The sequence below is a fragment of the Ceratotherium simum genome, chromosome 6 (assembly GCF_057802395.1).
Source record: "Ceratotherium simum simum isolate JZ-2026a chromosome 6, ASM5780239v1, whole genome shotgun sequence".
NCBI lineage: Eukaryota > Metazoa > Chordata > Mammalia > Perissodactyla > Rhinocerotidae > Ceratotherium > Ceratotherium simum.
In genome coordinates, this window is record NC_141905.1 from 87,558,160 (window position 1) to 87,702,338 (window position 144,179).

Below are 144,179 nucleotides of genomic sequence, written 5' to 3' on the forward strand. Positions count from 1 at the left end.
ATTTTTAATTTTTATTTTTCATTGTGGTAAAATGCACACAACATAAAATTTACCATCTTGGGTGTACCATTACCATCTTAAGTGTAATTTACCATTTTTAAGTGTACAGTTCAGTAGCGCTAAGTATATTCACATGGTTGTGCAACCAACCTTCAGAACTTTTTTGTCTTGCAAAACTGAAACTCTATACCCATTACACAACAACTCCCATTTCTCCCTCCCCCTCTAGCCCCCTAAAACCACCATTCTAATTTTGTCTCTATGAATTTCATCTTATCTTTAGGTACCTCATATAATTGAAGTCATCTAGTATTTGCTTTTTGTGACTAGCTTATTTCACTTAGCATGATGTCTTCAAGGTTCATCCGTGTTGTAGCCTGTGTCAGAATTTCCTTCCTTTTTAAGGCTGAATAATATCCCATTGTATGTATTTACCACATTTTGTTTATCCATTCCTCCATCAATGGACCCTTGGGTTGCTTCCACCTCTTAGCTATTGTGAATGGTACTGCTATGAACATGGACGTACAAATATCTGTTCACATCCTTGCTTTCCATTCTTTTGGGTATATATCCAGAAGTGGAATTGCTGGATCATACGGTAATTCTATCTCTAATTTTTGAAGAATTGCCATGCTGTTTTACATGGCAGTGCACTATTTTACATTGCCAACAGTACACAAGTGTTCCAATTTCTCCACATCCTTGCCAACACCTGTTATTTCCTGGTTTTTTGAATATACCATCCTAATGAGTATGAAGTGGGAGTTTTGCTTTTTAAAATACATTCTGACAATCTCTGCCTTTTAGTTGGGGTGCGTGCTCACTTTTCACTAACATTGAATGTAAGTTTTGATATGGTTGGATTTAGGTATGCTAACTTGTTTTCTGTTTGTTTGCTCTGTTTTGTATTCCTCTTTTCCTCATTTTCTGCCTTCTTCTGAAATATTTGAATATTTTTCAAAATTCCATTTTAATTAATCTATTGTGTGTTAGCTATTCCTCTTTACATTACACTATTAGTGTTTGCTTAGGGATTAAAATATACATAATATATATATCCTTAATTTTTCAGTCTAGTTAGCATTAATATTGTCCCATCATATGTAAAATGTAGAAACTTTATAACTGTGTAGGTCCATATGCCCCCTAGTCCTTTATGCTGTAGTTGTCATGGGTATCATATCCACAATATTTAATAAACTTCAGAAGACAATGTTGTAATTTTTTTGCTTTAAAAGTCTTATGGATTTTAAAGTAATTAAGATTTGAAAATTCTTTTATCTTTACCCACATATTTCCCAGTTTTGACACTCTTCATTACTTCCCTAAAATCTGAATTTCCAACTGGTATCATTTCCCTTCAAAGAACTTATTTTAGTATTTCTCATAAATAGCAACAAATTATCTAAGTGTTCTTTAATCTGAAAACATTTTCATTTTTGAAGCATAATGTCCCTGACTATAGAATCCTGGGTTGACAGGTTCTTCCACACTTCAAAGACATTGTTCCACCACCTTCTGGCCTCCATAGTTTCTGATGAGAAGTCTGCAGTCGTTCAAATCATAGTATTTCATGTACAATGTTTATATAGTTTTTCTCTGGCTGCTTTAAAGATTTCCTCTTTCTTTTGAATTTCAGCAGCTTGATTATTATGCTTAGAGTGGTTTTATTTATATTTATCCTGTCTGGGGTTCACTGAGCTTTCTGAAACTCAAATTTATGTGTTTCACCAAATTTAGGAAATTTCTTGGCCATTATCTTTGAATACTTTTTCTGCTATATACTCTGTTTCTTCTCTTAGGACTCAAATTGCATATATCTTAGACCTTTTGATATTATCCCAGAGGTTCCTGAGGCTCTGTTCATTATTTTCAATCTGTTTTCTTTCTCTCCTTCAGATTGGATCATTGATATTCAGCTGTACTCAAGTTCACTGACCCTTTTGTCTGTTATCTCCATTCTAGTAATAAGCCAATCCACTGAATTTTTAATTTCAGATATTGTACTTTTTCAGATCTAAAATTTCCATTTGGTTCTTATTTTTATAATTTCCATTTCTTAGCTGAGATTTCTTAGCTCTTCTTTGACTGCCAGCATATTTTCCTTTACTTCACTGAGTATAGTTATAATATCTTCTTTAAAATCATTGTCTTCTAGTTCCAACATCTTGGGGTCTTCTCAGGATTGTTCTCAGTTGATTGACCTTTCTCTTGAGACAGAGTCACACTTTCCTGTTTCTTCCTATGTCAAGCAATTTTACATTGTACCTTGGAATGTCATGTTTTGGGGATGTTATATTTTGGAGATTCTGGATTCTGTTCTAATCCTCTAGAGAATGTTGACTTTTTTGATTTAGTAGGCAATTAGCATGGTTAGACTTAAACTGCAAACTCTGTCTCTTTAGTATCACCTGAAATAACAGTTCAGATCTTTTATTTAGCTAAACTGCTTTGAGTCTGCCTGAAAGCACTTGTGGTTCAGGGACCAGCCAGAGACTTGGGTAGAGTTTTTTTTTTTTCTTGCTTTCTTTTTGTCCAGAGTTTGTAGTTTTTATTCTTAAGAGGGTTAGGTCCAGTAGAAGTTTACTTGGTTTATGCTTGTTTCTAACACATAGGTGTTTTGTTCACCTGTCACAAAGCTGGGAGGCCTCTGAGCAGGTGACTTAGTGACAGACAGAAACACCTTCAGAAGAGATTGAGGAATAAAGGGCCAACTCTCTCCAGGCTGGGGGCAGAGGCAGCTGTGGACAAACCTGTCTATGTTAGTCTTCTCAGGCTGCCATAACAAACTCTGTGGTTTAAACAACTGAAATTTATTTTCTCACAGTTCTGGAGGCTAGAAGTCTGAGATCAGGGTGTCAGCAGGTTTGGTTTCTACTGAGGTATCTCTTCTTGGCTTGTAGATGACCGTCTTCTTCTCACTGTGTCCTCATATGGTCTTCCCTGTGTGTGTGTCTGTGTCCTAATCTCCTCTTCTTATAAGGACAACAGTAATATTGGATTAGGGCCCACCCCAATGACCTCATTTAACCTTAATTACTTTTAAAGATTCTATCTCCAAATACAGTCACAATCTCAGGTACTGGAGGTTAGGACTTCAACATACGAATTTGTGGGTGGGGGTGGGGGGAATGATTCACCCCATAACACTGCTCTTCAAAGGCTTAGACCCTCTCTTAAAAGTCTGTGATTAATTCAGTTGATCTGCCCAATGGCACCTAGGTTGTCCCCATATTCCGATAAGAGGCAGTCATGGAGCTAGTGGGTGGCACATCTGTTGCACACTCCCTATGCCAGGCCTGTCTGACCAGGAACCCATGTTGGGTCTTGGGTTCTGGTCTTCCGAGCCCAATAGGTTATGAGCACCACCCCCAGACTCAGGACCTCCCGTCATAGGATCCTAAGCATCAGTTGGGGCAGCTCCCGTGTTGGCCAGAGGGGTCCAGGTGGTTCTGTGGCTCAGCATCAGCTCCTGGGAGCCCCAGTAGCCTGACTCAGAGGCAGGCAGCTCCCTCTCCAGGTGCCCCAACACCAGCTCCTGGACATTTCTAAAACCTTGCCTTATGCCTCCGCCCAAAAAGAGCGGCCCACTTCTTTTTGTCAGCAGACTCATGACTGTGTGCTTCCTGTGAGCACCCCATGTTTCAACGGTCTGTATTTGACAACCAAAGGGAGAAGCCCACGTGGCTCCTTGAGTGTTGTGAATCACTGGAGAAAGTGCTCTGAGTCCCCAAACTATGAAATGCCTGTAAGACAGGCATGCAGCCCACCTAAGTGTCCGCTGCCCCATGTTGCTCCCTCTCCAAGTGGATTGCGGTGTGGGTTCCCAGAGAACAGTGGTGTCTAGCAGAGTTTACAGGGAGGGCCTGTCCTGGAGCATCCAGCACCCTATATTCTTCTCTCCCCACTACGTACCACCCTAGAAATGAAAACCTCTACAGGGATGTGTCCTGTATAGAACGGGGCTGGCTCTTCCGAGGTGCAGCTAGATGGACGAAGCAACACCTGGAATGAGCAGAATTGGAATGTTTGGGAAAACTTCGCTTCCTTGTCATTTTAAAGTGCAGATTATATTGAAGAGTGTGGCATAGGACAATTGAGGCGTGGACCAGCCCTGGAGCCACCAGAAAGTCTGGGTGGAGACAGTGTGTGGTGGGACAGGGCAATGCCCTCTGCACCATGGGAGGGGATGGACAGGTGGAAAGGCTGCTTGGCGTTACAATTCTCCACAGCTGTGTTCTGCTTCAGTGGCGTTTTACACGTCACAGAACATTTCTAAGCAAGCACTGCTAGTCTGCCCTAGCTTCGTTCCTGCAATCATGTTCATGCAGTCTATGCACACAATTTGCCTCAATTACACTGTCGGAGGATCCCTGGTAAAGAAACCCCCAGGCAAAGTATTTGATAAGCAAACAAATTCAGAGAGGGATTGCTCACCATCCTGAATTTCACCAGCCTCCCCTGTTGTGAGCGAAGTTGGGGTGCCTGCCCCCCAGGAGGGGCAGCTGGCTCTGTCCTACGTCCTAAGAGCCTGTCCGCCTGCCACCAATTCATTCCCTCACTGCAGAAGATGCCAATGCACGGTGGGCCTGCCCCCAGAAGAAAAGAGCGATGCGTCTGCGTCCTGCCATCAGGTAACTGTAGCCCGCATGTCGCCCAGTGTAGGGTCACAACGGGGAGATACGCAATTACAGGGACAAAAATACCCCAAGGAAATCAACACGGGACTTATTAATATCAGACCCATAGGTGACAACTGTCAGACAATCGGTCAACAAGGGGCCTCGTGTCTGCATGATCCCAGCTAACCCATTACGATCTTTATGAAGTGTCCTTCCGGGGGGTCTGGATCTTCGGATATGAGGGGAAGCCCCTTCTCTTTTATTAGCAGCTAAGCTCTTTATACTTCGACCATATTGCAGCAGGTTAGAAGTCTAAGCTTTATTGTCTTAGGTTATTGAAAATCCAGATTCCGGCAGGCTTCTCCCTCAGGTCACGCTTTGTCTGCGAATACATTCTCATTTTCCCATGTACAGAGCCCGTCTGGAGAGAGGCAGAAAAAGATTATGACTGTAATATACTTAAATCCAATTTATTTGCCTGGCCAGAAACTTCCACCCTTCACAATTGCTTCCTACCCAAGATGTTGTCTTTAATTCTTCCATGACAGGGAGAAATGCGTGGCGGCAGCTTCCAGCAGGTACAGGCGCAGAGAGAGCATGTGGGTCCCAAGGCATCCAGGCCAGTGGGCGACAGGAGGGCCCCAAAGCAGGGTCTAGCCACTGAAGTTTCCAGTTCAGAACTTCTCACTTGTTTGCGAGGAATAAGTCTTCAGTCACATGTCGTTCACTGGAAGAGAAATCTGTTCATTAGAGAACCACAGGTCTGGGAAAGACCCTGCCTACCCCCGGGGTTCTTGCCGCAGCCCCTCACCTCTGTTTTAGGTCTTCCAGGAGCATCTGTGTCCTGGCTGCTGGCTCGTGCCCAGGTGTCGCCCTGATCAGTGCGGTCCCCACAGCCACACATTAAGGTCTTTATTAGCCCGTGTTAACAGTCCCTCCAGACTTTGCCTCTGGACGCAGGCTTGCAGCCTGGGAGGGAAACGATTTGGGAGGATTATTTTCTTAATTAGTGTTTGCTCAATTTAAATGATGGGATGCAGAGGCCCGCCAGAACAGACGGGGAGGTATGGGCAGGGTCCGGCTGCCTGAAGGGTGTCTAATCACTGCCCAGGCCCCTCCCGGCAGAGCAACGCCCAGTGCCTGCCTTGGCCTTAGACTGGGCTGCCCTCCTGATTATTATCTGCAGGCCCTGTCTACAGCTAGTTCAGTGCAACTCAGAGCACAACTATTGAGCACCAGCCGTGTACACTCCTTCATTCTAGGCCTGAAATCCAGGCCATCACCCAGAAAGAAGTGATGAAGTGGAGGGCTCTGAGCTCACGGCAGGGGAGTGGGGCAGTGGGACATGGTCCCAGCTGGCAGAGAGGACCCAGGAAGAGCTTGGAAGATGCTGCGCAGAGTGACCACCTCGTCCTGGTTTGCCTGGAATGTTCCAGTGTTAGCACTGAAAGTCACATGTCCCAGGAAACCCTCAGGTGCAGACAAACCGGGATAGTTGGTCACCCTAGCAGCCAGGAATGGAGCTGCGAGCCCAGTCCAGTGCTGCTCTGTCCCATCTGGCTGACCCCGCAAGTCAGCTTACAGCCTGGGCCTATTTCCTCATCGTAAACTGTGGACTACAGGATGCCTTTTGCCTCTAGGAAACCGCATGGCTTCTCATACACTCTTTTGTTTGGGTCCATGGCCTTCCCCAAGGCACTTTGGATGCCTTTAAGGAACGGTGGGTTCACCAATCTGCTGTCCCCAGAGAGCCAATGGGCATGACCCTTTTAGGGATGTGGCAAATTACACAGCATCGATGGCGCAGGTTTGGTATAAGAAACTAGCTTGTCTGGGGAAGCTGGCTCCAAAGTCAGCAGTAGGAGGCCTGAAATCTCCCATCTCTTGGCATCTTAGACTGTGAGGGTGCTCCAAGAAGGGATCCCTGTCCCCAGCCTCTCTCTGTTTTCATGGGGTGAGTATGAGAGGATGTATCAGTGGGTTCACGGGTGGCTGGTGTTGGAGCTGCCTGAGCCCAGGTGCCACCTCTGTGAGGGAATGCTGGGATACTCAGCTGCCAGCAGCACCAGCAGCCCAGGTCCACGGGCCCCAGGCCCCAGGCCCTACTGAGCTAAAGGTGCCCCTGTGCCAGCCAGCCTGTTGCCAAGCAGTCCACAGAGCTCCCGTGACCGTGTCATAACATCTGTTTGTCCCTGCTGTGCAAGGCATGTGTGAGCATTTGGGTCTCTCCAAGGTGAACGCCATGTCAAGGCTCCTTTTGCGAAACAGCTCAGGAAGTGGGTCATTTGGTTCATGGACACCAAGTACTGGCATCAAAGTCTTCCTCTTTATTGGAAATAGACCAGCAGTAACAGTCTTCGGTGATTCTCCCCTGTCCCACCCCACACTGCAGGCCTGCGATGGGACAGCGCCTTATTCAAGAGAACAGAATGAAGAGATCATGGTGGTGGAGCCGAAGGCCCAGCAAGAGGGGCACCAAGGGCCGCGGGGGTTCTGGGAAACTGTGCGACCTCCTGATGAGGGGACCATTCCTGGGCATGAACAACCTGCAAAGGGATGCTTGGGGCTTCGTGAGGACCCCACCACCACCCCAACCTCCAAGAGGCCTCCCCAGGTGGGTGGGAGGTGCTGCATCATCCTAAATGGTATCACCTCCTCCCCGCCACCGAAGGGCAGAGTCTGTGAAATTTGTTTTACTTTGAGGGAACTAAGTCTCCTGAATTGACGTCCTGCCAAGGAGATGCTGTGTTTGAGACAGAATGCAAAGCGGCCTCGATGCCGACGCTCTGGTTCCTGACGACAGATGCTGCCACACACGTGCGTCTTTCAGGGTGCTGACAGGTATCGCCAGTCTCCAGGTATGACATTTGATTCAGAAGGGGAAGAAGACAGCGGTCCCTTCAGGAGGTCTGGGGAACAAGCCTCAGAAGGCCTCTTTGGGCAGAGATCTACGCACAGAATCCGTTCTTAGGAGGGCAACGAATGGACCAAAGAGCAGGGCATTTTACATAGTAATAGATTTTGCCAAATTATCTTCCAAATTGACTGTAACACTTTTCACTGCTACCAACAGTGACTGAGTGCCTATTTTCCAACATCTTCATCAGCCCTAAATATTATAATTTTAAAAAATTCTTGCCAACTTGATAGTAAAATGATATCTAACAGATCTGATTTGCACTTTTTAACTTATGAGTTTTAGCATCTGTTGCCGTAGCAAAAATTCAGGAGCAACCCAAGTGTCTATTAATAGGACGCCGGCTATGTGAATTACTGTGCATCTAGTCCACATAATAACGCATGGTTCACTAAATGAGGAGCCAGATCTGTGCTGATGAATTGTATTCACAGCAAAGACCTCCAGGACATGTTACTAAGTGAAAATGAAAGTTGCAGGACTTTTGTGTATAATTTTATGTAGGTCCTGCACACATACACTCACACGCACACTCATACACACTGACACATACACACCCACAGGCAGAGCATTGTGGGCATCAAGTGGGAAGACATGACACAGAGCCCACCCAGTGTGGGTGGCTGTCACTTCTTGGATTTCAGGACTGGACTAGTGTTTGGGCTAAATTAGATAGCGTGCACAGAGTCACCAGGTAGAGGGAAAGTCATTCTGCAAATGTTAACCACTTAGGACAGTTTGGACGGAGCTAAGTCAACTGACCAAGGAAACATATTAGAAAATGAAAAATCTGCTAAGTGGATTGAATTTACGTTCTTAGAAGAGTCTGTATATGGGTAAGTATAAGTGCGTTTCTTTAGCTCATTTTTTCAGAAGCAACATTGTGATAGATTTTGCTCTCCATTTTTTAGCATAGTCTTTGCCCTGTATGTTACAGGGCCAGTGAGTTTCGGGCTGAAGACTTGGACCTTCTCCTTGGAGCTGCCTGAGCGACCAGGACAAGCCCCTCGGCATAGAAACCTCCTTCAGCTCCGGCCCCTCTGCTCCCTTCCCTCAGGCCATCCTGCCACCTCACCTTGAATGTTTGAAATTCATTCTTTGCCGTTTGTTTTGTATCTACCCCTCTGTTCTTAGATCCATAACTGCTCAAAGCCACAAGCTGTCTTCATCATTCCAACCTACCTTTAGAAAGCCTACGTATAGCCAAGGTGAGAAGGCAGCAAATTGGAAATAAAAGAAGGGAAAGAAGCTCTGGGAAGGAAGGTGAGCAGACCTCACCACTTGGAGGAAAACTGAACTTGAACTGGGTATCAGAGTATATTAGGGGATCACTGTTTATTTTGTTAGATGTAATAACATATAAGTGAGGTCAAGATATCCTTCTCTGTTAAAGATACATACTGGAGTATTTCAGGATGATATAAAATGATGCCTTGGATTTGCTTAATACACTCCAGGAAAAAAACCCTAGGAGAGAGAGGGGAAAGGAGACTGGCGAAGAGTGAATACCTGAGGAGGCTAGGACGTGTCTGAGGAAGCCCGTTCTCCTAGTCTCTCTGCTTCTGAGTAGGTCTGAATTTTCCACAACAATTAAGTTTTTTAAAGCACTTACCAATAGTAAAAAATAAACTAAAAAATAAGGAAGTCTAAAGGGCCAATATCCTTAAAACAAAACAAAATAGATCATCATTATCTATAGAGATGTTGGTATCCTTAGAAAATCCAAGAGAATTAATTTGTTAAAATATTCAAACTAATTGGAGGGTTTATCAGCTGGTCAGATACAAAACCCATCTATAAAAATCTAAAACTCCTCCCAAATACCAGCCACTGGAAAACAGATTTTTTAAAAGATGCCATTTACAAGGTGCTCATTACTAAGATGGTGCTGGGTCTCGGAAGGGGGCAGGTGGGAGGAAGCCCTGCCCCCACCTGTCACTCTTTGTTCTCTGGGGCCGTAAGCAGCAGGGATATTCTCCCCACAGCGGCTTGATCTTCCTGAAGCCACCACGTCTCCACGCCTCTGTTCTAGGAGATGCTTGTGCCCTACCTTTGCATAACCAGGACGTCCATCCACCCAGCGGTTAAACCAAAGTGAAAGAACAGACGCCCCAGAGTGCAGAGCTTGGCCTCCTGCAGGTGGGACTGCCTGCAGCTCTTAGATGATGGCGATGTTTTAGTTCTGCACACGACTGATTTGAAACTCTGAGGGCTGGTGTTCAGCCTGGGCACCTAGACTGTGGGCTTGCAAACCCTCACAGTCTGTGGCACCCAGTGATGCATCAGCCATGTGGGGACAGAGCTCCTGGGGCCGCTGTGACTGGCACCTCTCAGCCTGCAGACACCAGAGTGGCGCCTGCTGTGGGGCCAGGCCCCCAACTTTTACCTGAGACTCTGTCCTCAGGAGCTCAAGCTTAGCGGGAGATGGCCACACCTGCTGTGTTGGGGACTTCCCCTGAGCCACGACCGAGGGGCTGTGGGCTCTGAGAGAGGAGCGCCCAACTCTCTTGAGCACTGGGGACAGCTGGCACCAAGGGGTGTGCTAGGCTGAGCCACCAGTGTGTGCTGAAGCACAGAAGCAGAAACTGGCTGGTTCTGGAACACCCAGGATGGTAAGGATGCTTTTCTGGCAAGTGACAGACACCCAACTCAAAAAGCAATGTGTGAGACCACTTAATTTCTCAACTCACAGGAAGGCCAGAGGCATTGCTGGCTGTAGGACTGGCTCATTCTATGGTTCCAAACGTCACCAAAGGCATTGTTTCTCTGCTCTGTGGTTCTCAGTGTCAGGACCATCCCCAAATGAGTTCCCCTTGTGATTTCAAGATGGCGACTGGTGGCAATGGGGACAACACACTTCCTCGTTCACACAGAAACAGAGAGAGACACAGAGTGCTAGAGAAATAGAGACAGAGAGGAAGAGAAGAAAGAGGTGGTGAGGGAAGGTGGGGCGAGGACAAGAGAGAAAGGGAGCGAGAGAACTTGAGCACAGGTCAGATGCTTCTCTCCAGGCTGACTCACTAGCCACACCTGGGCAGAGATGTAGGACGCTGTCTGAGGACCGGATGCTGAGGACCCACCCAGTGGCTGCTGCGGCAGGAGGGGCTTCGTGGAAAAGAGGCCAAGAGGAACCCAGTGGACAGGCTGGGTCTGGGTGGGGTGGTGGAGCTGAGACTTGGGCTCAGACAGGGTCACCCCTTCGGGTGGACAGTGAGGCTCCTATGATGTGAAAAGCCAGGTGGGGGCTGCGGCTGGAGGAGGAGAGTGGCGAGGTCTCATCTGGAGCTGGAAAGAAGGTTACAGCCCATGACAAAGATGCCCCTCCCTCCCAGCTTGAGCTGTGCACTCTCTCTCTGCCTGTTTTCCCTTCATCTCCTCCCCTCCTTCCACCTCCACCTGCCAGGTAGACCCCTGGCCAACCAGGGCTGGGCCTCCGAGGAAAGGGGCCTTCCTTGCTGTCAGGTGCTCGGCTCCTGCCAAGGACGTGGAAGGGCCTCCTCAGGACTCCACACTGTGCCCAGCACAGAGGAGCACCTTCAGGGGAACTGCCTCTTTGGATCTTAGAACTCAGTCTGGCTTCTGAACGAAGAGGGTGTGCGAGGTGCCAGCCTGATCCAGAGGGGAAGTTGTGAACCTGACACGCGGGTGGGTCCAGCTCTAACGCTGACTGGCTGTTGGCCTCAGGAAGTCACAAACTCCCTCTGGGCATGTGCCCTCGGCCACCTCAAAGGGTCTCTGTCCCCAGGAAGGGCCTCCTGTGGCGTGTGGGACAAGAGGTGGAACGAGAGAGGCATTACTACCAACACAAACATCCAGCCGCGCCCACAGGTGGGGCCCAGCTCGGGTCTGCCCCCAGCCCCTGACATTGGCCCGTGGCTTGGTTGGACATGCTGAGTCCCCAGTGCCTGCCCCACAGAGGGCTGGCTGGGCCTGCTGTCCCCCTGCCACCTTTGTCCCTCCTGTCTCTCTGCTCACTGCGCTCCAGGGGTCACTAGGCCCTGTGGGGTCACCAAGAGTCACAGCACTGCCCGTCGAGGTGAACAAAACCCACCCCTGAAGAAAGTTTTGGACTCCAACCAGGCGGTTTGGTTTTCCTGGAGGGCAGGGATCAGCTTCGTCCTCAGTCCAGGCCTGGCCGCTGGGGGGCTCTGACTGCGTTGCCCTGCAGGGCAGGTTTTCGGGGGTGGGGGCGGGGAGCATCTTGCCATAAACTACACTCAGCTTCCCCTGCTCCTCAGATGACGTCCTTCCCAGACAGCGACTGGCTTCCAAGGAGCCAGGCCCCCTGCCAGAACCTTTGAGAACAGAAAGGGAACTCTACACTGTCAAATGCTGTAGGGCTGACACTAGTAGGTAATTAAAATGGCACGAGCCCCACCTGTGTGCACTGGACGACAGGGACGGCAACAGCCCCGTGCCCTCTGACACCAAACTCAGCACTTCTGCAGCCACCTTTGGGCCCCACACCCTCACTCACCCTCGCTCGCTTAGAAACCATGGCATAGCATTGCTGGTAGCTGTGTTAAGACCTTTATTCCAGAAACGTTCTTACTCTGCGGCATTTTCATTTGAAGCAGAGGTTTCAAAAAATGAATGCAGACGAGAAAGTGTCATTAGGCAGCCATGGCATGTCCAGTCACAGCCTACACTCATGGAGATGAAGTCACGACTCAGAAAGTGACACCCCATCACACCGGCCTGACACGTGTCCGTCGGCAGCGGGGACTGTGGATGCAAAGGCTGGCGTCTCGTTTGCAAGGCGGCCGCCCTCTACTCCTATCAAATGCGCTTTCCCATCTTCCGAGGCGCTGATAAAGTACTTCAATACAAATAAGTTGTAGATTACATCCTGGAAAGCGCATTTTCCTAGGAAATCCAGTTGCACCTGCTCTGGTTTCTGGGGTGCATCCGTCATTTGGTGATAGTACGTGAAATGTGCTCAGGCTGTTTGAGCAGGAGAGGGGCGAGGCCCGTCATCTGAGGGCGTGGGACAAGGCTGCACGGGGGCACTGGGCAGGGGAGGGGCCAGAGCGGGCACCTTGGGTTCCCTGCTGGCTGGGCAGCCCCACCTGTCCCCTCTGCTGGCTCCTCCCCACCCCCCGGACCTGCTCCAGAAGCACCCGCCCCCAGTGCACACATCGGAAGGCAGGCATGTGGTGGTTCTCCCCGCAATCCGTTTTAATTACATGTGCCATAAAGAGACCACCTACGGATGAGACAATGCTGCCGTAAGAGTCTCAAGGTTACTGCAGGGAATACTTCATAACCCAAGTGTGTTTTCCCCAAGGAGTTACACTACCATTTGATTTAATTTTTAATTTTTACATTTTAATCAAAAATAGACCAAATGGTGGTGGTCTCTCCGGGGAAACGTACTTCAGATAGGAAGCCGGCCATGCTCCTTTTAAATATGTAAAGCTGCCATCTCCGTATAAGTCACGGATGGCGCCCGCTGCCAGCCGCCCCTGCGCTGGGCTGGGCGTGTTTCCGGAGGAGCAAGGCCACTGGCAGCTACACCTGCTCCAACCGTCAGGAGCGTTAACTAGGGACGAGAGGTTCACTTAATTAATGTACCTCCGCACGCATGGGCCTCAGGTCTCCCTGGGAGGGGCCCCTTATGTTTCCCCAGGGGAGTTCCCCTACCTTTCCGGGTTGGGGCGGTAGACAGTGTGAATCACCTCTCAGGGGTGTGTGTACACCTGTGCACACCTGTTTTATAATGCTCTGCGTTCAAAACAACAGTAATACAACTTTTCGATTGCAAGGAAATGCATGGACATTCTTATCCAGGTGCTTGCATGCAAGAGGTGCATCTTCTGTCCACGATGGTCACCTAGCTTGTCACATCACGGCTCTGAGGTTGGCCTAGACTCCTGCTGATATCAGGTGGGCTCTGAGAGCAGCCACGCAACCCACTGTGTGACTTCAGATGACACACTGTGTGTCCTATAGCTTCTCTGGACTTGGTGTGCTCATCTGTAAAGTGGGGACAAGGCTGGGATGTGCCTATGGCATCCCTAGGGATCAAGAGTCCATCAGGAAATGTGCTGGAAAAGTACAGGCCGCACATCAGAAGTGCTCACTAACGCTATCTTGTTGACGTCATCGCTGTGGCATGGGTAACAAAGGCAGTCTGCTCTCATCCTGAGAGTCGACTCAGGACGCCTGAGGGTCCATTCAAGGCATGAAGGGACGGGTGCTTGGTGGGGAAACAGCCGGACAATGGGGGACCTCCAGAAGCCCCGCCCATCCCAGAAGCTGCCTTAACACCCCGACAGTGCCCACAGCTCTGCCACCTGCAGCACCTTTCTCAGGTACCTGGATCTCCCTTCCAGGAGCAACCCAAGACACCCGCACTCCAGGCTTCCAGGCCCCCCAGTACAAAGCCAGCAGGTCCACACAAAGCTGGGGGAGGGGCAGGGAGAGGGGAGAGCACCATCCGCCTTCTCTAACGCCTGTCCCTGCGTCAGCTGAGACCTGCGACACCCTGGCCGCATCAGCCTGGCTCCTGGAGACTTGCTTTCACATGTTTACATTTTAGTGCAGTGGCCTTGGCCTCCGGTGCCCCAAGTCAGGGATGTTCCCCTCCTCCCATCAAAGTCACTTACATAAAGATCCACTGGAAGTATTTTTTCTGATTTAGCTCCAGAGAAATAACATGTTTCTCCTAAAGAACAGGTGTGCTTCCTTTTGTGGGCCATGGGGCATATCTCAGCCCATCTCTGTTTGTAACTTAGAAGCACAGAGAAAGAGTCTGTGCTCATGTCCAGTGGCCAGGTTTTTGGTCCAGTTGCCCTCAGCTTCGGTACAACATAACTTGTTTCCTGCCTCCACCTCTGCGGTTCATCACTGACATGCTTTGCAGTGGGCTGTCCAGCTCCCTCTCGAAGCTGTAGGACAGTGGGGCTAGGCAAAGGCTGGTCTGGCTGTGTCCCCTCCCTGGCCTCACCCGCCAAGGCCGAGGATGGAGCCTGAGTCTGTGGGTGTCCCATCCACTGGCAAGGTGGGGCAGGCTGATTGGAAGCAGACACCCCCATTCCCCGGGACCAGCACCCCCCACACCCCTCACCGTCCACCCCTGTCACTACCTTGACCTGTGGCTTGGCTGAACAGGCTAAGTCCCCAGTGCCCGCTGCTGGGGCCACCAGGGCCCCTTCCATTTGTGTGAGCCCCCAACTCAGGACACTGGGTGAGTGGATTTGGTTGCTGTTCCAGACCTGGGGGGGCCCAGGGGAGGTGAGGCCTGCAGGGGCCTCAGTCTGTTTCAGGCTCAAGGGCCATCCACTAGCCCCACAGTTACACGAGTCCCAGAAGTTCACCGAATTTCTCACAGACTGTGCATTGCAGAGAAAGCCCATGAGTGCAAGAGAGAGCTTGGGAGACCTTTTCTTAATGGACTTTATTCCGAAGGCAGAGGGCCTGGAATGTGCAGGAAGGCCACAGCTGGCCCCTGGAACTCCTGGGCTCCAATCCTCAGCACTGTCCCAGGTGTGTCCTTGAGGGTGGGGCCAGGGGTGGGTACAAGGCTCCGGCCTGCGTTCAGGCAGAGGCACCGCCTGGGCTCCACGTTGATATGTCCGATGCAGCGTGCCCGGCTCACCTGCGTATCACATGTCTGATTCCAGCCCACGGGAAAACCACGCAGCACAGGGGATGAGGGGAGAGCAGGCACCCTGGAGTGAGGCAGGGCCTGGAGGGAGTTCCTGCCTCCCAGACTGGAGAGGTCAGCGCTGCCCACCTTGCAGTGGGGTGGGAGGGGCAGTAACGAGGCCCAGCACACGGGAGCTCCTCTCCACCCTTTGTGTTCTGTCTTCACTGCTCGTTTCTTCCTTTAGAATCAGAGCTCCAAACGACCCTTCCCAGGTGCAGAGCGTGCCGTCCCGAGCAGGACAGCGACTCTCCGAGCTTGGTATGCGACACACGGGGCAGGTCCAGATCTCCCACAAGGGGGCTGGGGACCTGCCCTGGGGTCTGAGGAGACCCTTGCTGAAACCCAGCTCCTGGAAGACGCTCGGGCCCCCTTCAGTCCTGGGCGGGCGCTCGGGCCTGGGGCCCCACCTCAGGCAGGTCGGGGCAGGGAACCCGTGGAGGCATCTGGGCTCCCGCTGCGGCCACTGAGGTGGTTTCTTTGCAGTCATTTTGTTTGTTTGTTTGTTTTGCTGCCAACGTGACAATTCTTTCTCTGGCAACATGGAAAAGGTGCCCCTTCCAATCCTGGGAGGGAGAGCGTTCAGCTGGCAGGGCCGAGTCCGGGTTTTTACGTTTTGAGGACTTTTTCTAATTTAGAGAGCTTGCAAGTCATAGGAAATATTTAAAATGTTAAATGAAAAACTCAAGATAATCAATTGTGTATTGCTCAGGAATGGAAGCAGAGAAAGAGCGGAATACAGCAACACTCAGAAAGTGACCAACCCTGGATGAAAAACGAAGGGTGGCTGTAGGTCTCCAGGCAGAGGGCTGTGCGGACAGGCCTCCCGACGGGTGCACGCAGGCTCCCATAAACGGGAGGGATCACCAACAACACAGGGGACGCCGGAGGCTGAGGGCAGGGCTGCAAACAGAAAGCAGGCGGTGGACTCCGCCCAGGGTGGGACAAACCAGGAAGCTAGGGCCTTCCCTAGGAGCACAGGACCTAGGAGGTGGCAGGGGCCAGTGAGGTCCGACCCCTCCCACCCCCTCAGGACTCAGCCCTCTCAGTGCCCAGCTGGCTGCGCCCACTGCGGGCCTGATGGTGGCTGGGTTCCTCAAGTTCAGAGCTCATTAAAAATCGGTTCAAATCTTCTCTGCGGCTATACGCTGAAGCCGCCGGAGTGCCAGGGCACTCGGCACAGCTCTGGGGCACCGCTGAGGGAAGCGCCATCCTCCCCTCCCACTCAAGCCCCGTGCAAACCTGGCTCAGAGACACCACTCAGTGTCACAGTCCCAACTTTCTCATCGCCAAAATGATGACAGCGCCTGCCTCGGGCGGGGGCCCGGGGGTTAACCAAAAGCTACTAGCTCACAAAAGGAAGCCTCTGCCTCCAAGGCCGGCCTCCCCAGGGCGTCTGCAAGGGGTCCTGGGTAGACGGGGTGTGGGCAGGGGTCCCGGGCTGACCGGCTGACAGCAGAGCCAGTGTGACCGCATGGGCGCAACAGCATAGTGACCTTGTCATCATCACTGAAATATAAAAATCACTTCAGCCACAAATAAAGGCAAACGGAAAAGAAAATAAAGTGTAATCATAGTAAGGCTTTAAAACATAACGTTTAAAAGACACTTGAAAATCTACACATGACATTGCAAATAAGATAGGGGACATGTGAATTAATGTCACATCAGCAATCAAAGAAACATGAGTTAGCGCTCGGATTCCATTTAAAAATTATTCTGAGACTTTTAAATCTAGAGAACAGGTGGCAACGAAAACAGCATTTAATCACGGGCGTGAGCTCTGGAGCCCCTCGGGCTGGAGTTGAGCCCTGCTCCAGCCTTGACCAGCCGTGTGGCCTCAGCCACCCCGACCTCCTGGACCTCCTGGTCTCTGAAGCAGATGACGTACCTGCCTCAGGGACTCTGGGGTTCTCCCCGAGCTGCTTAAGCCGCAAAGCGCCAAGGACGTGCATGCACAGAGCCAGGGTCAGCTGTGACTACAGACTTAGGTGGACTGCGAAGCCGATTTGCTCCTTATTCAAAGTTAATTTTCAAAAGAACATTTTAAATACAAAAAAAGAAAAATACAATATGTAACAAACATCCATGTTCTCACCAGAATTAACCAGTAACACTTGGTCATATTCGCCTTCGCTTTTCTAATTAGTAAATCATGACAGTTGCAGCTGAAGTTCCTTTCATTACCAGAGCCTCGTCCCCTCTCCCCACCCCTCCTCGCCTGGCCACAGCATCCTTCCTGACCCTACAGAATGCACTCTGTCCTGCATCAGGTCTGTGGCAAGGGAGCCCGAGGCGGGGGCTCCTGTGCCAGTGAGAGTGAACGATACCCTCGGGAGAAACCTGGGGGTGTGGGGACAGGATAAGAAGACGCTGGCCCAAGGGGGCTGCAGGAGACATCTGGGCCTGATCGCATGGGGAGCTTGGGGCACGCAAGGGATGGGGGTCTGTGGACCCCACACCAGTCAGTCGTCAGCCCTGGGCCGTCGGGTCCTGGAGTGATTCACCACAGGTGATGCTCTGCAGAAGGTCGCAGGTGGGTGGCAGAAGCACCAGCCACACAGTCCCCCTGACATTCAGGGGCTCCCTGGGATAGTTAGCGGAGGGAGACAACCAGCCCAGAGGGAGTGACCAGCAGAGGCCAGATGGAGCCCAAGCCTCCGGCCTCGAGGAGGCCGCTCAGGCAGGTGCCAGCCCCACAGTGACCGGCCTCACATTTACAGGAAGAACCTTCGGAGCCCTGACCTGCTATCACAGTTTCACTACGTCCATCTAATCTCAGGCCCCACTGCCTACGCCAATATCAGGAGTGTTCTGATAGGAATACAGGATAAAAGTAAGACCTCAGACAGGGATGCCTGTGGATCAGACCAGTGGCCACCTCATCTTCATTGCTCTTTTGTGATCCCCAACAGCCTCATGGATAAAATATTAGGAGAGCATTTGAAAATTCTTGCAATAACTTTGAGGAGAAAAATACCTGTTCTAAGAGTGTTTTCCAAACCTGTCTGCCTATGCCAGTCGAATATTGGTGGGGATCATTTGTATAGTAAACATTTGCCGCCAAATCTGAATACCACATCTGGGGGCAAATTGTATGATCTTACACACTTACACGAATTGTGTCAATATGGGTTTTTTTGGTTATGTTAACACCCAAACTTTCTAAGAGTGATGCAGAGCATGACAGAATGTAAATAATGCTCAGCTGCTGTGGGACCTTCGGAATCTGTTGAGACCGTAACTGTTGTTCATGAGGTTTTTGGGGACACTGAGTCAGATCTTCCAGTTCTGGCCTCTACATCCATGGTGGTGTTTTCCAGAATAAGGTCCAGAACCTGACAGGGCCTCACAGGAGTACTTCCACTTGTGTCAGGATTTTGCTGTTGAATGCAAGAATCGAGGGACAAATGGCTAGCAGTGGGCAGCTCTGCAGTCTAGAGGGGGACAGCAGCCAACGCGGGCTTCTCCAGAGCCTGAACTCTCGGACCACGGGTCTTGAGCACATCTATCAATTACCCCGGATGCCAGCGAAACCACAGCCAAAGTGGAACCATCTGGAGGGACAAAGGGTCTTTGTGAAAAGTCTCCTCCTGCTCTGTTGTCAGGAAGCTGCCCCAGCCCTGAGTCCAAGGAGAAACTGCTGGCCGCAGGGAGAGGGAGAAAATGTCCTTCAGCGGTGACATGGAAAGGAGGATTCTCCCAGGGGAAAGGCAGTATCTGAACCAAATGGAAGGACCAAGAGCGAGTGTGACCCTCCCTCCCAAATGCCACTGCCGGTGACGGGCCTTTTTTTTTTTATTATTGTAGTAAAAACACTTAACATGAGCTCTAGCCTCCCAGATTTTTAAGTGTACAATGCAGTACTGTTAACTGTAGGTGCTAGATTGTACAGCAGAGCTCTCGAGCTTATTCATCTTGCACAACTGAAACTATGCCCACTGAGCAACACCTCCCCATGGCCCCTCCCCCAGCCCCTGGTAACCACCATTCTGTTCTTTGCTTCTATGAGTTTGACTATTTTAGAGACCTCTTATAAGTGCAATCATGCAGTATTTGTTCTTCTGTGACTGGTTTATTTCACATGGCATAATGTCCTCCAGGTTCATCCATCTTGTCGCATAAGGCAGGATTTCCTTCTTTTTATAAGGCTGAATAATATTCCATTGTGTGTATATATCACATTTTCTTTATCCATTTATCAGTTGATGGACATTTAGATTATTTCCATATTTTGGCTATTGTGAACAGTGCTGCAATGAACATGGGAGTGCTAATACCCTGATTTTTTGGTAATAGCCATCATAACAAGTATGAGGTGATATCTCACTGTGGTTTTGATTTGCATTTCCCTCATGATTAGTGATGTTGAGCATCTTTTCATATACCTGTTGAAAGCATACTTCCTGATTTCAAAATATATTACAAAGCTACAGTAATCAAAAAAGTACGTACTGGTATGAAGACAGACATATAGACAAATGGAACAGAATAGAGAGCCCAGAAATAAATCCATGCATATACAGTCAAGAGATCTTCGACAAGGATGCCGAGAATACATAATGTGGAAAGGACAGTCTCTTCAAATGGTGCTAAGAAAACTGGATATTCACACACAAAAGAATGAAATTGGACCCATATCTTAGACCACACACAAAAATCAACTCAAAATGGATTAAAGATTTAAATGTAAGACCTAAAACTCTAAAACTCCTGGAAGAAACCATAGGAGAAAACCTTTATGACACTGGTCTTGGCAGGGATATGACAACAAAAGCACAGGCAACAAAAGCACAAACAGGTGGGATCACATCAAACTGCAAAGCTTCTGCACAGCAAAGGAAACCATCAACAGAGTGAAAAGTCAACCGACGGAATGGGAGAAAATATTTGCAAACCATGTAACTGATAAGAGATCAATTTCCAAAATATATAAGGAACTCCTATAACTCAACAGCAAAAAAACTAATAACTTGTTTTAAAAAATGGGCTAAGGACTTGAATAGACACTTCTCCAGAGGCACACACATGGCCACAGGTCATTTTTGATGATGAACAACTTTTAGGGATTGGAAAAGGCATTTATGACCCCTCAGATTAAATTACTTCTGCTAACTCAAATTAATTATTAAGAGGCTCATCAAGAATGTTTGAAAAAATTAAGTGATTTAGATCATTGAACTGGCTTTCCTGAAACATGAATAAGTGAGCCTTACCAGCAAAGTGGCAAAAATGATCACTTTAATCAAGACACACATTTGTGGCTGATGGTTACCTCTTTTCTTGTAATTTTATTCTCTTTAATAAAGGTCATAACTAAGTAAGAGTTGTTTGTTTTGTGTAATTATCTTCACATAAGTAAATTTAGATGTCAGTAAAGAAACCTGTCTGTCCTGAATTTGGGCTAAAAGTCAGTGTGTATTTAGTAAAAGTGCAATTAGCCCTGACTGAACTGAGCAGGAAATCTGAGGGCTGGGGCTCCTGTTCCAGAAGGAAGAGCTGCTCCCCAGACCTCCAAAGCTTCGGGGCTCTCATCTCTACATGAGATAAGAAGTGGGAGCACTGTCTCGAGCAGGACGAGACCACCTTGAGAAGCACGCACAGGCCCGGAAGCGGCAGTCACCCCATGAGGAGCATTGACTACGGGCACACCAGGCATGTCACCTAAGGTGGCTAGTAATCGTCACAATGATTCTACAAGGAGATGTTAGCCCCAAAATACAGCAAAGGAAACTGACGGTCAGACAGAAACCCCAGCTGAGTCTGGGAGAGCCGGGAAACACAAACCCACACTCTGCATTCTGTCCCATCAGTCACTGTGGAACCCACTTACCTGTCACCTGGCTATGGGATGTGCCTGGCCTCTTTTTACCCAACTAACCCAGCATTCCAATGGCTTGGAGCCAGCAGAGGAGATCACACCTACTTGCCATCCTGGACCCGCACCACGCTGTTTGTCCACAGAGGAACTGGACACAAAGGAACCTGATTTTTGACTGATGCTGACCAGCCCCCTTCCCGATGGTCAGCTGGAGGGCATTACTGCTGAGTTCTTGAGACAGAGGGTTATTTATATTAGATATAAGCTGCAGCAGGATCCAGGGGGGTCTAAGATGAAAGGACACCAGGTGGCTGAGGAAGACTCTCGGCAGAAGTTTACAGTAGAGCTCAGAGCTTCAGAGTAGTTTTCTTTCTTTTCATCTTCTGTTATTTTCTTGATCAGCTTTGCCAACCCCGCATGTGATGGAGGGAAAGGCTGATAAAACCTACGCAGGCTGCTGCTGCTGAGACCCTCCCCTGCAACGCCGACTAATTAAATTGACTGAACAGTCGTCACCCTGTCGCTGTCCACTGCCTCTGCCCTCCAGTAATTACAGCAGGAGGCCCGGGAGCGCCGCCAACCCCCAGGAGCTCTCAGCAGGCCAGGAGCAACAGAGCCCATCCAGATGCTTGTCAGCATGTGTTCCCCAAACATGGGGGTCGAAGGGTCATCCCCAGCTCTCTGTGACCATTTGCCCATAGAACCCAGGGCGGGGGGGGCGGCTCGTCTGTGTCCCCAAATTATCCCACAGTCTCCGGTGGCTGGAGGAAGAGGAAGAGGAGGAACACGAGCGACTAGCATGGGGACCGTCCACAGTTGGTGAGTTATGGGGAACGAGAACAAGAAATATCACTGTTTCCCACAGAGAAAGGGAAGGACTGAGTCGTAAGTCTTGATTTGCTTTGATTTTCTTATTGTGGTAAATACACGTGACATAATATCTACCATTTTAACCATTTTTAAGTGTACCTTTCACTGGCATTCAGCACGCTCACAGTGTTGTACCACCATCGCCACCATCCATCTCCAGAACTTCTCCATCCTCCCCGACTGAAATCCTATCCCCAATAAACAATGTCCCCCACTTCTTTTTTTGAGGCCTTCTAAGTTTGCAGGAGACAGCCCCGCCTTCCCACCAGGTTGCAGGAGACTAACAGGGACCGTGTGAGACGACAGCCAGAAATCCTCATCACATATGTGTACATGTCTGTAAGTAACTGATGGCCAGCAGTTTCTAATGGTGCTCTAAAATATGCATAAAAACCAAGAATACTAGTCATGAGCTGAGGGGCAGCAAGCTACGGGACGAGGTCTGGGATGGTGCTCTCCATGCAGCCTGTGATTGTGGGGACAGGCCTTCAGGACAGGGTCAGAGTCAGTGTCAGAGAGCCCGGCATTAACCTCCCCTGTCACTGACACCCTGTGACCTGGGCATTGGGCTGCATGGGCTCTAAGGCCTTGTGCACATATGTGCAATAATAATGACCGTCACTATCGTCAGGCTCCATTCTCAGCACCCTAAATACATCGTTCCATCATTCCGCTCACAGCAAGTCACGAGGTGGGCACTGTTGTTATCCTCATTTTACAGACGGGGAAATCGAGACACAGGTCAGAGTGAGTAAGTGGCAGAGGAGTCCCAGGCAGGCGCCAACCCCAGGCCCTTCGATCCACCAGGCGTCACTACTTCAGTGGGTGGACGCCAAGTTTAGGGGCTTCCTAGACTGGCAAAGCAGACTGTTCACATTATTCTAGAAAACCGGAAATGCTCTCTACACTAGAACCCAGGAATTGCCTGCGCCTCTGCAAAGGTCCCGTTTTATAGAACCCTAAATGACTCCAGCACACCCCAATTCTCAGTGTGTGGTTAGCGGCATCTTATTCAAAGTGCAGAATCCCGGGCCCTTCCCCAGACCTAGCGAGTCTGCATTTTAGCAAGACCCTCTGCCCGTGACCCAGGTGCGGTTTGAGGAGTGCGGGTCTGGAGGTGCAGATGCCAGGGTTTAAGAGGCCTAGTTTGGCCCTGTGGTCTGGCTGTGGACAAGGGACCTTGCTGAGCCTCCATCCTTATTAGTACAGTGAGGATAATTCTTCTCTCAAAGGGCTTCTGAGGGTTTAATGTGATAATTCAGTACAGTGTCTGACATAGAGAGTTGCTCAGTAAAGAGCAGCTTCCTTCCCTTTGCATTTTGGGAAAAAATTCACAATTGCGTTTTAAACAGCAAATTTTCAGGAAATGATCTGGTATAACAGTTTTAATCACAAATGTAATGGAAAAAAGATTACCTATGATTGAGCTTTAAGTGCAAGATCTATACTAACAAAACAAAGACCAAAGAAGAAAAGAAAAGGAAACCCTCAGATACACACATAAAGTATTTGTCATAGTAAAATGGACCGTGTCTCTCAGTGACAAGTCTCAATATTGTAAAACTACTGCTTATCCTGCAATTAATCAGTAAATTCAGCACAAATCCAATCCATATTTTATGTGGTTTTTACTTTTGAAATTTGACAAAATGATCTTAAAGTTGGTCTGGAAGAACGCGTGTGAGAAGAGCCAGGAACATTCTGATACACAGGGGGAGATGGAGAAGTAGCCCCTCCACGCAAGCACGTGCACTGGGCCTGGACACTTATTTCTTCACAGTTCCGCACGTTCTATTTTAATAAAAAAGCCACACACAGACACCAAATACACACAGCGTTACAGCCACCAGCTGAGAAAGACAGATCAACGAACAGGAGAGAAAGTCAGAAGCACTCCCATACACGGTGGAAGTGGAGTTTACAATCAGCACAGAAAGATGTGGTTAGAATCACCGGTTAATGTTTGGGGAAAAAATTAAGTTAGATAAATGGCCTTTTATGCCTCAAAAATTTGTAGCTAGAGCAAAGTTTTAAATGTTAAAAATGAAATCAGAATCATGCAAAAATGTAGATGTATAATTTACACATCAATTCATATAATGTACATAATCTTGGGAAAGGAAGGCCTTTTTTGAATGATTCTAAGACTAGAAACCAGCAAAAATGAGGCCAACAGATATGACAGATAAAAATTTCTGCATAGTGAAGGCTACCATAAACATCATTGAAAAGAAAGCGAAAAATCATAAACTGGAAAAATATTTACAACATATGAGAGAAAAACAAACTTAATAGCCTTAATATACAAAGAAATCTTAAAAATAAATAATGATGAGACATATGTCCCAAGAGAAAAGGGGGTAAAGATGGGAAGTTCACGAAAGATGGGCATACAGCCAATAAATGTATCAGAAATGCGATGCAGGACACACAAATCAAAACAACCAAGTCAGCAGCAAAGATCTGACTGGCAGGGATCAAAACAGAACTTGTGCCGAAAAGTCAAAATCGAAGCTGATCAAGCCTCTGGGTCAACTACCAACTTACAGGAAGTGCAGAGGGGAGGGGGTAGGTAACACACCAGAGAGACAATTAGCAAAATCGCAACACAAACTCGACGGACAAACCAGCTTCTTGAAAATCCACTGCAAGGGGGAAAAGACAAGGAAGGGAAACCCTGGATCAAAAGAGAGGCAGGAGCATCAACCAGGCAGGTCTGTGGACCTTATCTGGTCCCAACTCAAACAAGTGGTAAAAAACAAAATGACATAAACACAATCATTTATGAAATTGAAGTTTGATCAAAGCCCAGAGATTTTATAAGGAATTATTGTAAATCGTGCTTGAGGAGCAACAACCGTGATGCGATTGTGCTTTCTGAATGTCTCTTTGAGAGGGACACACTGAAGTAATTACAGATGAACTAGTGTTACATCTGAGATCTGCTGCCAGTGCACAGGGAGGGGGAGGGTGTGCAGGAACAGCCACAGGCTGACTGTTGCTGGAGCTGGAATTAGGATTAACGGGTTCCTTGTACTGTTTGTTCTGCTGCCTATTTTGCGTGTGTTCAAAACGCTCCAAGTTAAAAATTAAAAAAAGAATTGGCTCTATCCACTGTTGGTAAAATGGAAGGGACACGGGCTCTTTCTAGAGGGTAGAAAATTCTGACCAAGCAATACAACTTCTAAGATGTTTTCTTACGAATGTAATTGGAAAACTTTTATAAAAATGTGTAAGAATGTTCATCCAGCAATTTTTGTAACAGAAAGTAGACGAATGAATGAATAAAAATAACGTAAATGCACATTATGAAGAGATTCGACAAACACACTATAGTGTTTCCATTCAATGGAATACTGTGCAGCCATTTAAAATGACAATCTAACACACATTTACTGACACGAAAAGATGTACATAATGTTAACATTAAAAGTATATGTTTATGGGTTCATAGAGAAAAAGTTTTATAAGGATACACATCAAAATGTTAACATTAGTTACCTTCGAATAATGTGATCATGGATGACTTTTATATTTACATTTCATTTTTACTTATCTACAATTTAAAATTTTTTCTTTAATAATATAGATTTGAAGTATACCATAAATTTTAAAAAATAACTTTGAAATAAACCATATTTTAAAAGCAGGCAAAACATTTCAAATGATGTTAATATCTCTTCGTTAACCATTTACCATGCCCTTGGATTTTCTGAGTTTCATAATTTGTTGGTTTAGAAACCACTATAAACTTATTTTGTGAAATGATAAAAGGTATGTGTTGATATTTTTGTCCCTACTCAAAAACCACAACAGATCATGATGAAAGAATCAATTGAAAATTTATCTAATGGAAATACACATACATAAATGCCTAATCTGTTTCCTCGGGGTGTAAGAAAATGTCTTTTTCCTCCTCTTTTGACGAGAAAACAAAGATAAAGCCCTTTAAAGGGATAATCTCATTTCATGGGTGTGAAAACCCAGTCCGCTGGAATCTGCACGGGTTTTGCCTGTTGGCTCATCTGTTTGGGGACTGCGGTGCTGACAGATTAATCTGGCCAGGAGAGACGGTCTCCGCGTAGGGAGAGCGAACCCGGGCCGCTGCGGGCGTTCCTCCCTGCGAGCCCGGCAGGACCCGTGGCCGTACCTCCCGCCGGTCACACCCCACCTGGCCTTTACTGCGCAGATGAAGAGGCTCCCCACACTTACTACAGGCTCTAAAAACAGCCTTTTCCAACACGATGGGCATACCTAGTGTCACAGCTGTCACAGCGATGGCCTGTTCCAAAGTGGAATCTCCTGCCACCTTTAAAATGCAGTTTTCCTACAATGACTTGGGAGAATGTTCACTATATAACATTCAGTTAAAAGTAAAAAGGAAGTCCACCTCTGGATGGCAGTACGCCAGCAGGTCAATGGTGCCAATCTGGGGTGAGTGGTTTTTGTTTTCCTTTCTCTGTTTTCCACATTCTTCTTCAATGAACAAGTATTATTTTTATAATCATAAAAAGCCCAATTAAACCAAAAATGTTTTACCAAAACGTTCATTTCCCTCATATGTTTCAGGCCACCAGGCCCAAAAGGAGGTGGGTTGGGCAGGGGAGTAGAGGCCATCCTTGCGGCTAGAGAGAATTCTGGAGCCAGAGGTGCAGCCAAAAGCCAGGGTCGGGGGCGGGCTGTGACTGCCGGCCAGTGGGCCGGAGGATGCGCTGCCCAGCCGTGCCGTGCTCAAGGATCTCTGCTGGGGAAGCAGGTGGGCTAGAATGGGCTCCGCAGTGTGCACCAAGATGGTTCTGGAAGCATAGAATCTCAGAGCGTTCTACTTTATGACCTGTACTGACTGAAAACGTTGAGGACACGCTGAGGCCACACCTCCCAGGTGCCCTGTGACAAGCCTGTCCACGTTGAGTACTCTGTTCACGGATCTCAGACTTGCAGGAATTCATGATAAAACTGCTGGTTCCCCAAAGTCTGGCCGGCTTCGCTTCCCCTTTTGTCATCTTCACGCTGCTATAAACTTACACGTCCTTTTGCTGTTCCAGAAAAGAATGCCTGCTTTGGTTTTAAGGGGCTGTGGAATGAGGGCAAGGGAAGGGACACTGCGTAGTCACCAAGGCCCTCTGTGTCTGCTCCTGTATGTCACGCCAACAAGCCCTGTGGTCATCACCCCATCTCACAGATGGGGAGAGTGAGGCTCAAAGATGCTAACAACGATTCATCAAGGCCGCACAGCTAGACGCTGTGGGGGAGGAGACCTGAACCCAAGTCTGTCCGACTCTGAAGTAGGGGCGTTTTCCATAAGGCAGGATGACACATGGGGGCCCATTCTCTACAAAAAAGCTTTCAACTCATGTAAACAGCCATGGTGATTTGTGTGCTGCTTCAATTACCAAAACACCTAGCTGTAAGTATGTGGACATCTCCTCTCCCCAAGAATCTCAGGGAAAAGGAACAACTTACACACAAAAAGAAAATGTTGTCCATCTAAGAATTTTCATTTTTTCCATAAAAATTCAGATGTGTATTTCATTTTGAAAAGAGAAAAGCAAACTAAAGCTCTTTAAAAACATATATTTTAAGGCCGCAAATCTCAATCCTCTCTCTCTCACCCGTGGTTGTTTCGGCAGGACTGAGGCTTCCTCATCAAGCCCCAGCTCTGTGATCTTACTCGGGGTTAAATGTCTCGTGACCTCCAAAGATGCTGGGGTAGGAGAGTCTGCTTTCTTTCCTGCCACGAGGCAGTGTGTCCTGAGATTCTGGATAATCCGTATCACTAATGGTACTGTACCAGTTTCCTTTCCACACCTGTCTTCTTCTGTCCCGTCTTTCCTACATGCAAGTCCCTCCATGACTACATACCATTGATTGTTTATGGACTGGGCTCTTCAGAACGTCAATGCTGAGGGACGCTCGCCGGCACAGAACAAGGCCATGTGGATAACACAGTGCGAGCACAGAGCACAGGGACATTGTCCTGCCTCTGGTTTTGGAAGGGTGAAGAGCCTGAGAGCAAACCCAGTGGTTCTGTTGGGACCTTGTCTATTATGTGAACAGGACATCTCAGGAAGCCTTTAGACTGGGGAAAAGGATGCCAGTCTCCAGTCAGACGATACATTGAAAACCCAAGAGAAAATGAGAAATTTCCATTTTAATATAAAAAAGGTCCCATACCCGATAACTTCAGTTGGAGAATTACACAGAACAGATTGGATACGAACATTCAGTAAAATTCAGTTTAAGATTATAGAACATTTTTAAATATAAAAATAAGTCTTTTAATTAAAAAGCGTACAGAAGCAGCCCTGGATACTCCACATAACAGTAGAGAAATACAAAAGCGGGGCTATGCCTGGACATGGTTCCGGAGGCCACAGGGCTCTCAACCTCACAGGAAGCTCGATACTGAGTCTTTTATAACTTCTAAATAACGCAGTTGATCTCCATCTCAGCGGGATTCATCTGAAAGGAGGCTGTAGCGAGTGCTAGCAATCTGCAGGCTCCTGTGAAGTGACGGGGATCCTGGGGCTCTGGTGCGGAGGACGGTGGGATAACCTGACTGAGGGAACAGCGGGCTGCTGTCTGAACAGGTGGACACCCACAGCCATCCATGAGAGACGGGCGTTCGCTGTCACAGGGAGGGTTTGAAACCAAAACTGGTATCTTCCTTTTCCAACTTGCATCTTCTAATGATTCTCAGTATGGTTAAAATGTCCCTAAAATGACAAAGAAGCACATTGTGGGAATTAACTGACCTTGGCTAAATTCATAAACCTCGGCTGTATATTCACCAACACAAAGCACTGCATTTAAAATGACTGGGCTAACACTTGTAAATAATGTATTATTTCTGAGGTAAGTATGTATTCACAGAATATACATATCTGTACAACATTAAAAGTGCGATATTTAAAGCACTTCCTACAGTGCCTGGTACATAGAATGCTCCCAATAAACGTTATTTCTCTTGTCACCTATGAGGGAAAAAAAGAGAATGAACATATCATTTATATATTCATGAAACAGAATTTTTTTAAACAATGTTGTCTAAATACTGAATCAGGATTCACACAAAAGCAAGGGAGTGGGCTCCTCCCAAGGGGGCTGGGGTCTGGAGGTAACCCAGTTCATACAACTCCACCAGGGCCTCTCCTCTTCCCGTCTCCTAGAACAGGCCTTGTGTCTCCTCACTTCACCTGCAGAAATAACTCAGAGAGCCAGATGGCTGGGGGCGGACAGGTGGCCAGACACTCTGCCACCGTGAAATGCGAGGTCTCGTCTAGCATCTAGAAACCTTTGTCACACTTGGCCACTACACCAGTGAAAGGCAGCGTGGCTCCGTGGCCCACTAGCAGAGGCCAGCAGGACAGCCCTGCTCTCCAAGACTGCACCGTGAAGGCAGTGGGCTCCCTGGGCGGGCTGAGGCTGGGAAGGGTGGGGTGGGCCAAGTGGTGGGGGGAACAAAGCAGACCGGTCCATGATGGCGTCCCTGTTTCCTGGAAGGCAGGTGCTGCCTTGAGCCACAGGGGCCAACAGGAGAGACTGAGGCCTTGCAGACAGCAGGGGAAGTGGCACCCAAGCTCATGAGCATCTGTTTCACACGGATGGCTCATTCGGGTAACTGGAAGGAGACGCTACGACGGCCACTGATTCTATCTCACGAGGGTCGAGGAAAGCGTCACACAAGGAGAGGTATCTTGAGTGGACCGTGAGGAGGAGCAGAGTCTTACAAGGTGGGAGAGGGCATCCCAGACCGTGAGAGCAGGAGGAGGTCAGAACGTTCCAGGACAAGAGAAGCTGTCTGTCATGATGTTGCACGTGGGCAGGGATGGGAGATCTGTCTGAAAGGTCTGGCTGCACCCAGGCTGTGAAGGGCCCCGAGTGCCATGAACATAGGTGCTTAGTTTATTCAACGGGCCTGTTATTTGTTTCCCAAAACAGTCTTGGAAGTACATGCGTAAGAGGCATTCCTTTCTGGAAGGACGTTTTGGAAACACTAGACTAAGCAAAATTAAACAAGTTTCTTTATTGTGAGTCTCAGGGTCTTTAATAGTGTAATCTCCAAAGAGTGAGGAAAGGATACAGCATTTCCCAAACTTCCTTGGCCAGGAAACTCTTGTCATGAGACCCTCAGCAGCAGGACGCCAGGTGCGGAAGTGCTGCTCTGGGCGCAGGGAGTTGTAGAGACGAGGTCAGATGCACTCAGGTGCTGCTGGGGAGGGAGCGGAGTGGACAGGGTCAGGAGGCAAGACCCCAGAGAAGACGGGGCCTCTCTCAGGAGAGACGGTGGGGCTGGAGTGGGGAGTACGGGCAATGCTTTTTAACTAACTTCATCATCTTCTTCTTTATCATCATCGTTGTCAACACCACCACCACCACACAACTCAAAAAACAAAGTGACTTTTTTAAGAAGGTCTTCACAGAGATGTCTCACTCCTGCCCCCATCCCCACCTCCCTGGTGCACAGGATACACCTGAAGACATGTTGGAGGTAGAATGAATAAGACTTGGGGACAATTACATAGACAGCCACGTCAACATGAGGACTGAGATCTAGAATCTTAAACACAAAAGAACTTGTAGAAATTGCTCATTTAAACCTTTCAACTTATTCACTCTTCTCGACACATTCCAGTTTGTTAGTGTCCCTCTCAAAGCACAGAGCCACAGTGACACGCAAAGAGGAGCCTGTCCTACCCCTGATCTAGACAAGGGGTGGCACAGGGAGGTCACAAGTCCTTGGACTCTGAGATGCCCAATGGCACGGACCAGCCATCAGAGGCACATCTGACGGTGATGTCCAGGCAGTGAGTCTCTGATTTGATTTGATGACGTCAGGAAGGAGGAGAACGTTGGTTATGCCTTGACTGTAAGTTTTATTGCTGACAACTGAAATGCCTTGCTGGCTGTCTAATTAAGCTTGAAAAGTGATCTGATAAGCAATCGTGGGAAATAATACACTACTTTTGAGAAAACACAATTCCAATATTTGTCCACCAAGCGAGAAAGACTTTTTTTTTCGGTGAGGAAGATTGTCCCTGAGCTAACATCTGTGCCAATCTCCCTCTACTTTTTGTATGTGGGATGCCACCACAGCATGGCTTGATGAGCAGTGCGTAGGTCTGTGCCCAGGATGCGAACCTGCGAACCTGGGCTGCCAAAGTGGAGCACGTGAACTTAACCACTACACCACTGGGCCGGCCCCAGAAAGATGCTTTTTGAAGAGAGTTTTAATTTGTTTCTAATATTGGGATCAAAAGGGACTCAGGTCTCACCGCTTCCAGCTGCTTCCACTGCTGGGCATCTTCTTTCACCGTTCCCTCATGGGCCACCTCTGTATGCACAGCCTTCCGTTTCTTTCATCTCTCTCACTGTGATGATTCCCTCATGGAGTGCTTGCCACAATTCACGAACCCTTTCGAAACTTCCCATTTTACTAAAAACTTCCTGCCTGGGATCTCCTCACCTGCCTGGGGGCTGGCAGGTACAGCAAGGCCAACAGGTACACATCTCACTCTATGAGCGTGTGACGTCACTCCATCTGGGGAGCACATTAACACCCAGACCGGTACCTCTGTCTATAGTAAACCTAGTGACAATTCAACCCATGCACACCGGGTGAAGAGAGAATGTTGCCACCTTTCATTTCCCTTTTGCTAAAACCACTTTTCATTGACATGCAGAGCCTTAGCTTTGTGGCCAGCTCTCTCTCTCTGAGCAACTGTGTGACTTGTGACAGCAGCCCTCTGTGATTCAGTGATTTCTACTATTCCTACCACCACCACTTGCCTGAGGAGTCATTTTTCTTCTTTCCTTAATGGCATATTCATCTTTATGGCCACAAAGCAGTAACCTTTCTCAAGAGAATTCTTCAAAGGCCTACAGTAAAAGCTCAGACTGCTACATCAGTCATCCTTATTTAGCTGGCATGAGTCTTTGTGTAATGAAATATCTTTATAACAAACACCTATGTACACCCCATGCAGATTTCACAAAATTGCATACTTAATTCATCTTCCTCCCCTCCTCCTTGGAGGTGACCAGTATTCTATGGCAGGTGTGCATTCTTCTGTATCAGTCAGAGTCCCAACACAAAACAGATGGTATGAGCAAACAGGAAAATTCATGAAGAGTAATTTATGAAAGGACAAGTCACAAAGCTTTAGAGGGGAGCTGCAAGGGACAGTACAGGGGCTAGACAAAGGGACAGGGGAGGAAGCAGTTACCAGAACCTAGAAGGAGAGTGTGTTATGTATTGCTGGCTTCTTGAGAGGAACAGCAAGGTTTACCAAGGGACATAGCCAAGTCTCCTGCCCTCCTTCTCCAGTCTCCTGCTGTTTCCCCCAAACCCCCCTGGTATCCAAACCCAAAGGGAAGCTGGAAGGCACAGACGCAATCATACTGGTTGACCTCTTGGGCAGAATGCAGAGAAGAATGGGAAGTAGATCTGCAGGGGCAAAGAGATGAGGATACCCAGACTTCTTCATCTGTTTGCGATCCAAAGAACTCAAGAAAACCACAATTAAGAACTAAAGGAAGGTATTCCCACCAAACAGAAAATATCAATAAAGAGATAAAACTTATAACAAAGACCTATAGAGAGATTTTAAAGTTGAGAAATACAATGAACGAAATGAAAAATTCACTCTAAAGGTTAAACAGCAGGTTTAAGCAGGCAAAAGAATTGAACTTGAAGTCAATAGAGATTATTCAGTTTGAAGAACAGAAAGAAAAAAAATTGAAGAAAAATGAACAGAGCCTCAGAGACCTGCAGAACACCACTAAGTGTACCAACATACACTTAACAGGAGTCTCAGAGGGAGAGGGGAGAAAGGGGCAGAAAGAATATATGAAGAAACAATGGCCAAAAACATCTCAAATTTGATGAAAAACATAAATTTACACATCCTAGAAGCTCAATGAACTACAACTAGGATAAACCCAAAGAGATCCACACCTAGACACATCATAACAAAAATATCGAAAACCAAAGAATCTTGAAAGCACAAAGAGAAAAGTGACATATCATGTACAAGGGATCCTCAATAAGGTTAACAGCTGATTTCTCATCAAAAATATGGAAGTCCGAAGGCAGTGAGATGACACATTCAAAGCGCTGAAAGACTGTCAGTCAAGAATTCTATATCCAACAAAACTATCCTTCAAAAATGGAGGAGAGTTTAAGACATCCCCAGACAAACAAAAAGAGAAAATTTGTCACTAGTAGACCTACCCTACAAGAAATACCACAGGGAGCCTTTCAGGTTGAAACTAAAGGACATTAGATAAGTAACTCAAGCCACATGAAGAAATAATGTCACTGATTTTTTTTTCTAGTTATTACCAATGAATAAGAGTCTGTTTTTAGATGTTCATCTTATATTCAGCAATCTTGATAAATAGTAGTTCTACTAGTTTATCTGCACATTTCTTGGATTTTCTACGTAGATAATTACATCATCTGGAAATAATTTGGTTTTTTTCTTTCCAGTACTTACACCTATTGTTTCTTTTTTACTTGTTTCATTGTGTTAGCTAGGAATCATAGTACACTAAGCAGAAGTGGTGACAGCAAGCAAGTTTGCCTTTTTTCCTTCATCAATGGAAATGTTTCCACTAAGTATGATGCTCCTTAACCCTTATCAGGATAAACCTTTCTTTTTTGGTTTGCTGAGTTCTCATCATGAATGGGATGTGGAGCTAACCAAACACTGTTTCTGCATCTATTAAGAGTATCCTTTGTTTTTTCTCTTTTGATCAGACAATATAGTAGTTTTTCTTTTTCTTTTTTTTTTTGTGAGGAAGATCAGCCCTGAGCTAACATCCAATGCCAATCCTCCTCTTTTTCCCAAGGAAGATTGGCCCTGGGCTAACATCCATGCCCATCTTCCTCTACTTCATATGGGACACCGCCACAGCATGGCTTGACAAGCGGTGCATCAGTGAGTGCCCAGGATCTGAACCTGCGAACCCTCGGGCCGCCGAAGCGGAGCATGCGCACTTAACTGCTACGCCACCGGGCCGGCTCCTATAGTAGTTTTTCTAATGTTAAGTTATCCATGTGTTCCTTCATGTAGGATTTTTTTTTAACCTGTAAAACCACCTGAGATGGTAGCTTTTTGATAACTTTCCCCTTGTTATTTCTTCCATTGTTACTGGTTTATGTTCTCTCTTCTGAAGTCAAATTTGGTAACTGAATTTCCTGTGGAGGGAGGTGGAAGAAATCCCCATCGCAATGGCCATCCCAGCTCTGTGCCTAGTATAGCTAGCCCACATGTCCACACAGGCACAGTCTCCTTAGTATTTCAAAGATGTTATACCAAGGTCTTCTAGTGTCTATTCTCACTAATAAGAGGTCTGTTGTCAGTCAAATTATCGTTCCTTCATGGATAATCTCTCTCTCTAGCAACTCTACAGATTTTTCTCTGTCTGTAATGTTTTTCAGCTTCACCACAATGGATACGTGCATACATCATGCCCAAGACTCACCATTATTCTTCAGGCACACAAAAAAAGTACAGACAACATTATAACAAACACTCATGAACCATCACATAGCTTAAGAGACAAAACATTACAGATATAACTGAAATGCCCTCTGTATCTGGAGCCCTCATTCCCTCAGTAGAAATAATCTCATTATCCTGAACTTGACGTTTATCATCCTCAGGAATCTTATCATTCTTCTAGTTAATACGTACCAATGTTTCACATGTTTAAAATTGTTTCTAAATAGTATTCTTCTATACATATCCTTCCGTAATTTCCTTTTTTTAGTTCATCCATTTTCACTGCTGTGTATGATATCTCATATTCCTTCCTTCTGGATTTCCTACTGGACCTCCCATTCTTTCCTCTATGACTCTGAATCACACTTTTACACTTTCTATCTCTTTATCTCTATTGCTGTGTTTTAGATGATTTCCCCAGATCTATCTTCTAACTCACTAATTCTGTCCGTAACTGTGTCTAACTTGATGATTTTTTTTTGGTGAGGAAGATTGTCCCTGAGCTAACATCTGTGCCAATCTTTCTCTATTTTGTATGTGGGATGCCACCACAGCATGGCTTGATGAGGGATGCGTAGGTCCATGCCTGGGATCCAAACCCACGAACTCCGTGCCACTGAAGCAGAGCGCGTGAACTTAACCACTACACAACCCAGCCAGCCTGATGATCTTTTGTCTTTAACTTCAATGACCATATCATTCACTTTTACAAGTTTGGTTTTCTTTTACCTTCCAGTACTTTTTTCATTCTGTCGTCTTCTTTCATTATGGCTCTATTTCTTCTTTAATCATTTAAAAAATTTTACAATACTTATATTTCTAGTGAACTTCAGTTTTCTTTTATTATTTCAGATTCTTGGAGGTCTGCATTCTGTTTGTTATAGTTCCTGACTCCTCCACCCTCCATCACAGTAGATTTGTTTATGTAGTTTATACTGTTCTACTGTGATCTCATCCTCTGTGCGGGCTGTTTCATTTCTGAATCCTGTGCGCTCTGGATGGTAGAACGACGCCTATAGGATGATTCTGCATTCGTCATTACCCAAGACCTAAGGACTTCAATAGTCTGCACCTATTTTTATGTTAATGCTTTGGCTTTTGCTTCTTGTACCACTGAGATGGAATAAACTTAAGAGCCCACACCCATGCATGGCCTGGTATTTTAATTTCTAATCCTCTTTTAAGGTATAGGCAGATCTTCAAGGCTCAGAACTTTACACAATGGTCCAAATTCTAGCTCCCACACCTCCACTGGCCAGAGTCACACATATCTCTGGACATTGGAATTCTAGCCCCCAGCCCCCGGGCTCAACCCAGGACCAAACCCAACAAAGGCCAAGAACAGCCACAAGAGACGTGTTTACATCTGCTGCTCTGCTTTTGTCTCCTTCTCTTATCATATGATTAACTATGTATTTAAAGCTTTTATCTATAGCAGGAGGGGATACACTTGCATTAGCTTAGTCCAATATGCTTATAGGAAGTCTAAATTGCATTTTTCTTAAAGTGCTAACTTTTCTTTTAATCCATTTCACCATCTCCTCATAGTTTAACATATTTCATTCCTAGAGAAAGAAGTTTTTGTTTTGTTCTTCTAGTCATCTGAACTCTCTCTGTCCCTTCAGAGCCTGGAAATGATCTAAACAACACAGTTAAAGTTTTTAAATGAAACTATTTGTCTGGTATCCATATTCCAGAGAAAACGTTTACTGTCAGAAGCTAAATCTGAAGATTTTGTCAGTGAGTCTATTCAAACTCATCTATTTTTGGATTCGCATTTGGCTACACCAACACAGCCCAACTCTTCTCTTGGCCAGCTGCTTACTCCACAGTTTGAATAATTCAGCCCTGTGTCTTAGCCAAGAAACTCTCATTGTGTCTGGGAACGCCGTCCACAAAGACCCACAAGGTCACTGCCACGCTTCTCAGAGGGTGTTAGAGTGAGCGTGAGGATGCTGGCACACGGGCTGCGAACACACAGACCAGCCAAGAAGAGCAGAAAGAGGAGAGGGTGTCGTGCGAGCTGGGGCCCAGCCTGCCTATCACCACGGGGCATGGCAGGCCCACCACTTAACCCCTGTGGACCTCACTTCTTCATCTGTAAACGGATGGGGTTAGACCGATGAACTCTAGGACCCTCTCCAAACTGAGGGGAAAAACGCATGCAGCACAATTTGATTCTTACAGAATGATCAATGAAACTCCCGTTGACCCCTCCATGGTTTGTGTTTTCCTCTCTCAGGACACAAGAATAAAGGACTGACAAGAACTAGCTGTTGCTGAAACAGGATGCAAAGAGCGAACCTCTGCACATCGGTCTTTCTTCATCTACGTCAGAACGTCGCATTTTCATCCGTGGCCTCTGTCCCCGGCTCGACGCCTGGGCCTGCAGCATCAAGCATAGGTGGCACTGCTGCTGTCGCCACAGGCGCGGGAGAAGGCAGAAATCTTGTTTACACCAGGTTCCGGGTCCCTTCCTGCTTCAGTGCAGTATTTATAGGTGCTACAGACATGGGAAGCAACTACCAATAACACAGATAGGGAAATAAAATAAATATTTTAAAGGTCACCATATGAAGATAAAAGAAGTACCAAGAAAAAAGTGTATCTATTTAGAATCAGAATAATAATCATACTTGGGCTCCTCCTGCTGTCCCTATAGGAGAAAACTAAGCCCACACAACAGCCTTGGACCCAACACCCCCTCGCTCGCCCTCTATCTACTCCTGCACTGCCAGCCTCTCTGCCCTGCCACATACACCCCCTGTTGTCAGGCAATGGATTTCAATGTCAAAAAGTGAATAACACAGAGCCTCACTAAGCTTACCCCCTTAGTATTTGCCCTCAACACTAATGAACAGGCTGGTATCCAAAATCAGTGCTGCGGAGCCGGGGGACTAGTCCACAACACCAAACGGTCATGTCTGCATGTTGGCTTTTAGGTAGGAACTCACTACTAGTTTGGGTAATACAACCCAATAACCCCAGATAAAAGAAACCAAAGGAACACCAGTGATGGGCAACATTCAATCCCACCTGTGATCTGCAATTTAACCGCAGGCTCTCCACACCACCCGTGGGACTCACAGTGGGGACTGGCTCCACAAGCACTCCAAAGCTGAGGCTGCTGGACTAAGAGCCCGAGCCCTGAGCCCTGAGCGCGGGTCAAGACCCAGGGCCCCGAGGCCTATGTTTACAACAGCAACCTTTTTTCTTTTTTCTTTCAGGAGAATCTGTCCACTCATCAGCTGATGAGCCCAGGTAGGGTCCTGTCAGAAAACAGAAACCAATCTAGGTATTTCAAACAGAGGGAATTTAACGTGGGATTTGACTACACAAATGATGGAAGAGAAGAGAAGCCACACAAGGGCAGGCGAGACACAGTGGGAAGCCTCACCTTCAGGCTGAGAGGACAGGGAGGAGGACGGTGACCACAGAGCCCAGGCACCACCCAAGAGCTGGGACCATGGGGGGACATCTCTGCAGGAGCTGGGACCCTGAGAGGCTGCCCTGGGGAAGGGATGGAGAAATGCCCTGGCTTCCTCCCCACCCTCCTACCATGCTCCAGTGGCTAGAAATGCAGTTCCCACAACAGGGAGCAGGGGAGATGAAGGTGGGGACACAGCTGAGAGAAAGGCAACTGACTGTCACACTGACTCAATAAAACCTGAGGGTGGCCCCTTCCCTGATGGACTCCAGCGCTGAGGAGCTACAGAGTGTCAGAGACCAGATGCCCCTCGGAAAACACGAGGCGAGGAAACAGCACCTTCCACCTCAATGAACATCCTAAATCTGTCCTTCCTATAGTTTTCTGTCTTATATATTACAATGGCCCCGCTTTTCATGTATCTTCTTTTGATTATTTTAGAGAACTTTGGCAGTCTTGTTAGGTTTCATTTAATGGATTTGAATTTGCAAAGAATACTGTGATTTCCACGTTACACTTGGCTACCACGGACCCCTGTGCCAAGCAAGCTGAGCTGACCCGAGAAAGGAAGCCTGCTCTGAGCTCACAGTCCAGCTTTGCAACCATTTGTGGAGGAAAGGAAGTCTGCCAGTTACAGTGACCATTGGCACTGCCTCCAGACTTGCACACTGGACGGCACACAGCAGAGAGGGCAGCCTGACCCTGGGAGATGGGGGGACACCCTGCATGACATAACACCAAGACCCACCACAAGAATAGAGAGGATGGTTTCATTCCAGTTGTCAGTAACATGAGCAAGGTGACTCAGGGCAAAGAGGAGATGTTCCTAAATAGTAACCAGTACCAGGAGCTGATCCTTAATAGTGATCACTGTAAGAAACTATGTCAGCAACTACTGAAACTGTAATCACTGTAACTTGAAAAATGAATTTGAGAAGGTCTACAGAAAAAGTCCTTGCGTATGTGAGAAGTCAAGTCCTTGCATACGTGAGAAATGACTCATGGTAAAAATAAGGAAGAGCTCAGGAACAGAAGGACAACAGGAACTCAGGTGCCGAGGCAGCCACGCTGAGAATTCAGAGCAGAACTGAGGGGACCAGCTGATAGCCTACTGTGACAGGTCAGAATACACCAGAGAACTAGGATACGAAGCTTATTGGGGAAAAGCACCATATAAGCTGAGAATCATATGCAAGTTTCCTGTTAGGAATCCCACACAAACTACTCCGACATAACCTTTGCTTCTCTTTGACCCCAGGTTGCCACCCTGGGTCAGCTACGGGAACTGTGGGCCAGGACAGGGGGTGCGCTCGTGTGTAAATGGGTACGCATTTGTGAATGGAGCTGTATTTAATAAAGTCTTCTGAAATTTGGAATTGCTGCCCATCGGTGAATTACTGTGAAGCACTTCTCCCTGGGATCATGCATTCCTAAAAATACTATTTGCTTTTTATTTAACACTGAACCTTTTGACGTTCTAGAATACAAAAATAGTGTCTTATTATTTTAAAAGCTTAGGAGGGAAACTAGCCATATTATTAGAAAAAGAAGATATATGCAGCTATAGTCTGTTCAAATATCAAGAGGTGTGACTTTTCAAATTCACATTTCAATCTTTATTTACATAAGACTTTTAGAAATAGTGGGTGTAAATATTAAATCACCCAAGCCTGGGTGAAATTTTATTGAGAATAACTACAAATAAAGGGAAACTGATTTTTTTAAAAGTTGGTTTCTGAAATTTAGATGAAAAGAATATCAAGCATTAACAAAAAAATGATATATTTACATATCAACATAGGTTTTCTGCTCATAGATTCATTTCCAGAGGCAAGCTTGGGGAATTACAAAGGAAGGAAAAACCCTAATCAAACAGGTACTGTTGTTCAAACAGAATATTAGCCAAAATGATCCAATCAGTTGCTTGAGCCAAATTTTTTTCCTTTAAGCCATTCATGCCAGAACACAACCTCTCAGAGAATTAAGAATCCATATTACATTCCAAGTGTTTGCCCAACAGATAGGGGGATTTGAAAGATACATTCCATGGAAAGAGGAAGAGAATAAGGATGGTTACTAGTCACCAGCATTAAAGCAATTTACCCATAATGGGGTCAGATTTCTCAAGGTAAATATCATTTATTTGCATTCTGGGGAATGTCTGGCAATTGTATGAATCAACCTAAATATAGTAAGTTCAAATTGCTGAATTTTTTATTTCACCATTGTTCAGAATTACCCCATGGAATGCAACACAAACTGTGGAAATTTTCCTGAAAAGAGAGCACAAAAAGCACACCTTCACGGCACGAGTTTGACAGTAAGCTTTGTTTTCATATTTATCCAATGACTTTAGATAATCAGAGGTTCACGTGGGTGACAGCTGACACGGTTTTAGATCTTGGTTTAAAACAAAAATCATTGCCTTTCACTGTAAAACACAGTAGCCTGCAGTGTGTCAACTGAAGATCTCTATACTTTATTGACTCAATCTTTCACTTATCAAAAACAGAGCAATATGTTTCTCTAAAAATCTTTAGGGGGCAATCGCAGAAATACACAGACACACACACAGACACAGACACACACACACACACACTCCTGGTTTCTGTGTAGAAATTAAACACAATTCTATTTTATTGCAATATTAAGATTCCAAATTTAAAATTAAAAAAAAACCCCAGGAATTACAGAGGTTATCAAAGACATATTAACTTGTTCTTAGAATAAGCTCAAAATTAATAACAGAGGTATTATTATGCTAATGTATCCTTTATGATATTCCACCCCATCGGAAAGATTGAGCATCCACTCAGGCAGTGTTAGACCTCCCTTTACTTTGAATTAATGGTGTGAATACTGTGTTTCTCCTTCTGAAATCTGCAGTTTATGTGAAGTTTATGGAAACATGAAAGAAAAGCTTAAACAGGGAAAAGAAAAAACAACACTGATTCCCATTTGGATAATTATATGAGGGTAGATCTTTTCTCCAAGATGTTTTTAAATGATCTCTATTTCAGTGATATCCAGCCGCCTGTTCCCTTCCCTGAACACTGCTTTTAGAAAGAATTTTAAATGTATTTTCAATTTCTATTTCTAATTTGAAGCTGGATATAAATTAGTTTGCACCTCAGTAGAATGCTAAGAAAAGCTTAAATCAATCTGCACCTTTTTATTTACATCCCTCATTCCTTAGAAACATAATTGCCATTTTTATTAACTTTGTTTTATGGATCTAATATTTAAAAACAAGTCTATCTTTTATGTCACAGCAAGAAGGTTAATGCACTTACAGATTCTCCCGCAATACATCTCAGGCAAGGCTGTGCCGAGCTCCTTCCACCATTCTGAGCAATCTATTTAACAAATCACAGCCACAGATGTTATCAGAACAATGATTATTTACACTTTTTATGAAAATATTTAAATGGGTTCACAGCTGGTTTGGTGGGAACAGGAACCTACCCCCGTACTTGGTCGCCCCTGGCCGCTCTCTAGCCGTGGTGCAGGGGGCGGGCCTCTGGGCTGTGACTCCAGCTTCTCAATGCTCCAGAATGCCAGGGGGCCCGCCTCCACCTGGGGGCAGCGCCACTCCTGTGCAGCTGCTTCTAATCTCCTGCACACCCGTTTCTGCAACAAACAAAATTTCACTTGAGAGGCCTCATAAAGCACACAACACTCTAATTGAATTTGCTTTCTGAAAACTTCAGCTGCAAATATAGACCCCTGTGGAGCTGGGAAAGTTTATAGGACGTTTGAGGAGACAACTTTAAACTTTATCTTTCAGGAGTAACCACCATCAATTACATTTAACCTCATTATTTCTAGCATTGTCTGATATTTACTTAGCTTTATAGATTTAAAATAGTCATTTTAACAATTTTGGCCAAAACTCCTATAATGAACTATTGTGACTGGTTTACTGATATTGAAAATGTACAAAAACCTATAAATTCTGTTCAAGAAACTAGTTATATGCTTCAACACATTTTGCCTAGTATTAAGTTACAAACTTTCTTAATACAATATGAATAATTCACATGTGAATAATTCTTTCTCTTACTGACACTGAAGAACAAATTAATGTTATTTATTTCAAAAGTTGCACACACAGTCCATAACAGATAACCTCCGGGAAAGTTAGCATTTAGTTTTTGCTTCCCCGTGAACTAAAGAAGATAAATTACCAAAGCAATCTTCTAATGCTAAAGGCAAAATTATTCACTCTCAAAGTCCCAAGACTTTGTGTATTTTGCGGGGTAACAATATTTTCACTGCCACAGAGGTGCAGAGGTGGGGGGACCTTGGCAAATGGCCATGGAGTCGCCCTTCGCCAGATGCCAGTGCTTGTCTCGGGGTTACGGGGCCAGACAGCAGGCCCGGACGCTGGACAGCTCCTGTCCGAAGCAGAAGACACTTCCTGTTAAACCAGCAGTTCCTCAACTTCCTCAGTCACTTGCAAACCATCATCATTATCTGTGTCAAATTTGTTTATTATCTGTACTAGTATTTGCTTAGTATTTTCCAAACTGACTTTTTAAAATTTAATGGATTTATTCAATAGAGAAACCTTATATCAAGGGTTTAGACTGCTAATTTTACTGTTCTCTAACACGTCTTAAAAGAGATACTTAAAGATTAAAATGAAAAATGTTGAACTCTGGCCCCTTAAACCAGGCAGAATAATCTTTTGGGGTAAGTGCTTGACCTCCAGGTGGCTGAAGACAAGGGAGACCATGTAGCTCACCTACTTCCCTACAGTTCTTCCCAAACAAAATGAAACTACAGAAAGGGCAAAAGTAAATTCTACATCAAACTATATCCCTGGCATAACTTAAAGAGAGAGAGTGCCGAAATTTGAAAATAATGCTAGTAAAAAGAGAAAAGCCACCAAACCCCAGTGTGGGGTCCCCTCGTGCTGCCAGCCCATACCCACAAGGTGGGCTCTGTGGGGAGCAAGGCAGAAGGAAAAACCACGAACAACAGCAGAGGGGCACCAGCATGGGGTGAGCGTGATCTGCATCCCTGGGAAGCCCACTACAAACACGGAAGAGCTCAGCAAGTCCCTGAGCAGACCAGAGCATGGACTCAGGGAAGGGATTCCACAGTCCACACAGTTTAAATGGACAGACACCATCTGAAGAGGGATCCTTCAACTCATAGTTTCTGGGGAAGAAAAAATGCAAAAGAGGAAGGGAGAAGTGCCCTTTGGCAACTGGGTAGTGAAGATAAAAAGAACCAGGGAAAGTTTAGGGTCCTGCAAAGAAGGAGGACCATAATATCAGGAGACTCACACTCTCCCCATCAGTCACCAAAACAACAAGTGTGCAGCACCTGGACTTGGTCAAACCAACACAAGAGGCGCCACTGGACTAGCAATCTTGTAAAAACACCGCAATACCATAAAAATGTCCTCCTGAAAAACAACCATGAAGCAAAAGAAAACTGTAATCCAACACCCTAGAAACATAATAAACAAATTCAAACAAACATCTGAGGATACAAAAAACCACCTTGAATTAGAAATGTAAAATTAAAGACAGAAAGGGACAAAACAGGGAGAAAGGAAGAGAGTTGAATGAGCTCAGGAAAGTGACGGAAGGGAAAGACAAAGTCATCGCAGAAACGAGGCATACATCACAAAGCACCCAAAGAGAATAGATTCAAATGAAGATTAATAAACGGTACCGAGGAAAGACAGGAGCACGACCAAGAGGAGGAAAATGACATAAAGACAGTAAAAAGGGCAAGGTGAAAGCAGCAGGCATGGGAGACAAAGAAGGAATAACGCCCATAAATCAGAGCTCCCGGAAGAGGAAAACAAAACAATAGAGCAAAGCTGATACTTAGAACTATCATTTAAGAAAACTTCCAGAAACAGAAAAAGAACAGGATCTGAAAATGTGAGGGCTCACAGGGTGCCTGGGAAAATTAACGCAGAATGATCAACTCTGAGACACATCCTAATGAAACTATCAGATTTCAAAGATAAAATCCTCAAAGCCCCTGGGAGAAAACATCAATGAACTTGCAAAAAACTGGACCAGCAATCAGGCTTTTCAAAACCAACACATAAGTAAGACGACAACGGAGCGACATTTTTTAGAAACTCAATGAAAGAAAGTATGAACCAAGAATTTTAAATCCACAAGCTGTCCTTTAAATATCAAGACTACAGAAAACAGTTCTCAACATACATGAATTTAGAGAATACCTCACCCATCAGCCCTTCTGGAGGATTCTACGTGAGGGTATGTTTTATCTAACCGAGTGATGGCTGGGAAAATTCCAGCAAAAGGATTCATGGTAAGCATTTAAAAGTATTTAGATGTACCTCTAGGACTAAAATAAAAGTGGGGTTAGGCTGAAAGACTAATACGCAAATACTGTACACTGTGACAAAGCAGAAATGGGAGATGAAGGAAGAAGAGGAAAAATTCTGATTATGTATATGCCAATATTGTATAAGCAATAGGTGCATGTTAAACAGTACCAGAAAAAACTGATAAATCAGACAGTAAAGACTTAAATAACAGATTACTAAGGATATTAAAATAGGTTTAAATACAAAAGTAATCACTAGAAAATACACATCCTCCGAAATCCAAAATTAAAAATCCCAATAAAAGATCAAAGAATACAGATCTCATGGAGAAAGAAACAATATAACAAAATATACATAATTATAAAATATTATGATAGAGTGGCAAGCAAACAAATCAGTCATATGAATAAATATTAATGGACTTAATTCACCTATTAAAAGAAAAAGGTTTCTAATTTGACTCACAGAACAAGACCCAACTATATGCTGTATATAAGAGGCACATCTAAGAAAAAGTGATTCTGAAAGGCTAAAAATTAAAAGGTGGACAAAGTTATACCTGACAAATGAAAACAAAAAGAGAGCAGGAGTAGACCAAATAGAATTCAAGCCCCAAAGTGTTAAACACAACAGAGGACATACTTAATGCTAAAAGCCAGTTTACAGTGAAGACACAATGTTTGTGAACATCTATGCACCAAATAATACAACCACCACCTCCTTTATGAAGTAAACACTACAGGAGATGAAAGAGATAGTTAGAAACATACCAATCCTAGGAGATTTAATACATCATTCTCAGTACAAGGCAGAGCAAGTGTGCAAAAAATAAGTAAGGAGATAGAAGATCTAAACAACGTTATCAATCAAGGTAGATCTTATGAATATGCACTGAACTCCACACCTGATAATAGAGAATATGCATTCTTCTCAAGAACCTAAGGCACATTCACAACAACTGATCATATATTAGGTCACAAAGAAAACATGAACAACTTCCATAAGGTAGAAATACTGAAAACAACACTTGCTGATCATAATGCAATAAAACTATACCTTATTAACAAAAACAAAAAAACAGAAAGGCATTTCCACCCGGATATTTAAAAATTCTATTATTGACTCTTAGGTGAAAGAGGAAATACAATCTGAGAGTACAGAATTTTAAAAAAATAATTATCAGAACACTACATATCAGAATCTATGGAATGCATTTAAAGCAGTAATCAGAGAAGAATTCATTATACTAACACTTTTATAAATAACAGTGAAAGAATAAAATTAACTAATAAACATTAGCTCACAAAAATTAGGAAAAGAACAACACAGTAACCCAAAAGAAAACATGAGGAAGGAAACAGGGAGGGAAAAGCAAATTCATGAGGGAGAGGTTTTCCTACTGAAAAACAGTAGATCTACCTAATAAATCTAAATCCTGTTTTTTGGGGGGGTGGGTGGTGCTGGTGGTGAATTAACCAAATAGACGAACCACTAACTAACCTGATCAAGAGAAAAGGCGAGAAAGCACAAATATAGACAGTAAGAAATGACACGGGGGAAATTATCAACGAAACAGAAGAAATTTTAAAAATTGTTGAGAGACTACTTTGCAGATCTCTATGCAAATAAATTAGAAAATGTAGATGAAATGGACAACTACCTAAGGAAATTCAGATGACCAAAACTGACCCCATTAGAGTTGGAAATCTTAGGCAGATGATTCCCAAAGAAGAAACAGAGAGGGTTATTAAGCAAGTACCCCACAAGAAGCACCAGGACCAGACGGCTTCACTGGTGAATTCTACCGAACCTTCAGAGACCAGATAGTCCCAACACTCTACATAAGTTATTCCAGAGCACTGAGAACAAAGGAAAACATCCCAACTCCTTTTATGGAGCAAATATAACACTGATAAACCAGATAAAGAGAACAAAGAAAGAAAACTACAGACCAGCATCACTCATGAATATCAATGCAAAAATATTAAATTAAATACTAAACAGAATCCAACAACACACTAAGAAAACTACATACCGTGACCAAGGAGGACTTTTTCCAGAAGTGAAAGATGTATTCAATATTAGGATATCTACCAGTATCACTCACCATATTAATAAACCTAAGGAAAAAATAATAGGATCTCCACAGAAACTGAAAAAGACTTTGATAAAATTTAAAACCCATTTATAAAAATTAAAGAAAATAGGAATTGAGGGTTATACTCTTAACATGACAAAATATACACACTTTAATCCTAAAGCCAGTGACTTGTATTCAAGGGGAAAGACTAGCAGCATTTCTACTAAGATCAGCAACAAGGCAAGGATGCCCACTCTCCATTTCTGTTCACCATTGTCTTGGAGGTTTTATGTGACCCCGTATCACTACAAAAGAGAAAGCAATCAGAGGCATAAGAATGGGTAAAGAAGTCAAACTATCCATTTGCACATGATATTATAATGTATATCTGGAGACCCCCAGAGAATCAATGATAAAACTAACTCAAACAATAAAAGAACCCATTGAATAGCAGATACAAAATTAACATAAAAAATCAACAGCCTTCAAATATAAAACAATAAGAAAACTCCATTTAAAATGATGGCAACAAAGATTAAATGTTTTAGAATAAATTTATTAAGAATTGCACAAAACCTATACAAGGAGAATTTAAAACATTCTTGAAAGACACAAAAGTAGATATGAACAAATGAAAAGGTATCCCCTATTCTTGCACAGGATAACTCTACATTGTAAGCTGACAGTTCTCCCTAATTTATAAACTCAACGTAAAAATACCAATAAACTATTGCATAGACTTACACCAGTTGAATCTAAAGGTCACATGGAAAAACAAACATGCAAGAACAGCCAGGAAATCCCTGAAAACACCCACAACTACTGGACATTAAAACATACCATAAAGACTATAATTAAACATAGTGGTCCTGGTGATAAGCAGACAAGTAGGCTAGTGGGATAGAATAAAAAGTCCAGAAATAAATCAGAATGCATATGGAAATGCAGCAGCGCCAGTCACTAGGATAAAGATGGGCTCTTTAACATATGGTGGTAGGACAAGTGGGCAGCCATTTGGAAAAAGGTAAAATTAGATCTGTATCTCACACCATATACAAAAATAAACCTCAAGTGGATTAGGGATCTAAATGTAAAACACTGAAACTATGTCATTCCTAGAAGAACAGGTGGGTGAAGAATCGAAACTTGGTGTAGGGAAAGACCCCTTAACTATGACTCAAATCCAGAAGCAATAAAACAAAAATTGAGAAATTTAACTACACAGAAATAAAAAAATATCTGCAGGGCAAAACAAAACACACCCCACACAAAGTCAAAAGATAACTGACAAATTGGAGGAAAATATTTACAACGTATACCATGGAAAAAGTGCTAATAACCCTAATATATGAAACTCTCACAAAAACCAAGGGAAAAAGAACCAAAAACCCAAAAGAAAAATTGGAAAAAAGACATGAACAGACAATTGAGGAAAAAAGTTATAAAAACGGTCCCCAAACAGAGGAAAAAATGTTCAAACCCACTCATATTTAAAGAAGTGCAAATTAAGACAGTAACAAGACACCATTTGTCACCTATCAGACTGGCAAAAATTTTAAAGTGTGATGCAGACTCTGCTGGTGAGGCCGTGGGAAACAGACATTTCCCACACTGCTGGTGGAATGCAAATTCTGCAGGGAAATTTGGCGATAGCTAACAAAGCTACATACACACTTTTTAACCCAGAACTGATAGCTCCAGGAATCCACCCTACAGGTATACCTACAACAATGTGAAAAAAAATGCACAAGGTTATTCACTGCAGCGTTGGTTAAATTGCAAAACACTGGAAACAACCCAAATGCCCATCTGCAGGAGAGTGACTGCAAGAATATCTATAATATGCTATCCTTATTCTGTCAACTGCTGCAGTAATCATATTAACCATCTTCATGACTTTTGTAAATAACCCTCTGTCTTCACTTAAGTCAGATGAAAGTATTGAAGGAGATAAGACAAGGACCTAGATCTCTGGTTACTCAGGATCTGCTCAATCTCTGTACTGTAAAACGAGGCATGGTGCGTTAAAATCGGTCTACTGACAACTTTCAATATCTGGGCTAAAGGCAAAAAGTGGAAATATTAAATATGCCCCGTGTCATTTTATACATATGTTTCAACTCCCCCCCCAGTAACATCATAGTCGGTGAATAGCAATATTATTATTTCCCTTGCTCTCTCTGAATAACATCAGACCTGCCAAAAAGGAAAGCAAAGGGACACGGATGGATGACGATGAACTGGAACCCATACTTTCTGGGTGAAATCTAAAACATTCTGGAACTACATTCTAAACCATCTCTGTGTGGGGCCAAATGACACTTGGCGCATTAAGGTCAACAGACTGTGATCCATGCTAACGAGCTGACATTCTTCGAGTGGCTCAGGTGGTTGGGGGATGGGGTCCCTACACCCTGAGGCGAAAGGGGGAGCCATGCTGGCACCTAGGTGGTCAGTGAGGGCTGGGCACCTCGAGGGAATGTGGGGATTACCTGCTTGGTGGCCCTCAGCCAGCTGAGTGGATTAAATTACTCATATTTTCTGTTATTTACTGTGGATTATTGAGATAATAATTGCAATTGAGATAACTGCATGTGATATTGACCTGCAAACCTACTTGGTAAATAGTCCAGTTATCATGGATTGGCCTGGACCAAAGGAGAATGAGGGCTGCAGAGGCCTTTAACTCCGGGATGCATGTGTGCTTACATGATTCGCTCTCTTTTACTCCCTTCTAGAGAGGATCTGTCAGCCTTCACAAAGGCAGATGAAGATTTGCTGCCCAACTAAGAAGACACTTGCACTATATAAACAAAATTAAAATCCTGAGTATAGACAAAGATCCCATTACTTAACAATAATTGAAGATCAATTGAACAGCAACCTCACCAAAGAACAGCTGAAACAGGAACATGCTTGGACAAGAGAAGACACTTGAGAAGATGCATGAACTAAAATATAAAATATGGATCGTGGTGCCTCAATGATGGAGCAAGGCTGGCGCAGGTCTTGGAAGCATGAGCTGTCCTCCACTGACGAGGCGTAACCATGCCCTTGTTGCCATGGACTTGTTCCTTTACTGGAAGAGATGGGGCCCAGTGGGCGTCACGGGTGAGGTGCAGGAGAGGGAGGGGTGTTAAGGGCTTCACAGTTGGGCAGAAAGGAAACTCAGAGCCTCAGCTTCCGTGCGATGCGAGCGAGCCCTCTAGTTTCAGGACGCCCCTGGGAACACAGTGGCGAGCCAGTGCACGGTGGGGGCGAGCAGAGAGAGCACAGGCTGGGCCGGCCCGGCTGTCGGCTGAACTCGGGCACGCGGCCACCTCTGGAAACCCATTTCCCCACTTTCTGTGCTTGAGAGGAATGTGGAGGACAAAGAAAAAAGATGCCAGCTTCTTGGAACTCTTCTACAGAAAAGCACGTATAAGAAAATGGTGCATTCTTAAAAATTAAACACCTTGAATCCAGCATATATATGTTAATATATGAGTTAAGCATATATAATCCAAATTAGAATACCAATGTAAATCATTAGAACTCAGTAATGCAATTAATGGTACGTCTTCTTCCTGTCTCCACACACACACACACACAGCCCCTAATCTTTCATTTTGAAGGTATTTTGAGAATTTTTATTGACAATGGCCTTTACTCTATTTTTGCTTTTTTTTTTTTTTTTTTTGTGAGGAGATCAGCCCTGTGCTAACATCTGCCAATCCTCCTCTTTTTTTTTTTTGCTGAGGAAGACTGGCCCTGGGCTAACATCCGTGCCCATCTTCCTCCACTTTATATGGGACGCCACCACAGCATGGCTTGCCAAGCAGTGCGTCAGTGCGCACCCAGGATCCAAACCAGCGAACCGCGGGCCGCTGCAGCGGAGCGCGCGCACTTAACCGCTTGCGCCAACTGGCCGGCCCCGGGCCTTTATTCTAAAGATTATTTGTATTATAAATGTGTAATGCTGGCTAACTGAGTCCTAGTTATCAGAAACAGTTTGCTGAGTGAGGTTTTTTACTTTAGTTTAGTTTTAATTCTACCACAGATGAGAAAGTTTACTTTTGCTGGAGTAACTGAAACGGACGTCCACCAGCCCTGAACACAGAAGCGTTAAGCTGGATGGAGGGAGATTAATAAGACCCTAAAGAAGCTGTGGTATATATACACAATGGAATACTACTCAGCCATAAGAAACGATGAAATCCAGCCATTTGTGACAACATGGATGGACACTGAGGGTATAATGCAAAGTGAAATAAGTCAGAGGGAGAAGGTCAAATACCGTATGATTTCCTTCCTTAAGCAGTAGATAATAACAACAATAAACAAACACATAGGGACAGAGATTGGATTGGTGGTTACCAGAGGGGAAGGGGGGAGGGAGGAGGGTGAAAGGGATAATTCGGTACATGTGTGTGGTGATGGGCTGTAATCAGTATTTTGGTGGTGAACATGATGTAATCTTTGCAGAAATAGAAGTATAATGATGTACACCTGAAATTTTTACGATGTTATAAACCAATGTTACTGCAATAAACAAAAAATTAAAAAAAAAAAAAAAAGAACATGTACACAGATTTACATATCCCACCCAGGTCTCTCTTATGCTTTCCCTGACAAGGTGGGATCTCACTATTACAAATATATGTTATCTCCTCTTTGTAGCAACTGCCACAATAGCAGTTTTACGTTTGCTCCTGTTGATTGTTGATTGTCTCTATAAACTGTAAGCTCTGTATGGCTCAGAGTTTGTATCCTAATACCTAGCATAGCAGATGCTCAATAAATATCTTTGAATAAATGTTAAATGCAAAAAAAAAAAAAAAAGACCCTACAGACCTCCGTTGAGAAAGAAAGTATGGTTTCCATCAAGCAAAGATTTCTCCTCGATGACACTTTCATTTGGAAAGCGAGCTTGCACTCTTCGAGGTTTGCTTTCCACAGCACAATGAAATCTGGCCCCGTGTCAACTACAGAGCAGACCACGAGTCACGATGCCTGCCCTCCAGCCCCGTGCTACCAGGGTACATGAGGACTTGAACCCAATGGATCATGACATCTCAGTGCTGCACCTTATTCAGCACTGGCCATGTTTTAGAAGACTCCTCGACTCACTGTGCACGGGCTTTCAGTCCACTCGTGACCACGTCTAGTTTGGCAAAGAGAAGGCCATTTATGAGGGATGAGCAAGGTAAGGCAGCGGTCAGAAGAAAGGGTGCCAACCTACTTCTATGAGAGCTAGTTATCTCAAGGAAGACATCAGAGAAGAGCCAAGAAAACCACTCTTACTTCTAACTAAAATAAAAAGACATAAACACACATACTAGACTTAGTGAGGATTAATATTAGGCTTCAAGATTTACCAAGTGCACTATAAACCTAAATTATACTCCCTATGAAAATTAGGGATCTTATTTACTTATGACAGGTGAAACATAACAAATGTCCCTTGCAATTATAAAAACGACAGTTTAGTGTTTCCACATTTATTTCATTTGATCCTCACAGTAATCCTGTGACATAGGAAGGGCAGGGAATTAATTTCTATTTGTAGATGAGGAAAGTGAAGTCCAAAACCCTAACTAACTTGCCTGAAGTCTGGTGATGTGAAACGACAGAGCTGGGTCTTCATGCACTTTCAGTCTAAGTGGGGAGATGAGACTGAAAAATACAACTAAAGAAGTACCAAAAACTAAACAATGTACAAAAAAGTTTTCAAAATATAATGTAATATAAACTTAATATTAAATCTACAGTAATCAAGATAGTGTGGTACTGTCATAAGGATAAACATACAGATCAATGAACAGAACTGAGAATCCAGAAATAAACCCTTACATTTATGGTCAATTGACTTTTGACAAGGGTGCCAAGACTATTCAATGGAGAAAGAACAGCCTTTACAAGAACTGGTGCTGGCATGATTCAATAGCCACGTGCAAAGAAGGAACTTAGGGCCCTACCACACACCATACACAAAAATTAACTCAAAATGGATCAGAGACCTAAATGTAAGGGCTAAAAGTATAACATTTTTAGAGGAAAACATGGAGAAAATTTCTGTGATATTGGGTTACGCAAAGATTTCTTAGATATGACACCGGAAGCATGATCCATAAAAGAAACAAATTGATAAATTGGACTTCATCAATATTCAAAACTTTTGGGCTTCAAAAGACACCATTAAGAAAGTGAAAAGACAAGCCACATTTTTGGAGAAAATGTTTACACATCATCTATATGATAAAGGACTGGTATCTAGAATACATAAAGAAGTCTTTCAACTCAACAAGAAAACAACATAATTTTTTAAATGGGTAAAGGATTTGAATAGTAATTTCTCCAACAAAGAGATACAAAAGGCCAATAAGTACACGAAAAGATGTTCAATATCATTAGTCATTAGAAAAACGCAAATCAAAACCACAATGGGATACCACTTCCCACCCACTAGAACGGCTATAGTCAAAAAGACAGAAATAACAAGCATTGGCAAGAATGTGGAGAAATTGGAACCCTTATTCATTGCTAGTAGGAATTTAAATGGTGCAGTTGCTTTGCAAAACAGCTTGGTGATTCCTCAAACTGTTAAGCCTGGAGTTACCATATGACCCAGCAATTTCACAACTAGGTATCTACCCAAGAGAAATGAAAACAAATGTCTATGCAAAAACTTGTACATGAATGTTCACAGCAGCACTACTTATAAAATTCCAAAAGTGCAAACAACTCAAATGTCCATCAACTGATATGTGGATAAACAAGATGTGGTATATCCATAAAATTTAACATTATGTAGCAACAAAAAGGAATAAGATACTGATATATATGCTTCAACATGGATGAATCTCAAAAACATTATTATGCTAGGTGAAAGAAGCCAGTCACAAAAGACTACATATTGTATGATTCCATTTATATGAATTGTCCAGAATGGGCAAATCGATAGAGACAGAAAGTAGATTGGTGGTTGCTTAGGGCTGGAGGAGGAGGATAGGGAGTAACTGCTAATGGGTACCAGGTATTTTCTGGGGTGATGAAAATGTTTCGGGATTAGATTATGGTGATGTTCACACAACTCTGTATATATACTAAAAACCATTGTTCTGCACACTTTAAAAGAGTGAACTTTATGGTATGTAAATTATACATAAATAAAGCTGTTTTTAAAAATGGGCAAGATTTGAATAGACAGTGCACACAAAAAAGATATGAAAGAAAAATAAGCACATGAAAAGACATCCAACACCATTAATTAGGAAAAAATGCAAATTAAAATTGCTGTGAGATAACTAACTTCATATCTACTAGAAAGACTATAATCAAAGAGACAGACAATACGAGGATGTAGACAAACTGGAACCCTTACAGGTTGCTGGTGGGGACGCAAAATGGTGCTGCCATTTTGGAAAATAGTTTTGCAGTTTCTTAGAAAGTTAAACATAAACTTACCATAGGAACCAGGAATTTCAGTCCTAGATGTCTATCTAAGGGAAATTACAACATATTTCCACACAATGATCTGTATATGAATTTTCCGAATTTTCAGCACTATTCATAATAGCAAAAGAAACACACCCAGACATAATGACTATCAACTGATGAACGGATAAACAAATTGTGGTATATTCCTAAGATGGAATATTATTTAGCAATATAAAAGAACAAGCTACTGATACATGCTTCATCATGGATGGGCCTCAAAAACATTATGCTAAGTGCAAGAGGCCAGCAGCAAAAGCACACATTGCATGATTCCGTCAGAAGAAATGTCCAGAAAAGGCAAATCGAGAGAGAGAGAAATTACATTAGCGATTGCCTGGAGCTAGGGGTGGGAATGGGAGTGACTATAGATGGACACAAGAGATCTTTATGAGGTGATGGAAATGTTCTAAAACTGGGTGGTGATGGTTGCACAACCATAAATTTACGAAAAATCACTTCATTGTACACTTTTACAAAAAGCACAAACAATGTGGTCTTGATGATAGTACAAGAAAGAAAGCTAAGAAGACGTGAGCCACAGTCATGGTCATGAAGGGCAATGATGAGGCACACTGCTGGGGATTTACCAGTTGAATTATAATTTTCTCTAAATAAATGATACTTTGAAAATACCAACAATTTTATGCATTAGTATAATCCTCCCTTCATTGCTTTTCAGTTAAACCACAGGCACACACGTGTTAGTCAACCAAAAAGTATTTGCTGCACATCTATTCTGTGCCTCCTTCGCTCTGGGCACCTCGTAATTAAAGAAGCAGACGCCAAGTCATGGTCCTTCCAGTGTCTCTGCTGGAGCACAACAGACAGAGCACAACAGACACCTGAAAGAGCCCCTCGACCATGGAAAACTACCTCCTAACTTACCCTAACCTCATTTTGACTTTTCTGGGTCATATACAAAGAAATCTGACAAAAACTAGAAATGATCGATGCTATGTGTACCTGGCAGAGTGAACACCTGTATTAGAGTTATAACCAAAGATGAATTATTATTGATAAATTTCCTTTATCTAGATGGGAGGACAGCTGAATACAATTAAACTTAGTAAAAAAGACAATAAGAGCAGCTCAACAGATTATTTCTAAAATAAAAAATAGGTGAAAGAATTAAATCACTTGTTTCTTGAGGAGTGGGTTACAATTATTTAGAATGACAAGAGTGACCACAGAAGGCAAAATAAAAGGGTTTTGTCAGGGGTCTGCACCATCAGCTAGTATTCATTAGGTTCTCACAGTGGGGATCTCACAATAGCCGTAAAATTGTAAAATCTACATCCTACAGGGTGAAACAAGCAAATTTAACTCTGAATTTTCTCACTTTATAAGGTAGACCCCGTGGGGTTAATTGAATGCAGTTAAAGTCATCAATATGTTTAAGTGGTTTTGCTGACAAGGACTACTAGCTTTACTGGATAATTTTCAAATGTTAGCAAAGGTAGGTCTAAAAGTTATCCACAGAGCAGAGTGGATCTAAAACATCCTCAGCTCTTTAATTTGGGGGCAGCTATGCATAATACCAAGAATTGGTGAAAAGGGCAGATTGGAACTTTACAATTTACTCACATCTAAGTTTCCACAGTTGCATAAAAATCATTCCAGATTGCAACTCACAATTACCTGCCTTTTTGAAAAGCTCAAGCTTGTTCTTCTCTTGACTGAAGGCATGACCTGTGTGTGGGTGTAAAGGAAAGGAAAAACATGTCTGCTACTAGAATGTGCGCCAGACTGCTGTCCAACCAGCAGAAGAACCCACACAGCACAGCTAAAACAAGTCACACTAATGGCTGACAAACTAAACTCTGCACAGAAAAAATTCACATTGTTAGTGGTTTTTGTTAGCGGTGATGCTGCTGCTGCAGTGCACAAGTTACACGAACTTAAAAATACTCTAAACCAAAACAGGATAGAAAACAATTACAATGAACATTCTTGAACTTCTTAAAGAGTTCTTCAAACTTAACTTTATTGAGTATATATGCATGTGTGTGTGTTTCAACTTCTGTTTAAACTTTGAATCAATAATCCAACCAACTTGTTGGGCCAAGATGGAGGAACAGGGAATGGGTTCACCTTCCTGCATGAAAAAAACAAAAATGGACAAAATAAATGAAACAATGGATTTCAAGACACTGACCAACAAGTAACAAAGAACAGTGACCTCTGAGATACGGCACAAAGAAGGTGAGCCTTACATCTGCCCTACCTCACTGTCTTGAGAGTTTCCAGGCTGCAGCACAGGGAAGAGAAACCAAGGCAGAGCCTGGTGGACTCCTTGAGTTGAGAATACGATGCTGAGAGTGTGGGGAGGCTCACAGGACAGAGCGCTGGAGAGAAGACAGCAGCACAGAGAGAGAAATACAAAGTTCTGCACGTATTCAGCTGTGCTGATCAGCATACATATGTGAGGAAATTACCCAAGGCAGGGAAGGAAACACCTGAAAGAATTACAAATAGCAGTGCCTGGCGTTCACACATGGCTGGGAATCCTGCCTGACCCTACCAGCTAAACTGGAAACTTCATGAAGCCAACAAAGGAAATAACATGAAATCATAAAAAAAGATCCCACTTAGCCAAAAAACAGATAAAGCAGAAAAAGTAAATAAAGAATAGATAGGACAAATAGAAAACAAATAGCAAGATGACAGATTTTAATCTAACTTTATCAATAGTCACATTAAATGTAAATAGACTAAGTATTCCAGTGAAAAGGCAGAGATTGTCAGATTGAAAAAAAAAAAGAAAAACCCAAGACTCAATTATAGGCTGCCTATAAGAAACTCACTTTAAGTATAACGATATAAATAGATTAAAAGTAAAAGGATGCAAAAAGATATACAATGCTAACATTAATCAAAAGAAAGCTGTATTTGCTCTATTAAATATCAGACAAAATAAATTATACGAGGGATATAAAAGGTGATTTAATAATGATAGAGGAGTCAATTTATCAAAAGGAGAAACAATTCAGAAACACATTTGCACCTAATAAAAGAGCTTCAAAATACATGAAGCAACAACTAATAGAACTGCAAGGAGAAAAGACAAATCTACAATTATATTCAGAGGTTTCAATACCTTCTCACAAAAATTGATAGAACATGAAGAAAACTGCTAAGGATACAGAAGATTTAAACCAAACTATCAATTGACTTGACTGAATTGAAATTTATAGAACACTTCACAACAACAGCAGAATACACATTTCCCAAGACTGACCATATTTTGGGTCATAAAAGAAGTCTCATATGTAAAATAGTACAAAGGCTCCTCAAAAAATTAAAAATAGGACTACCACATGATCCAGCAATCCTACTTCTGGGTATTTAACCAAAAAAATTAAAATCGGGATCTCAAAGAAATATAAACACTCCCACGTTCAGAGCAGCACTATTCACATTAGCTAGGATGTCGAAACAACCTACATGTCCAACGACAGATTAACGGATAAAGAAAATGTGGTGTATATACACAATGGAATACCATTCAGCCTTAAAAAAAAGAAGGAAATTTTGCAATACGTGACAACATGGATAGACACTGAAGACATTAGGCTAAGTGAAATACGCCAAACACAAAAGACAAGTACTGCATGATTCCACTCACATGAAGTATCTCAAATAGTCAAATTCATAAAATCAAAGACTGGAATGCTAGTTACCAGGGGCTGTAGGGAGGGGAAAATGCAGAGTTATGAATCAACAAGCATAAAATTTCAATTAAGTAAGATAAATAAGCTCTAGAGATCTGCTGTACAACACTGTATCTATAGTCAACATTAAGGTATTATTGTACACTTAAAATTTGTTAACAGGATAGATATATTAAGTGTTCTTACCATAATAAAATAAAAATATTAAATTTTAGAAAAAGAAAAAAGAAGTCTAAGTAAATGTAAAAGGATTCAAGTTATACAAAGTATGTTCTCTGACCACAGTGGGACTAAATTAGAAAGCAATAACAGAAAGATCTCTAGAAAATCCCCAATTGTTTGGAAACTAATTAACATATTTCTAAATAACAAAGTCATCAAAGAAAAAGTCAAATGGAAAATTATAAAGCATTTTGAAATTTAAAAAATGAAAACAAAACATAATCAAAATTTGCACTAAAGAAGAACTTAGGGGGAATGTATAGCACTAAATGCCTACATCAGAAATGAAAGGTATCCACCCAATGACTTCAGCTTCCATCTCAAGTAACTAGAAACAAAAGAACAGATGAACTTAACGTAAGTAGAAGAAAGAAAATAACAAAGATCAGAGTGAAAACTGATGACATAGCAAACAGAAAAGCAACAGAGAAAAACCAGTGAAACTTAGAAAGATATCCCATGTTCATTGACCAGAGGCTTAATTTTAAGATAGCAGTATTCCTCAAATGAATCTACAGACTCAACCCAATCCTTATCAATCCTTATCAAAATTCCAGTGATCTCCTTGCAGAAACTGACAAGCTGATTCTAAAATTCATATGGAAATTCAAGGGACCTAGAATAGCCAAACCAAGGTTGAAAAAAGAACAAAGTTGGGGGGACTGGCCCAGTGGTCTAGTGGGTAAGTTCAGCGTGCTCCGCTTTGGTGGCCCAGGTTCAGTTCCCGGGAGCAGACCTACACTACCATCAGCGGCCATGCTGTGGTGGCGACCCACATACAAAACAGAGAAAGACTGGCACAGATGTTAGCTCAGGGCGAATCTTCCTCAAACAAAAAGAGGAAGATTGGCAAAAAATGTTAACTCACGGACAATCTTTCTCAGCAAATAATAAAAAACAACAAAGTTGGAGGACTCACAATTCCAGGTTCCAAAACTTACTACAAAGCTACAGTAATCAAGACAGTGTGGTACTAATGACAAACATATAGATCAATGGAATAGAACTGAGAATCCAGAAAAAATCCTCACATTTACAGTGGATTGATTTTCAACAAAGGTGCCAAGGCAATTAAACCGGGACAAAGAATAGTCTTTTCAACAAATGGTGTTTGGACAACTTAATATTTACACCCAAAAGAATGAAGTTGGAACCTTATCCAACACCATATACAAAAATTAACTCAAAATAGAACAAAGATCTAAATGTAAGGGCTATGAAAGGCCAACAGGTACATGAAAAGATGCTCCAAGTCCCTAATCATCAGGGAAATGCAAATTAAAACCACAATGACCTTCTTAACCTCACAGCTATTAAGAATGGCCATCATCAAAAAGACAAGAAATAAGTGTTGGTGAGGATGTGGAGAAAAGGGAATCCTTGTTCACTGTTGGTAGGTTTGTAAATTGGTACAGTCACTATGAAAAACAGTATGAAGGATCCTCAAAAACTTAAAAATAGAACTACCATGTGATCTAGCAATTCCACTTCTGGGAATATATCCAAATGAAACAAAACACAAACTGGAAAAGATATCTGCACCCCTACGTTCACAGCAGCATTATTTATGATAGCCAAGACATGGAAACAACCTAGGTGTCCATCAATGAATGAATGGATAAAGAAGTTGTGGCAGGAGAGTGACATTAGCAACACGGCAGAGTGAGCTGTTCCCTTTCTCTCTCCTCCTTCGAACTACAACTAGATGGACATTCACTGATCAACGGATGATACCCACACAGCACAACAGGATGCCTGAGAGATCCACACAGCTACCCATCTGAAGGTGGATGGACTACCCTCAGGAAGGTGGTGGAGACAGGTGAGCACTCTCCAGCCCCCCAGCAGCCCTGTGCATGCATGCAACTGCTCCCCCAGCTGGAGTACCCATAGTACAGCTGCTGCCCTGAGGGTAGGAGCATGCCTCAGCACGGCTGCGGGAACAGGTGACAGCAGCCCTGAGCCCCTGCATGATTGCTTTTCTGTCCGATGGGAGAGCCCACAGCGCCGCCACAGTCCCAGCAAGTGATCCAGGCACAGACCCAGTGGGGAGGCCCTGCCCACCAAGCACAACGGCCAGTGCGACTTAGGAAGAGGTGGCGGCAGAACTGCGCACCTGGTCAAATGAGTTCCCAGCTGCCGCGAATGCCCATAGTACTGCTGCGGCCCCGAAGGTGGGAGCACACCTCGGTAGGAGTACAGGAGCAGGCGGCAGCAGCCCTGATCCCCCACAGGGTCACTTCCCCATTCGCTGGTAGAGCCCACAGGGCAGCTATGGTCCCAAGGAGTGGCCCAGGCTCAGACAAGCATGGCTGCCAGGGATCGTGGTGGGCTCAGAATACACAGCTCCTGCCCACCCCAGTGGTGGCAGGTGGAATCTGCAACCAGATACTATCACTATGCGAAGGCACAAATCCACCCCATCAAATAGTATGAAAAGATATATTAATACTCCAGATCAGAAGGAAAAAGACAAACACCCAGAAATCAATCCTGAAGACACAGAAATTTACAATCTAAATGACAGAGAATTCAAAATAGCTATCGTAAAAAAACTCAATGAGTTACAAGACAACTCAGAAAGACAGTTCAATGAAATCAGGAATAAAATTAATGAACAGAGGAAAGTCTTCACAAAAGAGATTGAAACTATAAAGAAAAACCAGTCAGAAATGTTGGAGATGAAAAACACAATGAATGAGATAAAGAAAAATCTGAAGTCCTTAAATAACAGAGCTGATATTATGGAGGACAGAACTGGCAATTTAGAGGACAGAAATAAAGAAATGCTTCAGATGGAGGAGGAGAGAGAACTAAGACTAAAAAGACATGAAGAAATTATCCGAGAAATATATGACTCAATTAGGAAATGCAACATAAGGATTATAGGTATTCCAGAGGGAGAAGAAAGGGAAAAAGGAGCAGAGAGCTTGTTCAAATAAATAATAGCTGAGAAATTCTCAAACCTGGGGAAGGAGCTAGAATTACAAGTGAAAGAAGCTAATAGAATTCCCAATTACATCAATGTAAAAAGACTTCTCCAGGGCATCTATTAGTAAAACTGGCAAAAGTCAATGACAAAGAAAAATATTAAGGGCAGCAAGGCAGCAGAAAATAACCTACAAAGGAACCCCTATCAGGCTTTCACTGGATTTCTCAGCAGAAACCCTACAGGCTAAGTGAAAGTGGAATGACATATTCAAAATTCTGAAAGACAAAAACCTTCAGCCAAGAATACTCTATCCAGCGAAAATATCCTTCAGCTATGATGGAGAAATAAAAACTTTCACAGATAAACAAAAGCTGAGGGAGTTCATTGCCACAAGACATCCCCTACAAGAAATGATCAAGAAAGCCCTCATACCTGAAAAAAAAAGAAAGGGTTTACAAAGCCTTGAGCAAGGAGATAAACAGGCAGACAAAATCATAAAATTGCAGCTCTCTATCAGAACAGGTTAGCAAACACTTAATTACAACATTAAAGAAAAGGGAAGGAAAACATCAAGAATAACTACAATTAATTCATTTTAACCACAAACTCACCACACAAAATGGAATAAGTTGTGACAACAATAACTTAGAGGAGGAAGAGGAAAGGGATGGAACCTGCTTAGACTAAGGAAATAAGAGGTTATCAGAAAATGGACTATCTCATCTATGAGATCTTTTATACAAACCTCACAGTAACCACTAAACAAAAAATCAGAAACACAAATGATAAATAAAGAGAAAACTATCACAGAGAACCAGCAAACTGAATTGGCGGTCCAAAATACACAGGACGAGAAACAAAGAAAATACAGAACAACTGTAAAACAAGTGATAAAATGGCAGCATTAACCCTTCATATATCAATAATCACTCTGAATGTAAATGGATTGAATTTACTAATCAAAAGACAGAGTGGCAGGATGGATTAAAAAACAAGATCCAACAATATGTTGCCTCCAGGAAACACATTTCAGCTTTAAAGACAAACAAAGGCTCAGAGTGAAGGGACGGAAAACAACACTTCAAGCTAATGGCAAACAAAAGAAAGCATATGTTGCCATACTTCTATCAGACAAAGTAGACTTCAAGATAAAACAGGCAATGAGAGACAAAGAGGAGCACTATATAATGACAAAAGGGACACTCCACCAAGAAGACATAACACGTATAAATATATATGCACTCAACACAGGAGCACCAAAGTACATAAAGCAACTATTAACAAACCTAAAAGGAGATATTAACAACAACACAATAATAGTAGGGGACCTTAACACCCCACTTACATCAATGCATAGATCATCCAGACAGAAAGTCAACAAGGAAATAGTGGATTTAAATGAAAAACTAGACTAGATGGACTTAATAGATATATATAGAACACTCCATCCCAAAACAGCAGAATACACATTCTTCTCAAGTGCACATGGAAAATTCTCAAGGATAGACCACATGTTGAGAAACAAGGCAAGCCTCAATAAATTTAAGATTGAAATTATATCAAGCATCTTTTCCAACCATAATACTATGAAACTAGAAATCAACTGCAAGAAAAAAGCTGGGAAAGTGACAAATACGTGGAAACTAAACCACATGCTACTGAACAACCAATGGATCACTGAAGACATTAAAGAAGAAATCAAAAAATATCTAGAGACAAATGAGAATTTAAATAAACCATACCAACTCATACGGGAGGCAGCAAAAGCAGTCCTAAGAGGGAAATGCATAGCAATATAGGCCCACCTTAACAAACAAGAAAAATCTCAAATAAGCAATCTTAAACTATACCTAACAGAACTAGAAAAAGAAGAAACAAAGCCCAAAGTCAGCAGAAGGAGAGGATAATAAAAATCAGAGCTGAAATAAATGAAATTGAAACCAAAAAAACACTAGAAAGGATCACTGAAACAAAGAGCTGGTTCCTTGAGAGGATAAACAAAATTGACAAACCCTTAGCCAGACTTACTAAGAAAAAAAGAGAGAAGGCTCAAATAAATAAAATTAGAAATGAAGAGGAGAAATTACAACGGATACTACAGAAATACAAAGGATTATAAGAGGATACTATGAAAAACTATATGCCAACAAATTGAACAATCTAGAAGAAATGGATAAATTCTTAGACTCATACAACTTCCCAAAACTGAATCAAGAAGAAACAGAGAATCGGAATAGATCAATCACAAGAGATTGAAACAGTAATCAAACACCTCCCAAAAAATAAAAGTCCAGGACAAGATGGCTTCTGTGGAGAATTCTGCCAAACATTCAAAGAAGATTTAATATCTATCCTTCTCAAACTATTCCAAAAAGTTCAAGAAGATGGAACACTTCCTAACACATTTTATGAGGCCAACATCACCCTGATCCCAAAGCCAGACAAGGACAACACAAAGAAGGAAAATTACAGACCAATATCCCTGATGAATATAGATGCAAAAATCCTCAACAAAATATTGGCAAACTGAATACAGCAATACATTAAAAAGATCATACACCATGATCAAGTGGGATTTATACCAGGGACACAGGGATGGTTCAACATCCACAAATCAATCAATGCGATACACCACATTAACAAAATGAGTAATAAAAACCACATGATCATCTCAATAGATGCAGAGAAAGCATTTGACAAGATCCAACATCCATTCACGATAAAAACTCTCAATAAAATGGGAATAGAAGGAAAGTACCTCAACATAATAAAGACCATATATGCCAAACCCACAGCCAACATCATACTCAATGGGGAAAAACTGAAAGCCATCCCTCTGAGAACAGGAACAAGACAAGGGTGCCCACTCTCACCACTCTTATTCAACATAGTACTGGCGGTTTTGGCCAGAGCAATTAGGCAAGAAAAAGAAATAAAAGGAATCCAAATTGGCAAGAGAAGTGCAACTCTCACTGTTTGCAGATGACATGAATTTATACATAGAAATCCCTAAAGAATCCATCGGAAAACTATTAGAAATAATAAAAAACTACAGCAAAGTTGCAGGGTACAAAATCAACTTACAAAAATCAGTGCAATTTCTATACTCTAACAACAAACTAACAGAAAAAGAACTCAAGAATACAATCCGATTTACAATTGCAACAAAAAGAATAAAATATCTAGGAATAAATTTAACTAAGAAGGTGAAAGATCTATATAATGAAAACTACAAGACATTATTGAAAGAAATCAATGATGACATAAAGAAATGGAAAGATATTCCATGCACATGGATTGGAAGAATAAATATAATTAAAATGTCCAGACTACCTAAAGCAATCTACAGATTCAGTGCAATCCCAATTAGAATCCCAATGACATTCCTCATGGAAATAAAACAAAGAATCCTAAAATTCATATGGAGCAACAAAAGACCCCGAATAGCTAAAGCAATCCTGAGAAAAAAGAACAAAGCTGGATGCATCACAATCCCTGACTTCAAAATATACTACAAAGCAATAGTAATCAAAACAGCAGGGTACTGGTACAAAAACAGACACACAGATCAATGGAACAGAACTGAACGCCCAGAAATAAAACCATACATCTATGGACAGATAATCTTTGACAAAGAAGCTAAGAACATACAATGGAGAAAGGAAAGTCTCTTCAATAAATGGTGTTGGAAAAACTGGACAGCCACATGCAAAAGAATGAAAGTAGACCATTATATTTCACCATACAAGAAAATTAACTCAAAATGGATCAAAGACAAAGGTAAGACCTGAAACCATAAAACTCCTAGAAGAAAATATAGGAAGTACACTCTTTGATATCGGTCTTAGAAGGATCTTTTCGAATACCATGTCTACTCGGGCAAGAGAAAAAAAAGAAAGAAGAAACGAATGGGACTTCATCGACTAAAGAGCTTCTACAAGGCAAAGGAAACTAGGAACAAAATGGAAAGACAACCCACCAACTGGGAGAAAATTATTTGCAAATCATATATCCGACAAGGGGTTAATCTCCAAAATATATAAAGACTCACACAACTCAAGAAAAAAAAACAAATCTATACGAGAAGATAAATGTTAGCTGCACCTACTGTGGTAATCATTTGACAATATATGTAAATCAAACCATCATGCTGTATGCCTTAAACTCATACAGTGATGGATGTCAACTATTTTTTAATAAACTGGAAAAAAATAAACGTCAGACCTAAAACTATGACTTTTAGAAGAAAACGAGGGTACTGAATGGGAGAAAAAATTTGCAAATCAAATATCTGATAAGAGACTTGTATTTAGAATATACAAAGAATTATTACAACTCAACAAAAGAAAGAAAAATAACCCAATTAAAAAATGGGCAAAGGATCCAATAGACATTTCTTCAAAGATATACAAATGACCACAAAGCACATGAAAAGATGCTCAACATCATTAGTTATCAGAAAAACGCAAATCAAAACCACAAAGAGAGAACACTTCACAGCCACTTAGGATGGCTGTAATTAAAATACACGTAACAAGTGCTGGTGAGGAATGGAGAAACTGGAATCCTCATACATGTGGTGGGAGTGTACATAGTGCAGCCACTTTGAAAATAATCTAGCAGTTCCTCAAATGGTTAAAAATAGTTACCATATCCCCCAGAAATTCCACAACTAGGTATACACCCAAGAGAAATGAAAACATATGTCCATACAAAACCTGTACATCAATGTTCATAAAAGCATTATTTATAATAGCCAAAAAGCCAAACTATACATTTTATATATGTGCAGTTTGTTATACCCCAATAACGGCATAAAAAATAAAAAGAAACAAAAATGATAAGCAAAAAAGCCTGCACAGGCAATGAATTAAGGCATCCTTATTATTTTATTTCTCAAGGACAGTGACAAAGAATGGAAAGAAATTACAACGGAAGAAATGGCTGCTTATCCCTAGGAATCAAAAGCTGAGAAAAGGGATCTGGCATCAACTCAGATGAAACTAGAAAAGACATCAACTCGGTGTTGAGCCAGGTGTCCCAGGTGTTGCTGCACCCAGAGAATGGGCCTTCACGGAGCTCTTCTGGAAGGAGAGTTTTCCCAGAGATGAAAGGCTGAGTGGACATGAACCTTCAGGGTTCTGGGCAGACACTTTGATTCTGAAACACGTGGTGTGGTGAGTGTGTGGTGGGCAGGGGGACTGAAAAGAGCCGGGCACTGGATGCCTCCGAGTCATAGAGTCAACCCAACAAAGGACTTCACTTCACTTTTATTATTCCAGAGCCTAGAACTGTGCTTGGTGTACAAAAGGCGCTCAAAAAAATGTCTGCCCAATGCAAATGAGAAACACGACTGATACTTCACTGCTACACGTTACCATGTTAGCTTACCCTACAGCGATCAGACACACACAGGATTACACGGGAGGCGCCTGACTCGGCCTCTGCATGAGAATCACTTTCAAAGCTCTTACTGAGGTGGGTCCTGGCGGCTGCTGTTTCTAAAATTCCACTGGTGGTTATAATGCACACGGCATAGAGCCACTAGGCCATCAACAGAGGTAAGAAACAAGTTGCACTTTCCAAGTAACCAAATTCTGGCAGGTGTGCATGCATGAGAAAGACCAGAAAACGTGGGACAAGAACTTGGATACTTGATTGAACTTCATCTGGACTATTAGATCAAAGACTAGGACACAATACAACATAAAGAAGAACTTTATCAAATTAGGAGGCCGTACACACCATGGCAATAAGACACCCAACTCACCCTTCTTTGCTAACAGGAAGTGTTGCAACCTCACGCTGGGCACTTATTTTCAGCCATTCCAATCTGAAAGAACATTCAAGGTTTCTTTCATGAAGCCTCTCCTGTTCTCCCTGATCAATGATGACCTCTGGCTCCACATCCCTGACAGCCATGGCATCTCACTTTTCATCATTTTATGGCCAGTTTAGGACTTTGTTGCAAAGTCTCGTGTTTTAGTTCCACAAGCCCCACATGGGAAGCTGTGCAGCCCAGTGGTTAAGAGGGCAGGCTCTGGAGGCAGAGCGTGGGGCTTAAGGCCTAGTTCCAACACTTACTAGCTGTGTATCCTTAGTCCAGTTGATTAACCTCTCTGTACCTCAGTTTCCTCATGGGTATTATAACAGGTTGTTATGAAATCCAGATAATCCACACGGTAACCACTCACCGACTAGCAGTATCTGCCACACCTCCGCGAAATGCCTCAAAGACATAAAACTCAGTATGGCCTAAATGGAACTCTTCGTTTTTCTCCCGCAGTTGCACACCAATTTTCTCGTCTCAAGAACGGCACCACTACCCACCCAGGTGCTTGTCACAACCCTGGGAGTCATCCTGGACCCCTGCCCTGACATTACCTTCCACATCCACTGCACCAAGACCTGTCAGTTCTTCTTGCAAAATATATAGCCAGGTCTGTCTACTTTCACCATCTCACCAGCCTCTCTGTCACCTCTCATGATCTACATACTCCTTGCCTCCTTGCCTTCACTCTGACCACCTGTTGGTTCACAAACTGGCCCCCGAACACGGAGGGCAAGGAGAGACCAAAGAAAGAGGCAGACCACTCACCCCAGATTGGTAGGTAGCAGATTTAATAAGCAATGGAACTTCCATCCAAGGTTTGTCTCGGGCGGCTGCAAATCGACTTACGATTTTTCAACTTAACGATGGTGCGAAAGCAATATGCATTCAGTAGAAACCGGACTTCACATTTCGAATTTTGATCTTTTCCTGGGCTAGCGATATGAAGAATGATACTCTCTCGTGATGCTGGGCAGCAGCAGCAGCGAGCCAGGGCTCCATCAGCCACACAATCAGGAGGCTAAATAACCAATACACTTGTAACTAGTTTGTACCCAGACAACCATTCTGTTTGTCACTTTCAGTACAGTATTCAATAAATTACATGAAATATTCAACACTTCATTATAAAATAGGCTTTGTGTTAGATGATTTTGCCCAACTGTAGGCTAATGTAAGTGTTCTGAGCATGTTTAAGGTAAGCTAGGCTAAGCTATATTTGGTAAGTTAGGTGTATTAAACGCATTTTCAACTTATGATATTTTCAACTTCTGATGGGTTTATCAGGACATAACCCCATTGGAAGTTGAGGAAGATCTGTAAATAGAGGCCTTAACTGGGTTCAGGCATGTATTCAGTCCAAATGGTCTCAACACCACCTTACTCTCTCAAGGCTATGTCCTTGAAACTGGTCCCTAGTGTGGGAACAGTGGGTGGAACATACATTCCAAGGACAGAGGAGGGGGTGAGGAGCCTCTGATTGCCTAAGTCCAGTTCAAGGGTCAACCGGCTGTCACATCCTCTTGATGACCTCTTCCAACACCACCATCCCTTCATTTTCCACCGAGCTGCCAGAGTAAGCTCTTAGAATGTCAGTGTGATCACGTCACTTTATTATTTACTCCCCCTCTCCAAATGTGAACACTAGTGATAAGCTAGCATTGACTCTGTAGATGAGGACAACACCCAGGGGGTGCCAGAGCCACAAGACAGAAGGAATCTGGGTCCCTGAAAGTCCTTGATCTGGGTACTACCAGCCCCATACGTATATTTAGGATCCTGTGTTCCACTGCCCTGGACTGCTCACCTCCATAATGTTATGTGTTGGAGAATCAAACTTCCACCTTGTTTGAAGTTTCTTTGTTACAGAAGTTTAACCTATGCCCTAGTAATATGGTACCTGGAAGTGGGGTGCTGCTGTGACAGAACATAAGTGACACTGTCTCCGTGGTCAGGCAGTGGGTGGTGAGGAAACAGATGCTGCAGGGTAGAAAGCTAGTCACTCCTTATGCTGTGCAAAACACTTGAGAAACACGATGCCTGCATTAACTTGGAAGACAGATCCTGTGATTATCGAGCCTGTAGGTCTAGAAGAAGCAGACAGAAAAAATTCAGATGCTGGGTATGCTGGCTGCTCATCACTGCTCTTAGCAAAGAAGCATGAAATAAACGAGATGGAGTAAGAACCGGCAATTCGCAAGCAAAGGTGGAAGATGACAGCGCTGCTCAGAGGCTCTGCCTTCCTGCTCCAATCCCACAGGACTTCTTCCACTTCCCTACAAGGCTAAGCGCTTTCCTACCTCCTCTACATACTGTTTTCCCTTCCAGTCTCACACAGATCTGATTACCCACCCACCCCGATCTTCATTAGGGCCCCCATCACCAATCACCTCCCCTTACCCTGTTCTCTCCCGTCAAAGCGCTCAACCGACACCCGATTGGCGTGTCTGCTCACCTGGCACCCCTACCACACCCAGCCCAGCGCCTGCACGTGGAGGTGTGACTCAAGGACACCACCTGACCTAGACGCCGAGTCCCCCAGGCCTTGCATGGGGCCCCGCGCACGTTTGAGGGACCTGGGTCTCCAGTCCCCGGAGTCCCGCATCTCCGCGCAGGCGCGGCCGGAGGGACGGGCCCCGCCCACCCAGGGCCCCGCCCCCGCAAAGGAGCGCGGGCAGCTCCCATCAGGCCTCCTCCCAGACAAGGCCGCCGTGAGGCGAGGGGCCCGTTGGGGGACCGCCTAGCGGCACCGCTTCCCCGTTCCTAACGCCGAGGCCCCGGGGGCTCACCGCGTCCCCCGGAACCTGCAGGTCCTCCGGCCTCTGCCGTCGCAACCGGCCTGGCGCCTGGGTGTCCATGCAGCCCCAGGCCCGAGCCCGCCGGGCCTCTCATCCCCACCCGAGGCCGGTGCCCCGCCCACGCCGCCGTGTCCACGCCCCCTTCCCTCACGTGTCCCGGGGGGCCAATGAGAGGGGGGCGGGGCGCCGCGACGGCCGCAGGCAGGAGTAGCGGATACCAGAGTCTTCTGGGCATAAGGGGACGTCTGCCCCAGGTCATTATTTCGCACAGAGGGCCGACCTGTCACTTCTCCGATCACCGAATCGGCCGTGGGGCTCCGAAAAACCTACTCTTCTAGGGTCCCGCCATGCTTCGACTACACACCTTGGATAGCCTGGAGGAGCGCCCGCCTCCTCTCTCTTGTGATTGGCGCTGAGCCCAGTGTGCAGCTATCTTCCTGTGGCTGGTTGGCTGATATATAGCGCAGCGGGCCAATCAGTATGGGCGAGCCTATGGGGTTCTCTGGGAGTTGTAGTCCCGGGGAGGCGGGCTTCATCGTGATCTCCAGCCGGGTCTTGTCCAGTGCGCGGTGGCTTGTTGTCCGCGGGCCCCAGGGGCGCTCCGCTTTCCTGCAGGCTGGAGGGCTGAGCAGGTAGTTGTGGGTTCCCGTCCTGTCTCTGTTATATGAGTCGTGAGTTTACCATTCTCCTGCAGTTGAAGGCATCCTTTGTTAAAAAGCCCTGTTCTTAACCATTATGGTGAAATTCATAACACCCTACTCAGTTGGGCTACTTGCTGCATAATCTTCAGCAAATTAAGTAGCTAATGAACTCAGTTTTCTCATGTATAAAAGATAAGGATGACTCATAGGGTATAATGAGGATTAAATGAGGTATTTACATAGAAAGTAGTTAGAATAATGCCTGACAGGAGTGAAGTACTCAATAAATGGTATATCACTCTTACTAGTCCTCCTGGGACTAATACCGCCACTACCAGTTCCCAATCCTATATCCAAAACCCTTGAGGTCTTCCACTTATAAGATGAATAAGTTCTAGATGTAATGTACAGCCTGGTGACTATAGTTAACAGTACTGTATTATGTATTTGAAAGTTGCTCAGAGAGTAGTTTTAAAAGTTGTCACCAAAAAAAGAGTTAACTATGTGAGGCGATGGATGTGTTAACCTTACTGTGGTAATCATTTTGCAATATATACATATATCAAGTGATTATGTTGTACACCTTAAACTTACACAATGTTATATGTCTATTGTACCTCAATAAAGATGGGGGGGATCTTTGGGGCCAGATGTGTTTTTGGAATTCAGAATTTTTTAGGATTTTTTTTTTTTAAAGATACTGTATAAAACACCTCCAGCGGCAGCTGGGACAACACCCTATAATCAAACACAATATTTTTGCAACAAAAGTGTGTGAATATTCACAAATAGTCACCCTAAGTGGGATATATAAAGGCGATAACTACTCATATTCGTTCAAATGAGTTTGCTCCAAACTTAGGAAAAAACTTGTAATTTTTAGAACTTCTTGCATTTCAGAATTGAAGATAAGATACTAGTGTACACCTGTACTATCACCTCTACTCTAACAAATTTTTTTGTCTTGAAGTTTAGATTAAATGATGTGCCTTGTCATCCAGTTTCAAAATCATTGGTCTTTGTCCTTAGGGCTGGTTTTTCAGATGCTGGAGCCAACCCTTGAGTAATGGAGGGGAAAGCTTAGCCCATGAACTGCGGTCAGAGTCCTTCACCAGACTCCACTCAGGCTCCTCTGACTCTCTCATCAACTATGAAAGTCATCAGCCATGACTTTTGGGCTTTCGTGTTACTCTCTGCATTGTCCAATTTTAGTAAGAATCCCACTAAGTTTAGCCCAAATCCCCCACCCTCAATATCTGATCACCCTTGATATCTGATGGGGTTCCTCATCCTCCACCGTCCCTCATGTGATGTCTGATCATGCTGGGCTTCCTTCAGCAAGAATCCTGTGAGGTGGGCTTAGCCAGAACCCTCTTACCCCTGATGTTTCCTCTTAGTGGTTTTCCATCCACTGACCTCCCTCGTTGGCTATAAATCCCCGCTTTTGCTTGTTTTCAGAGTTGAGCCTAATCTCTCTCCCCTACTGCAAAACCCCATTGCAGTGGTCCCTATACCTGTCACAATGGTCTCCCTGAATAAGGTTGCCTTACTGTTCTTTAACAAGTGTCATGGATACTTCTTCCTTTACCACTGCATACAGCAGGAGATATATTTAATAGGATGCAGTTTAGCTTAGCACACTATGTACCAAACACCAGTCATGTGGATACCAACTGCGTGATATATACTAAACCTCTCCTGTTATTTACCTGGTATGTTTATTTAAATTCTTAATATCCTAAATTTAAAAAAAAACTTTAAAATAATATCAAATATCTGTAAAATGATAAGTTCAAGTGCTCATTATGTTAGTATATTAGAATAAGTATGTTAACTATTAGAAAAACACAGGGGAAAAGCTTTATGACATTGGATTCTTGTATATGATGCCAAAAGCACAATCAACAAAAGAAAAAGCCGATGAATGGGACTACATTGAAATTAAAAACATTTGTGCAACAAAGGACACTATTAATACAGTGAAGAGGCAACCCACTAAATGGAGTAAATATTTGTAAGTCATAATATGATAAGGAGTTAATATCCAGAATACATAAAGACGCCTACAACTCAACAACCTGAAAAAACAAGAAAAACAACCCGATTGAAAACTGGACAAAGGACTTGAATAGACAATTCTCCAAAGATACAGTAATATACAAACGGCCAATAAGCACATGAAGAGATGCTCGACATCACTAATCATTAGAGAAATGCAAATCAAAACTGCAGTGAAATATCACTTCATACCCACTAGGAGGATTACTATAAAAAAAAAGTAATAATAACAAGTGTTAGCAAGGATATGGAGAAATTGGAACCCTTGTGCATTACTGGTGAGAATGTAAAATGGGGCAGCCATTATTAAAAACAGTATGGTGTTTCCTCAAAAAATTAAAAATAAAATTATTGTGTGATCCCTCAATTCCACTTGTGGGTACATACACAAAAGAATTAAAAGCAGGGACTCAAACAGATATTTGTACACCCATGTTTATAGCAGCATTATCCACAATCACCAAAAGGTAGAAGCAAATCAAGTGTCCGTAGATGGAGGAAAGGATAAACAAAATGTGGTATATACATACATTGGGATAATATTCAGTCTTAAAAAGGAAGGAAATTCTAACACATGCTGCAACATGGATGAACCTTGAAGACATTATGCTAAGTGAAATAAACCAGACACAAAAGGAGAAGTACTATATGATTCCACTTATATGAGGTTCCTATAGAAGTCAAATTCATAGAGACAGAAAGTAGAGTGGTGGTTGCCAGGGGCGAGAGAGGGAAAGGAGTTCTTATTTAATGGGTGCAGAGTTACAGTTTTGCAAGATAAAAAGAGTTCTGGAGCTGGATAGTGGTGATGGTTGCACAACAAGGTGAATGTGCGTAATGCCACTGAACTGTACACTTCAAAATGGTTAAAATAGTCAACTTTATGTTATGTATATTTTACCAAAATAAAAAAACAAAAGAAATATGTTAAATATTAAGAGAAAATTTGTTTCTCTGTGCACCACTTACGGTCATCTTTCACACCTCCTTCGGGGGAAGTGGCTCTCAGGAGGACGGTGACCAGAGTCCCAATTTCACTCTGCCGACTTCCAGCACCTGGGCAAGCTGCTTTAACCTCTCAGGCCCCACCCTTTTTTGGTGTATGGAATTGGGATGCCCACCTCAACAAGTGCTCCAAGTTTTCAGTGAGATGCTGTCTGTAGAGTAGTGAGCATGAGGTCTGCTACATAGTAAGCTTGAGTTCATCGTAGTGTGACTGCCTTTAGCCTTTTCCCAGCTGAGCACGGGACCATTCCAAGTCCAGGCAGTTTCTGGAGGGGTTTGGTTTGCCTATGGCTGCAGCACTTAGCTAGAGATGTATGCTGGGGCAAGCGTCCATTTGTGAGCCTCAGTTTCCTTGTCTGTAAAATAGGAATAAAGCAGCCTGCTCCTGTTGCCTGCCTTCCAGGGAAGTCAGAGCTTCAAAGGGCAGCTGCAGGTGCCTCTATTACCACTCTCAGCTCAGCCTCGCCAAGGGTGATCTGTGTGTGTGTGTGTGCATGTGGTGGGGAGGAAGTTGGGTAACAGATTTGATTCAACTGTTGCAAAGCTATTACTTCCATTTTCCCATTGGCTTAACCTTCCCCCTTTCACACTCCAATGACCCCTTTTAAAAATTGCTACCTCTGCTCATCTTGTTGGGATGTAAAAGAGATAATATATATAAAGCCTCTAGCAGAGAGCCTGGCACATGGTAGGTGTTTAATAAATGCTCCTTCCTTTGCTTCAGAAAATTTCCCAGCACTTCCTTGGGCACTAGTATCAGGTTATTTTTTTCTTTGAAATTCGCACTTTCTTTAGATGGTATAACAATAACTGTTATCATCTTTGCGTGGAAACTGGAAGGCTCGCTCCTTCTCGTTTTTCAGAAGTTGACAGAGCAGTCCCCTCCTCAGAGAAGCTGTGCTGACCCCCTGATGTAAAGCAGGCACCCTGCGCTCGCCCCTGGCCCTGTTCCAGTTCTAGTGCATTCAGCAGGAGGTGGGAGCTCTCTTTTTCACCGAGGGATGTTCAGTGTCCCCCTCCATGGCCCTTGTTCTCCACTGGACAGAGCCAGGCCCGCAGTCGGCTCTCAGGAAATGACTGTCGGTCGGGCATCAGAGACTTTAGCAGTCAATTTGCATCCTTGATTTCATCAAACCCTCACAGCAGTGCTGCAGCATTGTCTTCATGTTCAGATAAAGAAGCAGGCTCAGAGATGTCACCTTTCGTGCATAGGGCTGCAGAAGGATGACGTGGCAGACCTGAATTCACACACAACTCTGTCTGGATTTCCCACCCTCCCCCTGCCCTGTAACCTTTGGTTCCCGTGGAAAGCCCCTCCTTATTAAGCTGCAGGTGATCCTGAAAACCAGATAAGTTCCCTCAAACAAAGGACAGCAGCTCTAGCTTGGCCCAGTGTCCCGGCCTTAATTTCACGGGGCAGGTTTCCGGCGCCCGGCTGGAGAGTGCAGAGCCCCACCAGGCACGGCTTTCTCAAGGTGAGCCTCCGTTGTACAAGATCACGAATCATCTTCATCCTGAACAGCCACCTCTGCATTTGAAGTGGCTTGTGCAGGGGAGTGTGCGGTCAATGGCTTTCTCCTCCCTAAGAATCTGGCAGGTCACTGCCTCCCCACCTACCTCGTCACCTACCAGCCTGTCTCTGGCCTGGTCCTTCACTGACGGGGGACCCTGTGCATGCCAGGCCTCACTCTTCCCGCCTTTCTCTTTCTCCTCATTGCTCGAGGTCCAGCCAGAGTCCATCTCTCCCATGGGACCTTCCCTCCATGGCTCAGGTTTTCTCCTCTGACCACCGCTGGCACTTGGACCTCCAAAGAATCTATCGCCTTCTATCATGCTGTCCACACTTCCTCATCTGTGTCCGTCTGGACTTGCCGAGGGATCTCAGGTAACCTGTGACAAGGGACCATGACTCAGATGTTTTCTGCATAGAGCTGGCATGTGACAAATGTTCTTTATTGGTGGGTTAACACAGAATATTTGCTGCGTATGGAAGCCTTGGTATAATGCTTTCCTCTGAGTCCATGACAAGAAGCTATCTTACAGATGAGACCACCTTCTGACACATCACAAAGTCATCCGGTGTCAGATCTAGAAGGGCAACAGCTTCGTGTACTGATGAGGGAACTGAACTCCCTCACTCATTCGTTCATTAACAGACATTTCATTGCGAGCCTAGGATGCAGAAGGCTCCCTGAGCATGTGTCGTCTGTCGTCCATGAACTCAGTGGCTGACCCTCCACTCTCTGGAAGCTCCAAGAGTGTATTTATCCCTGCGTCCCCAGCGCCCAGCACAGGCGGGGCCCGGATGGATACAGCACAAGGCCCGTGAATGAGTGAGTTCAGCAGCGTTAGCTGTGTGGCGTCTGCTCCAGCCACAGCCCGGGGAGGCCTCCAAGAGAAGTGTCGCCACCCTCTGGCCTCCCCGGGGCTGCTGTTGGTCACAGCGTCTAACATCTCTGGGCTGTTAAGTGGGACGACCAGCTTTACTGTCTCTCGGCCTTATCTTTTGCCTGGGTCTTCAGCTCTACAGCCCGCAGGCAGCTTGTCAGGGCCTCTCACTGTGGACGGGTGGTTCTATCCCAAGAGGATTAGAATCTGAAGGATGCCCCTCTCTCTGGAAGGTCAGCACATGTTTGTTTTGCTGAGGGTCATGGTTTTGTTCCAATATCATTTTAGCTCAGGTTGTATTTTCATTTATGACAAGACAGTATAAGATTTTTCTAAATATAATCCTTATAATGGACCAGGCATACTTCATTAAGGCAAAAAAATAAAATAATAATCCACCGCTTTTCGACTTTCAAAATAATATCTCTACATGAAGACTTTTGTGATTGAAGTCAGTTCCCTAAATTGTTTTCTGACATTGTAAATATGCTCTTCAGGAAGGACCAAACATAGACAATTATTTAATATTGAAAGACTTTATGACCGGTGCAAATTAGAGATTTATATGATACTCTGTAACATATGCGCCCCAATCCATCCCATGATGTCACTGTAAACACTTGCTAGATACAGAAGGCAAGGATTTTATAGTCTGTCATTTTGCATTTTCTTCATAGGTGCTATAGATAAATAAAAATATTCTTAAACCACAAATGTGCCTTCTAAAATCAATAGCTTTAGGTTTGATCACAAAGTCTTAATTTGTATCTCATTTTCACCTGTTCCCTTGTCTAATCACTTGGTAATGTTTTTTAAATGCCAGACACTAGTGTACTTTCTATGCCACCCTATATTTCAACAAGAGATTGAAATTTTAGCATGATGTTTTATATTCCATCCTAAAATTTTTTTATTTGCAAGTGTATGAAGTCACATTGGTTATGTTTGATAATCCATTTTTGGCATGTATTTTCATATAAATTATAGGATGTTTTTGCCTCTCAGCTCTCAGAACATAGTAAGGAGAAGCCCCCAGCATGTGGAAATATGACTTATGCCACATTAGTGTGTGGGTTGGAAATAATAAGGATTATAAATGACTCACTAGGTGTAGAAAATAAGGGGAGAAGACTTATTGGGGAGAAGTAAAAAGCTTGCTTTCTTGATGCACAGCTGAAAGAAGGCACCATGCAAGATATATCACTATGCACCTGCTTTTTATTTCTAAGGGGGTTTTTATTAACCCCTTTTTATCAATCAAAATAAATTGATTGCCAGTGAATGCAATATTTTCTGACTATTTGAAATTATAAAACAGAAGCAAAGATATTCAAACTCATGAACTACATTTTCTGGTAAATAAGAGACAAACCCCTGCCGAAGAGTTTGCTAAATATTGTTAAAGATTTTCATAGCTGTCCCTTAAAATAGAACATTTCATTTAAGGCTAGGAGTGGGCCCTGGGATTCGTTTGGAATTTGGCTTTATCCTGCCGTGTTAGTGACCAGATATTCCAGAACACTGTTGTTTAATATTTATGTCCCATCATAAAAGGACATATTTCTGTGGGGTAAATACAGTGATGGCCAATAATAACTTGGTCCTGGGTAAGGCAGGATATAATAACCTGATTCAACCTGACTCCTGGGTGGCCAGGAGTCCATTGTGAAGTGCATCCTGAAGAGGGGTCTAGTCACTTCTAGCTGGGATGCAGTGATAGAGAATTTGCGGAAACTGGAAAATAAAGACATCACCCAAATGGGTGAGGACATCCCTCCTGGTCCTCAGCAGCCTGGGAAGAAGGTCTGAGAATCTGGGGCAATAGGAATAAACATGGCAGTTTAGAACATGGGGCCGAGTGGGGCCTCCCACGTGGAGGGGCTGAGGATGCGAGGGCAGCAAGCTATGATTGCAGACCTCCTTGACGCCCTGGGAGCTCATGCCTCTTCCGTCTCAGCCCTTAGGGCAGCTGCAGCCTGACTTCTGATGGGCTGGGCGCCGGCAGAGCTGTCAGGTCACGTCTGTGCAGAATCGGCCAGATGTGGCTTAGCGCCGCCCCTCCCTCAGATCCGTAGCATAAAGGGCTACCCATTTTAGGGTCCCACACATCTGTCACTTATCATAGGAAGGAGACTTTTTGTTCTTGTATCTCCTATTACTCATTTCTTAGTTCAGCAGATGTAAACTGAAAAAAAGAATGTATGTCATAGTTGGAAAGTCTAAAGGTAATGTTGTCATTGAAGTTTCTTAATGAGATATTTCTTCTGATTAAAATAAAGCATATTTCATATGAATGAGTGAATAATAGATACTAACTTAAACTTAGGCTAATAATGGAGTCACCACCAAGTTTATGCTTTACTCTGGCGAGAGGACACAACCATGGAGGTTTAAACTTGAGCTTCTTTATCGTGAGAACATGAAATACCGGTCCATTTATTTTATATACATACTACGGGGCAATAGAGCCTATGCATCACTTAAAAGTCAGTGGTTTCCTTTTTACCTTTCTTTTTTGTTTCTTTGGTTGTAGAGGAAGGAATTTAAAGTCAGCAATCGTTTTACAGAAAAATCATCCCAGCCATTGAAATCCAAGGTGGGCAAGCCAGTTTGGAGACATCCAAACGGGGAATCCTTTCAGAATTTGAAGCAAATCCACTCACATCGTTCAGGGTTATTTTCTTACTTCAACACCTTCCTGAAGGTCCCACAGTTGACGGAGTAGGGGTACTGCAAGCATCGTGCATTCCTGCTGCGTCCTGCCCACTGGACTCCAGTGGGGTCCGTCGTGGTGGCCAACATTCACACAGCCCAGGCTGGACAACTCTGGAAGAAGTTCAAGAATACAGATTTCAGGTGATTAAAAAAAAAAAAAACTTTATGTTCCTTTGTCCTGCACCGGGGGAAAGTGTCACTGTTGGCTTTTAGAGGACAGAGGGAATGGGAAGGAAGCTGTTGTAGGTGTGGCAGACTTTTGAGGCATTTTGGCAAGCATAAGGCTATTGTGCTCATTGATTTGACTGAAGTGAAGTCAGTTAGCTTTCCAGATTGGGATGGAGTCCGCCAAGTGTTAAAGAACCAGTGATTGACTCTGTGCTTTGGCCATAGCTTGGTCCCCAGAACTATTAGCTGTGTATTGCTGAGCTGTGTCTTTAAGGTGTGTGTGTGTGTGTGTGTGTGTGTGTGTGTGTGTTTCTCAGTGTTCCCAGATCTCTGTACCCTGAATTCCTTCCACAGGTAGGAAGGGCCACCTCTGCTCGTGGTGGACACTCTGAGCCGCTCCAGATGTCCACTCTGTGAGGTGACCTGAAGGTCCCACAGTTGATGGAGTAGGGGTGCTGTAAGCATCATGCATTCCTGCTGCCTATGAAAGAATGCCAAGGTCAGTTGGACAGAGGGCCCAGATCGTGAGCTCAAACGAGGGGGCACGGGTCTGGAAGGGTCCTCCTTGAGATGTGAAATCTTGGAGCCACACAGCCTGAAGGTGCTTGCCTGGTTAGAACTCTTAGCTCTCATAAGAATTACCTCAGATTTTACAAGCCATCTTGTTCATGACACCAAGGGAAGCTCATCTGTGCCTTTAGTTTCCCAGATTTGAAACAAGAATTACAGATAGGAGCAGAAAATTATCTCCCAATGGACTTGGAGAATAAATACACAGACACACATACAATACTGTTTATACGTAAAATGTTTGGCTCAGGAGAACACGCAGCTGCAAGTAAACATACACAGTGGTTATGTAGGCTCGTGATCAATAACGTCTCCTGAATCTGCATCTGGGGTGATCGCACCGGGAACCGGACCTTCAGGTAAACAAAGATACACGTGGAAGTGTGTGTGCAAGTGACACGTACAGAACGCTCCCCCCCCCCCCACCCCTGCCAGCATGCTTTCATCCGGATAGTGCAGACTGGGGACATTTTACAGGATCTCAAATACACAGCTGTGGAACAAGAAGGCGGGAGAAAGTGTTAAAAGTTGGCAGGTCAGGTTTTTGGTGGATCAGCAGAGCGTCTCCAGATATAGCATCAGTCTGTGTGAATTCTGAATTGTGGCCTCTCTAGGTTGAATAAAGAAACCACTCAACAAAGGACGCTCCTTCTCCAGCCTGAAGAGGCGCTGATGCCACCTACAGCCTGGAGACGGGCTCTACAACCCACACCTGCCGCCCTGGCTGGTCCTGGGGGAAGAGACGAAGTTAGAATTTATGCAGGGGATGGAGAACGGACGGTCAACTCTCAAGATGAATTTTTTTTACAGATAAATTGTAAACAATTAAAAACGTGTTTAAAAATTATTTTGACTAAAGAGTTTTTGGAGATTGCAGCAATTGGATTAAGATTTGTGAACTACAATTCTTAGAAATACATTTCTTCTAGAGAGCACCTTAGGGATGTGGTCACATCTGTGTGAGCGTGTGTATAGCAAACCCAAAACATTCAACCCAGTGCTAGATTAGGTTAGTGGGTACATGCTTATCCACATAGTCTTATCTTCTTAGGGGAAACCAGATTACTGTGAAACTATCAGATAACATGCTCTTCTGAAAAGAAATGGAATGTATTTTTATTGGTGGAGCCAAGATGAAGTATGTCTTGAAATCTGTTTTACAAATAAACTTGCACACAAATTGTCCATTTGCTGCTTCGAAATCTTTTTTCACGTTTGAGGAGCTGTCAGAGGTCCCTAATAAACATGAGTCTTATTTAGTTTACTGGATATATAATTCTTCTTTTCTTTGAAAATAATTATTTTTCAAGCAAGTGCAGCAAAAATACAATCAATAAAAATATAGCTATGACAGCATAAACAACCTTTATAGCCAGCATATACATAGAGTTCTTCCAATAAACATGGTTCCTGATAAGGAAGGGAACAGAACATTGGCTGACTCCTGCCGAGATCAAGTGCCAGGCTCCTAAGGGTTGACAGAGGGAACCTCATAGCCAGTTCCCACCTCCCTATCTCAGACTCGTCCTTGGCTATCAGGGTGACAATTGAAGCATCCCAACTGCCAGGGGGCCCTTGGGCTAAGGAGAAGAAGGGCTGGTTGCTTGGTTGGATGCAGTGTCTAGTTTATCGCAACGTGGTTTGGGAGAGACCCTACCCAAGGCCCACTCTTGGGGCCACTGAAGCTGATGGACAGCAGGCTGAAATTCCCTGGAGGGCTCTGGAGAGGCAGGATACAGCCTCTCTACCTCTTGATTCCCCCATTCTTGGTCCAGGCGGGTGATCCCTGGGCAGGAGGCCATGCCAGGGTGGGTGGCAGGGCTGAGGCGTGGGGATGGGAGTCGACTTAGGAGGATCTGATCCAGGGATTCTGCTCTGGGCTTTGATCAACCTGGTCTTGACCTGACGGAGCTCCTGGGGAGACCCATTTGTTCAGGCCCTTCCCAGGCCTGCACCCAGCCATGATCCCTGGACCCCTGGCTACTGCCCAGGGCCACCAGTGCATGGACAGAGCCCGAGCCTGCAGTGTGGGGGCTCTGGGGTATCTCCAGTACTGTGCCCAGCTGTGGTCACTGCACCCCTGGCTACTGCCCGGGGCCACCAGTGCGTGGACAGAGCCCGAGCCTGCAGTGCAGGGGCTCTGGGAAGTCCTCAGTCCTGTGCCCAGCTGTGGTCACTGTGCCCCTGGCCACGGCCCCAGCCACCTGCGTAGACAGAGCTCGCAGCGCTGGGGCTCCAGGTGTTCCCAGCCGGGTGCGGACTCCTCGCAGGGAGCTCCGTGTTAGCAAGTTCCAGCAGACGTGCGGGTGTTCATTTATGCTTTTTATAGTAGCTAGAGAAGATGTTATCGCAGCTTGAGAACAGAAATTAAAATATGTATCCTTCAGGTGCAAATCTACTGTACTTACAGTTTTACTGTTTCTCTGCAGGGGGGCTCCATTAATCTTGTAACAGTGAAATTCCTAAGGAAATTAATTCCCTCCGGTTGGGGTTATTCTCAACTGGTCTTTGGGGGCGGAGTAATTGGAATTTAAGAGTCTCTCTTAAAAGAAAGGAAACTGGCCATTTCACTTGAATAACAACATTTTTTAATGCCATACTTTGCCCATTAAAAATGCCTTCTCATTCTTTCCCTCCCAGTCCCCCTTGTGTCTCTCAGCTCCTCTTGGTGGGGTTTACAAAGACCCCGCCAGGTGGGAATTCAATTCCTAGTCCTCGTTTATGCTCACCAAGTATCCTTTCCACCCTGGGTTATTTGTGTGCACCTAGTACACAGCCCTGTGCCCTGCAATGGAGTAACACTGGGTTGGCCACAGGAATAAATGATGCATTATCAAAAGTGTATGGCCAAAATATTTCCTTGCTGGTTTAGGAGCAGTAAATGTTAGCTGTCATTACCTGGAAAAATAATTACACCTCAATCTCACACACACACACACACGCACACCGCTCTTTAAAATTGGCTCACTTCACAGACATAGGGTGAAGTTCCTTTGCTGCCAGGAGGGCCCCCTGCAGTCCTGTCTGGGGCTTCGGTTCTCCAAGGCAGGACTTCAGCCCTGAGGACCCAGACCCAAGCTTCCTGATCCCCACGCTCCCGGCCTCTGAAGTGCATACAGCACCCTCGGGGAAACCTAACTGTCCCACCAGGCTGTGCTGCTGTCCTGGGAGAGCGGTTCTTGGTTCCTGACCAAGAAGGGCCTGGGAGCCCCGGAGAGGCCCTGCCCAGAGAGCACTTAAGATGAAGTGTCACTAGGTTCCCTAGGGGGAGTGCCCCTCCCAAGAGAGAATAGGACATGGCTAAAGGATGCTTCCACATGGAGTCAGCAGAATGTCAGTGCCTGGGATGAACTCACACTGGAGACATAGGCCAAAACCAGCCCCAACATCTTGCTGTTCTGTGTTTTTGCGCTTTCCAGCACTAACAGGGCATAAGGGAAAGCCAAGTGCAGAGTATTCTGTAAGACAAACCAGCTTAATATGATAATGACGAGGTTTTCCCTCTGGACCTGAAAATGCTCAGAGACAGAGAGAGAGGACTGGGCTTTCCAGAGTGTCAACAGAGTGCGGGATGGGGTGCGGTGGTGGCGCATGAGAAGAGCTTGGGGCAGTGAAGGGAAGGCCCTGGGGAGGGTCCTGGCGCTGCCCCTTCCCTGCTGTGGGTCTGGGCAGTTTCCTTGGCTACAAAGTGGCAGTTGGCAGTGACAGATTTTACATCATCAACTCAGGGAGCACTGAATGATAAATACAGACACGTGGCTTGGGTTGAGGGCTGAGTGGAGTAGTCTTTGTTGCCCAAGTCAGAGCATTTTAAAGCTCAGAGGTCATCTGCTGACCCTTAGGCCTGTTAATACCAATAGTGACAACTGCAATAGGGCAGAAGGCAGAATTGGAAATGTTATACGGGAGTTTTTGTAACTTTTTTTTTTTTAGTAGGAACATGCTCTGCAGCTGGTGTATGCTACTTTCAGCAAATTCCATTAAATGAAAAATTAGGATTTTTAAAACAGCCCCATTAGAGGGGTGATTACTGCTTTTTTGAAAAAGATTCACTATAGCACATTTCCCTAGTGCATCACAATTTCATTATTTTTTAAATTACAAAGCTGGTGCATGTTCTTTGAAAAAATACAAATGATGCTAAGAAGTGGATAATGTAAAATGTGAAGCTCCTCCCTTTAAAACTCCCTTGTTTTGACTCTTGGGGCTAAGCTCTCCTAACATTTTGGGGCACATCCTTCTGAGGACCTTTTTCTATGCTACATTCAGCTACATATAGTTATATATTTTATTTACATACAATTGGCCATCGGAGTATACATCCTGTTTTGCAACATGCTGTTTTCATCTCTCCTATTGCATTTTTTTCATAGTAATCTCTAGGTTTTATTAGCTTTTTTTAAAAAAGATGATTCTGATGTTATTTTTATTCATTTATTTTTTTGCTGAGGAAGATTGGCCCTGAGCTAACATCTGTGCCCATCCTCCCCTATTTTATATGTGGGATGCTACCACAGCACGGCTTGATGAGCAGTGTGCAAGTCCGCACCCGGGATATGAACCTATGAACCCTGGGCCACCAAAGCGGAGCACGAGAAGTCAACCACCACGGGGCCAGCCCCTATTAACTTTTTTTAAAAAAAAAACCTAATCTTTTTAATTGTAGAGTCATATGCAGCTGTAAGAAATGATATAGAGAGATCCTGTGTACACTTCCCCAAAAGATAGCATCTCGCAAAACTGTAGTACAGTATCATAACCAGGATGCTGATATTCATATGATCCATCCATCTTTTTCAGATTTCCTATTTTCTCTTGCCCTCATCTGTGTGTGTGTATCTTATTCTACACAATTGTATCACATGTTTAGGTTTGCGTATCTACCACCACAGTCAGGATACAAAACTGTTCCTCATTGCTTTCCTATTGCACTTTAAATAATGTAATTTACCATTTTCAGTAAGATCTCTCAGGGTGAACCATACATGTAACCTGGCTCCTAAAGGCCAATTTCAATCCCTAGAGCAGAGCTGCCCAAGAGAAAACACCAAGTGAGCCACAAGTGAAAGTCACCAATTCAAAATTTTCTAGTAACTACGTTAAAAAGTGGTAAATTTATTTTTAATAATATATTTCACAGAACCCAATATATCCAAAGTATTATCATTATTATACAATCAATATAAAATTAATAAAATATATTTCATTTTTTTTGTACTAAGTCTTTGACACTCCATGAGCTCACTCTCCCCCAGCTGCACGTGGTGAGCATGTACTGAGCACCTACTGTGTGCCCAGCTCTAATGTAGGCACTGGGAGAGAGACTCAGTTCTGGCCCTTGATGAGAACTGGGACTGGTGGAGGAGGCAGGCTCAGTTCTGATACGGGGGGCTGTGCACGTGGTGGAAGCAGCACAGGGTGCCGTGAACACTGAGGGAAGACCCTGGGGCCTGCCCTCAAAGCCGGCCCCTAGCCCGAGAGCTGTCCGGGAGGAGCCCCACGTGTCTGGGTGGGAGGGTGACTTTCAGTGAGAAGGGAACTATAGGAGGAGCGGCGCTTTGGAGAGAAGGCCCGGGGTGGACCGGTGCCGTCCAACAGGAGACGCCCCCTCCCCAAAGCAGATGGATCCTGGGCCCTGGGGGCAGGGGAGGGCTCTCGGCTTGCGGTTGAGGGTTCCCTGGCAGTGGAAGAAATTAGGGGCATGGACAAGATTACCCAGGCGGGGGAGTGTGTGGGAGGCACGACAAGGCGGAGCGGAAAGTGCGGGAGAGGACACCACCTCGAGAGTCAACGTGAGGGGGATGCCAACGGGAGCCAGGGACGCCCCCGAGGTTAGAGGGGCCCGAGAGAGAGGGGTGCGGGGGTCCTGGAAGCAGGGGCGAGATCCTGGAAAGGAGCGTGGGGGTCCGGGAGCTGGGCCTGTGGTTCCGGGAGGCGGCGCACCCGCCCAGGCCCTGCTGCTCCTAGGTCACCGTGGGTGATGGGTCCGCGCACGGGCTGAGCCCACGGGTGGCACCGCCGGGGGCGCCTGTGGCCGGACACGCGGTGGCGGGGGTGCCTGGTCCTTCAGGACCGAGTTCGAAGCGCCCTGTCAGTGTTGAGATTCGGAGACGGCGCAACCTCCCTTTCCCTGACCTCTCATTCTATCCCCGGCTTTGCATAATTCCATTTTAGATTAAAATTTCAGCTTGTTACATGGGCACACCTGACTTCACTTACACACGTCACCCACGCGCACACCCCTCTCCCGGCTGCTGGAGGAGCCGCGAGGAAGGCCCGGGGCCCCGGGAGGCAGGAGGCCCGACCGCCCGGATCTCCGAGGGCGGGACTCCCGACAGTCAGGATCCTCGGGGGTCAGGCGCTGTTGCGCCCCCAGGCGCGGCCGGAAGCCCCGCGCTCCGGCAGTTCAGTCTCCGCGCGCGCAGGCCCCGGCGGGGCGGGGCGGGGCGTCCGCACGCAGCGTCCCGAGGCCCCGCCCCCGCCGCCCGCGCTCGATTGGTCGTGTCTGGCGGCGGCAGCATGGCGGCGGGGGCGCCTGAGGCGGCGGTGGCCGTGGTGGAGGTCGGCTCGGCCCGGCAGTTTGAGGAGCTGCTGCGCCTCAGAGCCAAGTAAGCGGGGCGGCGGGCGGCGGGGGCGAGGGCACGCGGCGGGGCCGGCCTCGCGGGCGGCGGCGGCGGCGGGCGGCCCGGCTCGGCTGGGCCTGGGCGGAGCGGCCGGGCCCCGGCTCCCGGCCCGGAAGAGGAGGGGGCCCGTCCCGACCCCCGGCCCCGGCCCGCCGGGCGCTCCAGGCCCGCGCCCCGACCCTGCCTGTCGCTTGGCGGCCTGGGCGCGGCGGACGCGGTGACTCAGCCCGGCCGGAGGCGCGGAGACTTCGCCGCCGGTCCGCACCCGGCAGTTGGGGCAGGCCCGGCGGGGGCGGTCCTGCCGCCCTGGAGGGGGCGGGTGAGGCCTGTGGACACTCGGGCCGCGCTCGCGTCCCAAGCGCGCCCGCGGCTGCGGCCGGGGGTTTCCTGTCTCCCCAACCGGCTTCGCGGGCTGTCCCGGTGGCACCCGGCCTCTCGCTCTCGGAGGACTTCAGAGGCCGGCAGGGGTGCGTAGAGCCCCTGTTGGGGGACAGATGGACATCCCGAGCCGTACAAACGCTCACAGTCAGCTCGCGGGCGCGCGGGGGCTTCCTAGGGTTGGTACCACTTCCCCTTGTAGCGCCCTCCGGGGACCGGGTGGTTCTCGGCGGTCCTGCTGGTGGGTAAGATGCGAGCTCCGGCGTCGGGTTCCTGGGAGCCGGTCCCCAGCTCAGCCGCCTGCTAGCCGTGGAACCCCTGGGCGGGTTTCGTTACCAGACCTGAGTTTCCTCCGCGGGAGATGGGTTGGAATCGTGCCCGCTTCGGGGCTGTGAGGATTAAATGAAAGGATGCACGTAACATAATGGCATGCCATGTCATAGCCTTGCATGCGGGAGCCCTGTGTTCACTGTGGAGCAGAGGGCTTGCGTGGAGTTCACAGGCAATAAGTACTTGTTGACCTGAATGCAGTGGGATTGTGGATTAGAGGCGGGTAGTGCTCTGATTGGAAGAATGAGATGGAGAGTGTAAGTTAATCACAACAGCTCTTGTAGCATTTCAGGTTTACTTGGAAAATTGTTAAAAAAAAAAAAAAAAAGCTAGGGGAGGTGGCCGGGAAATGACGTTTACTCATTGATGAAAGGCGGGTTCTGATTCATGCAACACGCCACAGATCGTAAAGCGGCACGGTTACCGAGTACTCCAGAGGTGGCCTCCTGAAATGAGCAGAGCTTGTGTGGACCTGCCCTTAATAAGTGTTTGAACTTAGTATCACCTGGAAGACTCTTTTGCTTTTTGTGTGTTTTCACATTTTTGTTTTTATGTTTCATTTTTTAAACATAAAAGTCTTTAAAAATAATACAACTGGTAAAAGCTTAAATGTAAATACCATTTGGGTGTTTTCTTGCCACTGGTCTGTACTTGAAAGGACCCAGAAAACAACATACCTTTTCCATAATGGTTAGTTTAAATGGGCACGTGGGAAATGACGCGTGGCATCTGGGGAAGGAATAAATCTCTGCTGCTTTTTGTGAAAATGGAAAAGTTTAACATTATTAAATAGTACTCTTCAATGTAATCAAAGTGTACTTTCCAAATCATCACTTTTCAATTAAAAAATTTTGTATGAGTTGAAATTTTTTTTTTGCTTCAGTCATCTAATCAGTTTGTTACTGAAACCTCAATTGGTCTATACAATGGGGATATTAATACCCATTTGCAGAGTAATTAAGGTTTTGCCCATTTATAAAATATTAAACAGAGTCTAGTATATGATAGTGTTTAATAAATGGTAGCTGGTGTTACCTGCGGATGAATAACCGTAGGAGCAGAAGACCCTTAATAGAGAGACAACCATTTATTGAGCACTGATTGTTTTATTGATGAAGAACTGAAGCTCATTACATTGTTTAAAATCATATTAGTCAGGATTTGACCCTGGTCTTTCTCTAAAAGTTTTCCTTAAACAATGCACCCTGCATGTTGGGCTATCCACAAAGGTGGAGAGAATCCTGTCACATATAATCCAAGAGGGGATGACAGCATTTATGTTTGCTTCACGTTTATGTTCTTATGATAGTACGTATCCTGTACTTAATTGAAAAGTGGATGTTAAGCATCTAAATTTGAGAATAGTGTGGATAATTTAAAATAACAATTAACATTGTTAATTAATATCATTCTTTAATGTTTTCAAAGTGCTTTTATATTCTTGTTTGATCTTCCCAACATCCCAGGGTGTTAGTTATTGTTATTTTACAAATGTGGAAGTTAAGAGAAGTCAAATTACTCTTCAAAGCCACATTAGTAGTAATGGAATTTAAGTTGTGTGTGTCCTTTTCTGTTTTATGTTATGTTGGCTCTTACTGTTAAACAGTTTGGTAACCTATTTTAATTTTTTAAAAACTGTAATCATATTGTGAGCATTTTCTCATGACATTAAAAATTACTTGAAATATGATTTTTAATGGTGTTATAATATTTTATTGCTTGACCATTAAAAAAGTATATTGTTGAACAATAGATTTTTACAGTTATTTTCTCTGTAAAATAATGGGAAAGTATTCATATACATAAATCTTTGTCTTTTTAATTACTTCCTTAGGGTAGGTACTTAAGGTGTGTAAGAAATTTGTGAAAGGTTCCTATTTATTTATTTTTTTTTGGTGAGGAAGATTAGCCCTGAGCTAACATCTGTTGCCAGTCAGTCCTCTTTTTGCTGAGGAAGGTTGGCCCTGAGCTAACATCCGTTCGCATCTTCCTCTACTTTATAGGTGGGACGCCACCACAGCATGGCTTGGTAAGCAGTGCCTAGGTCTGCGCCTGGGATCCAAACTCTTGAACCCCAGGCTGCCGAAGTGGAGCGTGCAAACTCAACCACTCTGCCACCAGGCCGGCCCCTCCAATTTAATTTTTACCAGCAGAATATGAAAGTGCTTGTCTGACTTATCCTTTTTATCATTGAATATTATGATTTTAAAAATATTTTTTCAATCTGGTAAAAAGTGGTATCCCAATTTTTAAAAAATTGAAATTGAGGTGTTAACTTACATCTGTAGTAAAATGCACAGCTCTTAATTGTTAGGTGTGATGAATTTTGGCGGTTGTGTACACACAAGTAACCATCATTCAGAAGAAGAATATAGACCCCCAGGATGTTCTTAGCCCCTTTCCAGTAATCCTCGCCGCTAATCTGCTTTTGTCGCTGTGGATCCGTTTTGCCTGTTCTTGGACATTATGAGAAAGGAGTCACAGAGCTCCTGTTCTTTTATGTCTGGCTTCTTTTGCTCAGTATGTTTTTGAGATTCATCCATGTATCTATAGTTGGTTCCTTTTTATTGCTGAGTGGTATTCCATTGTATGAATACACAACAGTTTTTCTAATTTGTGGACATTTGGGTTATTTCCAGATTTTGGCTACTGTGTCTGAGGCTGCTGTGAAGAGTCTTGCACAGGTTACTTTTTCCTTCTCACCATCCCTTAGGCCTTCCTCTGCATCCTCTGCAGAGGCTCTGTGAGGTCAGGCTGAAGTAGGCAGAGGCTCATGCGGAAGGGTTTTGAGGTGCAGGTAGAGCTCTTCTGGCCTGCATTCTACTGGCCAGAACTCAGTTCCAGGGCCCTAGACAGCTGCAAGGAAGACTGAGGAATGTAGTGTAGCTGTGTGCCCAGGAGGAGAAGGAAACAGTGCTTGGTGAAACACACCTGAACAGAATATTCTCTGCCATAGACGCTGAGGCCCACCTCTCACACACTGAAGCTTCCCTGTTCTGCTGGATACAAATTATAACCCATTCATTGGGGGCCCTACCATGCGTCCTTCCCGCCTTAGGTTGGTCTTCCTTAGAGCCTCCTGCTTTTGTCTTGTGTCCCCCTGGGCAGCTCTCCCTTCTTCCTCATTCCTGTCTGTGACCCCTCTCCTCCATTTTCCTTTGTGTCAGAAATGACCTTGCTTCCTACCTGGGAAAACAGGAGTTCCAGAAGCATCTCCCCAGCTCTCCTCCTACTTGCCCCTCCTCTGACACCTACACATTTATTTGTAGCTTTACCCATTCTTGATTCCTTCACTCCTGATCCAGAGGACACTGTCCCTCTTTGCTAGGTGAATTCTTCTCTGCTTCAGATTTCCCCGTTGAGACCTTGCATCCTTGGTTGTCTCTCGTGTCTTCAGCCTCTCCCTCTCCACTGCCCTCTCACAAAATAAACTATGATTTTCTTGTATTTAAAGATTTTCTTGTATTAAGAAAAAAGAGCCCATCCCTTGATCCTGTCTTTGCCTCTGCCTAGTTTTCTCTCTGTTTACTGCTGAATCTCTCTCTCTCTTTTTTTTTTTTTTTTGCTGAGGAAGATTCACCCTGAGCTAACATCTGTGCCAGTCTTCCTCTATTGTTTAGTATGTGGGCCACCAACACAGCATGGCCACGAACAGAGCGGTGTAGGTCCGTGCTTGGACCGCTGAAACAGAGCCCTCTGTTTACAGCTGAATCTCTTAAAGAGTAGCTTTCCAGCAGTCTCTACTTCTTCATCTTCAGTTCAGTCCTCCACTCGCTGCAATCTGACTTGTGCTTCTACCATCCACTGGAATTGCTCTCATCATTTCTAGTTGCCCTTTCCTGCTGCATTAGATGATTGTTACTCCTTCCTTCTTGAGTTTTGTGAGACTCTTTAACCTTACTGTACCTGTTAGTCCCTTCTCTGGTCTGCTGCCTGGGCTCCTTTTCTTCCATCTGTCCTAACTTAGTATTGGTGAGCCCCAGAGGCTCTGGCCTGCTTCTTTATCCTCCTGTATGGGTGAGCATGGTGCTGGCACTATTTCTTTTTTTTTTTTTTTAAAGATTTTATTTATTCCCCCCAAAGCCCCAGCAGATAGTTGCATGTCATAGCTGCACATCCTTCTAGTTGCTGTATGTGGGACTCGGCCTCAGGATGGACGGAGAAGTGGTGCCTCGATGCGCACCCGGGATCCGAACCCGGGCCGCCAGCATTGCAGCGCGCGCACTTAACCACCAAGCCACGGGGCCGGCCCCTGGCACTATTTCTTAATTCCCAGTTCTGCAGAACAAGCTCAGACTTCTTTCCTGAGCTCCAGACCATCACTAACAGCCCACTAGCCTTCCTTTTCTCTCAGGTTTGCAGCTTCTATACTACGATTCACGGCTAGTGCCACCACTAGCCATCAGTCTTTAAGCCAGAAACATGGGGCCAGCTCTAGACTGTACCTCCAATGTCACCATATCCTGTGCCTCCTACCTCTGAAATCCCCAGGGCCTCCTTCCACTTCCCCTCTCCGACACTGGGTGGTAGGCTCCTTCTCTCACCTGTATTATTTTATTGGTTTTACAGTTTGTTACTTCTTTTCTTGCCCACAGGTTAGTTGTCCTTGGTTCCTTTCTCCATGTAACATTTTTAAATGTGTTTTCTTCCAGATTTTTCAGATTTTTTTTTTGGTTGGAAGGATTATATTTGAATTTAGAATTCTATAAACCAGGGTTTTCAGTTGGATATGAGGATAGACTTAAAGATATCCTTGCTCGAGATAATTTTATGTGAAAGTAGTTGATTGATATACACTGAGATTCCTAAGAATTTCATCAACAATTTGTTAATCCACTATTCTGCCTGTTTATACTATCAATTTTTAGGAAATCTTTTGTAGCACAATATAAAAAAGTATATCTTGGTAAAAAGCAGATCCATTTTTCCCTTGTTCTCTGCTTGCATACCTTCATTTTCAGCATTTGATTCCTGTTCCTATGGTCACAATCATGCCCCTTCGTCACAGTACCATGTTTAAAAAGTAAGTGCTAACATTGATAGTGATAATGCAGCCACATTTTTCACAAACATTGTGCCTCGACTACAGAAATTTAGTTTCCACCTTTCCGAAGGGTCTGAAAATATGGTTGATTTACATGACTAGTGAGATGGATGAATACTCAGAACCACTTCATATGAGCTCAGTATTGACTCAGAAATGTCATCAACTTGAAAATTCACCTGAAGGATTCTTAAGACGTTGCAGGTCCTTATAGCTCAGACTGCGTTTAATACAACAAAATTCTAGCAGCACAGAAGCACTTCAGGCGGTTCCTGTTAAGGTTTTTTTTTTGTTTTTGTAATAGAATTTAATCTATACCAGTATTTGCTTTTTTCTAAAGATACTATAATTTTTTTGATTTACAGGTCCCTCCTTGTGGTCCATTTTTGGGCACCATGGGCTCCACAGTGTGCTCAGATGAACGACGTGATGGCAGAGTTAGCCAAAGAACACCCTCAAGTTTCATTTGTAAAGGTATTACGTTTTCAGTGTTGTGTCTTTTATGAGTTTAATTCTGACTTATGGGTTAGACTACATTTTATTAACTAATATAAGAGAGGAGTGGTTCCGAATTCCACATGTTTATAATTGGGGTTGGGATCTGTTATTTTTGTGGTACATTATTCTTAAAAATCTTAAAATAGTTTTGCATTTCTCCAGTACCGAATAGTGTAAAACTCACCGCACTTTCCCTAACACTGCTTGGTTGGGAGGATGTGATCAGTCCGTAGCAGGGTGGACAGTGGGGGAAGGTTTGTGAGCAAAAGCAGACTAGGTCATTCACTGTGGGTAACTGTGGTTTTAATGTAGTAAAAATTTTAAAAAGACTTATTTTATTGAAAAGCTAGGTATGCTGTGGAAAGTGATTCGAGAAAGAGTATGTAAAGGCTGCTAGGACCCAGGGGAATGGGAAGAAGTTGCTGTCTGGGATTGGGTAGATGCAAACCTAGAGGAGAAACTGCAAGTTTTTCTAACCTGTTCAGGAAGCAGAGGAAAAAGGAAGCCAGACAGTCTGTCTCTTGCCTTCTTTGTTTTTACTCTGTTTTGCATGTTGCCTTCTTTGTTTTCACTCTGGTTTTGCATGCTCTACATTCCTAGTATCTCTCTTGCGTGGGTAAGTACTAGGAAAGTGATAATTGTGACTGTGGATTAGCTCACTTAGTTTAGCACCTTTAATGTTATCATTCAGAACTTAGTATTGGTTTAGGCAATAAGGCCGAAATATGAGTTGAGAATCTTAGAAATGAATTATTGGGAAGGAAGGCACACTCTGTATTCAGAAGCCTGAATCCTTTGGATTTTAAAAAAACAAACAAAAAAAGCCTTATTTTGTAAAACCAGAATTTGTGAATTCAGAAGACGTGTTGGCAAATATACCCATATATGGTGTTAAAAACGACATCAGCTGTATCAGCTGTGTTTGTCTGTATGCCACTGTTGATGTAAACTGAAAACACAGAGTTCTCACAGTAATTCATTTGTATAGTAGATGATATAGTTTCAGACAGTTTCTATTTAGATAAGTGTACTTCGAATAGGTATTGTGCTTAGGTGGTTCAAAAATCAAAACAGTGTAAAAAGATGTCCATTGAGAAGGCTCACCCACTCCTTCCCCTGTCAGCCCTGTTGTCCCACCCCATAAGTAACTGCTTGTATTAATTTTGTATGAATCCTTCCAGTGTTTCTTTATGCAGATAGAGCAAGTGTGAATATGATAGTTAGCTTTTTAAAATTTAAGGACTTATTTAAAATTCCAATGAAATGTGTAGTGTAACCTTAGAACGTAACCCTAAAATGTCCATTATAAATAATAGAAGGGGACATTAAAACTGCATGTTTGGTCAGTGATAAAAGATAATGATTACAAGTGAAATGAATGATTAAACATTTCAATCATACGATTAATCAGGGTGATGGTAATTGTTGTAAGTCTGCTTTTATGTATATAATGTTACTGGTTTAGATAACACATTGTTCTTAGTTGCCATCTGAATGATTTATTTAAAGTAACTACAGAATTACTTCTCACATTGGTACCAGACTTGGCAGTAAGATTTTAAGTTGTTCAAGTGCTTAAGTGTCTCAGCAAGCCAAGGGTTGGGAAGCCCTTATCTGTTGGAGATACCTGAACCCAACTGCACCTGCCATTCATGGGGAGGGTGGCAGTGCTAGATGGGTAGTTCATCCAGGCATCATTACTTTCTGGAAATTTACTCTATGGCATAGTTTTTCTTTCATTAGACATCATCAAGGGCAAAGACAATTTGCTTGGAGTTTGTGAGGTAGGTAATTTAAAAGGTCACAATTGCTGAACAATACTGAACAAATGAGAAGGAAAATATTTGAGAGATGCGTTGGCATTTCCCAGTACGAGAGGCATGTGGTTCATTTTAAAACAGCTTTCTTTTCTTAATGAGAGCTTTTCTGGAACTTCTAGGGTATAGAACTGATGTTCTACTACCTCTGTGTCTTAATTTTTTTCCTTAGTCTTATTTTTTAAATGACTCTAATAATTTGGCATTTTTTTTTTAAGTTTATTTGTTTTTTTTTTTTGTGAGGAAGATCAGCACTGAGCTAACATCCATGCCAATCCTCTTCTTTTTGCTGAGGAGGACTGGCCATGAGCTAACATCTGCGCCCATGCTCCTCTACTTTATATGGGACGCCGCCACAGCATGACCTGACAAGCGGTCCATCTGTGCACCCCCGGGATCCGAACCCTGGCCGCCAGCAGTGGAGTGCACGCACTTAACTGCTACACCACGGGGTAGCGGCCCCTAATTTGGCATTTTTGACTTGTGAAGTATAGAGATTCGTCCATTCTATGACTTAGATTTACAGAATAATTATGTAGGTGATCTTAAACACGATGTTTTTAATAGTTTGATTGTAAAGTTTTGTGACCATCAACAATTTATTATTTTGTAGAAGATAGCAAAATATATGGAGAAAAGTTAGCATAAATTTTTGGTCTGAGTAGTTTGTGCTCATTGGAATAGATTGCTGAAAGGCAAGGCTTTCATATTTATTGCATCTGAATCCTCATTTCCCGGGCTGATGATGTGGTGAGAAAGTGCACCCATGCTCTTGCCTGTGCCAAGTAAAACGTGGTGTTCTGCTCATGCGCATCTGCTGTCATATCTAGTCAGATCCTGGGGCTCTGATGTTCTCACACCTCCAAGGGCTTAGAGGAGATAAATGAGTTATTTCTATTGCTGAAAGTCTCGTAGAAACCTTCCGTTTAGTCAGAATAAGATTAAATAGCTAATTAAAATGTCAGGTGGTTTTGCTTTTGAAATTGTGTAAAGTCAGTTTGTTAGCACTTTATCTTTAAAATGGGATTCATATTTATCATTTAATCACTTGTGTGGTAGGTAGAATCTTTGAAGATAGAGTGTCTGGTAGAGGGGTGGGAAGGAGGAAGAATAATATGAGGCTTCTTGGGTGACAAAAAAGTTGGATACCAGTAGTCGTGTTCAAGGTCCAAATCAAATCCGTTTTTTAATAGGAGTGGAAACTTATTATTTTTTTAATTTTACATTTGATTTTATTAATTTTATTTTTTAAATAAAAAATGTATATATTTAAAGTGTATAACATGGTGATTCACAACAAATCCATTTTGTGTGAAGTCTTTCCTATATACCCGTGTGGCTTTGTTTTTGGTCTCTGAACTTAGTTTGTGCCATTGGTTGGACTGTTAGGAGAATATCTTGTAGTTTTGTCTGTGCTGTCATTTAATTCCTACTTTGATTGGCTTCTTGACTAGATGGTAGGCTACTAGACGTAGGGACCTTTGTCTTACCATGTTCTCATTTTTTTTTATTGCTTTCCTTTGTGCAAGTACCTCCCACCCCTCATGCCAGGCTCCCCCACCCCAGTTCCAGCTTAGTATCCTGATCCTGCTAGGCTGTGGTACTCATTTAACTGTATAATGCACTTTAGTACAGAAATTTTCAAAGTCCGACTTACCAGCCACCTGGTTGGTGAGATTTTATACTGTTGTATTTCATTTAGTATTAATCTTGTTTGTATAGTAGTTGCTCTACTTGCGTTTTACATCCATTGTAACTTCAGATATAAGATCGGGGTACAGAAGGCATTATATACTTAAATTTGTATTTTTTGATTCCTTAAAAAATAGGAATCTTTATAGTTTGATTTATTCTTAAATGTGCAGCCATCTTAAAGACATAGGCTTACACTGTTTAATTTCTAAAGATCTATATAATTAGTGTAGATAATTTCTGTAGTTTACACTGTTTACTTCTAAATGTCTGTAAAATTAGTACGTGTAAGCAGATAGTGTAGGGCAATTTCCAGAGGGTACCAACTAGCTATATAACTAGGTACCAACTAACTAGCCGAATTCTTGCTTTTCATTGTCAGAATATTGACTAGAGTTATGTGCCACATAATGACATTTTGGTCAACGATGGGCCACATAGATGACAGTGATCCCATAAGATTAGTACCTTATAGTCTAGGTATACAGCAGGCTATACCATCTAGGCTTGTGTAAGTACAGTCTATGATGTTGGCACAAGGACGAAATTGCCTAAGTATGCGTTTTTCAGAACGTATCCCCGTCGTTAAGCAACACATGACTGTAGTTTATTTGGCATCTTAGAGAGCATATGTAGGACTCCATTTTTTAGGAACTCTAAAAATGCCTCTCAGATAATTCTAGTAGAATTGTTAAATCTTAAAAATATCCTAGTTTTAGCTATGCTGTTTTGGTAATAAAAAAATGTTGTAATTAACATAGTTTATTAGCTGTTATTGGGCTAAATTTGGCAAAAATCTTTAAAAAAAGTTATCAAAAATATTATTTTAAATATATATTTTGAAATTTATGTTTGACTGTTAAAGAAAGAGTTTGACTTTGAAAATTTTCCCTTTTGTATCACGTGTCACAGGGTAGAAAGAAGCTTCTGTATGAGGTTTAATCATTCTCTCCTCAACCTTGGATCCTCAGTGCTACCACCTGCCAGTGGTCATTCCCATTCTTGGCTTAGGAGTAGTGACCGCCATTTGTTCAATATTCTGTCAGAATTTATATATTGAACACTTATTATATGCCACACATTGTGTTAGTCACTGGGAATACAGAACAGGAAGGGCATAGACAATAAATGGGTAACATATTATCAAGGTAATTTCAGGTAGTAATAGGTTCTACAAAAGAAATAAATAGGCAGGCTGTGAAGGATGAGTTGGGGTGCTTCATTTAGGTTGGGCTGGAGAGTGAGAGCTAAAAAATGAAAAGGAGATAGTCATTGGAAGAGCTGGGGGAGAGCTTTTAGGCAGAGGATTAGCAAGTGCAGACTTAGAGGAGCAGACAAAAGGTCAGAGGGCTAGTGGGTAGTGAAGGAGGAAAGGATATGACATGAGGTTGGAGAGGTTGGCAAGGGCCAAGTGGCCTTGTGGGCAGTGGTACAGCTCGGATTTCATTCCTAAGTTGATTACTCTGGCTGCTGTGTGGGGAATGGTTTGAAGAGAGTAAGGGTGCAGACTAGAAGCAGGTATGTCAGTTAGGAGACTATTTCACTAGGCCAAGTGAGAGATGCCTTGGGCACTAGCGGAGAAATAGCATTGAAATGGTGTTATGATCTGAGTTGGCTTATATTTTGGAGGGGAACCCAGAAGACCTGTTGATGGATTGGATGTTGGGGGTGAGGGAAATGGATTAATCAAGGTTATCTCCTTTTTGATTTGAGCAACTGGATGGATTAAATTAGATAGATATGCCCTGGGGAGGAGCAGGTTTAGTGGGGATATCTAGTAGACATCTGAGTGCAGATGTCGAGTGTGTAGCTTGGAGGTGAGGGGAAAGGTCTCGCCTGGATAGAACTTGGGTGTTGTCACCATATTGGTGTTGTTTAGAACCATGGGGTTGGATGAGACCGCTCGAGGAGAATGAGTCTAGATAAGAGAAGCAGACTCAGAACCAAGTCCTGGGACATGCAGCCGTGTAGAGGTTGGCCAGAGGTGAAGGAAGGAGCCAGAGACCGAGTCTAAGAGTTAGAGAGGGAAAAAGAAAACATGGAAAGCCAAGTGAAATGTGTCTGGAGAAGGTGGGTGTGGTCATGCTTACTGAATGACTGCTGAAAGGTTAGTAAAATGAGGAAAGACTAACCAATGGGTTTGGTGAAATGGCAACGTGCTGGTATAGAGATGAGCAGAGCTTGGCTCTGGAGCCAGACTGCCTCGCTGCACCACTCAACAGTATTGTAATTTTGAGCAAGTTACCTGATTTCTTTAAGTTCTAGTTTCTTCAATAGGATGGGTGTAGTGACAGCACGTATTGTTGTGAGGATTGAATGAGTCAGTACATGAAATGCATTTAGAACAGTGTCTGACCTAGAATAAATCATAGCGTTAGCCATTACTATCATGGCGGTCTTTGGTGACCTCTGATAAATTGAAGTAGACTAGAGAGAGAATTCCCTACCTCTGGATTTATCTTACTGTAGCAACACCTCCCCGCTCTCGCCTGCTCTCCGGAGACACACAGCTCACTGTGTGGTAAGGGTCCAAGTTTGAGAATCACAGTACAGGAAGCAAAAGTGGTTCCCACCAAAGGCATTCTGTCTGGGATTCCATTCTGGAAATGTTCGTGTTTGGTCCTGAAGTCATGTATAAATCCTATCTTTGAAATTTAGTCTGTCTTTTTGATTGTTGTAGTAGAAAAAGTTAACCATAGTATAGTGAAAAAAGCATAGACTTGGTTGTAGTCAAATGAATTTGGGTTTGTTTCTCAGCTCTGCTACTTATTAACCACGTTTCTTTGGACAAGTTACCTCTTTACCTAGTCACCTATAAAATTGAGATGATAATATGCTTCACACCTTTCCAGGTTGTAAGTAGTCTAGGCACTCTTATGTAAAGGGCCTGTCATGGTTTATGGCACAGATAGCTATTATTCACCATCTTTGGTCTCTTCTGAATGCAGATCATTTTTTAATATTTATATATTTTCTGTTTTCATTGTTATAACTGTCGTGTTGTTTTATATCCAACAAAAATATTTACAAAGAGTTTTAGTGCTGCAAAGGTTTTAGGACTTCAGATGCCCTTGATGTTCTGGGGAATAGTACTCCTGGCCTGTGCTCAGGAGGATTTGTCGTCATCATTGCCTTTGTCTTATTAAGACCTCGTCTTCTGGGAGCTCATTTGAGGAGAGGTGCATGTAGTGATCCTCTCAGCTTCAGCAGGAATTTCAAGATGATCATTTGCTTCCCAGAAAAGTTGTCAGTAAGGGACCCTATTGGAAACCAGCAGGAATATGAGAAGAGATCAGCTTTGAACAGTGTATAGGAATTTCTTTTTATGAGTCAGGATGTTACCTGTTTTGTTCTGGTTTAAGACCATATTATCTTGTTTCTACTTAATATTGCCCCTTTTTTTTGATTTGTATTACTTTTCTGTTAGAATCCAGTAATACCAAAGATGGAGACCTTAGGTGAGCTAAGCCCAGGGCCAGTGTGTGGTGGACGCTCGATAGGTGTTAGTTGAAAGAAAGAAAATAACGAGCTGCCTTTGTCATCCATCACCTTTTCTGCTCTCTTTGGTCTGATTGTGGAATTGTGTGAGAGACAACAGCACAGAAGTCTCTAAAACTTTAGAAAGAGTTTCTTCTAAATAGCTGTCTCTGAATGCTTTGACTTTTCTTTGTTCTTTTTTCAGTTTTATTGGACAGTTAATGTTGATTTAAAATGTATATAATTTTTCACATAAATACATTTAAAAAAATGAAAATAATTAAAAATATTGTTCCAAAAGGGTGTTCTAAAGAAATTAAAGTAGTAAAAGAGCACCCAAGAACATGAGCTGGAAAATCCAAACCAAAGACAAATGACTGCCTCCATTTGCTGTCAGGGGTCATCTGGGTAGATCCACTACACTGGCTGAAGCTCTGAGAAAACAGTATTTCAAGTCCAGTGGAAATCTTTCACTCTTGGAAAAATACAGTATAGAGATTTTAAAAACTTTTAACAATATAATTTATCGATAAATTTTATTTCCTACAGGTATAATGTGAACACAGATTTTTATTGGTTTTAAAGTGTTTTTATTACATTGACAGTCCTATGAGGAAAAGATACAGTATGTCTCAGCTTTTTTAAAGTATACTGTTTATAAAACCCTACATAAATAGCTTACAGTAATTGTGTTCTAATTATTTATAAATTGTGTTATTTAATATGTTTTAAATCCATGTATCAGATATCACATCATATCTTGTTGAGGGCCTCAAATTATCAAACAGAATGCAGTCATCTTATTTAAAATGCATTTAAGTGTATGAATAGACCCAGAAGCAAGTAACCTAGCAAGATATCTGCTGAGTGTCCAGCAGCCTTGCAGGAGTTAAAAGTAAGATTTATCAGACATCAATAGTTTATTGAAGAAATACTCCTTTTTGCTTCATAATTTGCAGAAGGCTGCAACTGTCAGTCATGATGTACTGCCTCTTGAAATTAGTCAATAGAGCAAACAGCAAGAATTGCTGTGGGCAGAAAATAAGCACTGTAATCATGACATAACTGGGGTCAGTGATTTATGGATTTCAATATAGTAGTCGCTGCATATGATTGAAAATTTACTAGGTCACTAGTGCACCAAAAATTTTATTCACAGCCTCCAGGCATCTTTTGAAATGTGCAACAAAATAAAAACCTCTGAACCTGTTTTGACACTGCAGACTCAGTGGATGACATGCCAGCCCAGTGAGTCTCATTTAAATGTAAATGTGTCATAAACTTTTGTACTCTTTGAAAACGTCATCTACTTGAAGGGCTAGTGCATGTGAAACTGATTTACATGTTGAAATAGTAAAAAAGGACCTTTTATAATCAAGCTTAAATTCTTTTATTTTAAAGTTGGAAGCCGAAGCTGTTCCTGAAGTGTCTGAAAAATATGAAATTAGTTCTGTTCCCACCTTTCTCTTTTTCAAGGTAAGGATAAAGATGGCACAAGAGCTCATGCCTGTGTAGTGGGCTGTGGGACTGTCTTGGTTTCTTTACCCACTCCCCTTATCCCTGAACATTAGGCATTTGCTTCTTCCTGGCTTTGCCCTTTCTTCGTGTAGTCTCGTTTGCTTGCCTGGGGGTCTGAGAAGAGTGCCGTGGACTGTGGAGGTCCAGAACCAGGATTGGAGCTTCTTGAGAAAAATCCAGATATATTGCTGTAGACCCAAAAGTTCCCTGAGTTGGGTCAGAAGTTGGTTGTTTAGGGTATATGCCTGGACATAATGAAACATCTGGCTGGTTCTGGTTTGATTAATGACTCTTTTAGGAAGCGGGTGCAAATCTATGCTTCAGGGCACCCCTGGGTGTTACCATAGTTCCCCAAATACCTCATTTATACTTAATAATAGATTCATCCCAGAGAGGTGGGAAAATCCTTTCTGTCTTAGGTTAGACTCTGATCTGGTCTGAGTTTGAGATATAGCAGTATTTTCCTTGTATGTTCTCAAAAAGGAAAAAAAAGAAAACATTTATTTCTAAAATTGAGATGCATTGCAGGCAGTTGGTAATCAGATTTTTAAAAACTTCTTCAATAATAGTGTTGACCCCTTTAAAAATTGGCTAGAACTATGGATTTGTACTTGTTACAATTTTGGAAACTGAAATATGGAGATGATGAAGGAATGCCACATGTATTCTAAATGACTTTTTAAACTTTAGAATTCTCAGAAAATTGACCGATTAGATGGTGCACATGCCCCAGAGTTGACCAAAAAAGTTCAGCGCCATGCATCTAGTGGCTCCTTCCCACCCAGTGGTAATGAGCAGCCTAAAGAAGATCTCAACCTTCGCCTGAAGAAATTAACCCATGCTGCCCCCTGCATGTTGTTTATGAAAGGAACTCCTCAGGAACCACGTTGTGGTAAGAAGCTGCTTTTAAGACAATGTTAACAAAATGGGTACTTTATCAGGATAGGGTACAGTTGAGGCAGACGTGCTTTTTTCAGGCCATACCATACATCTTACACTTGTGTTCAGATACCTTTGAACATCAGAAAGGTCATAATTTCCTGTGGCATAGTATAATTAGGTGATATGAATTAGTTTGCACTATAGTCTCAGAGAATGTTGGAACCAAAAAGCATCTTAGAAATCATCTAATTCACCATCTCTGTGCACATAAGTACCCAAAGATCTGAAGGCCACCTCCTCAGGGTCACCTGGTAGCAGAGTGGGGATTAGGTTCCAACAACCATATTGCTGTCTCCATTAGTGGGCTTTGCCTATTGAGTTAACTTTGCTGTTAACAGTTACCCTCTCTTCCTCAGCAGGCTCCTTTTATTCACCTGGTCCAGGGTTAACAGTTGACCGATTTACAGAGTTTTGATAGTGCTCCTGTGTCTTCCCTGTGTACTTTTGCCTTCCGTGTCGTCTCTCAACATGTAATGACTATATTATTCCCCCACTGCCATCATTTTCAGTGTATAGCTGCTAGTAATTTAAAGATTCCTAATTCTGTGGCTTATAGTCACTCTTATTTTCTGTACCACATGTACACTTGTAATTTTGTCCTTAAGTAAGTTTTAGAGTTATTTGACCCCTCTGGGTTTATGTTGTTTTCTTTTTACTATGCCTCGCACAGCATTATTATGCCACATAATTGAGCCTTAATGCTTTTTGATGTTGCTGTTGAGAACGTAAGAGTATTTGTTTCAGCTGCATGGGAGGGAATTTATTAAGATAGGCGGCAGTAAAATTGAGTGTGCTATTGATAAGATTACTGCACGTCCAGTGTGACTTTATAAAAATAGCCAAGCTTCCAATAGAAATTTAATTGTAAATTCTTCCCTATATGGTTACAAATTACATATTAAATTATGAAAAAGTATAGTTTTAAAAATAAAGTTTCATGATGAACTCTATCTTAAAAAGATAAAACAATGATTCCTTTATCTCTCAGTTGTACTTGAAAAATTTCTTTTCCAATATTTGCATGTCAGATGCCTGCTATTTATGTATTGAAAAGCTAGCTGAGTCTATACTAGAGTTAACGAAAGATAGTAACAGACAGTCTCTGTGTTGTGGTTGTTTGTTTTTAATGGAAGTTGCAGCTGGTTCACTTTCTCCTGTCAAGCATAAAAATTATTTCTGGTACTTTCTGTGGTGACCTAATAATAAGGACTTAAACACCAGCCCAATGGGTTTTATTCAATACTTTCATTCAAGTCTGAAGTGCTGTAGAACTAGCTGTAAGATGTGGACAAACCTGTATGACAGGTTATACAGGTTATACCTAGTAAACCTACAGTAAAACCAATAGAATATTGTCTTCTTTGGAATTGAACAGTAGCATTCTCTTCATCTTTTCTGAATGATAACCAAATAAAATTGGCGGGTGATGAAAACTGAAGCTTGGGGCAGGTATACTCAGGCACCAGAGGGGAAGCTGTTTTATTGGAGAGCATCATAGACTAGATGTCATGCAGGTGAGCTGCAGTCCCAACTCTGCCCCGTGCCACCTGCCTTGATAACTTGACGTACAGGTCAGTTTATTGTCCTTGTGCCTTCAGTTCTTCCTTGGTGGTGTTGGGTGTTGGAGCCAAGCTTGGAGCCAGTCTTTTCAATTCAGATGTTGTATGATTATTTAAATAAATTAGAATTACGTGTAGAAATAATCATTTTTCTGCTTAACCTTTTATTTCATTAGACTGAATTTATGATGTATTTCTAGCTATTTTGATATTAACTGTCTGAATGGCATTTAGAAGACTGTACAAATAACAAGTTAGAATAAAAAAGAAGCTTTAAAACATAGAGCAGTCTGAAAAACATATTAAAGACATTTAGATAATAGACATAATTAGGGAGTTAAAAAAATTTTTAGATTTATATGATTTAACAGAGTTTCATTCTGTACTAGTACTTGTTTTATTCTTTATAATTTTTATAATTACTTTTTTTTTTGCTGAGGAAGATTTGCCCTGAGCTAACAGTTGTGCCAGTCTTCCTCTATTTTGTCTGTGGGTCACTGCCACAGCATGGCTGCCAATGAGTGGTGTAGGTCTGCACCTGGCACCTGAGCCTGGGCTGCTGAAGTGGAGCATGCTGAACTTAACCACTAGGCCACGGGGCCAGCCCATAGCTACATTTTTAATAGACTTTTCTGTTTCTCAATATTTTGGTTTCTGTTACAACATGTCTTTCTATCACATATAGTGAATAGATCATTTTAGATTGATGGTATTCTTTAATAAAATTTCTACTTAAGGATTAATTGGGAGATCCTTCTGTTGTGACTGCACTGTCACTTCCTTCATTGATTCTGCTCTGATTCTCTTTGGCCTTTCTGTGTGCACTGCTACACAAACTGTCTTCATCCTTAAATTGTTTATTAGAAAGAATGTGACTTGCACCCTCTTCCTTTGTGAGCCTGTTCAGTGGAAAATTGTTTTTGCTCTTCTGTTGGCACATTAGAGACGAGGTGTTAGGCAAAGCCTCCTTTATAAAAGCAGTGACCATCAACACTCATGAACTCAAGTGGCTGGTATTTCCATATTTTACGCAGAATTCATTTGAAAACGTTACCGTCAGTATCACCCTTTACTCCCGTTGGACTCCCTTTGTAAAGTAGAGCTACGCTTGATTTTTGATTGGCTGGCCCCCACCTTGCTTTCAGTTAATCAGGAAAACATGAATGAATAGCATTTAAATTTTGTATCAAAGAAACCTTGAAAGCCGTTTCAGGGTCTGTCCTGGAGTCTACTTGGACACAGCCCAGCCCCTGCACATTTCACATCTCGGTCTTCTTAACCTTTACTTTTTGGGCTCTACCTACGGAATTGTATAGTGCGTTATGAGCCTGACGTATTGATACGTTCTCCGTCGTCAAAGAATTAGATTGTCCTTATTCCGTGCTCCTCAAGAGGACAAGAAAGAGAGGGCTCTCATGTTTTAGGAAGATTTTCAAAAAGCACTGAGATGTACATCTTTTTAAACAGAATGTTAAATCCTTGAACATGCAGGTTAATTAAGTTATTTGGGAATTCTTATATCTATTTCAGTTAGCAAAGCTTTTAGTAAGGCAAAAGGTATTTGAACCACAGTACAGACATTTCTCTTGCAGTGAGAGTCGTCTAACTGGATTTTGCTTTTTAAAAAATCAGACACAAAAACATTACAGGATTGGAAGTGTTCTTTAGTGTTTTCTTGTTAGGTAGTGATGCATTGTGGCAGTTGGGCCTCTTGTTCATGTCTCCTGTCATGAGTAGAAATGACTACAGGTAGAAGTGGTGGTTCTGTGACAGTTAAACAGGATTTTTCTACTTTTAAATATTTTTATTTCATGCTTGCATTTTTCTTAAAAAAAAGTATGTGTAAATATTTTGTTATTAGAATAAAGCCTTCTCACTATTTTATCCTTAAGCATAACATTTTCAGTTTGCCACTTTAACCCTTAAAAATGAAACACTACCAATCAATCTTTCTGGTCTGCATGTAATTGCCTAAAGCTAAAATAAAGCTTTTTCACAGCCAGTTACAGTAGAAATGAGTTAATATATTGGCAACAGAATAACCATCAGCAATCAGCCGTTAGCTGTTTACTAATGAACTCCCAGATGGATGAAAAAATTTCAGAATCAGTGTTTTACTTCAGGCTGTACATGAACTTAACACTTCAGTTGTAGGAAAAGCAACTTATATGCTGTATAAATAAATACCAGTGCTTCATCTCAGTAAGCTGCAGATCTGGAAAAGGTTTGGAGCTCAGTAATAGATCCATGTTTTAATAGTAGAAGTGCTTTTGCACTTCTGTTAATTGCAAGATTCTTGCAATTAATCTTATACTGAATTTTATGATTTGATTTTATTTAAGAATAATTGCTGATGCTCTTAAATCTTGTAGGAATTTTGAATCTGAAGAATAGGTTATTTTCCAGTGAATTATGACTGTGTTTGAAAAGAAGAGTGATGGAATGTGAAAGAGTAGAGTGGTACAAAGTATTGAAAAACAATTGGGAAGAATTAGCTTATGGAAAGAAAAATATCCTCTTTTCAGACAAGACTAACAGATTTATAAAAGACTGATAGTCACACTCTTATTCTTCAGTACTAATGTCATAATAGGAAAATGATGTCAAAAAACTATGGAACAAAAATGTGTCACAAAAGTATAATAAAATCATGGAACATAAGATTGTCACTACAGTGCAGTAAAAAAAAATCACATTACATACTTTGGGGAATGTAAATAGTTTTAAAAAAGAAACTGTCAAGTTATGACACCAGATGAGAAAGAGCACTGTCAGTCTATTGACAGTTCATATGTAACAACAGAGAGGTAGTTTTGAAAGTTAATGTGCTATATCCATTTTAGACTAAAAGAGAACACATTCCTTCTTGATTTTTAATTTATTCTATTTAGAGATGGTCAAGATTGAGAACTACTGAAATATATACACAGGAAGCAGTAAAAAAGGTCAATAGAAACCAAACAGAATTGGGTTTCCAGTATAGTCAAGTAGTAGTTAAAAATTACTATTGTAGGGGCTGGCCTGGTCATGTAGCGGTTAAGTTCTCGCACTCCACTTTGGTGGCCTGAGGTTTGCCGGTTCCGATCCTGGGCGCGGACCTACTCACCACTCATCAAGCCATGCTGAGGCGGCGTCCCACATAGAGCAACTGGAAGAATGTACGACCATGACATGCAGCTATATCTACTGGGGCTTTGGGGAGGAAAAAAAGGAGGAAGATTGGCAACAGATGTTAGCTCAGGGCCACTCTTTCTCAAAAAAAAAAAAAAAATTACTACTGTAGAGTTTTTTCCTCCACCCAGTGTTGATTCTCGTAGATTCACAGAGCAGCAGAGCTGGGAGGGACTGTGCCGGGTGTCTAGGTCAGTCCCCTGCTTGATGGGAAAGTACAGGGAGGAAAGGTGGCTGTTCAGGGCTTAAACCATGTGTCTACTTGGTGGATGGAGCAGGTGCCAGGGCTTCAGGTCTCTGCTTTTTTGAGCAGTACTGTTTCTCTTACAACAAAAGATGTGCCTAATACTTAAGAGGAACTTTGATAAATACACACACACACATACCTGAACATGTGGTTAACCTGAGTTAAGCCATACCTGAACATGTGGTGTGCTTCAAGGTCAGATAAGGAGTTCTTGGAATTTGCTTTCTCTTTACATACTATTCAGCTGTGCTAATTAAATCACTGGTAAAATAGAGGCAGGCATCTATATTTAGTAGATAATATGTACTCTGAATTAATTTAAAATTGTGTGTATGTTAATGAGGGGGAGAGAAGCTAAGTTCTTTGTTTTCTTTTTCTGTATGCAGGTTTCAGCAAGCAGATGGTGGAAATTCTTAACAAACATAATATTCAGTTTAGCAGTTTTGATATCTTCTCAGATGAAGAAGTTCGTCAGGGCCTCAAAACCTATTCCAACTGGCCCACCTATCCACAGCTCTATGTTTCTGGAGAGCTCATAGGAGGACTTGATATAATTAAGGTTAGAATTGAGAAATCTGTACCTTGTAAAGAGTTTTCATTTAGAGCGTATTTTCATAAGTGCTATAATCTAAAGTATAAATTTCTTAAGAATCTCTACATTTATGAATATGAATCTGGAATATATACAAAGTATTTCTGATGAGATGATTGACTAATATTCTGTATTATGATATGACCAAGGAGTTTTATGTTATAATAAATGTTTTCTTAAACTTACATGTATGCTTATTTCAGGAGCTAGAAGCATCTGAAGAACTAGATACAGTTTGCCCCAAAGCTCCGAAATTAGAGGAAAGGTAAGTGTTTTAAAAGTTTCAAATAGTCTACCATTTGTTATTTTAAAAATATTTTTGAATTCTCAGTTTTTGCTTGCTCTTTCTATATAGAAAATCAGATTTGTTTTTGTATGCCAAGGTCATAATTGTGTTGTTTGCAGTCAGACTAGTCATGCAAACTAGGTCTCATTTAGACTGGAGATATTTTTCACCAATTTAATGATTACGTGGAGGATATTCTTTGTTTTTATAGACATGTCATTATCACAGTGGAATAACCAAGTTTTAGTTATCTCTCTGCATTTCAGAGCCAGGATCCAATTGTCTTGGTGGTCAATTTTAGTAACAGTTTAGTAACAGTTCATGCTCATGGCCTAAACCTGGCTTACTTGTGTTTTCTTATATGGAGCCCTGATGCCTGCTGCGTTCACTGTCCTGTTAGAACACTGTGAGAAGGAAATGCTGCGTATGTAGTGCATGTGTAAACACTTTAGAGATTTCTCATGTCCTGTCTAAACCATGATAACTTAAAATTCAAGGAGATTTTGGAGCTGTAAAACCTGTCTTCATTTGTTTTATGAGGGAACTCAATCAACTTTTAGAGATTTTATCTCCTAGAAACTTTGGACTTTGGGCTATAGGGAGATAAAGGGATTTTTATTATAATAAATATAAATTAATGTAGGGGTTTAAAAAGGAATTTATTTTGAAGTATAGTAGTATATCAGCCGTTCATAGTTGGGGCTTGAGTTTGTAAGGTAAAACTTCCTCTTGTAATTTTCTTGCTATTCAAATTTTGAGAATTTCTAAAAGTGTTTAATAATAAATACCTCGTTTATCTGTCCTTGATTAATAAAGTAATCCTCATCAATTGTATTCCATATATGTCAGTCTGACCTTTAAGTGCCACATTTTCTCAAATGATGTACACTCTTTCATGCGTTTTTTGGTAAGAAAGGAATGCTCCTAGCCCCTTTGTTGACTCGGGTGTGCTCAGTTGCATTCTTGGCTGTGTGGCCTGGGAGGCTCACAGAGGCTGTGCGGCCTTAGAAGACTGCTCTGCTTTTCATTTGCTTGCAGCTTATTTTTCTCTCTGTTGAGTACACTCTTGCTGTTGTTGATGTCCCTGTCTCCATCAGACCTCTCTCTTTTCTCAGTGTGCTGCGTTTATATCTCCTGTGGTTTCAGACACCAAAAGATTGGCTAGAATTCTGTAGAAAGTAAAATTCAGTATATTTTGAGTAATAATTTAAAGGTATCCTGGTAAACAAAGTGCAGTAGCCTGAGTTCTGGGCTTGGTGACACTCTGTGGGTGAGAGAGAGGGACTTGTGTTGGTTCCCTGGATCCAGGTAGTTGGGTCACTAGGTGAGTGATCAGGATCAGCATTGTGTTCTTTATTTCTGACTGTTTTTTTGAGAATTAGCTAATTATGCTATATTGAAAGTGTACGTGACATAGCTTTGTGCATGATTTGTGCGTTTCATTTGTGATAACTTTATTCTATGAGGAGCTTTTGAGCCATGAGTGATTCAGAGCATCTGTGAAAGGAGAAGGACACAGTGATGTTATCACCGTGGGGCTTAGAGGTTCTTTAGCAGTCCATTGTCCTGACGTGGAGAGTTCCTGAGATTTGTGACTAGACTTCAGGCTATATACAGATGGTTAAAATTCCTGACGGCAAGTTAGATCACGATGTTTGAAAGATTGTATAAAATATTAAACGTAAAGTTAATGTAAGCATTTGATTTTAGCAGCTGGTGTTAGTTGGTGTTCCAAGATTTAGTGCGTCCCCCTCCAGGTATGACCTTGTGAGCACTTAAGAGTGTAGAGCTGTGCACAGCCTCGTGATGGAAAAGGGAACACACAAAATATAGTTCTGCAAATTCTGGATGGGCTCAATATATAGGCCCCTTATTGAGCAATTCCTTATTGAATTGGTTATTATTATTTTTTTAGTACCGTGAGTTGATGGGCTTAAATTGCAACTTGAAGGAACATTCGTTGCCTTAAAAAGCCATATTGTGTTTTACAGTGGCTTAGGGAGAGAATGAAATAAAGGAAAATGTCAACGCATTTGCTTGTTTAATACCACTCAAAGCTTCGAACTATCATCCTGCTATCCCTCAAATATGCATGTTACTCATGAAGCGGAGCAAAAGTGGTGTTTAATAATTGAGCTGAGCCGTTTTATATCAATTTTCTCTCTTTAGGCTCAAAGTACTGACAAATAAAGCTTCTGTGATGCTCTTTATGAAGGGAAACAAACAGGTAAAGAACTCAAAAATGGTTTTATTTGTAATTTCTTTTGATGTTAACATCTGCAACAGGGGGACACTTAAATGTTTTTTTCCTAGCTTTAGCTAATGAAGCTATAGTGGTATCAGGAAGTTATCCAGGCCTTAATTGGTGCTTATGGAGATCAAACAAAGTAATCTACATTTTGCTTGACTTTATCATCAACATCTCAGTGGGGTGCATTTCTTTCTGCTGCCAAACTTTGTCAGCCAACTTGGTCAACACTTAACTGGTTCTGATAGTTGCTGTCCCGCCACCATTTGAGTTTGTTGGCTCTTGTAGCATGCAGTTTGTACTTCTTGAGTACAGGAAACCTTCTAGTTCTTGGGTTTGCAGTTCTAGATCATCTGTTAGAAGTGTTGACGATGGAGAAATAAACCCTGGCTGCGTCACGTCTGCTCAGTACTTGTTTGATGAATGAGTGAAACAGTTTGGCACTTCTTCTTTGTTGTGGGATGGTTCTTACACCTTTTTTGGTGGAAGTACATATTGATTGTGCATCATTTTGAATATCAGGTTTGATAGATCACTCCCACTGATAGTTCGAGCAAAACTACTTATCATTTGTATTCGGCTTAGAATGGTAACCTCCAAAAACCTGCCTCTGTTACCTTACTTTATTCTCAACCAGATGTTGAGGTAGGCATGGCTGGAGAGAGTTGGCCCGTTTCAGAGATGAGGAAACTAAAGCTCTAAGAGGCGAGGCTGATGGAATAAAGACTGCAGTTATGTTCAGTCTGCCTCACTTATCAGCCAGGATGTGTTGGGCAAGTCACTGAACTTCACAGAGCTTCACTTTCCTCTCTTGTGAACAGGCAGCCTGGTACCTCACAGGGTCATTTTGAGAACAAGGTTACGATAACTAGTGTGAAGGTTAATATAACTCATATAGTGAAACCAATTAGTTTATATAACTAATTAGTTAATATAACTGTTACAATGAAACTAATAATAACTGGGAAAGTGGTAATATAAATTTCAGCATGTTGTGATCACTAGATTAGGACCTAGATTCTTTGTCTGATTCACTGTATTTATTAAAACAAAATAGGGGAAGTTAATTTCCAGTAGTGATAAAGTGAATCTTTTTTTTTTCTTCTTGATGATTATTTAAAACAGATTTTTATTCTCAAAATTTTTTTTTCTGGAAGCTCAGAAAGTATTTGTGTATTTTAGGGATAGAATTATTAGCACTATTAAGATGTTTATGTGGTGCCAAATCTTTTCTACAAGATTGCTGGAATTTGGGATCCTGTGACATGTAAACAAAGTGTAAGATTTCCATAACCTCAAGAAAGTTTGGTACTCTATAATGTAAAGATAAATTTTAAAAGTGAGAGTAAAAGTCCAGTTGGGAGCAGGAAAATGATGATCCTAATCATTGCAAAAAGGTTAAATGAGTTCAGATGATCCGTATGAGGGAAGTAGAGAGGAGCTGAAGTCTCAGCAGAGTGTTGAGGCTTGACTTAGAGGAACTTTTTGACCTCAAGGATTATAAGTGACTAGAACACGTCATCTCCAGTGGTTACAAACCGAAGTAAGTCTGTGTGCTGTGCATCTGGGACGACATGTGAATGGGGTCAGTACTTGAAGGTGCAGGGAGGGGTGAGGTGGCTTCCTGAATGCTCACCTGTCTGGCTGCTCTTTGATGGGGAGAGGCACTGGGAGGCTGTCAGAGCAGCGCTGCATTGTTCGAGTGCTGTCCTGGTAGACAGAGTGTTGCATACGACCGTGCCAGAGGGCCATGTAGAAAATGTAATACATCTTACTTTTTTTTTCTTCTTCTAAATTTAGGAAGCTAAATGTGGATTCAGCAAACAAATTCTGGAAGTACTAAATAGTACTGGGTAAGTCAGTCTTGTTCTCAAACATTTAGGAAATTCCAGCTTTTCACTTGTGCCACTGATGCTTTTCAGTTGTTATGTCTCTATTCATATATTTTTATCTCTCTATTTATTTTTACTATATTGTTTTGCAAATGCTTTAACTTAGACCACAATAGTATTTTCTGGCCAGTGTCAAGCTATTGGTAACATAAAGGAGGTTCTCAGGCAACCAATGAAATAACTATTTGTCTGCTTTCTTAGAGGAAAGTTAATAGCTAAGTTCTTACCAGGCATAAAGACATTTTAGGGAAAGTGTATTATAGGTTTTTAATTTTATTTAAAAATATATTCTAGTTTTGAACAGTTCATGAAACTGATAGGGCACATGTTAAGGTACATTATCTTGATCTCTGAAGTAGGCTGAGTTAAATTGCAGTGCCTATGCTTTTGATTTGCCCAGTGATGAAGCTGCCAGGTAAGAAAATTGCGATTGATTTCTGTGGTTAAAAACAAAACCAATATGTCAATTATACCTCGATTAAAAAAAAAACACTTATATGGAGATATTTAGCACATGATCTATAAGGTTTGTCAAATAGTTTTGCTTATTTCTCTTCCTTTTTTCTTATTTCATGATTGCTTCTTTTTAATATTTTAAAAGCTAACCATAGCTTTAAATGTATTAGCCAACCCTATGAAATTATAGGGAAAGTGATCTTTGAAATATTTAGACATTCTTGGGCAAAGTTGAAAGGAGTTGAGAAGCACAGGTTTAAATACAACTTTAGGGACGTAAAAAGAATGGTTGATTTCTTCAAATGACTGCGACATTTTACAGAGGAGAGTCTAGTCAGTCTGTTGTCCTGTGGCCTCCAGCCTGCCCCTTCTTCATCCTGCCGGTGGCTTAGGAGAGGCTGGCTTGGGTTTGGTAATCATTTATTATGGTCCGCTTTCTCTGTCTTCCTTTTGCCACAGCTCCATGGTGAGACACACTCAGTCCACCTCTCCTTAGCCCCACTGTGTCCCCTCGGGGCATGCTTCCGTAAAGCCATGAGGCCAGGACATGACAACACTGGGCCTGTCTCAGCTCATGTATTCAGTGAAACATCTTTATAACTTTGCTTGCTGTCCATCTCTGTCTAATCCAGATTGGATTGGAAGTACCAGTTATCCTAGGACAGAGGGGCTTCTTTGGGAGAGAATGCCCGCCCGGCTCTAGACTTGGTAAACACGGTTGGCCCTACGAAGAGCCAGGCCTTGGGGACCTCTGAGGTTCTTTTGGGTTGAACAGATCATGATCTTGCTGGGAGTCATAAAGCTCTTGGCTTTTTATTCCTTCTCCATTCTTGCACTTAACCTTTCCTTTGCTAGCCAGAATACACATGCCTCGAGGGGCTGAGTACCAAGTGTATATTGATGTGTGAAAGGTACTCTTTACAAAGAACTTGTAGGAGACATATTGGCATTTATGACTCTGCATGCCTCCATACACCGGGCCCAGTACTGCTTAGGTCCCCTGTGGATAGTTCTGTAGCTCGTTATTTTTACAATACTGTTTAGATGAGGAGATCTTTAGTTCAACTTGAAAGGAGACTTACCTTGTGTGGGTCTTTTTTTTTTTTTTTAAATCTTTGCTCTTCTTTCCAATATTCCTTTTTTGGTACTTGCTGCTGATTAAATATTAAGTTGATTAAGTTGTCTTATTTTTTGACTGTTGCCTGCACCATGGACAGTTTTCTAGGGAACTTGTTTACTAAGTAAATAAGATTTCCCTATATGAAGGTGATTTTGGTTTTATGGAAACTGAAATTTGTTTCTCATATGTAGCATTTTCTTTGGCCAGTTTTTGGACCTGCACATGTCCCCACAGTCTCTCTGCGGGAACTCAGTCATACATTCATACTAATTCTTTGACCACCGTAAAGTGAAATCCGTCTGAGTAGATATGGTTGGATTTTAATGCAGTGATTTTTCGTTCATTTATACAAGTAGTGTTCATTATACAGTATAAAGCCACAGTGCTTTCACTGGTTTTATGCATGTTGAAAACAGCATGTGTGTTCAGAAATAAGTTTATTTCTGGGTGGAAAGCAGACATCCATAAGGCGGCGTTTGTTGACAGTGTGGTTATCCTGGCTGGTGAGCCCCCAGCCTAGCCAGTGTTCACCCGCCTCTGTCCAGGGGCAGCAGAGCTGCTCCATCCTGCTCCTTCAACAGCTTCCAGTAGGTTAAGAAGCAGCAGCCTGGGGTGGGGGCTGGAAATGGAGTGAGAGTGTTAATGACAGGCGGGTGTAAATAGTGAGCATGAGTCTAACCCCGGGGTTGGCAGACTGCAGCTGGCCCCCTACTTTTGTTAGAATGCTGCCACACCCCTTCCTCTGCGGTGCCGGGCTGCTTCTGTGCTGTGTGGCAGAGACGAGCAGTTGCAGTAGAGACCGTATGGCCTGCAGACCCTCAGTGTTTACTGTCTCACCCTTGAAGAAGAAGTTTGCTGACCCCCATCTAACCCAGTATTGTCTAGAGAAACATCCAGATATAATTTGTATCTTAGAATGACTTAACTCTGTGCTGTACCTGCCAGATTAAGAAGTAAAATCATTTCCATTTTTCCACAGTAAATTTTTTTAGCAACAAAATAGTTTACTTTCCTTGACTGTTTTTAAAACACAAAATAGGTTTTACAATTTTTGTTTAAAACTGTATTTCCTGTTAAAATGTTTTCTCCTTTTTGTAGTGTTGAATATGAGACGTTTGATATATTGGAGGATGAAGAAGTAAGTTCTATGATTTATGTCCTTTGTTTTAGTTTTAATCATTAGGGTCTGATACGAAGGTTTCAGGGTTCCTCTTGTTTCCGTAGGTTCGGCAGGGATTAAAAGCTTACTCTAATTGGCCAACATACCCTCAGCTGTATGTGAAAGGGGAGCTTGTTGGAGGTCTGGATATTGTTAAGGTAAGGTTGGAATTCATCTGGTATCCTGAAGAACTGAAAATTTTGACATATTTAAAAATTATTATTTCATATTGAGCAGAAACTTCGGGGTTGTCCTTCAGGCCTTTCTTTTCTGGCCTCATATCCACTCACTTCCAGACCATAATATCTTGTCATTCTCACTGTCACTGCCGTATCAGTGTTCTCACCTCTCACCTGAGCTGGTCACATCCTCTCCCTTACTGTGGGCCTCTCCTGCTGCTCTGAGTCCTCTTCAGAACCTCCATAGCTCCTGAGGGACTGCGGGCTCAAGTCCACACTCTGTGACCTGGTGTTCAGAGAAGCTTAACTTACGTGGCCGAGCTCACAATTTGATTTTACTCACACTGTACTGAATCCGGTAGAACTGTCTTCTGTGTTTTCAGCTTTTCTTCACCCTGTCTCTTCTGCTTTGGATTCCCTTGCATGTTCCATAATTACATCTGTTTTCTGTATTCTTCAAGGCCCCTCTTGTCTGTGAATCATTTACAGATTCTTCCAGCCAGAAATGTTTGTTTTGCTCCTGCACTTTTATACTTATATATTATAATTATTATATTAGTTTCTCATGTCTTTCTGCCTCACATGTACTTGGGTGATGGAGTGAAGAGCACCAGGCTGTGGGCAGGAGGCCTGAGTCCCAGTGCCCACCTGGCCCTGCTGGCTATGCCACAGAAGCCTGAGGTCACTGACCTCAGTTTCCTGAAAGAAAACTGGAGGATTGCGTCAGGTCATCTCCAAGTCCCCCTTTGATTCTCAGATACTAGAAAATTGGTTAGCTCTGTCAGATTGTAAGCATGTTTTGAGAGGACGCTTCCTTGTATGTCTTTGATGATTAATTTCCTTCGTGGGTTTGCTTCAAGTAAACTCTCATAGAATTTAAAATGGGCATGACTTTTCTTATAGGATTTAAAGTCTAGAACTTAGGGCACTTCCACCTAATAGCACCTGTGTGCTCCATAGCTCTACTGGTTAGCCCAGAACAGCAGAGGGAGGCTGCAGCTTTAATATCCTCAAACTCTCTACCCTACCCCAGGCCCACCCTGGCTGGGCGTCACGGTGTTGGAGGAGGGTGGCAGTGGGTGGGTACAGGTGAGGGCCTGAGCAGGCATACCAGGCTCTGCTTGAGAAGCACGAACCTCCATGAAAGGTGAGCTGGTGGAACTACTCCAGCGCTCAGGCCTTCCTCTCGTCTCGCCGGTTAGAAGATTTTCTGTGAGGTCTGATCTCTGACTTTTTAAGTGGAAGGCAAGTAGTGAGTAGTACTGCTTCTAGTTATGTTGTAAACTAAAAGTTTTTAACTCATACTTTCGTAACGTGCAAGAACTCTAGCTCGTCTCTGTCAGCACTGCGAGCCGGTAGGTTTTATAAACACAGGCGTGAGCGCCTCTGACTGCCGAGACGGCTACCCTGCGATTTTATCCACATGGGTTTTGTCTCCTGCCAGGTTCTAGGTTTGACATCATACTTCTTAAGTCAGTGAGGCATTTTTCCTACTAAACTGTCTTGTTCCTGGACGAAAAAAGGGTTTAACACAGTAGCTTTTGAATAGCCCTGAAGCAACAATAGATCTGCATTTGTTATTTTATATATATTTTTTATTTTTGTAAGACACAAACGGTCTTCAAACCCCAAATACTCTTGAGCCTGTTTGTGTCTAAATGTTTTATAGCCTGTACCTTAGCCATTGGTAATTCTTAGGAAGATACAATCAATAAATCTCATTTAATTCTAAAGCTGAGCTGCATGAGCAACTTCTTTTTAGGTATATAACAAGAGTGTTTTATGACTTTGTATGTTCATTCACCTGCTAAGAACATATACATTTGGAAATTGGTGATGTTGTTAACATTTTTCTTTGAGAAGATAACGGAATAACTCTTAGGTTGCCATTTTGGTCTGTTTGTTACAGAGTGTAGTTCTTCACCTTTAGTTCAATTACAGCATCAGTTATGCTCCAGACGGGTTCATTCTGGCTGGCCTCTGTAGGAGTGTTGAGTGCTTTTTTTGTTGAGTGGGTAATTAAATAAATGAATTACTCAGTAAGTCAGTGAGTCAGTCTAATGTCCTGAGAAAAACAGCTACTAACTAATATGTACTCAGTGAGTTAATCTTACCTCTAAAGAGTGAACAGTTTACTCCTGAAGAATCTTTAGACTGAAAACAGTTTGTTTAGAGAGAGTCAGAATATTTAGATCAGGCTGCTGTTTAAACTGGCTCGAGTTCACTGCAGTGATGATGATGAGAATGGCTGTGTGGAGGGACTTTTGCCGGGCAAGGCATACTGCTGTAGTGCTTCACACAGGTGACTTCCTGCCATCCTCCCAGCAGCCTGACAGGCGCGTTCTCGGTTGATAGATGAGGAAGCACAGACACAGAGAAGTTAGGTGAGCTGTCTGCCATCTCACGGCCAGTAAGCCGTCGAGTCCAGATTCTAGCTGAGGACCGCCCGGCCTTTCCATTGTGCTGCATGGAACTGCCTTCTGAGTTGTGTGCTCGGAAAAGTCCTGCTTGGTCCTTTGGTGCAGCAGGATGTCTGCTCGTTAAATGGGTAGAAGATGCCAAGACATCACTGAGGGTTGTCGAGTTTGTATTACAGAGTCACGCCTATTTGGGTTTGATCAGAGAGGAGCTCAAGTGGATTTTTGTGGTTTTATTGAATGATATTCATGCTGCTTAGTAATAACCTGAAATGTTACATCAAATTAAATGTTTATCTTAGACTAGAAAATCTTATTTATCCTTTATTGTCACATTTTAAACTTGATGCTGTATTCCAAATGTTAAATCTGAAAGATAGGCACAAACAGTTTCTGAATTATTACGTCTTTTCCATGGTTTCTGGCCTTTATGTTTACATTTAATGTTAGTACTGTGGCTTTTCCAGGGTGGGTTGAGAGAGTGAGCATGTTTACTGCCTGTGGGGCAGGAGGTGTCATTTGCATTGTCTGTGAGTGGATGTTAACATTACCTTACTGCTTTCTTCAATCCCTCAAAGTATTTTTCCCTGTTGATTGCTGTTGTTTACATAGGAGGCTTCATTCTTTTGCTCCAGTTGCTCTGTTGCTAATGTTAAATAATTTGTTGGTTTTAGAATACCTTTTTACTTTAATTTTGTAATTTGATAGCATGCTCAGTTTTTATGGCATAATATTTAGTTTGAGTGTGTTGACAGACTGGAGTTTTAATCCAATAAGGTGTTTCTTTTGGTTCTCTGATATAGGTGCAATCTGTAATTGTTTATATGTTTTTATTTTTAAATATACATGTACATGTTTTCTTTTTTTATTTTTAGGAACTGAAAGAAAATGGTGAATTGATGCCTATACTGAAAGGAGAAAATTAATCTTAAACTTGGTGCCCAACTGTTGCAAGAAATATTTAATTACAGTGGAGCAGTTCATGATTTAGTCCTCAGAAATGGACTAGAAGAATGCTTCTTACCCAGTTATGCTTTGTGTATTTCACAAGGTTGTGCTAAATAAATGTATGTTACATTTTTTCCACCAAAAATACAATGCAATAAACATCTTCAAATTCAATTAAAAATAATTGTGTAAAAAAGTGTATTTTTATAGTGATGTTAAACATACTATAATTAACCCACTTTAAATCTCTTTTTCATAATATGTGGGCATCTTGTAGCAGTTAAGAAATAGACGGTTATAAGAAAATGGAGAACTGTGACAGAGTCTGTAACACTCACAACGATATTTAGAACAACTCATAGACCAAACCAATGGCTCCCCTCACTGGCCAGAGATCTCTTTACAGCTTGGAAAAATTCAACTGAAAATCTTCCTCTGATGGCGTCACTGAGCTTGGGGCTGGTGAAACTGCAGAGGCAACGTAAGGTGTCCGCACGTTCAGAGACTCATTGCAGAAAGCACCGGTAGTGTGTTACCCAGAAACATTTAAGAGGAAAATAGTTTCTCATTGAGTATGTTACAGTGAGCACTTTCTTCAAAACATAAAGAAGAACAGGTAGCCGTGACAAAGAGCAGAAGAGTGCTGTCAGTTTGTGTTAAGCACCACGACTTATTTTAATTGTTGTGTTGAAAGTACTGATTTAGCCCTTAAATGGGTTGAAAATCTCTTGAAGTCCATGAAAATTTCAACAGTGTTTTTGATCCTGAATCTAACATATTAAAAAGAGTTGCTCCCTTAGGCCTCTGCTGTGCATGCCTTAAACAGGATGGCTGAATTTACCTCCGTGGTTCATAGATGTGTTTTTTGTGGTACCTATAGTACATGTGACCATTAAAATTTCCCAGCCTGTTCATCTGTGTGGTTAAGTGGCTGATGGTGGTAAGGAAAGGGGCCTGAAGTCAGCAGTTCATATAGGAGAGACAGGAGGAGAGGGTGTGTGTCTAGTGAAGGTTCACCTTCACCACGGCCTGGTTTCCTGTCTCTTGAGCGTCAGGCTCTTTCCCAGTTTTAATTGTGTAAAGAGGAGAGCGCTCACTTACATTGGGTGTATGTTATAAAGGGCAGTCTGCACAAGATTGTAAAGGTGGACATGGCCGTTTTCCTTCCTGCTGGGAGGAGGACACCCATCATGGTGGATTTTCTTGCTACTGTGTGTAATTAGATGGAGCTCGTGTGGGCATTGGTCTGTGAACTTCTTTATTCCATTTAAAACATAAGTCATTGTGTAAGTAAAACCTTTAAAATGCTGATGGGAACGGGATTTTAACTGAAATTTTATTAAGCCATTGGCTTCAAGGATGTGAGTGAATCCTGGAGGAGGAGCCCATCATTTTCTGGTCTACTTTATCCAACCTTAAATCATTTGCATACCACTTTCATGATTTTTGCTCTGTTAACAAGTGCCACCTGTCCTATTATATTGTCTACTAAGTCAACCTTTAATTTCACCTTGTCCTAAGCAAGAATATCTTTGCTATCACAGATTTGATAAGCTATTTTTTTCCCTAATGCACATTCAAATAAACAGAATGCATAGCTTTTAACATAAATGCCCACCTCCAGTTTGGGAACCACTGTTCGGGCCAAAGGCTATTGCTCTGATATTGTAAGATGCTTCATGCATTTTAGGATGACCTTGCCTTCCCTTTGGTTCACTGTTGCATGATGCAGAGCTTCAGTGATAGCATCCTTGGTGGAGCATCACAGTTTGAGTTGGGATGAGTGCTCAGAGTTTTCAGGGAGTTATCACTGTCGAGCATGAGTTTATCGTTTCTTTTAAATTCTCTTGGTTGGTGGTTCTGTTGACTTCAAGTACGTTGGAGTGACAGTGGAGCGTATTTCTGTCTTACAGGTGTTTCCAGCTAGACATTGGGAAGGGAAAGAGAGCTTGTTCATGCAAACTGATAGCCATTCCTAATCTGATTTTATTAGGTATATTTTAGGAGTAAGGTAAGGGATTCTTGGGCCCAATTGAACTTAATTCCATAGGCAATCCCTGATCAAATTTTCTAACAAAATTGAGCCTGCCCTTGTAGTAATGTTTTGTCAAAATTAAAATCCTCTCTCTGGTCGACAAATCCTGGAGACAGAATTGTTCCGGCAGTTGAGAGAGTGTCAGCAAGGAAGGGTGGCAGTGTGTCATTTGGACGTTGCCCAGTGTGAGCTTTCTTGGGAGCTTGTGGTGGGAGGGAGCTTCCAGGCAGCTGCTGTGAGGGTTTTAGCAAGTTGTGATGTTTCGGGGGAGCAGGGGTACCCATGGGGATAGAGGGGCTGAGCCACACTGCAGGTCCCAGAAGCTCTGATACGCTTTGGGGGAACAGGCCCTCCGCATGCCCAAGGTCTGCCAGTAACTCGCCTACACAGCCTCCCAGAGCTTGAGTTTACTTGTGGAAAGGGGCTCATTGTGGCAACCTAGGGCTGTGGAGGGTGGGTAAATCTGCAGGGTCCTGAGGACAGCTGGCACTGGCGGAGCCTCTCCATGAGGGGTGGCTGCCATTGTGACTTTGTTCACCCTTGGGAACCAAACTTCCCATCGTCAGGATTGCTTTTCCAGAAGGTGACTGTTAAAGGAACCAGAAAGCCTGGAGGTAACTTGCCTCTTGAGGGAAGGGTTCTTAGGGAACTGGTATCCACTTGGGGAAATAAGTATGCAAGACTGGATTTTTTTTTTTTTTTAACTCTGATATTGCTGTGTAACCAAAAATGGAAACAATAAGTAAAACCAATGAATGGAGTTAGGAATTCTCCTGTGTAGGTGAGGAACTCAGGGAGATAAGAATTTGTTCAAGGGCACAGCTGTGGGGTTGGAGCTGGGATTTCCATCTAGGATTATATGACTTTCCAAACCTGAAGCTCGTCCCTTCCATGAGGCCCCTCATCAGAAGTGTGTGGAGTTAAATTGCCTTCATACCTGCGATGAGAAATGTGGGGTGGCTTGCCAGGACTCTTGCTCAGAGTGGAGTTTGTCCCTCTCCTGGGCGCCAGGAAGGGCAATTAATCCCACCAACTGCACCGCGTGAGTAGCTTCTCTTCATGATTTGGTACTTTCTAAAGTCTGAGAAGAAAGCAGAATAGGTGGGTTGGCCTTGCCCACAGGGACATGTTGACGTTTCTGTGGTGTTCTGTGGGACAGCGGAGACCTGCGGAGCCACACTGTTCTTGGCCTCTCAGGACCCCAGGCCCGTCCATCTTGGCTGGTCATTAACTTGGTCAAGAAGGAAGGAAAAAGTGATTTTCCAGTTTTGATCTCTACAAAAATCCTACTGAGGAGTTTGAGACTAATTTTTTAAAATAGTAAACATGTTTTTATAATAGGAAAATCTAATTTTAATAACTTAAAACTACATTCTAGTCATGCAAAGAAGTTTAATTGCTCTCATCCAAAGACTTGGTTTGGATAATCATTACCTGCCTCACTGGAAAGAGTTACACAGATAAGACCTATCCCATGGTCAAACTAGAAGTTAAAAGCTGAAGGTTGAAATATGAAGCATGATTTCTGTTTTAAATTTTAACTAAAATCAGTTTTCTTAAATTTGACAATTGGTACTTGTTACCAAAATTCAAACTTTTTTTTTCCTAAGTAAAAGTAACTTGGTTCTTTGCAGGTAAACTCATTTTTTTATACACACTTCACTTGAGCTCTAGGAATGGATGTAAGTTGAAGTACCTTATGATGGGTCATTCACCGAAATGGGTAATTTCAAAGACCAGTTTTTATAATTGGTATCCTCACTCTGGCTTCAGAATCTTGGGAGCTTTTTTCATATAGTTTTGTCTTGATATCTACAGACGTTCAGCTTCAGAAGACATGAATTCAGTCAGCTTCAGGGACCCAGTGAGGAGGATGATCAGGGCCCACCAGGCACTGGCTCATCTAAGGCTGAGGCACCCTTTGTGGAGGGACTCTTGGTGATGTCAGTCACTTGGCGAGGTTCCAGGGCCTGGAGCTGGGATTTGGGCCAGGACTCCTGACTCCAGCCCCAGACACCGTGCTCTGAGGATCGCGCCACACTGGCTGCACCGCAGCACGCCACGGGAGGCCGCGTCGTTGAGTCGCCTTGCAGAAGTCTCGACTCTGAAATGACAAGATTTTTACATCTGTGTTAGGAGAGTTGTGGCTTTTTAAAAAGTAAGTGCCAGGACTCAGCAAATGATGACTGTAAAAGCCTCTCCTGTGCTCCCCCACCTCCATCTAAATGGTTATCATTTGTAGATAGTTACTTCAGTTAATCTTTTCTTAGAGCATCAAATTTTCTTTGAGGAAGTTACAAGTTTCCGTATGAACCCCTGGAGGGAGAGCCTGACTGTTTTTGGGGTCCCCTGCACGGTGCCTGCCCTGTGGCCCGGGTTTCTGTCTCCAGGAGTGAGTGCTCCTCTCAAGTACAGCCTGGCCTTTGAACCAAGGCCTTGAACCTGGATATGGAAGTGTATTCAGGAAGAAGGGAAGCTTGGTGTTTTCATAGGAGTTAAAATAGTTTTTTATGCTATTGCCCTGTGTTTTGTGTTTTTAAAAAAGAACCATGATAAAATGAAAAACAGAAGGAGCTTGGATGCCCTCAGAGAGCCCTCCCTCCCTCCTCCTTTTTCTTAGGCCTGGGGGAAGGTTCCAAGGCATTTGGCCTCGGTGGATGCAGGAAGGGAGGAGGCCCAGGCTGTTTCTGGGCTGGCAGTGGAGACCTTGCTGGGTTCGGAGCAATCCAGGTCCCTTGTCCTTTGTGTCCTAAGGGTCTCGCCGCAGAATCGTCAGCTCCTATGGGCAGGCAGTGTGTCCCACCCTGCACTGTACCTCTTGGCTGTGGGCCTTGGCTGAGGGGAAGCAGCAGAGCAGGAGAGTGTGTGTGGGGTGGTGGGCCACAGGGACAGCACTGGGTTTTCCAGGTCAGCCTCAGTCCCCTGACTGTGTGAGCTTTGTTACATTTCACAGACTTTTAAACCCAAGAAAGCACGTGCCTGTTCAGGAAGAGATCACTCCCCAGGGGACAGCTGTCCCTCCCTGTGTCTGCAGCTGGGACCCGGGGTGGGGGTGGGGGGGTGGTTCTGAGCTGCTGTCCTGCCCTGGGAGGAGCCCCCTGCAGTCCTAGGGTGGGGCCTGCACGCAGGGCCCAGTGCAACGTCAAAACTCAGGCCCTTTGTTCAAAAAGTAGGGAAAGAAAGAGTGCTTTAGAGGTGCTAAAACGTAAAGCTTTTTTCTTCCACATTCTCTACATGTCGTAGTTTTTTTAAATTTGCTATTTAATGTTCTAAGTAAAGAAAAATTAAAGATTTAAAGTATGAGCATGAGTCCGTTTTTCTTTACATCATGCAATGACAATTTTAAATGCGGGTGTGAGAGCATGGTTAACTGGTACATGGAATCCCTGAAATTAGTTTTTCATAGCTGTGTGTGCATGTGTATTTTGGAAATGCACAAAACTGAACCTTTTATTTCACTTCTTGATATGTGCACATTCTCTCCACACTCTGCCTTCAGCTTATGACGAGTGAGGAAGGGCTGGGAGGAGAGGGGGCAGCGGGGCACCCCACCTTGCCTTGCCTTCTCTTGGTTTCAGTGTCCATGGTCAGCTAGTAACAAGTCAGAAGGGACAGATGGGCTCCTCGGTCATTTGTGTTTCTTAGAACCCTGCTGCCTTCTTTGGATGGAGTAAGTTCGCCACTCGGGGCTGTGGGCTCCCTGCTCCTCCGTCGTAGGTGTAACCCGCTCACTTGTACTCGCTTGAGTCTCCCTGACCTCCCAGGCACTGGGGGCCACTGGAATTCTGTGCTCACAGGGCATTGCCAGTGCTCTGTGTGAATGGGGTGGCAAGGGACACCGGTGGACGTGCGTGTTGTCACGCACACGCTCTGTTGTCCCATGCGCTTCACTTATAAACACAAGTGCAAAGATAAAATTATTAAGGATTTCAAGATGATGACGGAGCATTAAACTAAGCATGGGGTACTTCTGAGTGCAGGGCCCTGCACAGGCCCCTGAGGACCGCCCTGCTTCAGAGGGTGTGGTCTGAGAGCCATGGTGGAGGGGGCTCAAGCCCTGACCCCAGTGTCTGTGGGAGATTCTGTTAAAGGACCACTTGGTGTAACCACTGTCCTGCTAATCAAGCTTCTCCTTGAACTTGATCAACACTGTTCACACGTACAGGTTACCCTCGACACGGTCACACTGTCCCCTGAGTCTGCGCTCTGTGTGCATTCCTGTGTTGATGCAGTGTGACAACAGTGAACATTCACTTACCTGGTGCTTATCACGTGTCTTGTGCTGTCCTAAATATCTGACACAGTAAATCACTTAATTCCCACGAGAACCCTATGAGGAAGGCATTAGCGACTCCATTTTACAGATGGGGAAACTGAGAGGTGAAGCAGACTGCTCCAGGTCACACTGTACCAGGTGGAGCTGCAATCTAGCCCTGGGTCACCTGGCTTCAGAGTTCATCCAGGTTACCGCATGTGGAGTCACTGAATGGGCTCCTTCCCTGGAGTTGGGAGGGAGGCCAGAGGGCACTGGGCAGAGGGCAGAGGGCTGGCCTGCAGAGGGGCCCCGCCTGTCCAAGTGGGGCAGAGGGCCAGGGCAGGAGGTGGGGGCGGGGCGCAGCTTCCATCAGGAGAGAAAACTGACCTTCGCAGGAGCTGGCTCTGTTGAAGGGGGGGCGCTGCTGGAAGCACAGTGCGAATTATTTCGAACCCGCTAAGGACCCAGCGCAGTGGGTGTCATGCGTGCTGTTTTTGCCAGTGGGGAAACAGGTTCGGAAATTTGCCAAAGTCACTCACCTAACAAGTGAGTGGTTCGGCTAGGGTTCAAGCCAGGCTCCATCCCTACCCCTCCTGGATGCAGCAAGTGGTCATTCTCCTTAGCACGCCGTGCTCCGGGCTGGGGTGAGGAGACGTCCGGGCACACGGCTCGCCAAGCGGGTGCGGTCGGAAGGGAGCCCTCTGCTCGGGGGAAGCCTTCCTGCCTTGGGTGCGGGGCTCGCGGGTCCCGGGTGGGCGCTCCTTTACCCGGGGCCCCAGAGCGGCGACATCGTGCCCTGGAGCGGCCTGGGGAGCAGGCCGGCGCTCACTGGCGCAAGCCTCCAATCGTTGTGCAAACAACGAAGTTCTAAATGGAGCGAAGGAAACCTTACACTGTGCTCTGTCCTCGTACCTTGACAAACACACCTAATGTACAGCTAATGGCCTGGAGGCCTGCTTTTGAATTTAGTAAGATCAGTCCTTGGAGTGCTGTTCTGGGTCACGGCAGATCGCCCCGCCCAGGCCCGCCCCCTCTCTTCCCGGCCTCAGTTTCCCTCCCCCCGCCCCAAGGGCCCGGGTTCACCCGCGCGACCATCCCAGCGCGGACGTCCGACCTCTGCGCGCAGGCCCCGCCAGGGCCGCCGCTCACCTAGGTGTGCCCTCGGGGGTCCGCACCGGAGCACGCGCGGGGAGGAACTGGAGGGCTCGGTCCAGGCGCGCCAACTTTCTGGAGGGATTGGCCGCAGTGCGCCCCGCTTCTGGAGACGTCGGCTCCGGGCACGCCCCGCTTCGGGAGAGGTCGGCCCTAGCGCAGCCTCCTTCCCGAGGGGTCGGTTGCGGTGCGCCCCCTTTCTGGAGGGGTCGGCCCCGGTGCACCCGCCTTCTGGAGAGGTAAGTCCCAGTGCGCCCCCATTCTGGAGGAGTCGGCGTGGCGCATCTGCGCTGGGCCCGTGGTCTCCTCGCCCGGGGGAACTCACAGGCCCTCGTCCCTGGCCCTAGGGCCACGCTGCTGGGGGAACAGGGGCGGGGGGGCGTGCTGAAACCAGCCTTGGAACCAGATGTCCTGGTCGAAGCCTTCGCGAGCCCTGCCTGGCTGGGTTGGGTCCCTGCCCCTGACCCCTGCGTGCCGCGGTCATGAGGCTCTACAGAGGCGCCCCTCTGTCTCCTGCCCCAGGGCCCGGTGACAGCAGGCGACGCCCAGGGCCCCGCGCGAAGCTGACCTTTCCAACTGGCGGCGGGGCAGAGGCCCGTGGTGACCGCGGAGGGACCAGGCAGGGGCGCAGACTGCCATATACAGGAAGAATCCTCCAGAAGCCCGCAAGCCTCGGTTCCCTCTAATGTAAAACGGCCCAGGCCGGTGCTCTCGCTCCCTGCCCACTGCCGGATCCTAGAGGTCAGCGCGGCCGCCCTGCGAGCGGTCTCCACGTCCGCCGCGGACCTGGGGCGGGCGGAGACGGCGCGTGTCCACGCGAGGGCGCTGCGCACCGCGCTCGGGTCGGGCCTGCAGGGGCGGCCGCAGGGCGCCAGGGGGCGCGCGAGCAGCGAGGAGCGCGCAGGAGCCGGCGCGTGCGCTCCCTGATGGCCGGGCGTCCCCCTGGCAGAACCAGAAGCCGACGCTTCCCGGAAGGTGCCGAGCCCGGGAGGGGCCCCGCGCGCTTGTGCAGATGTCACCTGTGGCTTCCGTGGCCCGGCCGGGGCGTTACCTGTATTACGTTCTGTCCTCGGCCCCGCCGTCTGCCTCGTTTCCCGGCCCGGGACCTGGAGGCAGCGGTGCTCCCTGAGAAGGGGCGCGGGCTGGCTCGGAGGGGCTCCCCCCAGCACCCCGGGCAGCCCGGCCTTGGGGAGGAGCTCCCCCCAGCACCCCGGGCAGCCCGGCCTTGGGGAGGGGCTCCCCCCAGCACCCCCGGCAGCCCGGCCTTGGGGAGAGGCTGCGAGGGGCGCGCGGGTGGGGCCCTCCGGGGGTCCTGGGACGCCGGGCAGCGGTGTCGAGGCTGCAAGGGACCCAGCGGGAGGGACAGGGACCTCCGCCTGCCGGGTCCTGCAGGGCCGGGTGGGGGCGACCTTCGCGCCGCGAGGGGTCCCGGCCTCGCCGCCCTGGGGTGCGGCTCTGCGGGTGAGACACCTGGATCCCAGCCCCGCTGCCGGCGGGTCACCCCCGGGACCTCGTCATGGCCCCTGCCGGCCGCCCCCAGACCCCGCCATGGGGGGTCGAGCCCGTGCTCATTCCGGAGCGTCCCCCAGCGTCCCGGCCTCGGAGACAGAGTGTGCGCACGGGTGACCGTGCCTGGAGCTTCAGACACCAAGGACAGCGCTGCCGACGGCGCCTCAGCGGACACGGCCAAAGTCTTTGGGGCCAGCTTCGCCCCATGAGAAAACCTTCCGTGTCCCCTTGAAGCGGGGAGCCAAGGGACCTTGGAGGACAGTGAGGACAATTGGGGTGTAGTTTTTTAAAATTAATATTTATTTGTTAGACTAGTTTTAGATTTACAGAAAAATCGAGCGGGTCGTCCAGAGGGTTCCGATATTCCCACACCCAGTTCCCTCTGTTAGGAGCATCCTGGGTTAGTATGGTTCATTTGTTATAATTAATGAACCAGTGTTGATGCTTTATTATTATTCAAGTGTGTACTTTTTCACATTTCCTTAGTTTTTATCTGATGTCCTTTTTCTGTCCCAGGATGCCATCAGGATCCACATAACATCTAGTCTCATGTGACGGTTTCTCAGACTGTCCCTGGTTTCTGTGACCTTGGTGGTTTGAAGAGGCATGGGCGGGTGTTTTGTAACATGTCTCTCTGTTGGGGTTTGTCTGAGGCTTTTGCCGTCGTTAGAGTGGGGCGCTGGCTTTTTGGGAGGAAGACCACAGAGGTAAGTGCTGTTCTTGTCACAGCATGTCAAGGGTCCCTGCCACCAACAGGACTCACCCCTGCTGATATCGACCTTGGTCCCCTGGCTGAGTTTCTCCACTGTCAGGGTGCTTCGTTCTCGCCCCATCCATACTGTGCTCTTTGGAAGAAGTCACCGTGCATAGCCCACACTGAAGGGGCATCTTCAGGGGGAGTGGTTGATAAACTACTTGGAATTCTTCCTCATGCAGGTTTTGGGAGATTTGTCTCTTCTCCCCTGTTGTTTATTCAGTCACTTACTGATATCAGCATGGACTCATGGGTACTTACTTTATACTTAAAGGGTAGGAGAGATTATGGTTTAAGATTGGGTAAGGCTGGTGATATATGCATGGCTTTTGTTATATGGGTCCCTGTTCTTGTCTGTGTTTGGAATGTTTCAAATGAACTGAAAAAAGATGGGGTCAGGGCCATCACCAAGGGCCTGAACCACGCTGGTGGACGGTTGCTGTCCCCATGGCACCCCCGTGGCAGGAGGGCTGGGCCTGGACGGGTGGCCGCCCTGGCTGTTTCTACCCCTTCTCCCTGCCCTGGCTGTCTGTCTGTCCTGGTGGCTGTGGTCACGTCCAGGGCTCCTGGGGCGCAGGCCTGGCTCCCGCTGGCATTGGAAAGCTGCCGTATTTGGTGTCCTTGCTGACACAGACTGAGAGCAAGTGTGGGACCCGCTGGACCAGCACCCTGCCCTCTCCCTGGCCTGTGGTCAGAATGCCGGGGGTGGGGGGGCACACGACAATGAGGCTTTGCAAAGTGCTGGGCTGGAGGGCATCTGTGGGGCCACCCTGTTCCCTGCAGGGATCTTTATGCCTCACATGAGACTCCTGCCTTGAGTTTTGGGCTGTGCTCACAGCTGGAGTGAGGCGTGTCTGTGGGGGCCTAGTCCCCTCTCCGGAGCCCACCCGACCTGCTTGGACGGCGGCGGCCTGGGCTGATGGATGGGGCGCATTGTCTTGTCTGTCTTGGAGGAAGGTATTAGCTTGGCAGTTAATAAAGGATTTTAATTAAAGAGGGAAGAACCATTTTGGCAAACTAGCCTTGTTCTCAAACTCAAATGACCTGTCAAGGTTGTAAGTTTGGTTCATTTCCATCTGAGTCTCTGCTCTTTTGGGGGAATTCAGCCCGGAGCCGGGGGGTGGGGGGGCTGAGGGGGGTGGAGCTGGGGTGGTGGTGGTGATGCTGGGCACCCTGGGAGAAGCGGGTCCCCTCTCTCTTTTCCTGCCTGCTAAAGCCCTGAGCAGCATCCCAGTCCTTGCTTCTCCAGGCGACCCCCCCTGACCCCTGGACCCCAGCAGGTACAGACGTGCCCACTGACCTCTCTGTACGTCCCCACCTTCCCCGGGTCCGGCCTCCTGCAGGAGCTGCCTGGCCTGTGTGCGGCACTGGGGCTGTTCTAGCCTGTTCTCCATGTGCCCGCCAGTGGGACTTTTACAAAACTCCTTGAGATAATTGTGGGTTCATATGCAATTTTAAGAAATAACAGAAATCCCCGGTGCCCTCACCCAGTCCCTCCAAGGTGAGCATTGTGCCATATCGCAACCAGCATATCCACACGGATACGCTCCACCAACCTCCCTCAGGTCTCACCAGGTCTGTGTGCCCTCGTGTGTTCACACATGTGTGCATGTGTGTGGGCACATGCGGCTTTATCTAGTGTAACTTTATCTAGTTCTATGCAGCTTTATCACGTGTAAGCTCATGTACTCACCTCTGCCGTCAACACACAGGACCGCCCCGTCACCACGTGGCTCCCCGCTGCTGCCCTTTTGTGGCCACAGCCTCCTCCCTTCCCCCACCCACCTGGCCAGTGGGATCCCTTTAAACCAGGCCACGGCCCCTCCTCAGTCCTCCAGCGCAGCTCCCCTCCCTCCTGGGGCTCCCGAGTCGCTGCTGACCACTGGCTGGGGCTCGCTCTGGCCCTCCTTTGCCCCTCCTCCCGCCTGCAGACCCCTCTCCAGATTGCTGCAGGCCCACTGCCCCTTCCTCGGGTTCTCCCCTCACGCCTGGATCCCCTGACAAAGGAGCGGCTGCCAATCCGCTGGCCGTCTCACCACCTCTGGGCACACAGCCCGCAGGATGGGGTGTGTCTCCGAGAGCCTCTCTCTGTCTCTCTCTGTCCCTGTCTCTGTCTCTCTCCTCTTCCCTCCTGCATCCCTAGTGTTAAGTGGACGCCCAGAGTGAATCGGCTCCCTGCTCCCTCCCTCTGCCCCTCCTGAGCCTGCCCCGCTGTGCATGGGGACACTGAACAGGGACATGAGACACAGGGACATGAGGCCTGGGACTCGGGGACGTGTGCCTCCTCTGACCCCCTCTCCCCCGCCCACACCTGTGCCCTGCCAGCCCCTGGAGGTTCTTCCTCCTCCACTTTGTACCTCTTGAGGTTGGGTTTCGGGTGGTGATCAGGGCCCAGGGGCAAGTTGGGAGCCCCTGGGGGCTCCTGGAGGGCCCTCCTGAAAGCAGCCGGGTGTGTTGGAGGGTGGGGCGGGGCTATGAGTTGTCACTTGAGGTGATGTTTGGGTCTCCTGTGGCCTGGGCCACCAGCAGGGACAGAACAGCAGGTGATCATTGGTTACCCAGTGATTTGGTCTCCGTGGAGCCTCGCCCCTCCTTGGACTGTCACCACAGGCCTGGCATTGCTGTTACTGTCATTTTACAGTTGAGGAGTTTGTGCCTGAGAGAGATAGAGAGACAGAGAGGGAGAGAAACAGAGAGGGAGGGAGGGAGGGAGAGAGACACAGAGAGAGACGGAGACAGAGAGACAGAGAGACAGAGAGGGAGAGGGAGAGGCCAGCGTGGGGCACCGAAGGAGATAAGGCGGTCCCTCGGCTTCAGAATCCTTGCTACGAGCAGGGGGCTGGCACGACGCGCACAGTGAGGTGCATCGGGTGAGGAAAGGCCAGTATGACTCTTACATAAGGGCTTTGGGACCCCCGCTCCCTGGAGGGCTGCCTGGGGTGGGTGTGGAGGTGGCCGGGGAAGTGGTTAGCTGGGAACGTTGGGCCCTCCAGGCCAGGGAGACCACGAGTGGGTAAGAAGTGGGTGAGATCAGAAATGAGACTGGGGTCCCCGAGTCAGCTCCCGCCTCTGTGCCTTTGCTCAAGGGGCACCCACCCCCAGCCTCCTTCCTTTGCTCTCCCTGTGCCTCCCTATCTCCCGAGGGCTGGCTTCTCTGAGGCATGGACACCATCCTGCTCGCATGCGTCTGGCGTCCATGCCTGGTCACTCGGCCACTTGGAGAAATCGGCACACTGGCTGGCACCCGGGGGGCCGCAGTGGATGAAGGCCCATCCATAATAAGTGTGGGGCTGGACCTTGACCTGCAGAGCGACTGGGCGGGGAGTGATGGGAACGTAAACTCTGCTGGAGAAAGATGGGCAGGACACAGGAGGAATTGTGTGCAGAGGCTGCGGCAGAAATCCAGTGCGGCGGGTGGGACAGGCAGTGATGGTGGGCCTGGGGAGAGAGGGTCCAAGGGCTGCAGCCCTGGTGACCCGCTGGACACAGGTGTGGACGGGGGTGACAGAAGAGGCTAAGGCCGTGCTCAGGTCTGAGCCCAGGTCACAGGCTGGATCCTCGCAGCCCTCCTGGCCAAGGGCACGGGGCATCACTGTCAGGGCCCCTGCAGGCCGATGTCATGCCCTTTGTAACCAAGCTGGACCCATCATAGAGGACACGAGCGGGATCTCCCTGCCTGGTGTGGGCCAGGCCTTCTCAGCAGGCCCGTCTGTTGTCCTTATTAGGCCCGTTGTTGCAGAGCGACACCAGGACAGGTGGCACTTACGTGATTATTACAGCAGGATCCTGGTTTCCAGCAGAGGGGAGCTGGGCCGGCACCTCCAGTGCAGCCTGGTGAGTTAACAAGACTTGCTTCTTTCTGGGAGTGCCCGATATCAATTATGCTTTCATGTAAATAGGACAGTTGCTATGGTCACTCCCTTACCAGCTATCTGTTGCCCCAGTGGCAGCAATCCACCCCTCTCCCATCCCCTACTCAGGGGCTCTGGTCCCGCCTGGGCCCTAGTGTGTCTGCCGCCAGCTAGGGGGTCGGGGCTCTCACGTACGTGGGCTGTGTGGGGTTGGCTGGGCGCTGGCTGGTCTGGCGTGGCCCCGGCTCCATGGGGCATCTCATCCTCCCCCCAGCCAGCCTGCGCTTGTCCTCGCCGTGGCCGCAGGGTCAAGACAGCAAGCGGATGAGCAGATGTGTGCCGCAGCCTCTGGAGCCCAGGCCTGGATTCGGGATTCCAGGGCAGAGAGAGACTCCACCTCTTAGAGGGGGCTGCGGAGGTGATTGAGAGGGGTCAGGCTGAGGGAGGGAGCAGGGCAGGGGTCCACTCTCCTGACTTGGGGCAGCTAAGCTTCAGGACAATGCCTGGCTCTGGTGTCCCAGTCAGTGGCCGGGAAGAGAGGCCTGTGTGTGCCTGCACATGGGTGTGTGTGCATGCGTGTGGGTGGGAAGCTGCAAGCCCATATCTGACACGTCTCATTTGCCTTTCTGCTGGCAACCCCCCAGATGTCTTTATGGAGCCAGCATCTGGAGAGGCGCTCCAGCCTGGAGTCCACAGCCCCTGACAGAGCGTGGTCCAGCTCTGCTGCTCGGGAGAGACCCCAAGGATGCTCGCACAGGACCATCAGCTGCAGAACGTTGCTGGGAGCACGTGTCAGTGACGGTTCTCCAGGAGAGGATCCTGTGAGGACCCGTGGACACAGCAGGCCCCAGTGGGGCAGCAGCCGATTTGTCCGACGTGGCCCAGGTCAGTGTCCAGCTGGCGGCCCCATCCACCCCGCTGGAGGCTCTGGGCCGAGGGAGGCCTGCAGGGCATCTGGGCCTTGCCCTCCTACGAGCAGTGGCTGGTGCAGACTGGGTTCCAGCCAATGCTGACCAGGCTGCCCCTCCCTAGGTGGAGGAGGGGAACATCTTGGCCCCTCTTCCTGGCCCCTCACATTCCCCATCTGCCCCCCAATCCTCTGTGTCGGCTGGAATCAGTCAGGTTCCATAATGATGCTTCCAGCTTCTCCGCACACACGGGTCACGGGGAGGATCTTCTGTTGTGTTATCCTGCAGAGCAGACGCTGTGAAGCGGAGGTGCCAGGTGCTCGGACCGTCCTCTAAGCCCCGACATGTGGGGCAGCCTTCTCCCTGACGGCCAACGTCAGCACAGTGACCAAGGTAAGCTGCTGGTTAACGGGTGTGCTGGGAACATGTTTGGTTCCCTGTGCAAGAATGTGAGTAATTGATTTCAAATATAGCTCAAAATAGAAATTGTTACAAAGATACCAAATTTTTGGCCAATGGATGCTTGACTGCTGTTTTCCCGTAGACCTTGGACCTTTCCAAGAAATGTGCTCTCTTTTATCCTCCAGCTGAGATGGGGAGAGGAGATCCATCTAGATGTTTCCTGGTGCACCTAGATTCATTGGAACAACACCTAACTCAGTGCCCAGGAAGGTGAAGTTCAATAAAAGTCTCAGGTTCTCTGTGAGGCCTGAGTTGCAGAACATTGAGACAGCAATTTGGTATCATTATATGAAGTACATTGTGCGCTGGCACACTTAGGTAGAAATAGGGCGCATCAGACTGAACGGAAATGCCCTTTCTCAGTAGGGGCACACTCCACGATGCTCTTTTCAAAAATATAAAAACTTGCTTACTCTTGAAGACACCCTTTAATTGTACTTGCTAATTTCCGGAAGCCCACATGACAATGAGGTGACACAGCCCCAGGACCAGGTTCCAGGTTGGCCTGGAACGCCCCTTGCCAGCTCCCTGCGAGGGAGCCAGGGGTCATGGCTGCTGGACAGCAGGAACCGGCTGAGTGGGTGCCAGCGGGTGCGGGTGGGACAGAGGCTGCGCCACTCCCTGGTGGCCCGGTGGCCGGCGTGAGTGCTGAGCTCACATTTGGTTTTCACTTTTGGTGCTCTAGAGGTTGTGGGGTTATGGTTTATGGGGCTTCTTAAATATGAGAAGCTCCAGGAACAAACAACCCCACCCGCCATGCTGCCTCCTGGCTGCTCCCTTCATAGCCCGTCACGTGCCCGCCTCTGTTGGCTCAGGTGTGAAATGCCCTTCTGCTTCAGTGGGTGTCTTACAGCCTTCTGCAGCCGGGCAGCTCACCCATGGAGGAGGTCCCGGGCCCTGGCAATGGGCAGAAGGACCAGCCCGTGAGTGCCCAGAGCTAGCTCCCCCACCCCCTCCCGTCAGCATGATGCATGAGCAGTGCCAGCTGGACTGGGTCGCCAGAGCGACACTGTTCTCCTTGAAAGGATAACTGGAGATTAGCGCCATCTTTCAGAATTAACTTATCCTTCCAATGAACATCAGAAGTCCCATAATTTCATTAGGAGCAATCTAAAACTCCGTTGGCTTTTATTAGTTTGAAAGCTGCTCTCAGGGAATGTGTGGAGTGGCCGGAAGGACAGAGTGGGTCAACTGACAGGAGGAGGAGAATCCACCCCAGGGTCACGGCCCCAGGACCTGTGGCTCTGCTCTCCCATCACACCGCTGGCCTTGAGGCAACCTCCGAGGCTAAGGGCTGCTTTCTGTTTTTAAAAATCTGTAGGCCGGGGCTGGCTGGTGGCGTAGTGGTTAAGTTCGCGCACTCCACTTTGGCTGCCCTGGGTTTGCAGGTTTGGATCCTGGGCACGGACCTATGCACCTCTTGTCAAGCCATGCTGTGGTGGCATCCCACATATAAAATAGAGGGAAAGGGGCGCGGATATTAGCTCAGGGCCAATCCTCCTCAGCAGAAAGGAGGATTGGGGGGCTGGCCCAGTGGCATAGTGGTTCAGTTTGTGTGCTCTGCTTTGGCGGCCCAGGGTTCACAGGTTCGGATCCTGGGTGTGGACCTATGCACCGCTCATCAAGCCATGCTGTGGTGGCATCCCATATTCAAAATAGAAGAAGATGGGCGCAGATCTTAGCTCAAAGCTAATCATCCTCACCAAAAAAAAAAAAAACAAAAAAAACCCAGGAGGATTGGCAACGGATGTTAGCTCAGGGCTAGTCTTTGTTACAAAAAAAGAGAAAAATCTGTGTGCCTACATGCAGAATAATATTATTTATTATTAAAAGGAAGGAAATCCTGACACAGGCTACAAGGTGGATGAACCTTGAGGACGTTATGCTGAGTGAAATAAACCAGTCACAAGAGGGACAAGTACTGTGTGATTCCACTTATATGAAGTATCTAAAACAGTCAGGTTCAAATGGTCGGAGAGTAGGATGGTGGGTGCGGGGGCCTGAGGGAAGGGGGATGGGGAGTTAGTGTTGAACGGGGACAGAGTTCCAGTTTGGGAAGATGAACGGTTCTGGAGATGGCTGGTGGGGATGGTTGCACAGCAATGTGAATGCACTTAATGCCACTGAACTGTGCACTGAAACATGGCTAAAAAGGTAAATTTTATGTTCTGTGTATTTTACCACAATTACAAAAACTAAAGATTAAAAAGTCCCTATGCCTTGGCCTGCTTTGCTTTAACATTGACGTGAGCCCCCCATGAAGCTGGGCTGTCAGCACAGGCTGTGAGGCCACGTGCAGCCTGTGCAGGGACGGGGAGAGCTCACACTGCAGACACGGTCTGGGGGGCTGGCTCGCTGTGAATGGGGTGGCCCTGGGCCCTTAGCCCCTTGTTCCTCATTCCCTGAAAGGGGCCCGCCTGCTCAGCATCTTACCAGATACAGAAGCTGGAGGATGAAGACACACAGGAAGGGCTCTGAGCAGTGAGTGTGGTTTTTATTGTAGATCTCCAGATACCCGGTGAGGTCACTGTAACTAGGGTGACTGTGTGTCCCAGCTTGGCTGGCCCCTCCCAGGCCATGCCTGCACAATTATTAATGGGGCCGTCTGCCCATTCTGCAAAGCATCTGGTCAGCTCCCTCTGGGAATAGCCCCGGCCGCCCGAGGTCATACGTCTTCCCAGGATGTCAGCCCGGGCCACCCCTCTGAAGGGCGTCCCAGCGTCAGAGCTCCTGTGGGGTGGGCTGAGGCCTTTGTGGACACCAGTGGCAGCCCACTTCTCCCTCTGCCCCCTCCTGCTCCTCCCCTACCCCACGGGTGCTGGTGCTGATTGTCCCTAATAAACCTCCTGGACGCTAATCTCCATCTCAGTGTCGGCTTCCCTGGGAGTGGCCTCCGAATGTGGACGCTAAGATTGGATTTGGGAGCTGACAATGAGGACCCACCGCTGGTGTAGGAGGGGAGCCTGGCCTGAGCCAAGGTCATTTATTGGAACTTTCAGGGGTGGTGAGCTACGAGTGTAGACCGTGAACGAGATGCGCTCCTTGGAGGAATTTGGAGAATAGTAATGACAAGGAGGGGGATGGCTGAGCAGGGACGGTTGATGCTCTGGAGAAGGAGGATGCAGGCAGAAGGCCATGGGTGTGTGTATAAAGCGGAGGACCCGTGGCAGCATCTGGAGCCCCCAGCCCCGCAGCAGACACAGAGGAGGCTCCCCAAGCCGAGCTCCAGACAGGCCTCAGGTCTCATCCTGGGCGGGGAGGCAAGAGGCCCTGAGATACAGGATGGGGACCACTGGAAGATGAGGAATCCTCTGATTGTGCCGGCAGGAGTGGCCCTGCCCTCCCCTAGAAGGCTAGTGCTCCCCTTTGCTTGAAAACCATCCAGACTCCTGCCCTGCAGGCCAGGGTGCACCCCCTCAGAGTCCAGCCAAGCCTCCCCTCCCGTCCGCGGGTCATGGCATCTCTGGTCGCATTGGGCCTGCCGAGGGCTCCCCACTAAGGAGGACCTTGCCCCAGGCTGCAGGGCATGGCCCGCCTGTCCTGTCTAGGCTGGGAGTGCGTATGTCGGGCTGACCCTTGGTGGTGGAACATCAGGGTAGAAAAGGGGGAATTTGTTGACAGGAGAGCACTTCCTCAGGATGCGGGAGTTGACACTTGTGCAGGGACCCTGGGGGATGGTGGCTCCTAGAAGCTTGGAGGGAGCAGCGACACAGGACGAGTGAAGGAGGAAGGCTGGAACTGTGGGGCCAGCAGCAGAGGGAGGCACCAAGGCTCAGAGGAGTGGGCGTGCGAGAGTGGGGTCCCCGTGGGAGAGTGGGGTGTTCTGTGGGGAGCCTGGAGGGACAAGGGGTGCTGCTGGAGGTCTCCAGCACCCCTGAGGAGCTCTGCGGTGGCCTCCTCTGGAGTGTCAGGAGGGGACCCCACATGGTAGGGCTAGGGGATGTCACAGAGGGCGGGCACAGTTACCGGGGTGAGCAGCCTGCCGTGGAGCGCTATGGAGATGTCAACAAGAGGCCATGGCGACCCCAGGGGAGAGCCAGCGGGCGACAGCAGGACTGCTTACTGTCCACGACACAGGAATGTGGCCGAGGGCCGCCCGGGACACGGCACAGCCTTGGCCGAGTTCTGGGCCTGAGTCAGTTTTCCCACCCGAACCCCCCGACTGAGGGAGGCCTCGTGTCTGGGAGGAAGGACGAGGGGAGCGGCCCCCACACAGCCTGGGTGTGCATGGGCTGGCCCGGATGGAGAAGGCACCCAAGTGTCGTGAGAGAGGCTGCCTGGCCCGAGGTCAGCCTCCCAGCCGTGCGAGAGAGTTTGCAGAACCGCCTTGTGGATGTCAGCAGAGGCCTGATGTCCTGCTTTGAGCTGGATCTGTCCAGCAGAAGGCCACGCAGAGTCCCGGGGAGCGGGCAGGTCCCATGCTGGGGGACCAAGTTTGTTTCTTCTTAGCTGGGGACACCACTAGCAGGGGGAGAAGACAGTGGAGGCACCAGTGCCCAACCTAAGGGAGCCTGGACTTGGGCCCCTGGGCAGTGGCCCAGGAAAGTCCTGGGTCGGCCAGGATGAATTATCACCCACCAGTGAGAGAGGGAGATGAGGGTGAGCCTGAGGAGGTGAGGGTGAGTCTGAGGAGGTGAGGGTGGGCCTGAGGAGGTGAGGGTGGGCCTGAGGAGGTGAGGGTGAGTCTGAGGAGGTGAGGGTGGGTCTGAGGAGGTGAGGATAGACAGTGAGGTAGTGAGGAGGTTAGCTGATCACTGTTTGCTGCTAAATCTTTCAAAAAATTATTTATTTGAATTACGATAAAGTACACACAACATAAAACTTACCATCATAACCATTTTAAGCGACAGTTCAGTAGTGTTAAGCATGTTCACATTGTTGTGCAGCCGCTTGCCCCTAAATCTTCAGGGTCCTGAGGTCCTTCAGGAGCCCCCAAAACCCCTTTTCTTGTAACTAACAAACTATTATACTTTGCTGGTGACTGTGGCTGGTCGTTATTGGTCACAGAGTGAAAACACCCACCCTCCTTCTGATTTCTCCACAATTAACCTCTTTCAATTGAGAACAGAGAATGACCGTTCATTCCTGACTCTTAATTGGATTTTAATATATGAAAAGATCTTATGTGACCCTCCCTGAGGAAGTTCCCAGCCTTTAAGAGGGCTTCCTGAAAGTCAAAATAATCCCCACAGGTGATTTTTAATGCTCTTGTTATATGAATTGCACAAGAAATAGCAGATGAATGTAGTTTTTCTCCTTTAAGCTCCGAGGTTGTGTATCAGCCTCTGAAAGCCATGCTAGCCTCGCCTGCTTCCTCCCTCCCTCCCTGCATCTCACCCTCCCTCCCACCCTCCCTCCCCTCCTCCCACCCTCCCTCCCCTCCTCGCCTCCTCCCACCCTTCCTCCCAGCCTCCCTCCTCCCTCCCCCTCCTCCCCCTCCCTCCTCCTCCTCCTCCTCCCTCCTCCTCCACCCTCCCTCCTCCTCCTCCCTCCCTCCCTCCTCCTCCCTCCTCCTCCCCTCCTCCCTTCCCTCCCTCGCCTCCTCCCACCCTCCCTCCCTCCTCGCCTCCTCCCACCCTTCCTCCCAGCCTCCCTCCCCTCTTCCCCTCCTCCCTCCCCTCCTCCACCCTCCCTCCCCCCTCCCTCCCCTCCTCCCCCTCCCTTCCCTCCTCGCCTCCTCCCACCCTTCCTCCCCTCCTCCCACCCTCCGTCCCTCCCTCCTCCCCTCCTTCCTCCCTCCTCCTCTCCTCCTTCCTTCCTCCTCCTCCCTCCCTCCTCCCCTCCTCCCTCCCTCCCCTCTGCCCCTCCTCCCACCGTCCCACCCTCCCTCCCCTCCTTCCTCCCACCCTCCCTCCCCTCTACCCCTCCTCCCATCCTCCCCTCCCTCCCCCTCCTCCCACCCCTCCCCTCCTCCCACCCCTCCTCCCCCCCCTCCATGTCTGGTGGCTGGGGGCTTGCAGGTGTCAGGTTAATAGCACACTGGCTCTTCCACATGTGGTCCCCTGTCTCATGCCTGGTGCTCTGAGTGGCAGAGGGTCACTAAGTGCCCACCGTGGTCCGTGCCTTGGTTGGTGGGTGCTCAGCCTTGTACCCAGCACGAGGCCCAGGGGAGACCTGTGCTTAGGCAGCTGCTCTGGGTGCCCTGGCTGGCACTCCTGGGCTTGCCCGGCCGTCTCAGAGATGGTGGCCAGTAAAGGATCTCTGTCCAGCCACAGGCTCCGTCTTTCTGACCTTGGAGGTTGACCCTACGAAAATCTGTTGAGAATCTGATATTACAGATTCCTTAAATACAGTTATTTCATGTCAAAAATGCCGGCCAGGAGACTTAACCACTTTCTTGAAGGTCACAAAGGGTTTATGAAGCCAATTTGAAAGGGCACGTGTTAGGAACACAAACTTATGGACATTTTTCTGTTTCCCGTGGGTCTTCACTATTCAATGGCAATGAGATTTATCTCATACTTCTGTTCTCATTTTCCTCTAAAGATAATTACACGTGATACACTCTGGCATGCGGCCGAGTTCCCCTTTCTGTGTTCCTTGACTTTGAAAATGTGAAGGTATTATAAATTGTGCAATAAAAGCTGATTCTGTATTGAATGAAACAAAAGGGCTCTCTCTCTAATTGCATCTGTTAATCTTGTACACATCGTCATTAGGGGTCTTAGTATATTGGAAAGATGCATCAAATCTGGCAGTTCAGAAGGTATCCTCATCAAACACAGGTTTGTACGTGTTTCTCTGTCCACAGCAAAGGGTAAGGATACAGCCAGGATGGGGCTCAGGCTGCACGCGGGACCCTGCCTCTTCTGCACTCGAGGGCCATGACGAGTGTCCTCTTCTCTGGGCACAGGCTTGGTTGTAGGGCCATTTCAGGTCCAAAGAGTTCTGGGCGCCAAGTTAGGCTCTTTATGTACACTGTAGCCTCACAGCAAAACCCAGTGGTAACCGAGAGTCCGTTTTGCAGACAGGAAGCAGGTTCGGAGGGGTGAGGCAGGTACAGGGCCTGCTCAGGGGTCTGAGCCTGCGAGCCGGGTGCGTGGGGTGTGGTGGGGCTAGGCAGCACGTGCACCCCAGGAATGATCAGGCAAGTGTCTTTGGGTTTTTTAAGACACGTTTGTCCTATTTTCCCAATGGGACCCTCTCACAGTTACCACTGCCTCTGGTCATCCAGCCGGTCAGCGGAGGACCTTGGCCTCACCCCAGGCCTTCTTCCATCAGGTTCCCTCGCGTGCCATGACAGAGGGGGATGGAAAGGGACCGAGGACAAAGAGAATTTAAAACCTCCGTCTCTGCCTGGTCAAGCTACCAAATGTAGGCATTTGGTTTTGGAGCTGAGAGTGAGGAATTAGGAAAACTTAAGCGAAAAACATTTAAGTAACAGTTTATTGGTGTAGTTGAGGAAAGAATTATGGGAATTTATTTTCTAAAGGAACAGGGTATTTAATCAGGCACTGATGAGTAGGCCCCCTCAAGTCTCACTCAGGGTTTTGAAGGGCTGTATTTTTCTCTCGCCGCTGCCACCGTGAACAGCGTTAGCTCATTTTGTTTTTACCGTTATTTTCATTCTGCTAATTAACTCAGCCGGCCAGAGGCGGCATTTATAACAGGCACCAGGAGTGTTCTGTGCAGGAACCATGTTCACCTGAGAAGGCGCCTCGCAAGGAGCTGGGCGGTGTGGAATGTGTCGAGAGGGGTTTATGAAGGGCCCGCAGTGAGCTCCAGTGTTGGCCCTACACGCTCTTCCCCGGCTGGAAGGGTCCTGGGCCCGGCGGGCATTGGCCGGGCTTCTGTCTGCCCGCAGGGGCACCTCGCCTGAGGCTGATCTTTGTTTTGCATCAGGGTGGGCAGAGCAGATGTGGCAGATGGTTACCAGTAAGAGGAAGCTTCTAGATGGAATCGCTGGGCCTAAGAAGCTCTGGTGTGGCAGTCAGCGCAGCGAGAGGGACTTGCTTGGCCCTGCCCTTGTGTGGCCTGGGGCTGCTTTGGGGGAGCAGGGCCTCAGGTTCTGATTTGTCATGAGTGGCATGATTCTTCCACCCCAATCAGACAATAAGGTGTAACTGAGTAACAGAAGCATAAACACCGATGCGGAATATTTAAATACTTATGTGGCCAGCACTGTGCTAAGTCTTCTCATACATTTAATTCTCCTTTAGTCCTCTGAACAACCTGTGAGGTCTTATGCTTGTTTGAAAGATGAGAAAACTGATACTTAAAGAATTTAGGAATCATGATCCAAGCCGTGTAACTAATATGTCGCAGATTCAGGATCAATGGGAATTCCAAATAGTGGGCTTCACACATAATGTATACTGATGTGTATATGGAACGCATTTTAGAACATTCTGGAATGTGAGTTTGTCGAGTGTTTCTACCGTCAGGCACTGTGCTGTTCCACGAGCAAAGGTGAGTGAGACTCAGTTGCCTCTGCCCTTGAGGCCCACGTGGGAGCTGGGGGAGAATATGTGCCAGCTGGGGTGTTGGGGGTGGCCCCTCGAAGGAAGGGCAGGTGCTCTAGACACAGCCTCTTGTATCAAAAGTCATCTGCACAAATTCAGGCCCAGGAAGCCCTCGGCAAGGCAGGGGTTGGGCGTGCGGGCTGTGAGCTGGACCCGAGGATGCCTGTCCTGGCCCAGCACTGTTTTTGCTGTGTGGCCTGGGCAAATTACTTGACCTTCCTGTGCCTCTGCGTTCCCATCTGTTGAAGGAGGTAGTGACAGAGGCTTGCATTGACACTCAGTGAGTGCGAGCACAGGGCGCTCATAGCACGAGCCTGCAGACGGCAAATACTCATGTGGGCTATCACAGCTGTTATTAATCTGCATGTGGCCTTGGAGAATGTGTTCTCCTTTTTCTGTAAATTACAGAAGTAATACATGCTCACTGTAGAAGTTCAAACAATGTAGACGTGTTTGTTGTAAAGCAAACTGAAATTCACCTGACGTTTCGCCCTGTGCTTTCTAGTCTCCTCCGGAGGGGGCAGCTGTTGGCAGGCAGCTTCCCAGATCTTTGTTTCACGTGTGTGTACAAATATGGACACATACATGTACTTTCTTTTATTTATTTATCTTTTTACATCATTGAAATCACTCAATGCTCATTGTACTGAGCCCCCTTCCTCCCCCATAGCAGTACATCCTGGGCACGTTTGTGTCATTAGAGTTACAATGTCAGCATTTACAAATTTTGTCTTTTCCCTGGCACGATTTTCCTTAATTTACTCATTCCCTTACTTGGTGGATATTTAGGTGTCTGGCCTGCATCTCCCACCCCCATTTTTCAATTAGAAGGAAAGTTACAACAGATGTCTCTACACAATCATCTTTCGTCTGGAGGAAGATCTGGATTCAGTGAAAGAAAAATCAAGGTTCACTGCCCAGTGGTATGAGCTCTGGCTGGTGAGTCAGTGCTCTCCTTCTTGGGGATATTCCAATAAGGGCAGTCTGGCCATCTGTTAGGGATGTCCTAGAGGGGACTGCCGGGCTGTGGGTGCATAACTCTTTGCACGTGGAAGAATTCAGCAGTGAAATGAGGACTCTAAATAGACTTGTCATTGGCAAAAGGAAATGCTGAGAATTAGATTAAGAAATTACATTAAGAGAATTAAATATTAATTGACAAATGAGAGTGCATCTAGGGAAGGATTTCCAGGCTGGTGAAAGGTTTCGAAACTGTGTTTTAGGAAGAGCAGGGATGTTTAGCCTGAAAAGGCATGGGGACCATCAGTGGCCACCTATTGGAATGATATCATGAGGAAGAAGCATGGAACTATTTCTAGGTGGCTTCAGAGGGCGGAGATAAGACTAATAAGTACAACTTAGAGGAGGCTGATTTAGACTCAGAATGCAGAAGGACCTTTTGACATACGAATTTGTCTACTGAAGAGCTGAGCTGGACTTCCAAGTCAAGATGGGGGGGAGATGGGGGATGAGGAATGGATCCAGGCATAATCCTCTCTTCTCTGCTCCTGACACAAGTGCGTGAAATGCAAACTGTTAAAATAAATAAATAAATAAATAAATAAAAGAAGCCATGTTCCAAAGCAAGAGGAAAACACCCAGGCCCGGGAGTGGAGAGAAGGCCCAGGGTGGGGGCGGTGAGCAGAAGCTAGAGCGGCCGGTTCAAGGGAGGTGGGGACCAATGGAGCAGTGGGAGCGAGGCTTTTCAAGTCCCAAATGCTTATTGTAAGATCTGCTTTACTCACACAACCTGTAGGGCCAGGCTGAGGCATTTGCAAAATCAGATAAGGGGGAGAATGTCTATGGGAGGAGTTGTAAACAAAAATTATAAATCACAGGAAGAAACTCCCAGCCCTGAGAAAAAAATCAGGAGACAACATGGGAGACAACAAGCATGGGAGAATGCACACCCAAGGAAATAGAAATAATGACACAGTCTGAAAACAACAGAAACAATAACAAAGTCTGACAACAACTTTAAGGTGGGAATGTCCAGAATTCTCAAGGAGACTGAGGAGGGAACAGAATCTTTGAAATGGGAACAGGAGGCTATTAAGCCGGGACAAGTCCAGTTTCTGGGAAGCAGACTCTGAGATGAAGACTTTTGTGCAGGGCTCGTCCAGGAGGCTCTTGTAATGGTGCCATAAGGGTATGAGGACAGGATGGGGCAGAGGGAGGAGTTGAATGCCGATGCCACCACAACAGAGGCCACGGACAAGCCCACAGGGAGCTCTTGGGCTCAGATGGTCCTCAGAATTGTCCCCAGGGAGGCAGGTGGCATATGTACCCCTGGGCAGGGCGTCTGTGTTCAGCCAGGCTTGGGGCTGGTTCTGGCAGTGATTTTGGTGCACTGATGCTGCCTTCTCATTTTTTGGGCACTGTTGTGGCTTCAGGTAGGTGTCCAGGGCCCAGATGTCTCATTTGTTGATTAATACAATGCTTTTCCTGGCCCAGATGTGTTTATGGGATTTGTACTTTCTGCAAATGTTGTTTCTCTTGTGTTATAACCTAATCAAATGGCTCCCAGCTATACAACCCTTTGAAGCAGTATTCTAACGGCGAGGAAGTTTTTCTAGCTGAAAAGCCATGCACAGTATTGTTCATGCATATTTCATCCTTGTGTTTGTTTGAAATCATTCACATAAAAAAAAAAGAAATTTGTTGCTGTGAAAAGACCCTTAAAGCAAACAGCCTGAAACAAGTGGGAATCCTGAAGAGTCTGGGCGTTTCACAGAGAAGATTGTTCTGTTCAGGGCGCCTGCCTGGGCTTTGCACGTGTTGAGCTGGCTCTCTGGTCCCATAGTCTCTGGCCAGTGGGAGGCAGCCCCAGGGAGCAGGGCCAATGTGCAGTGGACCCCTGCCCCTCCTTCCCTTACTGGTTCTGGATTCCACAAACCAGGCCCCGTGCACATTTTGTGACTCCAGGTTGTCTTCAGATGCTTGCTGATCTGCACTTCGGCAGCTGCAATAAATCCCTGTCCCAGTGACGTGGAAACCGGCCCTTGGAACACCCGATTCTGACTTTCAGGGTTGGGTTTCAGAAGGAGGCTGGCATTCCCCTCACAGGGGTCTGGGTTTTCTGATCCCTTTGCTTTTCCAAGACTCCTTCCTTCCCCTAACTCGCTCAAGTGTTGCTCCAGGAATCACTCATTTTTCCCCTAGAGGCTCAGTAGAAGCAGGTTTCCATACCCTTCCTTCTTCCGTGTCTTTCTTTCCCAGATGTGCTTGTCAAGGCAGGAATATAACAACAGCTATTTGCTTTCTCACTGGCCACACCGTATGTTTGTCAACTGTGTGAGTTTCCTGGGGCTGTCGTAACAAACGACCACAAACCGGGTGGCCTAAAAGAACAGGAATTTATCTTCTCACAGTTCTGGAGGCCAGAAGTCTGAAATCAAGGTGTTGGCAGGGCTGTGCTCCCTCCAGAGGCTCTGAGGGGGATCCTTCCTGCCTCTTCCAGCTTCTGGGGGCTCCAGGCCCCATCAGTCTGTCTTTGCCT

At 45.1% G+C, this 144,179-nt stretch overlaps 2 protein-coding genes across 6 annotated transcripts; one reads left to right on the forward strand and one right to left on the reverse strand.

Moving 5' to 3' along the window:
- Positions 1–28,014: 28,014 nt before the first annotated feature.
- On the reverse strand, positions 28,015–69,377 carry C6H10orf143 (chromosome 6 C10orf143 homolog). 5 transcript variants are annotated; one of them, XR_015552535.1, is made up of 6 exons: positions 69,146–69,377; positions 41,283–41,447; positions 41,111–41,173; positions 37,427–37,659; positions 36,695–36,912; positions 28,015–28,597 (listed from the first exon to the last, which is right to left on the reverse strand). XR_015552535.1 is itself a non-coding variant. In XM_087432872.1 (4 exons), the coding sequence occupies exons 1-4, from the start codon at positions 69,212–69,214 to the stop codon at positions 28,568–28,570; spliced, it is 327 nt and encodes a 108-aa protein (XP_087288998.1). In that variant the 5' UTR covers positions 69,215–69,298; the 3' UTR covers positions 28,015–28,567. The 5 variants fall into 5 exon arrangements, 2 of the variants coding, with proteins under 2 accessions (XP_087288998.1, XP_087288997.1); XR_015552536.1 differs by lacking the exon at positions 37,427–37,659 and having other exon boundaries at positions 69,146–69,367; XM_087432872.1 differs by lacking the exons at positions 36,695–36,912; positions 37,427–37,659 and having other exon boundaries at positions 69,146–69,298.
- Positions 69,378–85,197: 15,820 nt separating this feature from the next.
- Positions 85,198–117,476, forward strand: GLRX3 (glutaredoxin 3). Its single transcript, XM_087432873.1, has 11 exons — positions 85,198–85,307; positions 91,440–91,548; positions 99,960–100,034; positions 100,767–100,968; positions 106,382–106,554; positions 106,791–106,852; positions 109,043–109,100; positions 110,922–110,974; positions 113,688–113,727; positions 113,814–113,906; positions 117,220–117,476. Exons 1-11 carry the CDS (start codon positions 85,219–85,221, stop codon positions 117,268–117,270), a joined length of 1,005 nt encoding a protein of 334 aa, XP_087288999.1. The 5' UTR covers positions 85,198–85,218; the 3' UTR covers positions 117,271–117,476.
- Positions 117,477–144,179: the final 26,703 nt, after the last annotated feature.

Excerpts from the sequence above, each read along its gene's own strand:
- C6H10orf143 (XM_087432871.1), bottom strand. The coding sequence starts at position 69,214 with ATGGACACCCAGGCGCCAGGCCGGTTGCGACGGCAGAGGCCGGAGGAC. Across the intron at positions 41,448-69,145 it reads TGCAGGTTCCGGGGGACGCG|AAACGGGTGTGCAGGAGATT; the intron begins GTGAGCCCCCGG and ends TGTTTGTTGCAG. Across the intron at positions 41,174-41,282 it reads AGGGGCGACCAAGTACGGGG|ATTGCTCAGAATGGTGGAAG; the intron begins GTAGGTTCCTGT and ends TTTGTTAAATAG.
- GLRX3 (XM_087432873.1), top strand. The coding sequence starts at position 85,219 with ATGGCGGCGGGGGCGCCTGAGGCGGCGGTGGCCGTGGTGGAGGTCGGC. Across the intron at positions 100,969-106,381 it reads TCCTCAGGAACCACGTTGTG|GTTTCAGCAAGCAGATGGTG; the intron begins GTAAGAAGCTGC and ends TTCTGTATGCAG. Across the intron at positions 110,975-113,687 it reads GAAGTACTAAATAGTACTGG|TGTTGAATATGAGACGTTTG; the intron begins GTAAGTCAGTCT and ends TCCTTTTTGTAG.